General features: G+C 47.0%; 40 protein-coding genes across 40 annotated transcripts in view; 25 read left to right on the top strand and 15 right to left on the bottom strand.

The window, feature by feature from the left end:
- Positions 1-3,903, top strand: part of BJ212DRAFT_1334762 (uncharacterized protein) — a 4,019-nt gene extending 116 nt beyond the window's left edge. The window contains exons 1-13 of the mRNA XM_041334887.1: positions 1-345; positions 403-497; positions 563-1,034; positions 1,084-1,138; positions 1,187-1,358; positions 1,393-1,549; positions 1,581-1,931; positions 1,993-2,121; positions 2,177-2,442; positions 2,490-2,685; positions 2,741-2,952; positions 2,981-3,290; positions 3,342-3,903. The exon at positions 1-345 is cut by the window's left edge and continues 116 nt beyond it. Of these exons, the coding sequence (XP_041196700.1) occupies positions 154-345; positions 403-497; positions 563-1,034; positions 1,084-1,138; positions 1,187-1,358; positions 1,393-1,549; positions 1,581-1,931; positions 1,993-2,121; positions 2,177-2,442; positions 2,490-2,685; positions 2,741-2,952; positions 2,981-3,290; positions 3,342-3,599 (2,865 nt within the window). The 5' untranslated portion in view covers positions 1-153 and the 3' untranslated portion in view covers positions 3,600-3,903. The remainder of the gene's footprint in view (positions 346-402; positions 498-562; positions 1,035-1,083; positions 1,139-1,186; positions 1,359-1,392; positions 1,550-1,580; positions 1,932-1,992; positions 2,122-2,176; positions 2,443-2,489; positions 2,686-2,740; positions 2,953-2,980; positions 3,291-3,341) is intronic.
- Positions 3,904-3,950: 47 nt separating this feature from the next.
- On the bottom strand, positions 3,951-4,675 carry BJ212DRAFT_1334757 (DUF1748-domain-containing protein). The gene is made up of 3 exons (XM_041334886.1): positions 4,448-4,675; positions 4,190-4,369; positions 3,951-4,140 (listed from the first exon to the last, which is right to left on the bottom strand). Exons 1-2 carry the CDS (start codon positions 4,534-4,536, stop codon positions 4,231-4,233), a joined length of 228 nt encoding a protein of 75 aa, XP_041196699.1. The 5' UTR covers positions 4,537-4,675; the 3' UTR covers positions 3,951-4,140; positions 4,190-4,230.
- A 180-nt stretch (positions 4,676-4,855) lies between these two features.
- Positions 4,856-7,291, bottom strand: BJ212DRAFT_1445352 (heterokaryon incompatibility protein-domain-containing protein; the record flags this gene model as incomplete). The annotated part of the gene is made up of 2 exons (XM_041338098.1): positions 4,856-6,982; positions 7,031-7,291. The coding sequence occupies 2 exons, from the start codon at positions 7,289-7,291 to the stop codon at positions 4,856-4,858; spliced, it is 2,388 nt and encodes a 795-aa protein (XP_041196698.1).
- A 704-nt stretch (positions 7,292-7,995) lies between these two features.
- BJ212DRAFT_1477795 (citrate synthase) lies at positions 7,996-9,701 on the bottom strand (the record flags this gene model as incomplete). Its single annotated transcript, XM_041339607.1, has 7 exons — positions 7,996-8,060; positions 8,117-8,661; positions 8,711-8,884; positions 8,934-9,285; positions 9,333-9,453; positions 9,509-9,619; positions 9,669-9,701. 7 exons carry the CDS (start codon positions 9,699-9,701, stop codon positions 7,996-7,998), a joined length of 1,401 nt encoding a protein of 466 aa, XP_041196697.1.
- A 146-nt stretch (positions 9,702-9,847) lies between these two features.
- On the top strand, positions 9,848-10,714 carry BJ212DRAFT_1445350 (putative methyltransferase; the record flags this gene model as incomplete). The annotated part of the gene is made up of 3 exons (XM_041338097.1): positions 9,848-9,919; positions 9,967-10,168; positions 10,215-10,714. The coding sequence occupies 3 exons, from the start codon at positions 9,848-9,850 to the stop codon at positions 10,712-10,714; spliced, it is 774 nt and encodes a 257-aa protein (XP_041196696.1).
- A 2,121-nt stretch (positions 10,715-12,835) lies between these two features.
- Positions 12,836-14,607, top strand: BJ212DRAFT_1585845 (uncharacterized protein; the record flags this gene model as incomplete). Its single annotated transcript, XM_041342376.1, has 4 exons — positions 12,836-12,878; positions 12,934-13,523; positions 13,562-14,011; positions 14,047-14,607. The coding sequence occupies 4 exons, from the start codon at positions 12,836-12,838 to the stop codon at positions 14,605-14,607; spliced, it is 1,644 nt and encodes a 547-aa protein (XP_041196695.1).
- Positions 14,608-15,622: 1,015 nt separating this feature from the next.
- Positions 15,623-18,596, top strand: BJ212DRAFT_1477793 (WD40-repeat-containing domain protein; the record flags this gene model as incomplete). Its single annotated transcript, XM_041339606.1, has 4 exons — positions 15,623-16,708; positions 16,758-16,908; positions 16,965-17,203; positions 17,271-18,596. 4 exons carry the CDS (start codon positions 15,623-15,625, stop codon positions 18,594-18,596), a joined length of 2,802 nt encoding a protein of 933 aa, XP_041196694.1.
- A 266-nt stretch (positions 18,597-18,862) lies between these two features.
- Positions 18,863-20,118, bottom strand: BJ212DRAFT_1477792 (uncharacterized protein; the record flags this gene model as incomplete). The annotated part of the gene is made up of 3 exons (XM_041339605.1): positions 18,863-19,475; positions 19,529-19,706; positions 19,755-20,118. The coding sequence occupies 3 exons, from the start codon at positions 20,116-20,118 to the stop codon at positions 18,863-18,865; spliced, it is 1,155 nt and encodes a 384-aa protein (XP_041196693.1).
- Positions 20,119-20,849: 731 nt separating this feature from the next.
- BJ212DRAFT_1477791 (WD40-repeat-containing domain protein) lies at positions 20,850-23,712 on the top strand (the record flags this gene model as incomplete). Its single annotated transcript, XM_041339604.1, has 3 exons — positions 20,850-21,836; positions 21,886-22,030; positions 22,085-23,712. The coding sequence occupies 3 exons, from the start codon at positions 20,850-20,852 to the stop codon at positions 23,710-23,712; spliced, it is 2,760 nt and encodes a 919-aa protein (XP_041196692.1).
- Positions 23,713-25,053: 1,341 nt separating this feature from the next.
- Positions 25,054-27,191, top strand: BJ212DRAFT_1575090 (WD40-repeat-containing domain protein; the record flags this gene model as incomplete). Its single annotated transcript, XM_041342125.1, has 5 exons — positions 25,054-26,039; positions 26,099-26,153; positions 26,203-26,344; positions 26,400-26,431; positions 26,525-27,191. 5 exons carry the CDS (start codon positions 25,054-25,056, stop codon positions 27,164-27,166), a joined length of 1,857 nt encoding a protein of 618 aa, XP_041196691.1. The 3' UTR covers positions 27,167-27,191.
- Positions 27,192-28,236: 1,045 nt separating this feature from the next.
- BJ212DRAFT_1334676 (ribosomal protein S5 domain 2-type protein) lies at positions 28,237-29,566 on the top strand. The gene is made up of 3 exons (XM_041334885.1): positions 28,237-28,603; positions 28,658-28,941; positions 28,992-29,566. Exons 1-3 carry the CDS (start codon positions 28,601-28,603, stop codon positions 29,482-29,484), a joined length of 780 nt encoding a protein of 259 aa, XP_041196690.1. The 5' UTR covers positions 28,237-28,600; the 3' UTR covers positions 29,485-29,566.
- A 609-nt stretch (positions 29,567-30,175) lies between these two features.
- BJ212DRAFT_1477788 (nicotinate phosphoribosyltransferase) lies at positions 30,176-32,026 on the top strand (the record flags this gene model as incomplete). Its single annotated transcript, XM_041339603.1, has 11 exons — positions 30,176-30,443; positions 30,497-30,612; positions 30,672-30,843; positions 30,906-31,072; positions 31,126-31,175; positions 31,226-31,245; positions 31,301-31,416; positions 31,487-31,575; positions 31,625-31,689; positions 31,750-31,898; positions 31,964-32,026. 11 exons carry the CDS (start codon positions 30,176-30,178, stop codon positions 32,024-32,026), a joined length of 1,275 nt encoding a protein of 424 aa, XP_041196689.1.
- A 797-nt stretch (positions 32,027-32,823) lies between these two features.
- Positions 32,824-35,613, top strand: BJ212DRAFT_1477787 (WD40-repeat-containing domain protein; the record flags this gene model as incomplete). Its single annotated transcript, XM_041339602.1, has 4 exons — positions 32,824-33,771; positions 33,821-33,965; positions 34,019-34,250; positions 34,281-35,613. The coding sequence occupies 4 exons, from the start codon at positions 32,824-32,826 to the stop codon at positions 35,611-35,613; spliced, it is 2,658 nt and encodes an 885-aa protein (XP_041196688.1).
- BJ212DRAFT_1334653 (glycoside hydrolase family 79 protein) lies at positions 35,451-38,213 on the bottom strand. Its single transcript, XM_041334884.1, has 10 exons — positions 38,152-38,213; positions 37,661-38,083; positions 37,490-37,598; positions 37,230-37,440; positions 37,006-37,182; positions 36,782-36,945; positions 36,702-36,725; positions 36,523-36,638; positions 36,140-36,471; positions 35,451-36,084 (listed from the first exon to the last, which is right to left on the bottom strand). The coding sequence occupies exons 2-10, from the start codon at positions 37,958-37,960 to the stop codon at positions 35,931-35,933; spliced, it is 1,587 nt and encodes a 528-aa protein (XP_041196687.1). The 5' UTR covers positions 37,961-38,083; positions 38,152-38,213; the 3' UTR covers positions 35,451-35,930.
- A 4,818-nt stretch (positions 38,214-43,031) lies between these two features.
- On the top strand, positions 43,032-44,067 carry BJ212DRAFT_1547700 (uncharacterized protein; the record flags this gene model as incomplete). Its single annotated transcript, XM_041341886.1, has 2 exons — positions 43,032-43,300; positions 43,358-44,067. Exons 1-2 carry the CDS (start codon positions 43,147-43,149, stop codon positions 44,065-44,067), a joined length of 864 nt encoding a protein of 287 aa, XP_041196686.1. The 5' UTR covers positions 43,032-43,146.
- Positions 44,068-49,077: 5,010 nt separating this feature from the next.
- Positions 49,078-49,281, top strand: BJ212DRAFT_1265262 (uncharacterized protein; the record flags this gene model as incomplete). Its single annotated transcript, XM_041330472.1, has 1 exon — positions 49,078-49,281. One exon carries the CDS (start codon positions 49,078-49,080, stop codon positions 49,279-49,281), a length of 204 nt encoding a protein of 67 aa, XP_041196685.1.
- Positions 49,282-49,314: 33 nt separating this feature from the next.
- On the top strand, positions 49,315-49,859 carry BJ212DRAFT_1445347 (uncharacterized protein; the record flags this gene model as incomplete). Its single annotated transcript, XM_041338096.1, has 3 exons — positions 49,315-49,347; positions 49,398-49,703; positions 49,752-49,859. 3 exons carry the CDS (start codon positions 49,315-49,317, stop codon positions 49,857-49,859), a joined length of 447 nt encoding a protein of 148 aa, XP_041196684.1.
- A 17,623-nt stretch (positions 49,860-67,482) lies between these two features.
- Positions 67,483-68,121, bottom strand: BJ212DRAFT_1264438 (uncharacterized protein; the record flags this gene model as incomplete). The annotated part of the gene is made up of 1 exon (XM_041330416.1): positions 67,483-68,121. One exon carries the CDS (start codon positions 68,119-68,121, stop codon positions 67,483-67,485), a length of 639 nt encoding a protein of 212 aa, XP_041196683.1.
- A 10,575-nt stretch (positions 68,122-78,696) lies between these two features.
- Positions 78,697-80,870, top strand: BJ212DRAFT_1297215 (uncharacterized protein; the record flags this gene model as incomplete). The annotated part of the gene is made up of 9 exons (XM_041332555.1): positions 78,697-78,798; positions 78,854-78,912; positions 78,955-79,050; positions 79,093-79,145; positions 79,349-79,404; positions 79,462-79,875; positions 80,091-80,247; positions 80,300-80,511; positions 80,559-80,870. The coding sequence occupies 9 exons, from the start codon at positions 78,697-78,699 to the stop codon at positions 80,868-80,870; spliced, it is 1,461 nt and encodes a 486-aa protein (XP_041196682.1).
- Positions 80,871-81,113: 243 nt separating this feature from the next.
- Positions 81,114-81,527, top strand: BJ212DRAFT_1547695 (uncharacterized protein; the record flags this gene model as incomplete). The annotated part of the gene is made up of 1 exon (XM_041341885.1): positions 81,114-81,527. A coding segment is annotated over one exon (414 nt), but the record flags the coding sequence as incomplete, so codon positions are not given.
- A 1,723-nt stretch (positions 81,528-83,250) lies between these two features.
- Positions 83,251-85,616, bottom strand: BJ212DRAFT_1334634 (glycoside hydrolase family 79 protein). The gene is made up of 9 exons (XM_041334883.1): positions 85,061-85,616; positions 84,902-85,010; positions 84,640-84,850; positions 84,416-84,592; positions 84,192-84,355; positions 84,112-84,135; positions 83,935-84,050; positions 83,552-83,883; positions 83,251-83,499 (listed from the first exon to the last, which is right to left on the bottom strand). Exons 1-9 carry the CDS (start codon positions 85,361-85,363, stop codon positions 83,346-83,348), a joined length of 1,590 nt encoding a protein of 529 aa, XP_041196680.1. The 5' UTR covers positions 85,364-85,616; the 3' UTR covers positions 83,251-83,345.
- A 1,011-nt stretch (positions 85,617-86,627) lies between these two features.
- On the top strand, positions 86,628-87,275 carry BJ212DRAFT_931549 (uncharacterized protein). Its single transcript, XM_041344374.1, has one exon. The coding sequence runs from the start codon at positions 86,813-86,815 to the stop codon at positions 87,224-87,226; it is 414 nt and encodes a 137-aa protein (XP_041196679.1). The 5' UTR covers positions 86,628-86,812; the 3' UTR covers positions 87,227-87,275.
- Positions 87,276-87,725: 450 nt separating this feature from the next.
- BJ212DRAFT_931384 (uncharacterized protein) lies at positions 87,726-89,315 on the top strand. The gene is made up of 3 exons (XM_041344373.1): positions 87,726-87,928; positions 88,008-88,842; positions 88,896-89,315. Exon 2 carries the CDS (start codon positions 88,014-88,016, stop codon positions 88,836-88,838), a length of 825 nt encoding a protein of 274 aa, XP_041196678.1. The 5' UTR covers positions 87,726-87,928; positions 88,008-88,013; the 3' UTR covers positions 88,839-88,842; positions 88,896-89,315.
- Positions 89,316-89,797: 482 nt separating this feature from the next.
- Positions 89,798-90,985, bottom strand: BJ212DRAFT_1297212 (protoheme IX farnesyltransferase; the record flags this gene model as incomplete). The annotated part of the gene is made up of 1 exon (XM_041332554.1): positions 89,798-90,985. The coding sequence occupies one exon, from the start codon at positions 90,983-90,985 to the stop codon at positions 89,798-89,800; it is 1,188 nt and encodes a 395-aa protein (XP_041196677.1).
- A 183-nt stretch (positions 90,986-91,168) lies between these two features.
- On the top strand, positions 91,169-92,867 carry BJ212DRAFT_931157 (uncharacterized protein). Its single transcript, XM_041344372.1, has 5 exons — positions 91,169-91,655; positions 91,718-91,782; positions 91,835-91,976; positions 92,028-92,400; positions 92,453-92,867. Exons 1-5 carry the CDS (start codon positions 91,340-91,342, stop codon positions 92,697-92,699), a joined length of 1,143 nt encoding a protein of 380 aa, XP_041196676.1. The 5' UTR covers positions 91,169-91,339; the 3' UTR covers positions 92,700-92,867.
- A 1,741-nt stretch (positions 92,868-94,608) lies between these two features.
- BJ212DRAFT_1477773 (uncharacterized protein) lies at positions 94,609-96,296 on the top strand (the record flags this gene model as incomplete). The annotated part of the gene is made up of 3 exons (XM_041339601.1): positions 94,609-95,015; positions 95,066-95,196; positions 95,254-96,296. 3 exons carry the CDS (start codon positions 94,609-94,611, stop codon positions 96,294-96,296), a joined length of 1,581 nt encoding a protein of 526 aa, XP_041196675.1.
- A 233-nt stretch (positions 96,297-96,529) lies between these two features.
- On the bottom strand, positions 96,530-97,372 carry BJ212DRAFT_931130 (Tim10/DDP family zinc finger-domain-containing protein). The gene is made up of 5 exons (XM_041344371.1): positions 97,231-97,372; positions 97,101-97,180; positions 96,982-97,050; positions 96,888-96,927; positions 96,530-96,836 (listed from the first exon to the last, which is right to left on the bottom strand). Exons 1-5 carry the CDS (start codon positions 97,271-97,273, stop codon positions 96,763-96,765), a joined length of 306 nt encoding a protein of 101 aa, XP_041196674.1. The 5' UTR covers positions 97,274-97,372; the 3' UTR covers positions 96,530-96,762.
- A 99-nt stretch (positions 97,373-97,471) lies between these two features.
- BJ212DRAFT_1265241 (DnaJ domain-containing protein) lies at positions 97,472-99,451 on the top strand (the record flags this gene model as incomplete). Its single annotated transcript, XM_041330470.1, has 8 exons — positions 97,472-97,579; positions 97,635-97,736; positions 97,796-97,813; positions 97,872-98,054; positions 98,137-98,375; positions 98,422-98,488; positions 98,543-99,271; positions 99,323-99,451. The coding sequence occupies 8 exons, from the start codon at positions 97,472-97,474 to the stop codon at positions 99,449-99,451; spliced, it is 1,575 nt and encodes a 524-aa protein (XP_041196673.1).
- Positions 99,452-99,660: 209 nt separating this feature from the next.
- Positions 99,661-101,247, bottom strand: BJ212DRAFT_1457313 (Prp18-domain-containing protein; the record flags this gene model as incomplete). The annotated part of the gene is made up of 6 exons (XM_041338878.1): positions 100,928-101,247; positions 100,415-100,874; positions 100,269-100,366; positions 99,960-100,099; positions 99,803-99,901; positions 99,661-99,721 (listed from the first exon to the last, which is right to left on the bottom strand). The coding sequence occupies exons 1-6, from the start codon at positions 101,135-101,137 to the stop codon at positions 99,661-99,663; spliced, it is 1,068 nt and encodes a 355-aa protein (XP_041196672.1). The 5' UTR covers positions 101,138-101,247.
- On the top strand, positions 101,248-102,008 carry BJ212DRAFT_1334614 (cytochrome c oxidase, subunit VIb). Its single transcript, XM_041334882.1, has 6 exons — positions 101,248-101,315; positions 101,367-101,398; positions 101,461-101,494; positions 101,555-101,655; positions 101,711-101,718; positions 101,776-102,008. Exons 1-6 carry the CDS (start codon positions 101,284-101,286, stop codon positions 101,833-101,835), a joined length of 267 nt encoding a protein of 88 aa, XP_041196671.1. The 5' UTR covers positions 101,248-101,283; the 3' UTR covers positions 101,836-102,008.
- A 139-nt stretch (positions 102,009-102,147) lies between these two features.
- Positions 102,148-105,314, top strand: BJ212DRAFT_1477768 (adaptin N terminal region-domain-containing protein; the record flags this gene model as incomplete). The annotated part of the gene is made up of 8 exons (XM_041339600.1): positions 102,148-102,363; positions 102,420-102,751; positions 102,805-103,141; positions 103,195-103,347; positions 103,470-103,604; positions 103,751-103,883; positions 103,936-104,727; positions 104,842-105,314. 8 exons carry the CDS (start codon positions 102,148-102,150, stop codon positions 105,312-105,314), a joined length of 2,571 nt encoding a protein of 856 aa, XP_041196670.1.
- A 240-nt stretch (positions 105,315-105,554) lies between these two features.
- On the bottom strand, positions 105,555-106,081 carry BJ212DRAFT_1445336 (ribosomal protein S10p/S20e-domain-containing protein; the record flags this gene model as incomplete). The annotated part of the gene is made up of 4 exons (XM_041338095.1): positions 105,555-105,608; positions 105,661-105,759; positions 105,816-105,916; positions 105,967-106,081. 4 exons carry the CDS (start codon positions 106,079-106,081, stop codon positions 105,555-105,557), a joined length of 369 nt encoding a protein of 122 aa, XP_041196669.1.
- Positions 106,082-106,250: 169 nt separating this feature from the next.
- Positions 106,251-107,478, top strand: BJ212DRAFT_1334605 (DUF572-domain-containing protein). The gene is made up of 6 exons (XM_041334881.1): positions 106,251-106,277; positions 106,330-106,395; positions 106,443-106,527; positions 106,579-106,726; positions 106,775-106,859; positions 106,909-107,478. The coding sequence occupies exons 1-6, from the start codon at positions 106,271-106,273 to the stop codon at positions 107,412-107,414; spliced, it is 897 nt and encodes a 298-aa protein (XP_041196668.1). The 5' UTR covers positions 106,251-106,270; the 3' UTR covers positions 107,415-107,478.
- On the bottom strand, positions 107,479-112,075 carry BJ212DRAFT_1334597 (uncharacterized protein). Its single transcript, XM_041334880.1, has 6 exons — positions 111,605-112,075; positions 110,627-111,360; positions 110,062-110,578; positions 109,305-110,004; positions 109,094-109,257; positions 107,479-109,038 (listed from the first exon to the last, which is right to left on the bottom strand). The coding sequence occupies exons 1-6, from the start codon at positions 111,833-111,835 to the stop codon at positions 107,746-107,748; spliced, it is 3,639 nt and encodes a 1,212-aa protein (XP_041196667.1). The 5' UTR covers positions 111,836-112,075; the 3' UTR covers positions 107,479-107,745.
- A 2,032-nt stretch (positions 112,076-114,107) lies between these two features.
- Positions 114,108-115,601, bottom strand: BJ212DRAFT_1334588 (uncharacterized protein). The gene is made up of 3 exons (XM_041334879.1): positions 115,273-115,601; positions 115,094-115,222; positions 114,108-115,045 (listed from the first exon to the last, which is right to left on the bottom strand). Exons 1-3 carry the CDS (start codon positions 115,569-115,571, stop codon positions 114,271-114,273), a joined length of 1,203 nt encoding a protein of 400 aa, XP_041196666.1. The 5' UTR covers positions 115,572-115,601; the 3' UTR covers positions 114,108-114,270.
- Positions 115,602-115,799: 198 nt separating this feature from the next.
- Positions 115,800-118,935, top strand: BJ212DRAFT_1264188 (fungal-specific transcription factor domain-containing protein; the record flags this gene model as incomplete). Its single annotated transcript, XM_041330408.1, has 5 exons — positions 115,800-116,096; positions 116,143-116,721; positions 116,772-117,398; positions 117,453-118,056; positions 118,115-118,935. 5 exons carry the CDS (start codon positions 115,800-115,802, stop codon positions 118,933-118,935), a joined length of 2,928 nt encoding a protein of 975 aa, XP_041196665.1.
- Positions 118,936-119,486: 551 nt separating this feature from the next.
- On the bottom strand, positions 119,487-120,415 carry BJ212DRAFT_1265038 (DnaJ domain-containing protein; the record flags this gene model as incomplete). The annotated part of the gene is made up of 4 exons (XM_041330457.1): positions 119,487-119,806; positions 119,858-119,953; positions 120,005-120,243; positions 120,294-120,415. The coding sequence occupies 4 exons, from the start codon at positions 120,413-120,415 to the stop codon at positions 119,487-119,489; spliced, it is 777 nt and encodes a 258-aa protein (XP_041196664.1).
- Positions 120,416-120,809: 394 nt separating this feature from the next.
- On the bottom strand, positions 120,810-122,108 carry BJ212DRAFT_1264179 (cobW-domain-containing protein; the record flags this gene model as incomplete). The annotated part of the gene is made up of 6 exons (XM_041330406.1): positions 120,810-121,367; positions 121,418-121,595; positions 121,639-121,675; positions 121,725-121,774; positions 121,834-121,897; positions 121,958-122,108. The coding sequence occupies 6 exons, from the start codon at positions 122,106-122,108 to the stop codon at positions 120,810-120,812; spliced, it is 1,038 nt and encodes a 345-aa protein (XP_041196663.1).
- A 125-nt stretch (positions 122,109-122,233) lies between these two features.
- BJ212DRAFT_1334552 (Frag1/DRAM/Sfk1 family-domain-containing protein) lies at positions 122,234-126,808 on the top strand. Its single transcript, XM_041334878.1, is given in 22 exon segments — positions 122,234-122,494; positions 122,553-122,611; positions 122,663-122,912; positions 122,965-122,982; positions 123,038-123,105; positions 123,159-123,256; positions 123,311-123,357; positions 123,409-123,611; positions 123,668-123,991; positions 124,042-124,104; positions 124,156-124,246; positions 124,299-124,796; positions 124,851-125,144; positions 125,192-125,241; positions 125,374-125,396; positions 125,450-125,509; positions 125,555-125,681; positions 125,743-125,862; positions 125,914-125,983; positions 126,031-126,217; positions 126,271-126,393; positions 126,397-126,808. The coding sequence occupies 21 exon segments, from the start codon at positions 122,280-122,282 to the stop codon at positions 126,391-126,393; spliced, it is 2,988 nt and encodes a 995-aa protein (XP_041196661.1). The 5' UTR covers positions 122,234-122,279; the 3' UTR covers positions 126,397-126,808.
- Positions 126,195-126,808, top strand: BJ212DRAFT_1334525 (uncharacterized protein). Its single transcript, XM_041334877.1, has 2 exons — positions 126,195-126,217; positions 126,271-126,808. The coding sequence occupies exon 2, from the start codon at positions 126,455-126,457 to the stop codon at positions 126,617-126,619; it is 165 nt and encodes a 54-aa protein (XP_041196662.1). The 5' UTR covers positions 126,195-126,217; positions 126,271-126,454; the 3' UTR covers positions 126,620-126,808.
- Positions 126,809-129,159: the final 2,351 nt, after the last annotated feature.

The raw sequence follows: 129,159 nt of genomic DNA, 5'->3' as shown, positions 1-129,159 counted from the left end.
TAACGGCGACGGTAATCACCAACAACTAATTTCAGCCTAAACTTGGTTTTAAGCGTCTTTCTAGTAATCGCTGGACAGGTTATACATTTGAACATCGCCTGCACTGCCGAAGGATCTCCGACCTTTTTATAAAGCCCTAACTCAGCTGCGCGCATGCCTCGCCGCACTTCTACTCGCCTTACATCCTCTGCCACTCCACAAGCACCTTCAGTCTCTTTTCAACTTCCTGCCTCTGATGCAGATCCCAATATCCTTCAGCTCAGACGACACTGGAAATGGGCTGCTTTCAGCCAGTTCTTCTTCACATTTAATGCCCTCTTTGCCATGAATGACGTGACCTTGATCGTGAGTACCGATTCTGTCTGCCTATGGAGCATCATCTTATCTTTCAAACTATCACAGGACATCGAAAATGACCTCGCATACTCTACCAACAGCGTTTTGTCTCGCATCATGACAAGATTGCTCGTCACGTTAACGCAAGACAGAAAAATATCGTAGGCTTCCCTTCATCGTATGCTGTGGTATAACTCCTATCATCTAACGAATGTCGATTTATCAGCGTTGATAACTGGCAAACTTCCCTGCGAAAACAATATATGAGACGCGACCCAGATGCAAATCCTATAGGACCAATTCAGCAAATATACACCAATGTCGCAGAGTCCTCGCGCGCATCCACAGCTCCCCCACATCCATTCAAAAATGGAGAACAGTTGGTGCAAGAGGAAGCAAAGAAAAGCATGGCACACGAAGACGGAGCGTCTGCTGACGGTGATGCTGTCCCAGACGATTTAGTAGATGCGGTCGAGGTCAAGTCGGAGGAAACCAAGATCGATGAATCGAAGGATGAAGTAACTGGGTCTTCTTCAGAGGTTTTACAGGACTCCGAGCAGCCACAGCAGCAGATTGATTGGCTCGACCTTCCTACTATCAAGAAACTGGATTCCCTACACACTCTTATGGAATGGCAATTTCATAACCCTAATCGTCTACGTACCCAGATGAAAGACGATGATGAGAATGCCGAATGGGTAATACTATGCCTCCTTCATTTTCCACTTCACTGACCAATTCTTATAGCATATAGAGCCGATAGGATATGATGCCAAGAGTAATGCCTATTGGCTCATAGGCGGTGTGTGCTATTTTTTCATCTCGTTGCCCAACCTTGACGTAGGTTTAGCCGACCGTTTGTGGATTCAACGTGAACCTCCACGTCAGGCACTCAAGCGCAAGCGGCTCACAAACCCCAACGCGTCGAAATCCAATGGCAAAAAGTCTTTCAACAAACGCCAGCGAGTTGAGCCAGAGCCAGAGCCCACACCTCCGCCCACAACACCCGCCAGAGCAGTCCCGTCGGCGCAATCAAGCACAGGCCCAGAACTCCAGCCCGTCCGGTTCGCGTGGTACCCGCGCCGCCAAATCACGTGCAAATCAGAAGCTCGATGCTCAGGCGAAGGACCTCGCTGAATTCCAGCGCCAGATGGCTCGGAGCAAGTCTACTAATGCCAGACCTCTGACTCCACGCCGGCCTTCTGGGATTCGCGTGAGTGCGCGGCTGCGTGGTAATTTAGCAGGACGATGAGTGGCAGGAGGTGCCAGACGAATGGCTTTCTCCTAGTGCGCATGATGGAACGGAGGGAGAGGAGAAGACATCACTCAAGACTAAGGCGAGGCTGAAAACGGGGCTTGAGAGCGATGAAGACTCGGTCAGCGATCTCACAGAGCTTAGCGAGGACGATGACACAGATGAGGGGGACGCTCAAGAAGAAGCCGATGCGGAAGAGGATGAAGAACCTAACGTTAAAGATGAAGAATCTGAAACGAACTCCGTACCGGTTCCTGATAAACCAAATGGCAGGATTGATGTTGATGAGGAAGACGAGGAGCTTCCATCTCTTCCCAAAGGTTTTATTGAATGGGAGACGGTGAGTTATTTATAAGCGATTAGTTAAATCGTTTCATATTCCCCCTCTTCATCGTGAACAGATCTGTATCACTCTCGAAGAGTGGGAGAACTTCCCCGAGCAATTTGAGAAAGCCACTCACTATGCTGAGAAGTCGCTGTATAAGGTATTAACGCAAACCATCGTCCCGGCAATAACCGCTGAGCTAAGGGTATGTATCCCACCCCATTTAATCTTAGGAAGCATTGATACTAATGTGATTTTAGGAGGTGGAGAAGAAGAAGCGCAAAGAAGAAGCGGTTGTACATCGCAAACGCTCGTCTCGTATTGCTATCAAGGAAAGTGAAAAGGAGCAAGAATTACTTGCTGCTAAGAAGCGCGCAGAGGAAGATGAGAAGACGGGTCGAGCTCGGAGGGCTGAAGCGCGTCGACAGAAAGAGGAAGCGGACAGAATCAAGAGGGAGAATGCTAGAGAGCAACGCAGGAAGGAGCGAGAAGCCAAGCAAGCTGGAGGGCCTGAAGCTGACACTAGGTATGAATATTTTGTGCATACCCTGTGTGTTCTCAACGCCTCGCTAGCGCCAACGCACCTATCGATATCATGAGTCAAGAACCTTCCTCATCTTCCATACCGCCTGGTCAGATGGGCAAGTTTCCAACGTTGTCTGTTCCTGTTCCCGTCAACGGATCAGGCGCTGTTAGCAGTGGATCGCGGACACCAGCTGAAGACTGGGAGCTGGATTGCGAGGTCTGCGGTAGACAAGGGATTAACCGGGTTTGTCTCTTTTCAACCCCGTATTCTTGCCGCTTCACATTTGTGATAATTTTAGGATGACGGCGTTCCCATTATGTGCTGTGGTCGATGTTTGAAGTGGCAGCATATTGGGTGTCATGACCAACGAGACGTCACTGCGGGTCGCCCGAAACGTAACTGGGATGCCGAGGACTTCATCTGCAGAAGGTGTCGCGTGTCGGGATCCAGGGCTTCTTCGTTTAGCAGTGGCCAATTGCCGACACCAACCGATCTGAAAGCAGTGTACTGGTTCGGTTGGAACGCAGCCCTACTATAGCAGCCAGCAGAGTTACTCCCATGACCGCTATCCCAATGGAGGTTACTACGCTGGCGGCGCGACGAGCGGGAGATACAGCTACGAACACCAGTCTGACATAAGGTCATCTGGCGTGTCTTCTCAGTCTTACACTCAAGCGCCCCGTACTCCTGGCGTCACCTTTGCTCACTATCAACCCCAGCAAGGAGGATTTTCGACGTCACGTCCATCTTACTCAATTCAAGAGCCGGCTCCCATAACCCAGCAGGTTCGCTATTCGCAGTCTACATCTCCAGTCACTGGAGTAAGCCAATACCCCGGGCCCTTCCAGGTGACTTGAGTTTTTTTGGTTCCAACAACTATATTTCTAATTGATTTCAAGACCCATCCGTCCTCCCACATCCAGGTGCAGCCCCAACACCGGTGGCAACCCTCCAGCTATTCTCGGAGCGATGCATCATACAGCATGAACGCGGTTGTCCCGCCTTCTCCATACACCTCCCAACAACAACCCTACTATCCTGGAACCTCCTCTTCAAGTCCCTCAGTTCCATTCTCTCAGATGCATGGTACGAACCATCAATCCGTGCCCCAATATTCCGGATACCAACATGCCGCTCCTTACCAACAAAGTAGATGAGTTCACATACGTACGCTCTTTTTTCGCAGGGAACACTTTTTGATTTATCAAGATATTCGTAAGTGATGGACCGCAGGTGCATAGTTAGTGGAGGAGAAGCAGGAGGATGTAGAGTACTGAATTGTGTTATAATCAATGTGCTTCGTTGGGCTCACCGCCCATGAATGTGTTGACTAGTTGTACTGGAAGCATGCGCGCGTTTTGCGTGAGCTCATTCCAAAAGTACCTTCTCATCATGACTGTAAGATACATGTAGATGAGCACGGATTAATTAGTGAGGACTTTGATTCAACTCAATCAAGAATTCGTGTGACTTGATGAGTGCAGCATGCATTGCAATGCAGCCTCCGTCAACTCAGGACCAGAAACGTCCGCTACTCCACGTTCTCAGACATTTGGGAGATTACAATGATGATATCTTAAAATTCATGGGCACTACCTCAAAATTCTTCGGTACATGTGCTTGGATGCACCGTGAGTAACGCTGACATTATTTCTCACTCTGACCAACGAGACGCTAGCGTCCGTTGACCATTCGATTCTGCTGAGACATGAGAGGTTCATCTCTAGTAGGTGTATGACTGCCAGACCTTCATGTCCACCTCCTCACTCGTACCCAAGACATCGTCTACTATCTCCTCGAGTCCTTCTTGAAATAATCACTATTAACAGACGTAGCTGTGGCCATGTCGAATATAGTTTCGCCGACGCCGAGGAAACGATCAGCAAATGAGCGCATGGTTGGGTCTGATATTAGAGTGGTGTCAACGCTGAAGGCGCGCGAGCCGGCGAAACCGATGTCATCTACATTAATGTTGGATGCGGGACATGAGGCTCGAGACACTCACGCGAATCCACTCGACCGCCGGATGCCGGCGACGACAGTTGAAACTAGCACTGCGTCTACAGCATAATGCATGATTCTGCCTAGTGCCATGTAGTGGTAATAATTGTGTCAAGTAGGTGTGCTAGCTTGGGTAATGGTGGTTAGCGATTAAGAATTGCGTGCGGGTAAGGCTATCGTAAAAGGAAACTCTTCAGTATAACGTCACGGTGGCCGCCCTAGTCTCCCCTAGTCAGACCAAAAGAGGAAGACAGCATTTCGTCTATATTAGTGCCGCCCAGATGTTGATGAGGCTAACAGGTTTATCCTTTCATTCGGGAGTCCTACACTTATCGAATCCACTTATTTGGACGCATGACTTGGTGCAGTACAACTACAGGCATAAACAACCGAGGTACACTATCACTAGCCATTACCGGAGAAACACTACCCTCTTCTCCGGCCTTGATGCAATCCAGGCAGCTTCATGAATGACGCCCAGTCCGACACGTTCCATCAAGCCCTCGTCTTGACTAACCGCCATCACATGCAACAAGCATCCATCGTAACCCCTAAGAGTCTCTTCGTCGTATACGCTGCGCGAACTGGTACGGGAAAGGACGATAAAGTCGAGAGAAGATGGCAGAGGGGGTTCCAATGGCAGGACGGCAGTGCCAGCCCAGACAGGAAGCAAAGAAGTGGTGGAGAGAATATTGAAGAGACCGTGAGCATATCCGTTTGGTTCTTCGCCACCTCGCCGTGCAATTCCAAAGTGACTGCAGGTCGTGCGGAAAATGAGAGTGCCTGGTTTTAGTGGTCGATGAATGTCTAAGGTCAACTCCGTTGGGTCTAAGATCCCTCGCAGAGCAGAATATGCATGCTTCACCTCCCTTGCCTTCAAAACGACCCAGGAAACTTGGTGGACATCAAGCTGCACTGCATCGCCATTGTGGTCCACGACGTACCAAGGATCAACAAGTGTTTCCTCTACCGATGGATCGCTACTCATATTGCCCATTTGAGTCCTCAGATACACATCCGCCCCCCTATAGAGAACACCACCACGCCACGCAGCCCATGCCCAGGAAGGCCAAGGTGAGGTGCCTCCGTCAGGGAGCAAACGACGAGCGCGAGATGTTTGTGGATCATGTTGCCAGAGAAGGGTGAGATGTACATTTGGCAACATCATTCCAAATTGAAAGACTCTGTCGGGGTCACCGAGCTCAAATGCCATCGCTAAAGCATTCGTCACTCCGGTGAAAGCATCAACGATATCTGATTCCATAGTGAGATGGCGTCGTGTATACCTATCAACAGCTCCCGTGTAACTCGGAACTGCGTAAGAATATGGGAAATATTCTCCAAATGACCGGAGGAAGCTGTGGGAGAGTGGGAGACACTTGCTTTCGGCGACGATGTCTTCGCAGAAAACGTCGCATTTGCATTCAAAGTAGACCTGCGGCCCGGTGAAATATATTCTTCTGCAGGAGAGCGCGCTCTCTTGATAGGTCCAACAACGCGTATTCCACGTGGATTGAGCGAGAGCTTCCCTAAGTCTTGGAGCAGCCACGTAGAGATGAAGTCCTTGAACGACCTCGACGTGCTGTTGCAGCGTTCTGGTTCGTGGACGGCATCCTGGGAGAGGGTCTTGAGCCGTCGTAGCGCCAGCAGCGACTATCGTGAGATGAGATAAGCCGTAGACCAAATCCATAGCGCGTAGCTGAGTGGACTTGTCAAGCAAATCATCTTGAATAATGCACAGAGCGTCGATCCACAAGTAACGTTCACCGAGCTGTCGAACGAATATAATCGAATCAGTGATGGTGTGGGGAAAGGTCGACACGTTCAATCCGCCAGGCGTAGAGCGCTCCGCTATGTTATCCTTCGTCGTCCAGTAATCTGCGCCGATGCTTCCCCATACATAACTGAGGGTGAGGTAACGACAACCAGAAGGCGCAGGAACCACGGCCATCGATACTACATCCACCACTCTCACAAACCTCGGCAGCCTCCTATCCCTTTTCCAAACGTTGCCACATTTATCTCCATGGTTCTCCTGGCACAGGCTAATCCACTTCTGCACCAGACCAATGTCCACGGTGTTCTTCACCCTACGGCCATGAAGGTCGGCCGGTCTCCCAAATTTGAAAGCATCTTCCTGCAAGAGGTGAATGATGAGTGGACTTTCTTCCCCTAAAGCTAGCTGTCTCTTCCAAAGGCCCCCCGGGCCCTTCGCCTTGATGATATGGAGGCGGTAGCAATGGAATTTAGGCTGATAAAAGGGCTTCCGAAGACACCCACAATTTTTCGAATACATCCCCAATCCAATCCCCGAGAGATCGACGTGAGGAAACTCGCCCAACTTCCATGTTCGACGGACATGAAAGGATATGAGGCGGCAGAAATTGCATTGGTAGGATTTCGCTAAGATGGAAGAGAGGAACCCAAGCGGGATTTCTTCCTTTGCTGGGATGCCGTTGAGAAAGATCTGGTGAAAATCTATATTTGCACAGGCGGAACACAGTGAGGTATCGTTGTCTGATGTGACGGTGTGATCTCTCTGTTCACCTCTTCAATTATGTTGTGCTAGGTAAGTGGGAATGCTCACCTGGAGATCAGTCGGTGGTTGGTCTGGATTTAGGAGAGGGGTGGATTCAGAGGTCGTATCGGATGCGATGTTTGTTTTGGGTTTGCATAAGCGGATGACTGATAGCCAAAAAACCCAAACTATAAAAGCGACTCCTCCGATGATTCCAACAAGGGCCAAACTATGATTTGAGACCTGACGGAGAGTCTTGGGTTGTACTTTAAGCCCTTCGTAGTTCCCTGATAATGACTTGAATACGTAACAAAAATGATAAAAAAACATCGTAGAGGCGTGATTACCCACCTGGAGGAATCATAATGTTGAGTTGCAAGGTTCACCGGGAGGACTTTGGTTTGATTCCAGGTAGGCAAGAGATGCGCGACAGCAGATCACGACACGGCATGACAGGCTGTGTTCCGTTGACTGCAGTGGGAAATCTACCTTTATGTACATCGCTGCCGTAGATAAGTTCGTCCAAAGATGAAGTGATCCAGTTAGCGCGCCTCCGTCTTGATCACAAATAGAGCGGCGGGTGCATCATGGTATTCTTGTGATACAAAGGCCATTCGAAAATAGCGGAAAGGTCTTTCAAGTTCTCCCCATGGCTTGAACATGATCAGATTAGGGCTGCATATCATGAACATCGATTGACTTTTCTTTTCTGCTGTTTTTGGTCCTGTGGTGTTGGAAAATACGGGATGAGGTGGTCAGACATCAGAACCTGGAGTATTATAAAGGGTGTTGGCATTACCGCCCTGCCTAAGGCTCAGCGCTCAGCGTCCATTGCAAAGTGAAAGGCTACACGTATCATGATGGCCAGCTCAGTTCTCACGATAGCAACAGGTAAAGTATACGTCTAAGCCAAGTCTAAGCTCATCACCAAAGCATTCCCTAGTAGAACAATAGCTTTCATGGATTTAAGGTAGTCTAAGTTCATGTAGCCATAATGATATGCAAAACACAACAACAGTCAAAACGAACATCTATCAAGGCCTGCCCTTGAACATTTTCTGGATAGCCTCACTCGAGTACGATTTCGGACGTTCCAAAGCTAACACAACATGCATTTAGTATCCCATCAGTCCAAATTAGATGGATCGGACTCACGAGCACCAAGAGCACGATCCCAGATCAACTGAGCAGCCACCCCAAACGCACGGGAAACACCAAACAGTACGGTATAGAACTGCATCTGATCCAGGCCATAATGCGTCAACAGCACACCGGAATGGGCGTCCACATTCGGCCACGGGTTCTTCGCCTTACCCGCCTCCAACAAAATACCAGGCACGATATCGTAAATCTGACCGACGAGTTTGAACAGGGGGTCATTGGGGAGGTTCTTGAGTGCGAATTCGCGCTGGGCGGTGTAGCGGGGATCCGTCTTGCGGAGGACAGCGTGTCCGTAGCCGGGGACGACCTGGCCGCTTTTGAGGGTGGACCAGACGTAGGATTTGACGGCATCGTCTGTGGCGTTTTCACCAATTTGGGATTGCATTTTGCGAAGCCAGAGGAGAACTTCTTGGTTGGCGAGGCCGTGAAGGGGACCGGCGAGACCATTTAGGGAGGCGCCGAATGCGAGGAAGGGGTCTGAGAGAGCTGAACCAACAAGTTTGCCTGTGTGGGCAGAGACATTACCACCTTCGTGGTCGCTTGAATGATGTGAGTATGCTTTGTTTGGTGCAAACAAATAATACGTACGTATGGATGGTGATGTAGAGACGGAGGAGCTCAACGAAAGCCTGATTGTCACCGAAGCCAAGGAGGGTTGCGAGGTTGGCAGAGTAGTCCTTGCTGTTGTCGATAGCGGGGAGCTTTCCGTCACTGAACACGTTGCGGTATATGCGACCTGCAATGTTGGGGAGTTTGGCAATGCTAAGGGGGAGATGAGGATTGGTTAGCTGAACAGAGGACAAAAACTCACAGATCCATGGAGTCCTCGAATGTGTAACCCCAGTATTCCTTCTTAGAGACACCGTCTTGATATGCCTTGGCAAAGGCAGAGTCATGGTTGAGCGCGGTGACTGCCATGGAGAACTGACTCATAGGGTGAAGGGTGGGAGGGCAGCGGTCGATGATCTCCTTTACGAAATCGGGAATCTCAGCACGAGCAGCCCAGTCGCGGCTGAGTTCTGCAACCTGTTCCTTGGATGGAATTTCGCCAGTGAGGAGCAGCCAGAAGAGACCTTCTGGAAGAGGTTCCGAGCCACCCGGTGCTGCGGGTAGAAGGCTCTTGCACTCGTCGATGGACTTTCCACGGAAACGGATACCATCCTCTGGAAAGGGGTGAGATGGGAAGAATGAGAAGGAAAAGATGACGAACCTGGGTCGAGTACGGAGCCATCCCAGATGAGAGCTGGGAGACCGCGCATACCGCCATAGAGCTGGTCGACTGTTACAGGACCGAATGCCTTTTTCCCATGCTCTGCGCGTATTGCTTTTACCTGATGAAGGAAAGGGAAAAGAAGGTGATGACCAAAAATGAGATAACACGCGCACCTTTTCTATTTCTGTAGGGATGAGCTCAGCAAGACGTTCTTTTAAAGTGAGCTGTCTTGAAGCTGTTGAAGAGAATCGAATTGAGGTGCGTGCAAGCAGTGGAGAGCGTGACTAGAAATAAGAATTAGTAGGAACTTGACAGAGGTGAAGTTGCACATACGACATTGAAGACGTTACGGAGAGCAGCGACCATGGTGAAGAGAGAGGGATGAAGAGAAATTGAATGCCGGTGTCGAAATTGAAATTTAAGAGGCGGAATATCGGAAAACATCGGACCACGGGAAAAATGGGTCGACGCGGGTGCAACGCGGGCGAGAACCGAACCGCGACCGAGAAAGCATGCCAAAGCGAAAGAGAACGACTAGGACGACGACGGCGACGACGAGCAACGCTCCTTCACTACTTCCACAGGTCAGTTCACTCAGATCTCATAAATACAAGACTAAGTCTTTGAATAGAAAAAACATTACAGACAACGAGCTCATGCGAATCCATTCTCTGATCATTCACTTGTATATCCATCATCACCCGACTCAATCGATTGGCCATCTCACTATCCAGCCTTTGTAAATCAGAGACCATCGTTCGCAGATATTGGTTGTGGCTTTGGTGGTCTCTTGATCACACTCGCACCTCAATTCCCCGATACTCTCATCATAGGTCAGTCGATCCTAATCTTAAATATAACCTTTTCTTATATCCGCAGGTCTTGAAATTCGTGTACAGGTGACACAGTATGTTCAAGATCGTATCACCGCACTGCGAGCAACCACAGACAATTATCAAAATGTATCAGTAATCCGCGCAAACGCAATGAAATTCCTCCCCAACTTCTTTCAAAAAGCTTCCCTTACCGCCTTGTTCTTCCTATTCCCCGATCCACACTTCAAAACACGCAAACACAAGGCACGCATCATATCACCCACCCTTCTTGCAGAATACGCATATGTCCTCGCACCAGGTGGAATAGTCTATACCATCACAGACGTCGAGGATCTTGCACAGTGGATGCGTGCGCATCTAGACGCTCATCCCCTCTTTCAGTTTGTCGAGGAGGAAGAACTAAGACAAGAGGGAAAGGGCCCAATTTTGGATGCAGTTTACAGTTCCACGGAAGAAGGACAAAAGGTCGAACGCAATGCTGGTGAGAAATGGCTCGCATGCTTCAGACGCATCGAGGTCAAAAGAATCAATGTAAATCAATAGTGTATAATATATGATAAGAAATGTGCCATTTTTGCGTAATACGCTTAAGCGCTCAACGACAACGTGTCCCGGTAAGATTCGTGTGTTAGAACAACTGATATGCTAAACCATCCATGTCAAAGCAACGTAACTAGCACTGACCTGTAAGTTAGAAGGCTGGTATCAGAGGCATCCCTACGGACAGCTGTAGCATTGACTATTATTAATAAAAGGTCATACCCAATTGGAACCAGTGTAAGAAAGATCATTGAGACGATTTCTCGCACCAGTGCCGGAAAAGTATGCGATTTTGTTTAGCGGCTTTCGAGAAGTTGCATGCTCAAAACACGATAGCCAGACGCACCGCTCTTGTCCACAGCATTTTTGACTTCCTGTGTAATTCCTGATGTCCATCATGAGATGTGCCTGGAATGAACTCATGATACTGATTGCGTCTGATAGGAGTGGTCTACCTGAAGCTCAAGGACGAAGTGGTACCATCAGGAAATTGGCCCATATCATAATTGCAATCAGCCTGACAAAGCTTTAGATAAGCAGACTACGCTGGGGAAAACTGCCAAGGACACAATCAAGAAGTGTGCGAAACTAATGGATTTGCTAGAAACAAAATCAAAGAATCAACGCAGTTGATGAAGAGGGGTAGTACTTGAAACTTGATGCATGCATGATGATTGATACACAGTGGGAGTGGCAGCGCGGTGAGTACAAAACCAGAGCGGATAGGTGCCTACACGAGTTGGGTGATAAATGCTCAGAAATCCAACTCATGACACATAGGATCTACTAGTACAACTACGCCGGTGGGGTCCACAGAGTACGCTCCTCGTCAACTTCAAACGTTACTGACAGTCCATCATCTTGTCTAGCGACATGTCAGAATTGCTCGATGTAGCAAAAAAAGCATATCTTACTGTAAGAAGGCGCGCGACGCCGGCGCAGACAACCCAGCCGGCAAAGACAACACAGCTGGCGCAGACTCAAACGATGCGAATGCACACGAAGAAATTGTGAGCAGTTGCATTCTTCAGAGACGGTCGACGGATCGTCACTGCTTCAGAGGATAAAATCCTGCGAATCTGGGACGTGGAGAAAAGAATATTGGTGGGAGGGCCATTCGAAGGACACAGTGATTATGTGGATTCCATCGCTGTATCGCCAGACGACAGGCAGATTGCGAGTGCTGGAGGAGATAGAGCCATCATCATCTGGGACGTCAACAGCAAGCAGACGGTGTTCCAACCGCTAGTGGAGCATACAAAATGGGTCCGGTCAGTGTGCTCTCCTCCAGATGGAAAAAGACTCGCAAGCGGGTCATTTGATTGGAAAATGATTATGTGGGATGCAGAGACTGGTGCTGTTCTCTCAAGACTCCAGAGTGGGGGTTTGGTGTCGAGTGTCGCCTTCAGCCCAGATGGGCTAAAATTGGTATCCGGCGGAGCATTTGGTACCGTTCGGGATTGGGGCACCGATGACGCTGAGCTTCTTCTCAGGATTGACGTTCACCAAATTTTTGTTCGAAGTGTTGTATGGTCGCCCGACGGCCAGCAATTTATCTTTGCATCAGACGACGACACGACAATCAAATTTTGGGACTTGTCGAATGGGATCCAGATCAGTGAACCATGCACTGGTTATACTGATAAAATCTACTCCCTGGCCGTGTCTTGTGATCCCTCCTTCATTGCAGCTGCCTCGCAAGATAAGACTGCACCTGTGGAACACAAGGTCACACCAGCAGATAGGGCAGCCACTCAAGCGCGCCGCAAGTGTTTACTGTGTCGCAATTTCTCCCAATGCAGAACTGCTCGTGAGTGGAGATTATGATGGAAACGTGCAGTTCTGGTCCGTCGAAAGCACACTGTCCGCAGCATTCGAGACGGATTCCTCATATGATTCCTACTTTGCGCACCGCAGTAGGGTGAGGTTGGGGAAAAACCTCTATGTGGAGGCCCTTTCGGATGCGAACAAGGTGCAGATGATATCCGTCATTGTTACAACATTTATGGACGATGTTTGTAGGTCATCGAGCTCTACCCTTCGTCTCACCTTGGATACGAATTGAAGCATACAGCACTTCGTGGAGCACAGCGTTATGATGATGCATTCGAGGCTTTCACAATCATGCTCTCCAACTTGGACAATGCATCCGGCCCACAAATACGACGTAAGCCCAAAGCTCCTCACGCTGTCGACGTAATTATCATGAATTCATTCTCCAGAGCTACGTGAGAAATATATCAGTGCATCTGAAGCACGGGAAACCGCTGTTCGACGGGCCGTTCACGCCCGACTGGAAAACGCCCCCCTTCGTCTAATAAACACCTACTGGACGTTTATGCAATCGAGACGCACAGATCATCAGGAAACCGTAATTCATTACAGAGTCTTACAGAGCGCTCTGCAGCACTCTGTAGTGAATTACATTTTCCCGATGATCAACGCATTCATTGACAGCATAGAATACAAGGAGCTTTTTCCTCTATCAGTAATGCATGGGCCCCTCCAAACGGAGCTCATCAAAGAAGCGGTGGCGAAATATTTCAGTTGGGTCATGTTGTCCCATAGGTGGGAAAGGACGGAGCCGCTACTGCACGACATTCAGGACAGGGACATATACGACTTAGATCCAGTTGGAACCTTCGTGAAGTTGCAGAAGTGCTGCGAAGTTGCGCGCGAGGCGGGGTATCGCTGGGCGTGGAGCGATACATGCTGTATCGACCAGAACAACAATGTTGAGCTCCAGCAATCAGTCAACTCCATGTTCATCTGGTATCACTACTCAGCGCTCACCATCATCTACCTATCCGATGTTCCTCCTTCGTCAGAGTCTGGTGCGCTCGCAAACAGGATTGGAACACGCGAGGATGGACCGTTGAGGAGTTCCTCGCTCCTAAAATTGTTCTCTTCTACCAAGCAGACTGGACCCTATATCTCGACAACCGCTCACGCAACCACAAGCAGTCTGTCAGTATCATGAAGGAGTTGGAGCGTTCAACTGGCATAAATGCGCAGGCGCTCGTCGACTTCCGTCCAGGGACAAGAGATGCCCGAGAAAAACTTCAATGGGCATCAATGCGTATCACTACGTTGCAGGAAGACATCGCGTATTCGCTGTTTGGGATCTTCGGCGTCCACCTTCCTGTAATATACGGAGAAAACCGACAGAACGCACTCGGACGTCTCCTACAGGAGATCATAGCTCATTCGGGCGACATCACGGCCCTTGATTGGGTCGGACAATCGTCCGACTTCAATAGTTGTCTCCCAGCTGAGATTCTTCATACAAAACACCGTCATGTACGCTGCCATCTCTATCCGAAGACGAGATGCAGAATTCGGTCTCCACGCTGCGAAACAATGTGGCTGTGGAGTCAACCACCAAATTGTATGACACTCTTGAGAACCTCAACGCTCCTCGTTTTGCAAACGCCAGACTGCCATTGCCTTGCATCGCATTTCCTCTCAAAGAAGTCAGGCGGAGTCTTGATGAAGACGGAGATAAACGTTTCACATATGAAGTCAAAGCAGATGGGCTACAACACCTGGTGGTCACAACGGAAGATAAGCTTGTTCAATTCTCACCTGCAAGGTGTACTCGGCAGATATTCTTGCTCGACCGTCCGCGGAATCGGTATGATCTCGAGTTGGTCGACTTTACAGATGAGTCGCAGAGCGTGGACGATTGGTCTGATGAGCTTGGAGATGACGAGCTGGTCGCCAGAGGGTTGAGGTTGCTCATTCGCCTTGCTCGTCCTTTCGGGGCACTTTTACTAGCGCAACAGCGTGGTGGGGAGTATAAGAGAATCGCTTCGGATAATCATATCATCGCACAAGTCAGGGACACGGCATCTGTTGATAACTTGATGAACATCAGGACGCTGGCGATATTGTAGCCTCATCTAGACGCTCATCCCCTCTTTCAGTCTGTTGAGGGGGAAGAACTAAGACAAGAGAAAGGGTCCAATCTTGGATGCAGTTAATAGTTCCGCGGAAGAAGGAAAAAAGGTCGAACGCAATGCTGGTGAGAAATGGCTCGCATGTTTCAGACGCATCGAGGTCAAAAGAATCATTAATGTAATCTAGTGTATAAGTACAAAATTTACGTGAGACTTTTGAAACAGGCTCGTAAACTTCGAGCGCTCAATGTTCAACGACGAAATGTCCTGGTGGCCGCGTATTAAAAGGACAGTGACATGCTAAACCATCCATGTCAAAGCAACGTAACTAGCACTGACCTCCAAGTCAGATGACTGGTGTCAGAAACTTACCCACGGACAGCTTTAGCATCCAGATCGCGACTATCATGAAAGGGCTCTTACCCAATTTTCAACGCTGTAGCACAGGAACAGTACAAGAACGAACACCGTGAGGTGAGTTTCTCGTGGCAGTGCTGGAAAAGTATGCGATTATGTTTATGAAGACAGCTTCTGAGAGGTTGCGGTGTTCGAAGCATAATAGCCTGAGTCTGCCTGACGCATCGCCCTCGTCCGCAGCATTTTCGCCTGCTGTGTAGTTCTAGATGTCCATCATGCGGTGTGCCTGGAATAAACTCATGATATTGATTGCGTCTGGCAGGAGTAGTCTACCTTCGGAGGGACTAGGTGGCACCACCCGATTCTTCCTTTATAATTCTTCGGGGGAATTGGCTGTGAACAAAATGAAGGAATTGATCTGTAGTGGGCAGTTGATAATATCGATAAGGAGGGGCAGTACTTGATGATGTGATACGCAGTGGCAGCGTGGTAAGTAAGGAAGCAGAGCGGATAAGCGCCTACATGACGTGGTTTATAAATGGGCAGAAATCCAACTCACGACACATAGGATTGACGACTACGCTGGTGAGGTCCACAGAGTACGCTCCTCATCAAATTCAAACGTCACTGACCGTCTATCTTCTTGTTTAGTGATATGTCAGGATTGCGCGATGTAGCAAAAAAAGCATATCTCACTGTGAGAGGGCGCGCGACGCCGGCGCAGACAACCCAGCCCGCGCCAATACAAACGATGCGAGTGCACACGAAGAAAGTGTTGGCAGTCGCCTTCTTCAAAGACGGTCGACGGATTGTCACTGCTTCAGAGGATAAAACCCTGCGAATCTGGGACGTGGAGAAAGGTGCATTGGTGGGAGGGCCATTCGAGGGACACAGTGACTGTGTAATTTCAGTCGCTGTATCCCCAGATGATAGGCGAATTGCGAGTGGTGGGAGAGATAGAGCTATGATCATCTGGGACGTCGATAGCAAGCAGATGCTATTCGATCCACTGGTAAAGCATACAGACTGGGTTGAGTCGGTGTGTTTCTCCCCTGACGGAAAGAGACTCGCAAGCGGGTCACATGATAGAAGAGTTATTATATGGGATGCGGAGACTGGCGCTGTCCTCTCAACACCTTGGGTTCAGGGTTGGAACCGTTGGCTGTACTGTGTCGCCTTCAGCCCAGACGGGCTAAAATTAGCATCCGGCGGATATGGTACCGTTTGGGTTTGGAGAACCTCTAACGCCCAGCTTCTTCTCACGATCAACACTCACCAAGATTTCATTCAAAGCGTCGTGTGGACGCCCGATGGCAAGCAACTTGTCTCTGCATCACATGACAAAACAATCAAGTTTTGGAACTCTTCGGATGGGATCCAAATTGGTCAACCTTGCACCGGTCACACTTCTTCTATCAAGTCACTTGCCATTTCTTTTGATGGCTCTTTCATTGCAACCGCCTCAGACCAGAAGACTGTACAACTGTGGAGCACAAAGTCACACAAGCAGATAGGGAAGCCACTCAAACACACCGCACGTGTTTGCTGCGTCGCCATTTCACCCAACGGAGAACTGCTCGTGAGTGGAGATTGGGAAGGGAATGTTCAGCTCTGGTCCATCGAGAACACACTTTCCGCAGCATTCGGGACCGAATCCTCATATTATTTCTTCTTTGCGCATCGCAGTAAGGGGAAGCTTGAACGAAACCTCTATACGGAGGCCCTTTCGGACGCGGAAAAGGTCCGGACGATATCCGTCGTTATTTTAACATTTGTGATGATGTTGATAGGTCATTGAGCTCAACCCTTCGTCTTATCTCGGATACGAATTGAAGCATGCAGCTCTTCATGGAGCACAGCACTATGCTGATGCGTTCGAGGCCTTCAAGATAATGTCCTCCAAGTTGGACAATCATGATACTTCCGACGTACAAATGCAAAGTAGGCCCAATTGATTACTAATGCATCGATGTGATGATAATGAACTCATTCTCCAGAGCTGCATCAGAAATATATCAGTGCATCTGAAGTACTGGAAGCTGCTGTTCGACAGGCCATTCATCCTCAACTGGAAAACTCCCCACTTCGTCTAATCAACACCTCCACTGGATGTTTGTGCAATCGAGATGCGCAGATCAACGCATTCATTGAAAGCACAGAGTACAACGAACTTTTGTATTCATCAGTCATGCAAGGGCCTGCTCCAAACGGAGCCCGTCAAAGAAGCGGTCGCGAAGTACTTCAGTTGGGTCATGTTATCCCATAGATGGGAAACCAAGGAGCCGCTACTGCACGACATTCAGGACAGGGACATATACGACTTAGATCCGGTCGGAACTGTGGTGAAGTTGCAGAAGTTCTGCAAAGTCGCTCGCAATGCGGGGTATCGCTGGGCGTGGAGCGATACGTGCTGTATCGACCAGAACAACAATGTTGAGCTCCAGCAATCAGTCAACTCCATGTTCGTCTGGTATCACTACTCAGCGCTCACCATCATCTACCTATCCGATGTTCCTCCTTCGTCAAAGCCTGGCGCGCTCGCAAACAGCAAGTGGAACGCACGAGGATGGACCGTTCAGGAGTTCCTCGCTCCTAGAATTGTTCTCTTCTACCAAGCAGACTGGACCCTATATCTCAATATACGTTCACGCAACCACAAGCAGTCTGGCAGAATCATGAAGGAGTTGGAGCGTTCAACTGGCATAAATGCGCGGGCCCTCGTCGACTTCCGTCCAGGGACAAGAGATGCCCGAGAAAAACTCCGATGGGCATCAACCCGTGTCACTACGTTGCAGGAAGACATCGCGTATTCGCTGTTTGGGATCTTCGGCGTCCACCTTCCTGTAATATACGGAGAAAAAAGACAAAGCGCGCTCGGACGTCTCTTACAGGAGATCATAGCTCATTCGGGCGACATCACGGCCCTTGATTGGGTCGGACAATCGTCCAACTTCAACAGTTGTCTCCCAGCCGAGATTTCCTCATACAAGGCTCCGCCATATACGCCACCATCTCTATCTGAACACGACATGCAGAAACTGGTCTCCACGCTGCGGAACAATGTGGCTGTGAAGTCGGCTTCGAAACTGTATACAACTCTTGAGAACCTCAGCGTTCCTCGTTTTGCGAATGCCAGACTGCAATTGCCTTGCATCGCATTTGCTCTCACAGAAGTCAGGCGGAGGCCCAGTCAAGACGGGGCTGGATATTTTGCGTATGAAGTCAAGGCAAACGGGCTGCAAGACCTGCTGATCACAACGGAAGACAAGCTTGCTCAATTCTCGCCTGCAAGACGTACTCGGCAGAAATTTTTACTTGTCCGTCCGTGGAATCGGTATGATCTCGGGTTGGTTAACTTTGCAGACGAGACCCAGAGCGTCGAAGATTGGCCCGAGCTCCAATCTCTGTCAGATCATACGCTTGGCGGTTATCCTGGATACCGCAAGCCGGCTACGCGAGAGTTGAGGTTGATCGTTCGCCTCGCACAGCCTTTTAGCGCACTTTTGCTAGCGCAGCAGTGGGGTGGGGAGTACAAGAGAATTGCTTCGGATAACAATATCATCGCGCAAGTTAGAGACATGGTTTCTGTTGATGACATGACGGACATCAGGATGCTGGAGATATTGTAGCTGCGAAGAACAGGATCTTTTTATTTCATACTTTAACAACATCTCCACGCGCATGAATAGCACCCCTATAATTTTGCATTGTATTATATGTCGTCTCGTATAGAAACAAGTTGATCCCCAAGTCAGTTGTCCTAGGGAAGAGAAAACTCCGGTGCAAGCGCTTTCTAGGACTCCGCTGTTTGCCCATCTAGATGCCCCTTCCAGGGTGTCGAGGGGAAGAACTAAGGAAAGAGGGAAAGGCTCCCATCTTGAATGCAGTGTATGGTTCAACGGAAGAAGGAACAAAGGTCGAATGCAATGCTGACAGTGAGAAATAGCTCGCATGCTTCAGACGCATCGAGATCAAACAAATCATTTATGCAAACAGCTGTATTACAACCAAGAGGGGTGGCAGGACGTTTTCGTGGGCGCGTACCGGATGCGGGGGCGTTCTCCTTATCACCCTCCTGTCCCGCCTGCCAGCGCCCTTTCGCAATGCGGGAGGCGCTATGTTTGAGCTCAGTCAGCTTGATACCCATCCAGACCACCGCCGGCAAGGTGACACCAGACGCTCTATGCCCGGGCACGGAGTACTCCTCACGCTCATCGAGAATGTGGTCGACCATGTTGTACCTCCAGACAGCATCGACGAATACGACTGGTGTCCTGCGGGTTGACTTTCCAGGTTCAGGAGGGAGAGTATGGTGACAAAGAGCACATTTGAGGGAACGTTCCGACAAGGTTCTTGGAGCCTGACTCCGCAAATCCATACTTAAAGGTGTGCTGGTAGATACACTTCGTCTCCCAGACTGGAGGGCCGCTGGTAGGGACTTTGATAGTGATAGAACACTCCGGTCGTCCAGAGCGGCCGCAAAAACCGCAAGGAAGCACATTGCCGACCTCGAGTAGATGTATTAAGAATTAATTAACCGTAGTCATAGAAGAAAAAATACACCGGTTCCTTCAAACTGACATTCTCTGGTGTGTTGCTTGATGCACGCAGAATGTGCTGGCCAATATGTGAGCGCATATCGGCAACCTTCGCTTCACAGAGTGGGCAAACGACGATCCGCTCGCCTTCGGACGCTGTAAGCAAATTACATGCTTCGACGGAGATAACAGCAGGTGTACCTAAGAAGTATTGTCAGCTAAATTCAAATTAATACAAAAAAAACGTACCATCAAAGAGTTGGTAAGGGAATGCTTTGGCGTCTGAAGGAGTGATACAAGCAATAGACTTGAGAGGGGCTTTTGCTTCGACTGCCTTCATCCACAAGAGCTCGCATGCCGCTTGAAGGGTACCATGTGACACTTGCCAAGTACTTTGCCCCCCTTGAATCTCCGAAAAATCGTCGTTATTGATATCTTCGCGAAGTCGAATAGAGGTGGGCTCAGCATTGATTGGTTCGACGAGGAAGCTGGGCACGCTGACGATCACGATACGTTCCGTAGACCCTGTTGTTCCTGGGATAGCGGACCGGGCTTTGATGTATCCTCCATTCCAGAGGAACGATAGGCACTCAGATCGCGATAACAAAATCATTAAGGCGAGTTATCTGCACTAGTGCTGGAAAAGTATGCGACTGTTCACAGCTTCTGAGAGGTTGCCGCGGCCATTCTCGAAACATGATGTATGACAGCCTGACGCATCACTCTCGTCCACAGCATTTTCGACTGTCTGCGTAGCTCCGAACTTCCGGATGTCCATGTACTTGGAATGAACTCGTCATATTATTGCGTCTGGTAGGAGTAGTCTACTGAGGGACAAAGTGGTACCACTTGATAGGAATCAAGATTCTGGGATGATTGGCAAGCTTATTTCTTCCATTTTCATTCTGTGGGGAAATTCTTAGGGATTTGCTGTGAACAGAATTCGATCGTGAAGGAATTGATTACGATGGGCGTTTATGGATAGTAATGGAAGCCACAGCAGGATTACAAAATCAACGGTTTGCCGCGTTACGAGCGCAGTGGTCCTGGCTTCCACAACGGAGGCACTGCTGGAAGGAGAAAAATGAGATCCCCGGTGTAGCAACGTGGTATGAGGCAAACGATATAAAGAGCCTACATGATGAATTGGGTCATAGGCAGACATCTAATTCTGCTCACGACCCCTCGCTACACATAAGATCGGCGACTGTACCACAGAGCATACCCCTTGTCAACTTCAAACGCTACTGACAGTCAATCTCCCTGTATAGCGATATTTCATGATTACGCGTTAAAGGATATCATACTGCAAGAATGTATGCGACATCGGTGCCAACACAAAGGATGCGAGTGCACGCGAAGGCAGTGTCGGCAGTCGCGTTCTTCAAAGACGGTCGACGGGTCGTCACTGCTTCAAAGGATAAAACCCTGCGAATCTGGAACGTGGAGAAAATAGAATTGGTGGGAGGGCCATTCGAGGGACACAGTGACTATGTGGATTCGGTCGCTGTATCACCAGACGATAGGCAAATCGCGAGCGGCGGAGGAGATGGAGTCATCATCATCTGGGACGTCGATAGCAAGCAGAAAGTACTCGTGGTGAGGCATGAAGATAGGGTTAAATCACTATGTTTCTCCCCAGACGGCAAGAGACTCGCAAGCGGTTCATTGGACGGAACAGTTATTATATGGGATGCAAAGACTGGCACTGTCCTTTCAACACTCGTTCAGGGTCCCGGTCATCCGTCTTCGGTGTTCTGTGTTGCCTTCAGCCCCGATGGGCTAAAATTGGCATCTGGCACACGGCGCTACATTCGAGTTTGGAGCACCGATAACGCCGATCTTCTGTTTGACATTGACGCTCACGACGATTGGGTTCAAAACGTTGTGTGGTCGCCTGACGGCCAGCAACTTGTCTCTGCATCACATGACACAACAATCAAGTTTTGGGACTCCTCAAATGGAACCCAGATCGGACAACCTTGCACCAGTCACAATTCCTCCATCGCGTCACTTGCCATCTCTTCCGATGGCTTTTTCATTGCCATCGCCTCGCACAACAATACTGTGCAAATGTGGAGCACAAAGTCACACCAGCAGATAGGACAGGCATTGGAGCACACCGCGTTGGTTATCTTTGTTGCCATTTCTCCCAACGGAGAGTTACTCGCGAGTGGAGACTCTGCTGGAAATCTTCAGCTCTGGTCCATCGAGAATGCAGTTTCCGCAGCATTCGGGATGAAGTCTTCATACAGTGCCTACTTTGCGTACTGCAGTAAAGTGAAGCTTGGACGAAATCTCTATTCGGAGGCCCTTTCGCATGCTGAAAAGGTACAAACGATATCCATCACTAATTTGACAAATCTGACGATGTGCGCAGGTCATTGAGCTCAATCCTTCGTCTTATATCGGTTACGAATTAAAGCATGCAGCGCTCCACGGAGCACAGCGCCATGATGATGCATTCAAAGCATTCACAATCATGCTCTCCAAGTTGGATAATGCACTTGACCCACAAATACGACGTAAGCCTCAACCAACTCAAGCGCGGACTTGAAGATGACTTACTTTTTTTGCAGAGCTACGCCAGCAATACATCAGTCCATCTGAAGTAGAAGATGCTATTCGACGAGCTATTGACGCCCAACTGGACAACGCTCCATTTCGTCTAATCAACACCTCTACTGGACGTTTGTGCGATCGAGGTGAACAGATCAACGCATTCGCGGAGAGTACAGAGTACAAAGAGCTTTTGCATTCATTTGAAATACATGCGCCCCTCCAAACAGGGCTCATCAAAGGGGCGGTCACGAAGTACTTCGGTTGGGTCATGTTGTCCCATAGATGGGAAAGGAAGGAGTTGGGGCTGCACGACATTCAGGACAAGGTCATATACGCCTTAGATCCGGTCGGAACCGTTATGAAGTTGCAAAAGTTCTGCAAAGTCGCTCGTGACGCAGGGCATCGTTGGGCGTGGAGCGATACATGCTGCATCGACCAGAACAACCATGTTGAGGTCCAGCAATCAGTCAACTCCATGTTCACCTGGTATCACTACTCAGCGCTCACCATCGTCTACCTATCCGATGTTCTTCCTTCATCAAAGTCTTGCGCGCTTGCAAACAGCATTTGGAACACGCGAGGATGGACCGTTCAGGAGTTCCTCGCTCCTAAAATTATTCTCTTCTACCAAGCAGACTGGACCCTATATCTCGACGACCGCTCATGCAACCACAAGGAGTCTGTCGCTATCATGGGGGAGTTAGAGGATTCAACTGGCATAAATGCGCGGGCGCTTGTCGACTTCCATCCAGGGACAAGGGATGCCCGAGAGAAACTTCGATGGGCGTCAAACCGTGACACCACGAGGGAGGAAGACATCGCCTACTCTTTGTTTGGCATCTTTGATGTCAACCTTCCTGTTATATACGGAGAGAAAAGACAAAAGGCGCTCGGACGACTCTTGCAGGAGATCATAGCGCATTCGGGCGACATCACAGCCCTTGATTGGGTGGGACAATCGTCCAACTTTAACAGTTGTCTCCCAGCCGAGATTTACTCATACAATGCTTTGCCATGCACGCTACCACCTCTATCCGAAGACGAGATGCAGATATCAGTCTCCAGACTGCGAAACATTGTGGCTGGGGAGCCGGCTTCGAAATTGTACACCACTCTTGAGAACCTCAGCGTTCCTCGTTTTTCAAACGCCAGATTGCAATTGCCTTGCATCGCATTTCCTCTCACAGAAGTCAGGCGGAGGCCTGGTCAAGACGGGGCCACATGTTTTAGTTATGATGTGAAGGCAGCCGGGCTACAAGACCTGCTAGTCAGAACGGAAGACAGGCTTGTTCAATTCTCGCCTACAAGACGTACTCGGCAGACATTCTTGCTCGTCCGTCCGTGGAATCGGTATGATCTTGGGCTGATTAACTTTGCAGACCAGGCGCAGAGCGTAGAAGATTGGTCCGAACTTCGGTCTCTGTCAGATCATACGTTTAATGGCCACTTTGGACACGACGAACTGGCTACGCGGGAGTTGAGGTTGATCGTTCGCCTCGCACAACCTTTTGGCGCACTTCTGCTAGCGCAGCAGTGGGGTGGAGAGTATAAGAGAATTGCTTCGGATAACAATATCATCGCGCAAGTTAGGGACATGGCTTCTGTTGGTGACATGATGGACGTCAGGATGCTGGAGATATTGTAGCTGTGAAGAACGGAATCTTTTTGTTTCATACTATGACAACACCTCCGTATGAACGGTACCTCTAGAATTTTGTTGGTATTGGTCTCGCTATTGTATCATACATTGTCTCGTTTACAACAAGCTAATCCCCAAATCAGACGTCCTAGGGAAGAGGGGCCGAAAGCTCCAGCACAAGCGCTTTCTAGAACTTCGCTGTTTGCCGGGCTAGTGTTGCCGCCGAGGCGAGTCGAGGTGGAAAATACTGATAAATCGACACAGTTCGGACTAACGAGTTAAAACGATTTGTACCTCGTTCACCTCACGGTTTGGAAACGAGTTCGGAGTAATACGGTAGCCCAACCAATGAGAAGCTAGGGAATCTGCATGATGACGACGACAATTATTGCAAGTTGCTAGTATACGAGCAGCAGGTATACTAATTATGATCAATGTCCCTTGCATTCTGAAGCAACTCGTCAAGCTCGCGAAGATTTCCAACAGCCATTAACTTGTCGACTGCTCTGGGAGTCATAGATCCAGATATTGTGTAGTCCCGCTCGTCAGCCACCAGGTCCTCTGAAATTAAGGCGGACCTGCTTCAAATGAACTTCAGGACTTGTAGTGCTTCAAGTGTGGTCGGAGATAAATTACTGCGCCGTAGAGTGCAGGTCTCTTTGCTGGATGAAAACATGTGCTCGGAAGGCACAGATGAAACTTGAACAAGCAGGACGTCCATAGCGACGCGGAATAGAAGCGGAAATGTACGTTCTTTTTGCTAACATGATACCTGTTAATCTTATGAATTGCAGACAAAAATATATCACATACCTCCCAGAAACGAACGATATCTGTTGTGCGTTCAGCTGCTTAAAGTATGCGATTGCGTCAGCACGACGCATCGTTCTCGTCAGCATTTTCGACTGCCTGTGTGGTTCATGCCAGATGTACTTGGAGTGAACTCATCATATTGATCGAGTCTGGTAAGAGTAGTCTACCTGGCGGACGAAGTGTTACCACTTGATAGGAACTAAGATTTGTGATATTCGGCAAGCGCATTATTTCCATTATGATGTTTCGTGGAAATTGTAAGGGATTTGCTGTGAACAAGATGAAGGAATTCCCTATGACGGGCGTTTACGGACAGAGGTAATGAATCTGATGGAAGGAGCGAAATGAGATCCACGCTGTAGCAACGTGGTATGCAGTAAACGTTGTATAAAGAGCCTACGTGATTTAGATTATGGGCAGACATCCAATTTGACTCGCGACCTCTCACCACACATAAGATCAACGACTTAACCACAGGGTACGCTCCTCGTCAACTTGAAACGTTACTGACCGTCCATCTTCCTGTCTAGCGACATGTCAGGATTGCTCGATGTAGCACAAAAAGCATATCTTACTGTGAGAGAGCGCGCAACTCCGAAGAGGACCCAATCGGCGCAAACAACTCAGTCAGCGCAGGCAACCCAGCTGGCGCCAACACAAACGGTGCGAGTGCACACGAAGAATGCGTTGGCAGTCGCGTTCTTCAAAGACGGTCGACGGGTCGTCACTGCTTCAGAAGATAAAACCCTGCGAATTTGGGACGTGGAAAAAAGAGCATTGGTGGGAGGGCCATTCGAGGGACACAGTGACTGTGTGATTTCAGTCGCTGTATCACCAGACGATAGGCGAATTGCAAGTGGTGGAGGAGATAGAACCATCATCATCTGGGACGTCGATAGCAAGCAGATGGTATTCAAACCGCTGGTGAAGCATAGAGGCCGGGTTCGGTCGGTATGTTTCTCTCCCGATGGCAAGAGACTCGCAAGTGGGGCATATGATGAAAAAGTTATGATTTGGGATGCGGAGACTGGCGCTGTTCTCTCAACGCTTTGGTGTAGGAGCCCGGTGAACTGTGTCGCCTTCAGCCCCAATGGGCTAAAATTAGCATCCAGCGGAGCGTTTGGTACCATTCGGATTTGGAGCACCGATAACGCCGAGCTTCTTCTCAAGATTGACGCTCACCAAGATTTCGTTCAAAGTGTTGTGTGGTCGCCCGATGGCCAGCAACTTGTCTCTGCATCACATGGCAAAACAATCAAGTTTTGGGACTCGTTGAATGGGACCCAGATCGGTCTACCTTACACCGGTCACACTTCCTACATCCGCTCACTAGCCGTTTCTTCTGATGGCTGCTTCATTGCATCTGCCTCACAAGATAAGACTGTGCGCCTGTGGGATACAAAATCACAACAGCAGATAGGACAGCCACTCAAGCACACCGTACATGTTTCCTGCGTCGCCATTTCTCCCAACGGAGACCTGCTCGCGATTGGGGACAATGATGGGAATCTTCAGCTCTGGTCCATCGAAAACTTTCCGCAGCATTCGAGATGGGTTCCTCATACTTTGCACATTGCAGTAAGGTGAAGTTGGGCCTAAAGCTTTATGCGGAGGCCCTTTCGGATGCGGAAAAGGTGCAGACGATATCTATTATCGATTTGATAATTTTGATGATGTTCGCAGGTCATTGAGATCAACCCTTCGTCTTATCTCGGGTACGAACTAATGCATGCAGCGCTTCGTACAGCACAGCGCTATCATGCATTCGAGGCCTTCACAACAATGCTCTTCAAGTTGGACAATACATCCGACTCACAGATACGACGTAAGCCCCAAAGAACTCAAGCGCCGACCTGAACATGACTTACTAATTTTTGCAGAGCTGTGCCAGCGATACGTCAGTTCATCTGAAGTAGAAAATGCTATTCGATAAGCCATTCACGCTTAAACTGGAAAACGCCTCACGTTGTCTAATCAACACATCTACTGGACGTTTGTGTAATAGAGATGCGCAGATCAACGCATTCACGGAGAGTACATGGTACGAAGAGCTTTTGTATTCATCGGAGTGCGTGGACCCCTCCAAACGGAACTCATCAAAGAAGCGGTCGCGAAGTACTTCAGTTGGGTCATGTTATCCCATAGGTGGGAAAGGAAGGAGCCGCTCTTGCACGACATTCAGGGCAGGGGCATATATGACCTGGATCCGGTCGGAACCATTGTGAAGTTGCAGATGTTCTGCAAAGTCGCTCGTGGCTCAGGTCATCGCTGGGCGTGGAGTGACACGTGCTGCATCGACCAGAACAACAATGTGGAGCTCGGAGCATCAGTCAACTCGATGTTCATCTGGTATCACCACTCAGCGCTCACCATCGTCTACCTATCCGATGTTCTTCCTTTGTCAGAATCTGGTGCGCTCGCAAATAGCATTTGGAACACGCGAGGATGGACAGTTCAGGAGTTCCTCGCTCCTAAAATTGTTCTCTTCTACCAAGCAGATTGGTCCCTATATCTCGACGACCGCTCACGCAACCACAAGGAATCTATCAGTATCATGAGCGAGTTAGAGCGTTCAACTGGCATAAATGCGCGGGCGCTCGTTGCCTTCCGCCCAGGGATGAGAGATGCCCGAGAGAAACTCCAATAGGCATCAACGCGTGTCACCACGTTGCAGGAAGACATCGCATATTCGCTGTTTGGGATCTTCGGTGTCCACCTGCCTGTGATCTACGGAGAAAAAAGATAGAATGCGCTCGGACGTCTCTTACAGGAGATCATAGCTCATTCGGGCGACATCACAGCCCTTGATTGTGTCGGACAATCGTTCGACTTCAATAGTTGTCTCCCAGCTGAGATTTCTTCATACAAGGCTCCGCCGTATATGCTACCATCTCTATCTGAACACGACATGCAGAATTTAATCTCCACGCTGCGAAACAATGTGGCTGTGAAGTCGGCTTACGAAGCTGTATACCACTCTTGAAAACCTCAGCGTTCCTCGTTTTGCGAATGCCAGACTACAATTGCCTTGCATCGCATTTCCTCTCACAGAAGTCAGGCGGAGGCCTAGTCAAGACGGGGCTAGATGTTTCACGTATGAAGTCAAGGCGAACGGGCTACAAGACTTGTTGGTCACAACGGAGGACAGGCTAGTTCAATTCTCGCCTGCCAGGCGTACCCAGCAGACATTCTTGCTCGTCCGTCCGTGGTATCGATATGATCTCGGGCTGGTTAACTTTGCAGACGAGACTCAAAGCGCAGAAGATTGGCCCGAGCTTCGGTCTCCGTCAGATGATATACCCGGCAGCTATCTTGGATACAACGAGCCGGCTTCGCGAGAACTGAGCTTAATCGTTCGCCTCGGACAGCCCTTTGGCGCACTTTTGCTAGCGCAGCAGTGGGGTGGGGAGTATAAGAGAATCGCTTTGGATAACAATATTATCGCGCAAGTTGGGGATATGGCTTCTGTTGACGACATGATGGACGTCAGGATGCTGGAGATATTGTAGCTACGAAGAATGGGACATTTTCATTTCATACCTTGACAATACTTCCACATGAATTGTATCACTAGAACTTTGCATCGTATTGGTCTCACAAGCTAGTCCCACAATCAGACGTCGAATGCGTAGGTCGAAACTGGCGAGAACCGAACTGTGACCGAGAATGTCAAAGTGAAAGAGAATGACAGGGATAATGACAAGGAGCAACTTGAACGCTCCTTGGACCACTACTTCCATAGGTCAGTCCACTCATAAATAACAGACTTTGAATAGAAAAAACGTTATGGACATCAAGCTCATGTGATTCCATTCTCTGATCATTCGCATCACATCCGCATCCACAAAACTTCCCTCACCGCCCTATTCTTCCTAGTCCTCGATCCCATCTTGCAGTAGATGATTCAACAGAAGTAGGAAAAAAGGTCGAACGCAATGCTGGTGAGAAATGGCTCGCATGTTTCAGACACATCCGAGTCAACAGAATCAATGCGGCATGTGTAGCGTAATAAGAGATGTACAATATTTGCGTGAGACTTTTGAAACAGACTCCTCTTGAGTCTTGACCGCGTCTCTCAACTATGGTGCGCTCAATTTACTCCATCCCACCATAACCCCTCCAACTCATTCACATCCAGTCCTCCCGTATCGAACTCCTCAATGCTGGTCTTCTTCGCAGCGATGGTCGCAGACCTTATGAACTACGAACAATAGCCATCAACTTCGAAGCACAGGGAACAGCAGATGGCAGTGTCACCTACTCACATGGCCTCACCCAAGTCCGAGTCTCAGTCCTTGGCCCACACGAAGCAAAACCAGGAACAAGACGCGAAACATTCCATGATCGCGCAATACTAAACGTCGAAGTCCAACTCGCCCCTTTTGGCGTCGGTGAACGAAGAAGAAGAGGCAGAGGCGACAAGTAAATCTTATCTACGCGCACTTTATTTTATCGTTAATACATACACTTAGGCGCCTCCTCGAACTCGCAGCATCAATAAAAAGCACATTCGAACCTGTCGTCCAAACTCATCTCTACCCTCGCAGCACAATCGACATCTTCATCCACGTTCTCCAGCTCGACGGCGGCCTCCTCCCCGCTTGCATAAACGCCTCCACCCTCGCCCTAGCGACCGCAGGTATCCCCCTCTTCGACTTTGTCTGTGCTATCAGCGGAGGCGTGCACGGCACCCAACCATTACTCGATCTAACCACAGTCGAAGAAAACGATGTGCCGAGTGTGGTGGTGGGCGTTATGCCTCGTACAGGACGCGTGACGCTCGTCCAGATGGAGACCAGGTTGCATATGGATCGCTTTGAGGAGGTGTTTAGAGTTGCATGTGATGCGGGCAAGGTACTTTGGAGTGAGATGAGGGGTGCGCTCAAGGAACAGACAGGTGACTTGGTGGATAAACTTGAGGCTGGGCCTGGGATGGTTGTGGTGAAGGAGACTGAGGAGATGTAGGATGCCCACTACTGTAGAGATACGCACTTAGCTTCGACGTCATCCGGCTTCGAAGATTCGAAGATGGGTGTGACCTGTGACACTTCAGCTTTGAACTGTCACCAACTGCCAGCCGCTGTCAGTGCCTCAATTTATCAATGATCGCCAAGCTTGCGTTAGGGAGCACTCCGTATTCACTTATCTGGCGATATGTCAGGCTTCAGGCACTAGACGAGGTTGAGCCACCATTTGCACATGCTGCGGATGTTGAGCTTGATCCTTGTGGTATTCCTGTTGATGCGATTCTACTTAGGGTCAGTCCCTCGCAGCTATGGTACTGATGGTTCTGGCAATCTGCTGGCTTGCAATGAGGCAGAAAGTTATGATCAAGAGCTTACAGCTTCTGCCACCGAGGGTGATGAAGAGATTTTTGGTCGTGGAAAGCGCAGACACATGGAAAATACTCAGTACAAATTTTTTTGGAAACATTTAGGCGTTTTTTTTCACGTTTTACCGTATGTCAGTGTTTCAGATAACGTACGTGGCAGGGGGGATTTGTAGTTCGCCATTAGTCAGCGATCATACCTTCAAGCTTGCACCCTTTCAACATCCATTATCCTAGCTAGCAACTCCGGTTATGTACGAAAACTTCTAGTTGGTACCGGTCCGGTAAATTGAAGCAACACGCTCTCTTACTCCATCGATCATCATTATGACGAGCAACACCAGTGCTAGCGTCCCAGATGTTCAGTCTGAGTTCAAGGTCGTGTCGATCTTCGACACAGACTTGTACAAGGCATGTATCGTAGTAGCACTATCATCATCACAAATACTTATTGATCCGGTTGCGCAGTTCACGATGCAACAGGCTATTTTCGAATACTATCCTAATGCAAAAGTCGTATATCGATTCACGCATCGTGACAAACACCGCCAGTTCTCTAGAGCATGTATAGAGAATTTTCGAGAAGCACTGAGCGGTTCGTGTCTTTCCGACTATCCCATTCTACTATCATTGATCTAGCATATTCAGGTTTCGCCGATGTACAACTAACACATGACGAACGCGTCTGGCTCCAAGATAAATGCAAGTATTTCAAGCCTGCGTACCTCGATTATCTCCAGTCTTATAGGTTCAAACCCGAACAAGTGATTATATGCCCTTCAAGTTATTTGGGCTGTACTCATCCATTGATGCGTACTCGTAGATTTTTGTCACATTTCTCCCGTCTTCTGATGACCCTGATATGGGCAGCGTCAAGATCGAAGCGAGAGGCTTGTGGCTGGAGACAGTTTTATGGGAGGTCCCACTCATGGCATGTCTTTGCGAGATGTATTTTCGGTATGTGGATCAGGATTGGGATTATACCGGGCAAGAAGGTGAGCCAACTCCTTTCTCGGTTCTTGATTCTTTCGTGTTACTGAGTACGGGTATACGTCAGAACAAGCCATGTATAAAGCTACATCCCTCTTAGACGCGCGATGTACGTTCAGTGAATTCGGGACGCGGCGCAGGCGGTCGTTCGTCACGCAGGATTTGGTAGTGAGAGGGATTATAAAGGCGAGGGATGCGCATGAGTGGAAGGAGGGTTTTTTTGGAACTAGTAATGTATGCAATCATCGGTGATCCCCATTTGGTTTTTTTTTGACGCAGATGGGCAGGTCTACCTGGCTATGCGATACAACCTCAACGTGATAGGCACGATCGCTCAGTACGTCGCAGTTCCTGTTATTTTCATGACTTGTAACTTACAATTTTTAGCGAGTGGTTCATGGGCGCAAGTTTTCCTCACTTGATGATAAACATCCTCTGATCAAAGATATACTTAGATCGCAGCGTTGGGCGATTACAGAGATGCTGCTGGGACAGCTCTAGATCTCTGGTCAAACCTCTACGGAGACAATCTTTCAGTAACGCTCACGGATACATTCTCCACTGAAGTATTTTATCGGGTGCGTATATCGACTTTGAACGTCTCTTATTTCCATCTTCCCTTTTGGTGTCTTTTTATTATGTATATAGGAATTCGACAATAAACGCGCCAACCAATGGAAAGTCTTGCGTCAAGATTCGGGAGACCCAAAAGAATTCGCGCCGAGGGCTAAGCGAATGTACGAAGAGCGCAGGGATCGATTATAAACAGAAAGCTATCATCTTTAGCGACGGGTTGGATTTCAAGAAGACGAAGGAGTTGAATGAGCAGTGTCAGCTGCTTGGGTTCAAGTGTACGTCGTCACCTTATTTTTGGTTCTTAGTTGCGTTTCGTGGTCTAATCGCACGTGCAGGTTCGTTTGGTATTGGGACTTGGCTGACAAACGACTTTAAGAAGAAGAGCAGTGGGTATGAGGAACAGAGCAAGGCGCTAAATATTGTGATTAAACTTGGGTCGATTGATGGGAAAGAGTGTGTTAAGATTAGCGATGAGATTACAAAGGTGGGATGTGTCGTGATTCTCGGTTTTGTTTTGTCATTAATGGCCATTTGTGTTTATTTTTGCAGAATACGGGAGTTCCGGAAGTTGTGGCAAAGGTTAAAGAGATATACCAGATATCGGCCTCATAGACCCATTGTAGACCAGCAGTTGCGCGAGTGACGGTATTTTCGTGAATGACAATCTAAATCGATGGTGTCTTGAGCTGCCTTCTTACTCCGTGTATTAGAATGACTGTAGCATGCTAAACCATTTATGTCTAAACAACGTAACGAGCCCTGACCACCAGGTAGTATTAAAGGGATGATTCCGGACAGCCCCAGCATTCAAATTGTGATTATTATAAAAAACAGCTTATACCCAATTGTCAACGCTGCAGCGCCAGAACCAGTGAAAGAAATATCATTGAGGCGAGTTCCCCACACAAGTGCTGGAGAGGTATCCGATTGTGTTTATGAAGACAACTTTTGAGAAGTTGCCATACTCAAAACATGATAGCCTGGGCCCTGATGCATCAGTCATTCAGGGTGTTTTCGTCTGCCTGTGTAATTCGGGCTGGATATCCATGGTCTTTGCTGTGAATAAAATGAATGAATCAAATATGACGGGCATCTATGGACAGAGGATGACTCGAGTCTTGAATGGAAGGAGCGAAATGAGATGCACACTGTAGCAACGTGATGTGGAGTAAACGATATATAAAGAGCCTACATGAATTGGGTTATGGGCAGGCATCTAATTCTGTTCACGACCTCTCACCACACTGACTTCATCACAGAGTATGCTCCTCGTCAATTTCGGAGGCTACTGACAGTTTATCTCCCTGTCATCATTCATGTCAGGATTGCGCTATAAAGGAGATCGCACTGTGAGAAGGCACGTGACAACGGCGCAGACAATTCAGCTAGCGCCAATACCAACGATGTGAATGGACACGAAGAAAGTGACTGCATTCGCGTTCTTCAAAGACGGTCGGCGGATCGTAACTGCTTCAGAGAATGAAACCCTGCGAATCTGGGACGTGGAGAAAAGAACATTGGTGGGAGGACCATTTGAGGGACACAGAAACGACGTGACATCAATCGCTGTATCACCAGACGATAGACAAATTGCGAGTGGTGGGAGAGGTAGAGCCATCATCATCTGGGACGTCAATAGCAAGCAGATGGCATTCGATCCACTGGGTCGAGTCGGTGTGTTTCTCCCTCAATGGAAAGAGACTGACAATGGGACATGTGATGCAAGAGTTATTATATGGGACGCGGAGACTGGCGCTGTCCTCTCAACACTCGGGGTTGGGAGTGCGATGTATTGTGTCGCCTTCAGCCCAGATGGGCTAAAATTAGCATCCGGAACATGGCGTAACATTCAGGTCTGGAGCACCGACAACGCTGAGCCTCTTCTCTGGATCCACGCTCACCAAGATTTCGTTCAAAGCGTTGTGTGGTCGCCTGACGGTCAGCAAATTGTCTCTGCCTCATATGACAGGACAATCAAGTTTTGGGACTCGTCGACTAGGACTCAGATCGGTCAACCTTGCACCGGTCACACTTCCTACGTCCACTCACTTGCCATTTCTTCTGATGGCTTCTTCATTGCCACTGCCTCGAGCGACAATACTGTGCGCCTGTGGAACACAAAGCCACACCAGCAGATAGGACAGGCACTCGAACACACCAAACGTGTTTACTGCGTCGCCATTTCTCCCAACGGAGATCTGCTCGCGAGTGGGGACAATGATGGGAGTCTTCAGCTCTGGTCCATCGAGAACACACTTTCCGCAGCATTCGAGATGGGCTCTTCATACTTTATGCGTCGCAGTAAGGTGAAGTTGGGCCTAAAGCTCTATGTGGAGGCCCTTTCGGACGCAGAGAAGGTGCAGACGATATCCATCATTGATTTGATAATTGTGATGATGTTCGTAGGTCATTGAACTCAATCCTTCGTCTCATCTTGGATACGAATTGAAGCATGCAGCGCTTCGTGGAGCACATCGCTATGATGATGCATTCGAGGCCTTCACAATCATGCTCTCTAAGTTGGATGATGCACCCGACCCACAGATACGACGTAAGCCCCAAACAATTTAAATGTCGATTTGAAGATGGCTGACAATTTTTCAGAGCTACGCCAGCAATACGTCAGTCAATCTGAAGTAGAATATGCCATTCGACGAGCTATTCACACTCAACTGAAAAACGCTCCCCTTCGTCTAATTAACACTACTGGACGTTTGTGCAATCGAGAGGCGCAGATCGACGCATTCACGGAGAGTACAGCGTACAAAGAGCTTTTGCATTCGCTGGTGATACACGCGCCCCTCCAAACAGAGTTCATTAAAGAAGCGGTCGCGAAGTACGTCGGTTAGGTCATGTTGTCCCATAGGTGGGAAAGGAAAGAGCCGCTGCTGTACGATATTCAGGGCAAGGACATATACGAATTGGATCCGGTCGGAACCGTGGCGAAGTTGCAGAAGTTCTGCGGAGTCGCTCGTGACGCGGGGCATCGTTGGGCGTGGAGTGATACGTGCTGCATCGAGCAGAACAACAATGTTGAGCTCGGAGAATCAGTTAACTCCATGTTCATCTGGTATCACTACTCAGCGCTCACCATCGTCTATCTATCGGATGTTCCTCCTTCGTCAGAGTCTGGTGCACTCGCAAATAGCATTTGGAACACACGAGGATGGACCGTTCAGGAGTTCCTCGCTCCTAAAATTGTTCTCTTCTACCAAGCAGATTGGTTCCTATATCTCGACGACCGCTCACGCAACCACAAGGAATCTATCAGTATCATGAGCGAGTTGGAGCGTTCAACTGGTATAAATGCGCGGGCGCTCGTTGCCTTCCGCCCAGGGATGAGAGATGCCCGAGAGAAACTGCGATGGGCGTCAAACCGTGACACCACGAGGGAAGAAGACATTGCCTACTCTTTGTTTGGCATATTTGATGTCAGCCTTCCTGTAATCTACGGAGAGAAAAGACAAAAGGCGCTCGGACGACTGTTGCAGTACATCATAGCGCATTCGGGTGACATCACAGCCCTTGATTGGGTGGGTCAATCGTCCAACTTCAACAGTTGTCTCCCAGCCGAGATTTCCTCATACAAGGCTCCGTCGTGCACGCTGCCATCTCTATCTGAACACGACATGGAGGTATCGGTCTCCACGTTGCGAAACAATATTGTGGTTGTGGAGTCGGCTTCGAAATTGTATACCCTTCTTGAGAATCTCAGCTTTCTTCGTTTTGCAGACACCAGACTGCAATTGCCTTGCATCGCATTTCCTCTCACAGAAGTCAGGCGGAGGCCTGTTCAAGACGGGGCCAGATGTTTCACTTATGACATCAAGGCAAACGGGCTACACGACCTGCTAGTGACAACGAAAGACAAGCTAGCTCAATTCTCGCCAGCAAGGCGTACTCGGCAGACATTCTTGCTCGTCCGTCCGTGGAATCGGTATGATCTCGAGTTGGTCGACTTTACAGACGAGACGCAGAGCGTGGACGATTGGCCCGATGAGCCTGGAGATGTTGAGCTGGTTACCAGAGAGTTGAAGCTGTTAGTTCGCCTCGGACAGCCTTTTGGCGCACTTTTACTGGCGCAACAGCGTGGTGGGGAGTATAAGAGAATCGCTTCGGATAATAGAATCATCGCGCAAGTTAGAGACATCGCCTCTGCTGTTGAGATGATGGACATCAGGACACCGGAGATATTATAGTTGCGGGACATTTTCATTTCAATGATTTCATACCTTGACAACACTACATGAATAGTCTTATCCCTAGAATTTTGCATCGCATCAAACTCGATATCGTATCATATATTGGCTCGTATACGAACAAGCTAATTCCTAAATCAGACGTCTAGAAAGGAGATTCTAAGCGCCTGCAGAGGAGCTTCCTAAAACTGCGCTCGTTCAGATTCGTCCACAGCAATTCTCACTTTGGACGCGCCAACCAATGGAAAGCTCTGCGTCAAGACGCAACTATGAATTGTCCTGCATTAGAATTACTATTGCATGCTAGACCGTCCCTGTCAAAGAAACGTAACGAGGATTGCTTCCGTCTCTTGCAAGTCTACTCCAGAGCAGATAGGTACGACGTCGACAGTTAGGGGCCCACTAACTCTACCGTCGCTAGTCTCGTACGTCTGACCTCCCCAAGTCAGATTGACCGTATCGGAGGCATACCTAGTGTGGATAGCTTTAGCATCCAGGCCGCAACGATTATGAAATCAGTTCATACCCAATTTCTAGCGTCTTTACACTCATATTATTAGCAGTATATCCGGAACCCGTGAAAGAGAAATCGATGTGAGTCGAGTTCCTTGCGCCAGCGTCGGAAAAGTACGCGATCAAGTTTATGAAGATGGCTTTTGAGAGGATGCCATGCTCATAAAATGCATAGCCTGCCACATTATCCTCGTCGATGGAGATTTCGACTGCCTGCGTGGTTCCAGATGACCCGATAGCCTCTGCGGCGATGATGGCTGTGTAGTATGCTGGTTGTACGTGTGGGGCTAGCGGTGTAATTGGGGAACCGTCGAGGATTGAGTAGTTAAGCGTCGTGGGTTGAATCTATGAATAAGAGGGTTAAGTGACGCTGCATTGACTCAGATGAGTACTGACCAAATTGTACTTGTAGCCAATGCCGTCGTGGAAGTGTAGGCGACTGATGCCGACTTGTGTGGCATACAGGCTGTAGTCAAGTAACCAGAGGGCGGCGCCCGCTGTATTGCTGACATCTAGTAAAAAAGGACGATCATATGTAAGTGAGTTGCGACTTCTGTCCATGCTATCGACCTTACTAGGTGCACCGTGGCAACTCATACCTATGAGCAAGTCAGTAAGTCTAGCGCTGTGTAACAAGTCTCAGACAATAGCTTACTATTCGTCTCCCCGAGGATGTAGTCCAGCCCCTTGGCCAAAGTTGCTTCGACATCAGGGCTAAACGCGGATATATTGCCACGGATATAGCTCTTGGTCATTAAATCCTGCAGCACAGATCCGCCGCCAGTACAGAATGAGCCGCTGTAATGGTGCTGCGAAATGCTAACCACGGGAGTCAATATTCAGCACGCTATCCAGTTTCTAGAGCTGTGTTTGACATACGTCTCGATTAGTTGACCTGCAGGAGATTCAAGGATGCCCAGATTAAATATAGCTTGCGGAGAGAACCCGCTAAGATTGTTATGAGAAGACGCAGCAAAAGCGGCTCCAATTAATTTTGTGTATGATAACTCGGAGAGGTTGGCTGTTGTCGATACGTTATATGCAAATTCCTCCCACCTTCGTACTGGTCAGCACTGATGAGGACGTCATTGCCGCGAACTTACTCAGACACATATTCTTGTACACTCCAGCTACTGTTACGGCCCTGATTGCTGTAGTAGAGATCAGCTTCGTTGCCAACTTCGATGAACTTCAGAGTGATGTTTTTCTCCACGACAGCAGGGGAAGAAAATGCGTTCATGAGGGCAACAGTTTCGAGATAGGCTGCAGTGAGGTTGTATTCCCTCAAGTTCACGCCCCAGTGAACTTGCGTACCTGAAAATAAAGCGAGTTAGTCGCTCGAGTGTCCCGGAAATTAGATTACCATTTGGAAGATGATATATAATATCATAGAAGCCTTGGCCAACAGTGATATTAGTGGCTTCCGGGTATGGCGTGATTGTGCTCGAAGGAGGGAAAATATCTTCTTCGTACTAGGCACCAGTTAAACACACGAATAAACACACGAATCATTTCAACATGGAAAAAAAATTACCTCGATGTTGTAGCTGAAATCAGTGTGGTCCTCCGAGTCAGCACCTATTCTCACGAAGGGAGGAGTATACGTGATTTGGACAAAGTTATCAAGGACGTTGTTAAAGAACGTATTCGGTTCTGTTGTCCCTGCCCAATCGATCCATCTGTCTTGCTCGATTGAAAGCGAAACGAGGTTTCCCATGAGTGATGCTGCCCCCGAGGGCGCAGTAAGAGGGATTGCGACCTCTATTGCCGAGACAATTGGAGCGATGAGCGTGATGCGGGCAGCCCACATTATAGATCGCGGCATAGGGGGCATCTTTTCGGTTCTGGTGCAAGCCTGGAGTACAACTGCGAGAACCTATTATATACGGTTGGAGGAGGGGGATGAGTCATGGCCAAAATCACGATCCGATGGGCCGTCCTCATACTGAGCCTCATGACCGATGAGATGTCGTGCGCATGTGTAGAATATTTGTACATGTGAATCATGAATCATATATCACGATGGAGGGCGTGACGTACGCGAGACTTCGAAGTCCATTAAATTAGCGGGTTTTCTCCGAGAGCATTTCGAGGGGATCATGAGATCACGTCACAGTACTAGTCAGAGAGAGGAAGGGCAATAATGCGCCGCGTTCAAGGTTGCTACATACCAAGCTTTGCAACTGAAGGATTAGATTAAAGATGGCATTCAACAGCGTGTCACGATCAGTGACAACACCAGGGAGTCCTCAAAATTGTATGGCTCCGGAGGAATCGCGAGCTGTAAAGGTGTACAACTTTGAGTTTCAGGAACCACGTATAAGTATATCAGGTGGCCGATAATATTTGGTTGAAGGAATTGTCATTGTTTCAACTTCACGAACCTACCATTGACAGGACTTGGATGGTCCAAAATATGGTCGGCGTGGTAAGAGACAGACTTTGACACATAGCAAGGCCTGTCAAAACTCCGCCGGACTGTTCCGCCACGGGCATTCTATCTGACACCTGAGGTATCACCACCAACTGCCCGAAACCTATGGTAGAGCCCTAAAATGGTTGAGGTGTAGACTAGCCCTGAGAAAAATTTATTATATGGTTTTCGCACTATCTCTGTGAGAGGTTTCGTGTAGAGCTGTGTGAGAGCTGGGAAACAGGCCTATAAGCGGTGATGTGGCTGAAGAAAGAAATTACACTAAAATTTAAAACGTAGTCTCTCTGATTCAAACTCAAGCACTCACCATTGACCAACACACATACTTCACACGCACAGCCCGTTAGGTCATAAGCCCTTGTATTTGGTACGTGTCGATTTATATATGACAACCGGCAGGTCATCTCATCACAAATTTCGCTAAGTCTTTGTGCCAAGTCCTAATCAGTCTCTACCATCTAGCAATTATTGTAGTGTAACACATATTTTGCAGAAAGCAGTTCTTGTGAAATTCACATTCTATATAATGTATTTGTGTTCACACTGCTTAGGTAAACAGAACCAAGTGTATTTTGTGTAGAATACAGATGCTAGTCCAGCAAACCTAGAGTTCATTATAGAGTTCTCGGACAGGATGTTCACACAAGCTTTTTCATAGGTATACCATAGGTTTGATACTTAGATCTATGGACAAGCCCTGGATCAGACCAAATATGCACTATAACCAATCTATTACCCAGGTGGGAAAAAAAACCTTTGATAAGCATTGGATCTATGGGCTTTACAGCATTATTTATTTATTTATGTACTAAGTCTCTATTCAAACTTCCACCTGTTGCCAAGGTGTTACAAATGGTTTTCGCACTATCTCTCTACAGCCCAATGTGGCAGTTGGTGGTGTAGGATGGGATCTGTCTGCAGGATAGATTGGCATCATGTCCACAGAAATATTTTGCATTTGTGATAGAATCTGTACTGTAATGGTATTGGATATCAAATTTTACATATGTTTGTGATATGACATTTGGGCAAATTAGGGAGACAATATCCTACATCTGATGGCATCTTGTATCCAAACTTTGAAATAAAATATGTTTTACTCTAAGATATGTGCCATATATAGAGTTTAAGCATGAATATGGTGGCTGATCAATTTTCATCACAAATTTTAAATATGAACCCCATACATATTTGGTATGGAGCTTTGTTTTCACAGGTAATCTGTGAGGCAATTTCAATGACTGTGACTGCACATTGACATGGTCCATGCACTGCTGTGCTTACATGGCTTCAAGCCCCTCTCTTGATGTATATCTGGGCACCTGCACTCAGGTAAACTGCATCTTTTCTGCTTTACCACTGTGAAGCAGAAAATTTTCGCTAATTTGAACTTGCTTCTGTTAAGAACCATGCTCAAGGGAGAGAGAGAGACTGACTCAGAGGGGCTTGGCCTCAACTCGTATGCTGTGCCCCTTACCCGAGTATGTGCCCTTCATTTCAGAGGAAGTCTGATGATGGTCCGATGAAGTCCGGAGGACTTCTGGAGGCTGGCTACCCTGGTGGAGAGTGCGGGAGGACTTCCAGAGGAGTGTGGGAAATGTCTGGAGGAGTGCAGGAGAGTTCCGGAGGAATGCAGGAAGTGCTCAGGAGAGTTCCTACTGCAAGGTAATATTTCTACAGGAAAACATGATGGAAGGATAGGAGGTCCAGAGGACAGGAGGACAGGATGTCCGGAGGTCTGGAGTATGGAGGGCAGGAGGTCCAGAGGTATGGAGGACAGGACATGGAGGTATGGAGGACGGAACATCCAAAGGACAGGATGCCCGGAGGTATGAGGGACAGGAGGTCCAGAGGTACAGAAGACAGGAGGTCCAGAGGTCTGGAAGGAATAGGGGCTACATTGGACGAAGTCTGATGTAGAAGCAAACAGAGGTAGACTACCCTAAGGTAGAGTTGGAGGGACAGGAAGTGGACCTAAGTCCAGAAAGAGGGCAAGTGCCAGAAAGGCAAGACTCTAGCCCAGGGAAGCAATCCCTAGACTTGGGACAGAGACATAGGGGACAAATCTGAAGGTCTGGAATTCTGGCCTAGGGAATCCATCCCTAGGCCTTTATGGAAAAGGACAAGACTCAGATGGACTGAAGTCTGGAAGAAGATTGGGCAAGTAGAACAGGATCTAAGATGATATTCAGACTGAGGACTCTACTGTAGTTGTACAGGGGTTATATACTAGAGGCTATCTGAGAGGATCAGTAAGCAAAGGAGTAAGGCTATGTACGAGCATGCAGAAACACATTGGTAAGTAAGACAGAACATAAGTAAATGAACTCAGAGATGAAACTAGTACAAGGATCAATCAGCAAGACAGAAATAGAGATAACCGAGAACTGGAAAGGTGGAGATGCCTAAATGGGGATAGGTGCAGGATCTCAGATGGAGGGTGGGAATAGGTCCAGAGATAGTAACAGTTAATATCTGAAGGTCTGGAGATCTGGAGATCTGGAAGGCAGGGCAGAAACAGGACTGAGATATGTGAGGTGGTGGATGTATTCCAGAATCTGAGAGGAGGTAAAGTCCGGATGTCTTGCTAGATGGAATGTGTGTAGGGTGGACAGGATAGGGGATCCAGGAATGAGTCAGATATGGGGTCCGGAAATAGGTCTGGAAAGCGTGGGAATATGATGGGATCTATGTTTGGCATACAGGATATGACAGCTTCCCTCATTCCATCATTACATTCAACTTTGTATGGATCCTAAATCATGGCTTTCTCATACTCAGACTAGTAGTAACTCATGGTCTCTTTCTAAACAACCTTCAGCAGAACAAAGCCCCTCTCCATGGAAAAATACCTTCAATTCTGATTGTTTGAGCTTGGTAGGGGGTTATAGACAAGGAACTCTCACCAAGATGAATGCCATCTTTGAAATCTTTAAGTGAGCATCATATGTCAACAGGAGTGAGTTTGGAGGGTGATCAGTCACTGAGCTCATCGGTCCTTATCACTGGATGCTCAACTCCTTTGAAAAGGAAGTTGTCCAAATTGGAGAACAAGATTGTGAGAATGAAGAAGCTTCAAAAGATGGAAAAGAATTGTGAGGAGACAATGATAGTGCGGAGCTGTCCATCAACTCAGACTCCAAAGAGAACTCTGAGTCAGAGGTTGATGAACCATTGCATAAAAAGCAATGAAGATTTAAACTTGACCTCTCAAACCTCACATGTTATGAACTAGGATAGTATAACGACAGCAACTCGATAAGAGTGACGGCTGAAGTTATGGTCTAAACCTTGCAAATACAAGGGTCTTTAAAGACAAGACAAAGAGAGTGTCTTTGTCTTGAATATTGGTCACAATGTCTTAAGATTGGAGGTCTTAAGTGAAGGAATGTTCAGGTGAAAACCTAGTAGATTAAAGTAAAGAACTACTAAGTACATTGTCGACTATATATATGAGATGTAACTAGCTCTAGGGCAGGTACATCAGTAATGAGTCAGAGATAAGAGACGAGTCAGAGATAAGAGATGAGTCAGAGATAAGAGGTGAGTCATCTAACGATGGCCAAGGCGATTGTGATGTAATACAAATATAGAAGATGAGTCTAGTGATGGCACAGTATCGTGTGGTCATGACATAATACAAGTATAGTGAAGAAAATGAATAGGGGCACATGTAACTGTAACATCACAAACCCTTCTGTCATCAGAAGGTCAAAGAAGCTCCCTGCCTCATTATGAAAAACCAACTCTATTCTTGTGAATTGGGCCCATGACCTCAAGCAGGTCAAGTGTAAGTGGCTTGAGTCTTCATTCATCCCAGAGTTCCCAGAGTCTGAGCTCTACAACATCATCCAAGGAAGAGTTGTCAACTTCAATGTTATCTTTACAGGATGGTACTCAGATGATGCAGAACATGATCATGAAGAAAAACTTGGAAAACTCAAATTTAAGATTGGTGGAGAAGCAGAACCTGCAAAGTCTGTGTGAAGCTCACAGGACTGGAATGTTGCCTACTCACTCTTCACTCATGCAATGTGATTTGCTTTCCCACATTGACTTGACATGCTTGAGGACTATGGAAACTTCATCCACCAAAAGTTTGCCCAAAACATCAGCAAGTATCATTCCTGTGTCATCACCTTTGATAAGGCAGTCAGAAAACATGTCAGTTGGAGGAGAGACTTACAACTCTCCAATTTCAACCAATTTTCAGACCTCTATGAAGGACACTTCTCCCTCTCTGGCTGCTGTGTCAATGATGAGGGGAGCTCAAGTGGTTTGAAACACCAATGAGGAATTGATTTCTGCAAAAGATGGAACTACAAGACCTGTAGTTGATCAGATTCATCCTGCAACTACTGGCACATATGTGCAAAGTGTGGGAGTTCAGACCACCCTGAAAAGAACTGCCCCTCTTGCTCCTTTTCAAACTAATTTTGTTGTCAAATGTCCTCAGTACTTACAGGGAATGGTGTGGTTCATAGGTGAGTCTTCTTTCAGTCCTACAGCTAAATCTTTCTTGTATGCAACTTCTCTACCTCTGCCTGGAAATCATGATTTCTTGGAGACTGCTTTGGACTCCTTGAATGCTTGTCCTGATCTTTTTGCAATTGTCACCCCCCATCAAAATCAGTGTTCTCTGTGAGCTCCTTGAGGAGCATCCAAATTGTCCTTTTGTCAAGTCTATTCTAGAAGGTCTGCATGAGGGTTTTTGGCCATGCATGGATACTACTATGGATGGTTATCCTTTAATGTAGGATAACTCTTATCATCCTCTCAAGAGCAAAGAGCATTGAGCTTTCATTCAAGAGCAGGTTGATGAAGAAGTATGGCTTGGCTGTTTCTCACTTCCATTTGGGCCAAATTTACTTGCTGAAATGTACAGCACTCCAGTTCGTGTGGTTCCAAAACCTAACTCAACCAAATTGTGTCTTGTTGTAGACCATAGTGCTGGAGATTTTTCCCTTAACTCCATAATCAACCTCGATGACTCATCAGGTGTCAAGCTTGATGGTATGCATTCACTTGGTCTTAGTCTCCTGCAGTTTTGTCAAGAATGTCATATCCCACAATCTAGACCCACATTCCATCATATTCCCACACCTTCCAAACCTATATCTGGACCCCACCTCATATCCAACTCATTCCCAGTTCTCCCTCCACTGTCTGCCCTACACCTTAGCAGGATCAGCTCCACTGCTAGCCTGATCCATACCACCCTATCCTGTCCACCCTATGCACACTCCATCCAGCAAGACATCTGGACTTCACCTCATCTTGGATTCTGGACTATATCCACCTCATCTTCTGGATCCCCAGATCTCTGGACCTCTGATTATCAACTCTGGACCTATTCCCACCTTCTGTCTGACATCCTGTGCCTATCCCCATTTAGACATCTCTGGCTTTCCGGCTTTTGGTTACCTTTTGTTCCATCTTGCTTATTGATCCTTGTACAAGTCTTTATCTCTGAGTTTCATTTACTTATGTTCTGTCTTACTTACTAATGTGCTTTCACATGCTCATACATAGCCCTGCTCCTTTGCTTACTGATCCCCTCAGATATTCTCCAGTATATAACCCCTGTACATACTCTTGTAGTTTCCTTTGTTTGAATATCAACTTAGACTTGCCCAATCTTCTCTGAGACTTTGGTCCACCTAAGTCTGTCCTATCCACCAGGCCTAGGGATTGATTCCCTAGGCTAGAGCTTTGCCTTTCTGGCACTTACCCTCCTTTTGGACCTAGGTCCAATTCCTGTCTCTCTGACTCTACCTTAGGGTAGTCTACCTCTGTTTGTTTCTACATTGCATGAAGTCTGATGTAGCCCCTATTCCTTCCAGACCTCTGGATGTCCTGTCCTACTAACCCTCAGACATCCTATCCTTCCATCCTGTTCCCTGTAGAAGTATTACTTTGCAGTGGGAACTCTCCTAAGCACTTCCTGCATTCCTCCAGAACTCTCCCACACTCCTCTGGACATTTCCCATGCTCCTCCAGAAGTCCTCTAGCACTCTACCAGAGTAGCCAGCTTCTGGAAGTCCTCCAGACTTCATCAGACCATCATCAGACTTTATCTGAAATGAAGGGCACATACTTGGGTAAGGGGCACAGCATACGAGCTAAGGCTAAGCCCCTCAGAATCAATCCCTCTCTCTACTTTGAGCAAACTGATTCTTAACAAAACACCAAAGATGCCTGGATAAGAAGCTCTGTCTCTTCTGTGGCAGACCTGGTCACACTGCCTAGGAATGCAACAAGTGGTCTTTATGTGCTGCCAAAGGCCATACTGCGACAGTTGATCTGGAAACCAAACCAAATACCTCAGACAAGGCAACAAAACAGTCCATGACCCTCCTAACTCTGCATGGGATAAGGATCATGCTGACTCAACCCATGCAACAGAGTTGCAACTCAACACTGTTTTCCTTTCTAATCCAAACTCTCTCTATCCATATGTTTTTATTCCTACATATTCTAATATATCTGCCTTTCTAGCTCTTGTAGATTGTGGCTCCTCCCATTGTTTTGTAGAAACCAACTTCATCCATAAATATAATCTACTAACCTATGCAATTCCTCCAATTCTGCTCCATTTTTTGATGGTACATACTTGTAATACAACCATTTTCAAAGCTATAGATTGCCTATTTATTTTCCATCTGGTATAGTCACCTCTGATATGTTTTATGTTACTCCTTTGGATTCATCTTATCTTATCATCCTTGGATATAGCTGGCTTACTCAACACAAACTATTGATTGATTGGGTTTCAAACAGCATTAATTTCTGGTGGAATGCTATTGACCCCTTCAATATCACATCTGCCACCTTCAGTGGAAACTTCCACTCCAACTACTTCTAACATCTCTGCTGATACCTCCAGACCTAATATTTCCCTAATTAATGCAGTTGCCTTTTGCTGGGCCTGCAAGTTAGAAGGTTCCCAGCAGTTTAGCATCTTCCTACATCCTTTGGATATCCAGCTCCAGTCTGCCTCACTTTTGTCCAATGCCCTGGACCTATTGTTAGATTAGCAAGCGTGTCTTGCAGCTGAGCACACCAAAGTTTGTTCTTGCTTGCCACCTTTTCATTGTCCTATAACATGTATGTTCCTGCTCTTGTTTTGCTCTTATGATAACACTTGCCATTATGCACTGAAATCCTTTTGATTGCTTTGGCCAGTGCCATATTTCTTTTGTTAACAGTCTCAAATACTTATTCATTCATACAAGAGTGCTTGTGCTATATAGATAGCTACAGACTCAGACTGCCACCTCAGACATTTGCTTTTATGCACAATGACTGAGGTGAGATACTTACACTTATTTATGTTTGCCTTTACTTACTTTGTGCAGAAAGTCTGTCTGTTCCAGGTGAATACATTAGACATTTGCTTTCGCGCGCAACGACTGAGAGAGTCTGTTTGTTCCAGACCTGCACGAGTATAGTAATCCTTTACCTATCTGGTATTCCTTCAGAGTATCATGAATATGCAGATGTCTTTGACAAGGGCAAAGCCAGCCAACTTCCTTCTTATTGTCCTTATGATCTAAAGATTGATTTAGAAGAAGGAATGGCTCCACCCCTAGGTACCATATATTCCCTTTCCCTAGTCAAGCTTAAAGCTCTCTGCTACTCTGTTACAGTCATGTATGCCCCTATTCATTTTCTTTCTTATCTTTGTTGTATTATGTCACAAGCCACATAGTGCTGCTGCTAGACTTATCTCTGATACCTTGTATTACATCACGATCACCATTGCCATCACTAGATGACTCATTCTTATTGCTTACATGTTCTTTTCTTATCTCTGACTCATTGTTGACTTATGCCTGTCTTAAACTACCTACAATTCCTATATATAGTTAACCATGTACTCAGTAGTACTTCACTTTAATCTTACTAGGTTTTCACCTGAATCTTCTCTTGCTCAGGACCTCCAATCCTAAGTTGTCTGAACTAATATTCAAGCTGAAGACACTCTCTTCGTCTTGTCTTACAACCCTTGCATTTGCAAGGTCTTGACTATAACTTCAGCCATCGCTCTTATCGAGCTGCTGTTGTTACAACTATCCTAGTCCATAACAAAAGATTAAAGTGCCTTACTAACCCTCTCCATCAGGGAGGTCCCAGAAACCAGACAGAGAGAGATGTAACATCCCCTGTAACCAGACACATCACTAGACCAGAAAGATCAGGATGTCAACACCTATTACTGCCCCAGAACTCAAAGCTGGAGCCCTGACGTCTTACAATGGGAGCCCTCAGCAGGCTTTATGATGGTTGTTTTCGATTAAAGCATACTTTGCCCTTAATGCTACAATCTATAACACCAATGAAAAGAAAGTCATCACTGCCCTTGCATATATGACTGAAGACAGCACTATGGGTTGGGTGCTCACTTTTTACATTGAAGTCGATAGTTCCACCTCTAAGTCTTACAGAACCTTTGCAAACTTCAAAACAAAGTTCAAAGAAGCCTTCATACCAGCTAATGCCATCAGTACAGCCATGAATAAACTCCACATGTTGAAACAGACAGGTGATCTTACTTCCTACATTGCCAGTTTCAAGACCCTTGCTGCGCAAGCTTCCATAAAGCAAGACACTGTCTTGATCACATTCTTCAATGATGGACTGAAGAAGGGGATCAGTAACGCCATTTACCAGATGGAAACCATTCCCATAGATTTTGACAAATACATCACTGCAGCCATTAGACTTGATACCAATTGGCAAAGAGGTGCCATGTTCCATCAGAACAATTGCACTACTACCAAGCCAACCGGACAGCAATACATACCAAGACCTTCCATTGATTGGCATGACCCAAATGCTATGGAGGTAGATTGGCTTACTGAAGCTGAAAGAAGCGATCACATGAAGAAAGGATTATGCTTCACATGTCACCAGAAGGGACATATGACTAGAGCATGCCCTCAGAAGAAGAATGGAAAGACCCCTGTTCATTGTGAAGAAATAGAGGATAGCAACAAAGAAGAGGAAGATACAATGATCTGTTGCCTTGCTGAGGATTTTTAATGTGGAAGACTGGATCAATGTCAGTATCTTCTGATATACCTACAGTGGCTCAAAAAACTGTCCGCATGTTTTGACATTTTTCACTATCTATGATATTGTGTGAGAACTCACAAATGGCTCAAGGACATGGTTATAGCACATTGTAGTATGGCTTCAGGGCTTTCATTTGAGCCCTACACCGTGGAAATCGGTGGAGATATGGTGGAGATACAAGGCTCACAAAATGGTGACTCATGCAGACAGTTTTTTGACTCAAGTATTTTACAATAATAACCAGGTATTCTAGTATTTTGTATGACCTCCCTTGGCTTTAATTACTGCCTTTATCCTTCTAGGCATACTCTCAATTAATTTCTGGCAATCCTCAGCTGTGATCTTCCCCCATTCCACTGCTACTCTCTCCCAAAGCTTCCATACTCCTTTAGGGGGGCTTCATAATTTATATAATAGTGGCATGATTTTTGTGGTGTCATAAATAATGATTTATATAGTTTTAATATACACTCAAAAAACTGTCCACATGAGTCATCATTTTATAAGCCTTATGTCTCCACCATATCTCCACCGATTCCCACGGTGTAGGGCTCAAATGAAAGCCCTGAAGCCATACTACAATGTGCTATAACCATGTCCTTGAGCCATTTGTGAGTTCTCACACAATATCGTAGATAGTGAAAAATGTCAAAACATGCGGACAGTTTTTTGAGCCACTGTATGTTATGTTTTGATTTCACTATGTCAAGTTGATGATGTAACTGCAGGCAGAATAATCATGTCCAAACACACTGCACCAGGTGACGGTGAACCCAAACCCACCCTGAAGTGCATGTGAGTCAGACATCATGAAGGTATGTCATAGTAATAAGTAGTATACTGTCGTTCTCATCACTGAGTAGGAGCATCACAGGCAAATCTCATCTGGGGTCATCGCCACTGGTAGATTGAGGCACATGGTGCATTCTAGTATGATTCCTTGAAACTGAGATGACTTTCACTCAGATGGAAGAGAATTTATCATCTCACCTCAGCAATTGATACTCTGCAGATGACTGGAAGGATGCCAAAACCACACTATTCTCTGGCGATGGTGATGATACAGCTTCTTTGGCAAATCTCAATGCCCTGAGGAAGAGGTACATACCCTGTCAACCCCACGCTGTAAGTAGAACATTCACATTCTACTAAATGTATACTAAATAAATGTAGCCAAAGAATCAATACATTGATGACAAAGCAGATGAGGATGAGGATGAGGATGGTGACAGCGACAAGGAGCAGGAATCAAGTGGCTCTTCTGCGCTTTCAGCCAACATTACGGTCATTCCAGGACCAGTCAGCCAAAGATACATTGTCCAAGAAGATCAATCAGATCTACAACAATGCAACAAACATCTCCTTCTCTTCAACAAGATGCATTTCTGACAGAGCTGCCTGTTCCCCTCTCACACTTGAGAGCAGAATGTATCTACTGCATGTTTACAGTATGTCTCTATGTTTTTATTGGCGTCTGGAAGATGCTTTTTGTGCATCTGTTATGCATCATCTCGGCACATGACAAGGGTCTGCTACATACATTGGACCAGAGGTATGGTCCATCATCCTGTGTTGCTCATCTCATGTTGACTGCCTCCACCAGATATAGGCAAACTCTGACATTTGGCTCAGCTACCATCTGAAAGTTCTCTGTGAATGCTTCTGAGATGAAATGAATGGTGGCTCGAAACTTTGAAGACCTCCTCCAGGTATGACTTTATTGCTGATGCAGGTGGATACTGTTTGACCATAATTACAGTGCTCATTTCCTGTCTTCAACTGTCTTCTTCCAGAACCACACAATGGGACTGTTCTTCAGTTGCTATTTACAATGGCCCACTGGCACAGACTGGCCAAACTCCATATGCATTCTGATTTAACATTGGAAATCATGGACCAAGTTACTACAGTGGTCAGCAAACAGTTTTGTCATTTCAAAGCTACTGTTTGCTCTGCCTATGTTACCCACAAACTTCATCAGGAGGCCGAGGCTCATACCAGACACCATGCAAAGCAGGCGGCCAAGCAACAAGGAGGGTCAAAAGGGAAGCAAAAAGTGCCCCTTGTAGAGCCTGAATCAGAAAAGTTGGGTAAGAATATGCAGTGACACAAGGTCTTCAACTTTCAGACATATAAGTTTCATGTGTTGGGAGACTATGTGTTGACAATTCACCAGTATGGCATGTGTGATTCATACAGCACTGAACCAGTCAGTCCATGACATTGGAATTCCATACTTTACTTACCAACTTTATCCAGGGTGAACTTGAACACCATTCTCCCAAGGCCAGATACAACCACACTGATTGGAAAACTTTTGTAAAACAACTTACTTGGATCGAACACCACCAGACTCGCATTTGTCATATTGGGGACAGAATCGTTCCTTGCCCTCACCTCGAAATCGCAGACATAGCATGAAGCCCACATGCCCACCACCATAGCACCCCGTGCACATAGGATTGTATTTGCATGATCATGCAGGTGATCCAGCAATCGCAGTAAGTGCAATCATAGTTTTCCAGCAACTTCTAACACATCCATGTTGCTCAAGGGGGAGAGAGCCTTCATTTCATATGAGGTCTGATGATGGTCCGACAAAGTCCAGAGGACTTCTGGAGGCTGGCTACTCTGCTGGAGAGCGCTAGAGGACTTCCAGAGGAGCGCGGGAAACATCCAGAGCAGGAGTTGGATGCAGAGTACAGGAGAGTTCCCACTGCAAGGTAATACTTCTACAGGAAACAGGATGGAAGGATAGGAGGACAGGAGGATGGAGGACAGGAGGATAGGATGTCCGAGGGTTAGGAAGGTGGAATGTCCAAAGGTATGGAGGGTGGAATGTCCAAAGGACAGGATGCCTGGAGGTATGAGGGACAGGAGGTCCGGAGGTCCGGAAGGAATAGGGGCTACATCAGACAAAGTCTGATATAGAAGCAAACAGAGGTAGACTACCCTAAGGTAGAGTTGGAGAGACAGGGATTGGACCTAAGTCCAGAAAGAGGGTCAGTGCCGGAAAGGCAAAGCTCCAGCCTAGGGAATCAATCCCTAGGCCTGATGGGTGCTCAATCTAAAGCCCTGAAGCAGCACTACAATATGATATCAGCATGTCACTGAGGTCTTTATGTATTCTCACACAATATTGTAAATAGTAAAAAATGCAAAACATGTGGACAGTTTTTTGAGCCACTGTACATGAGTCTGACACTATCGATGAAGGACTTCGATGTCAGCTAGCACACCTATAGAGAATACTCTGAAACCTGTGTTGTCTATCACGGCCTGTCGCATGAAACACATGCAAAAGAAGGCCACTGCCACTGCCTCCAGTGCATCCCACAGAAGCGGAGCCCAAGATCGTAGCAACTGCCCAGCAGAGCCAGTTCCACCGCGAGACCCTCAAGACATTGTCCAAAGACATTGACATGCACACTGTCAACATCAGCGTCAACAACCTTGATCTCCTTGTCAATGTGCATCTGCAGCTCAAGGAAGGCATGCGATATGGTCTCATGGGGCAAATGGTGTTGGAAAGACTGAGTCAGCCCCTTCTCTTGTAGTACATAAACCTGCTTATAAGTCGATATTGCAGTGTTGATGAGATGCATGGCAGATAATATTCTTGCTATGCCAAGCAATCTCAATATCCACATTGCGCAGCTAGAGACATTTGACGAGTCCACCGCTGTATTGAATGAAGTACTCGAAGCAGACAAGGCATGCACTAAGGCTTTACATGAATATGAAGGTAATTTATGTCCTCACACTATCTGCACAAGCCTGAATCCATTCTCATAGCCTTGGATGCAATACTCGGAGATGCACCTCAGTCCACTTCATCAAACACCACCCAATTAAATATTGTGCTCCACAACATTCTTATTTCTCGAATGGAGGCCTGCATGATCTTCACACAATGACTCATGCAGAAACGCTCTGGCACATGTGGACATGATGCCCATCAGGCACAGCTCACGATAGAAACTGAGTTCACTGCACTGAAGGCCCAGTGCCCACAGATCTATGTCTCATCTGATATTGCGACTGAACTCGTCATGGATGTCTTTGATAAATTTGCACTGATCAATTTTGATGCGCAAAAAGCAAAGGCAAGGAAGATCTTATGAGGTCCTGGATTTGAGGAGGCCCAAGTCAAGGCCAGGGTGCAGACCTTGAGTGGTGGATGGCAGATGCAGATTGTGCTTGTGAAAGCACTATTTGTTGGCCCAGACATCCTCCTGCTTGACAAACCAAGTATGTCATTTTTCATGATATGGTGTCCACCTAATTCATGTGCACAGTGAACCACCTTGACCTTCCTGCCATCCTCTGGCTGCAAGAATACCTCATCAATGAAACAACAGGGCTCACACTTGTCATCATGTTGCATGACTGTGTGTTCTTGAACATGGTGACGATGGAGACTATCATTCTGCAGGACGAGATGCTGAGATACCATGCGGGGTCGTTCGCAGACTACAAAAGCACAAGTGTTATGAACTCAGATAGAGCGTCATTCCAATAAAGGAATCAAGATCAAGGTCAATCAAGGACTAAGCCTTATCAAGTCAACACCTCCCTCAGGAGCAATCACTTAGACTCCTGCAGGATCTAAGGTTCAAATGGGACAACAGCTAGCCTCCTTCCCAAGGAGCTAGAGTTTGAGTATCAAGGAGAACCAAGTAGATTCAAGTTAGGGAAAATACAAGTGGTAACTAGGGTTTATATATGTAAAGGAATCGTGCACAGACCAGGCTGGGCAAAGGGTAATGACTACTAAGAAAGGAAGGTTCATGGGAAAACAAGGTATGAGTCAGAGATAAGGAAGACCATGAAGAAACAGCACAGTGAAAAGGAAGCGTTAGAAGTACAGCCATATAGGAGTCCATAGTGATGATGAGAAAAAGAGTGGGGCACTGTAACAACAAGTGAGGAACAGCAGGTATGGAAGCAAGCGTTGCTGGACATACAGGTGAAGAAGCAGGCAAAACTTGTAGCAAGCATCCAACACAATGTACAGCAGGCTCAGGCGACTGGGGATGACAAGTGGCTTGGGCAAGTAGTGAGTTGGAAGAAGAAGCTTGAGTGCCTTGGAATGGAGAAGACAGAGGATGGGAAGTGTTTCAAGGTGTCTTACTGGGCTGGATACTGTTCTGTGGAAGATCACAAACCTCAGTGGAGGACAGTGGAACCGCATTGTGTTTGCAATCATTCTCTATGATGCACTGCATGTACTTGTGATTGATGAAATCATGAATCATTTAGATATGGGCACTGTGGATAGGCTGGTGGAGGCGCTGGAGGGCTTCGAGGGAGCGTTGGTGCTGGTGAGCCATGATGTATGGTTCATGAAGCAACTGATGGAAGGAGAGGACGATGATGATGATGATGATGATGATGATGAAAGTGATGTAAAGGAGGAGAGGGCATTTTATGTTGTTCAGAATAGTGCTGTGAAGCACTGGGAGAAAGACATGGATAGGTATGTTGAGGCAGTCATGAAGAGGGTCAAAAAGAGTGATAGGTACTAGTGGGTGCATACATTATGTTGCAATTCCGACCTGGATCTCTGACTCACATACCACCTTTGCACTATGACATTCTCTCCAGCCTTATTCTCGCCAGTCTTGCCTTTGTTGGTTTATGTTGCCCTATAATGTTCTCCTTTTGTTCAGCACACACACTGGTTGAAAAACACACATGTGAGAACAAGCAGGCATGAGAGCACAGTGACAATTAAACATACTGTTCACCCGAGGAGGTTTCTGCAGCACCTCTATATTTTCATCAGCCTCGACTTTCCAACAATGAAGCAAAGAAACACACCAATATTCAGTACATTCATAAAATCCTTCTTCTTGATTGCCTCCCTCAAATCTTCCTGCAGCCTTAAGTTCTGGCACAACACCTGCATTGCCACTTCCACATGTGCATATCTCTGATCCAGGAGATCCAGGCATGCCGTTATGATGGCTGCAAGCAGGATGGTGATGGCATAGATTGCAAACATGGGCAAGAAGTGGACGGGGTGAGTGTTTTTGATGACATCAAGTTTGAGGAGGTGTGCATTGATAGGTTTCAAGGCATCTTCACTCAGCTTGAGCTTGATGTAGGGGAGCTTTGGGTGGGTGCAAGGTTCTTGAGCTGACATTTGGTGGTGAAGTTGTTGCCCCTATTGTTGTCACGACTAGTACCCAACCCAAAACCTGGGTGTCAGAGTTTGTGATAAATTAGAATAGGTAACACATATCACGTATACAAGACAATTAGAGATCTGGGCAAGTGTGTAATTAAATAAACAAGCTACTCTGTATAAAGTTCAGGGATATAGAAACAATCAGAGAGTAAGGAAAAGATGTACCACTATACTGATCTTCATACATCATCCAATACCATTCCATCTCTGCCTGGTGTCGCATTGTCAGGGCTCTGCCTCTCCCATATGCGATCAGGCTTTTGTCATTGTGGCTCTCCTTTGCTTAAGTCTTTTGGCACACTGCGACTGCACACCATTTTGTATATTTCTTCATCAAGTTGGAGCTCACTCAATGAAGTTCAAGCGCTCCCATCATGATTCCAAGGGCATCAGAGGATGAATAAGCACCTGGCATTGTTTGTACAGAATAATTAGCCGCAGGCGTGGAGGGTATAGAAGAGAATGAATGGAGTTGAGGGAGTGGATGAAAGCACTGGAATAGAATTCTGCCTTCGATGTTGTGTGAATGAGGCAGGATCAAAGGGCTCTGGATCATCATCATTGGATTGCTGGTGCTGTAAACCAACAACCACCAACATGGTACTGCTCTGTAATCAGTACGCACTGTTGGTGTATTGGTGAACTTAGTCCAGAGTAGCCCATGCTTGTCAGGATTTGTAGATGCTGGCCATGTTGGGGATGGCCAGACAGGCCAGTGTAAGCAGATGGTCACAATTGCAGTGTTTGCAGCTTCTATACAACTTTGATAAGATATATCCCATTATTTAAAAAATGTCTCAATTCATTATAAATCTACTGAAAATGTGATGGTCTGCAGCCATTCAATTACATTGCATAGATGGCCCAGTTATCACACTGTTGTCTTCTTCTAAGATGCATACAACAGTGATATTTCTCTGGCATAGTCATACCTTGTTTCATATATCTGTGACACCACGATAATAGTATGTAAGGCTAGAACATGACCTATAATAATGTGTTTTGATTACCAATTATGTCTGGTCATATCAATTCCAGGTTGATTTCCTGATGCTTGGAGGTTGATGAGAGTCAAGATAACTCAGGTCCAGAGAATAGAATGAGTAGAACTAATGTGATATTTGAACTAGAGTGTTACAGAGATGTACAGGAGGTTATATACTCTAGGTACCTAACAGAATGGTCAGTAAGCAGAGTCTGAGGCTATGTACAAGGCATATAGAAAGTCTATTGGTAGGTCTGTCCAAGTAAAGGAAATGAAACTGGAAATGAAGCATAGGTAGCAGATCAGTAATCAGAGTAGAAGAGTATACAACTGGATAACTGGAACAGGAGAAAGTCTAAATGGAGATGGGTGCTGGTCCTGGGTTCAGGAAATGAAGTATAGATGTAGGATGGAGATTAGGTGTGGATTAGATCTAAGATCCAGACATGTGGAATATCCTATGGTCTTAACCCAAAAGTCATCAGTAAGCACAATGTCCTCATTTTTATACTAGAGGTCCATGAAATTGTCCCTGTTTGTCATATCCCGTATGCCAGACATAGATCCCATCATATTCCCACGCTTTCCGGACCTATTTCCGGACCCCATATCCAACTCATTCCCAGATCTCCTTCTGCTGTGTGCTCCATATCTAAGCAGGATTAGATCTGCTATGGAATTACCCCTGAGCTCCAGACCTCTGGATCTTTACTACTAGCCTGATCCATACACCCACCCTATGCACATTCCATCCAGCAAGACATCCGGACTGTACCTCCTCTCGGATTCTGGACTACATCACATATCTCAGTCCTATTTCTGCCCTGCCTTCCAGATCCCCAGATCTCCGGACCTCCGGATATTAACTGTACTATCTCCAGATCATTCCTACCCTCCATCCAAGATCCTGCGCCTATCCCCATTTAGGCATCTCCACCTTTCTAGTTCTCAGTTATCTCTGTTTCCATCTTGCTGATTGATCCTTGTACTAGTTTCATCTCTGAGTTCATTTACTTATGTTCCATCTTACTTACCAATGTGTTTCCACATGCTCATACATAGCCTTACTCTGTTGCTTACTGATCCTCTCAGATATCCTCTAGTATATAACCCCTGTACAACTCCTGTAGAGTCCTCAGTCTCAATATCACCTTAGATCTGCCCAATCTTCTTCCGGACTTCAGTCCATCTGTGTTACAGTTCTTCTTTTTCACCTCTTCACTGATTCACATTACTAATCATTCTCAGACACTCTATCATATTCCATCATACGGTTTGCTTTTCTGATTTGCTATTTACTTTCAAACTCCAATTCATTTATTAAAGCTCTGTCATATCCCACAATCTGGACCCATGTTCCATCATATTCCCACGCCTTCCGAGCCTATGTCCGGACCACACTTCATATCCAACTCATTCCCAGATCCCCTTCTGCTGTGTGCTCCACACCTCAGCAGGATCGACTATGCTCCAGATTTACCCCTGAGCTCCGGACCATCGGATCTCCACTGCTAGCCTGAACCATAACCCCTGTCCCATCCACCCTATGTACACTCCATCCAGCAAGACATTTGGACTTCACCTCATCTCGGATTCTGGACTATATCCACCTTCTCATATCCTGGTCCTGTATCCACCTTGTCTTCCAGATCCCCAGATCTCCGGACCTCCGGATATTAGCTCCGGACCTATTCCCACCCTCTGTCCGATATCCTGCGCCTATCCCCATTTAGGCATTCTCTGCTTTCTGGCTTTTGGTTACCTCTTGTTCTGTCTTGCTTATTGATCCTTGTACAAGTCTTCATCTCTGAGTTCATTTACTTATGTTCTGTCTTACTTACTAATGTGTTTCCACATGCTTGTACATAGCCTTGCTCCTTTGCTTACTGATCCCCTCAGATACTGTTCAGTATATAACCCCTGTAGATACTCCTCTTTCCGGCACTTACCCTCTTTCTGGACTTAGGTCCAATCCCCATCTCTCCAACTCTACCTTAGGGTAGTCTACCTCTGTTTGTTTCTACATCGGACTTCATCCAATGTAGCCCCTATTCCTTCCAGACCTCTGGACCTCCTGTCCCTCATACCTCCAGGCATCCTGTCCTTCAGATGTTCTGCCCTCTGTCCTCCTGTCCTCCTATCCTCCGGACCTTCAGACCTCCTATCCTTCCATCCTGTTTCCTGTAGAAGTATTACCCTGCAGTGGGAACTTTCCTGAGCACTTCCTGCATTCCTCTGGAACTCTCCTGCACTCCTCCAGAAGTCCTCTAGCACTCTCCACCAGAGTAGCCAGCCTCTGGAAGTCCTCTGGACTTCGTCAGACCATCATTGGACTTCCTCTGAAATGAAGGGCACATACTCGGGTAAGGGGCACAGCATACAAGCTGAGGCCAAGCCCCTCTGAGTCAGTCTCTCTCTCCTTTGAGCAACATGGTTCTTAACAAGCTCCATTTTAATCCCTCTATATATACTCTATCTCTTATGCTTGTATTTCTCTAACTTGACCTATGCAAACCAGGGCCTGCAATATACTGCTTAACTTGCACAACTCATGAATAGGTTCATGCTTTAGATCATTTGTTTCTGTCTAGTCATTCTTATGAACACTGAGTGTAACAAAAGGTTAAGTTACTTCACTACTGTGTGGTTCCCTCGAACTCGCACCCAGAACAAGACACCATTTCGACTATTGCACCAACTCCTCCTGGTTTTACCTGGGATGAAGAGAACCAAGAATTTTTCTGCAATGATGCCAAAGGTGACAGATACTCTTTAGACCAGTGGGCAGCATTCTATGCTGACCAAGCCCCTAAGAACAAAGTTTGGAACTTCTTTACCCAAACCTATGAACAATCTGTTACCACCACCATGCCCAAAGAAATCAGCAAGACCCCCTCACCCTTCAATGGCAACACCCGCCTTGCTCAGGGATGGACCCTCCAAGTTGAGGCGTACCTAGACATGAATGACAAAGTATATGATAATGACAAGAAGAAAGTTATCTTTGCACTTAGCCTTATGATTAAAGGTGAAGCTGCCAAGTGGGCCAATTGAAAGCTGCAGTAGTGGCTAAGATATATTAGCCACTAGATTGGGCTCACTTAACTAACCCTTGTGGCACATAGTGCCATAACATTGTGAATGGTCTGTCAAGTATGCAGTAGTCCTAAGGCCTAAACCTCAATATTCTTAAACCTTAGCAGCCTTAAACCTTAGTAGAACCTTTCCAGAGTGTATTCAGTATCCCAGTCTTTGTTAGGTTTTTTCTTCTTGAATACAAGCAGTGAAGACACTTGCAAGTTGCTATACCATAAAAAGGTTTAAATAAGGTTTAAGAATCTTGAGGGTTAGATATGGTGAGGTTTAGGGAGCACTGCTGACCATGTATATGTAGTGCCAGATACCAGTATACAACAGTACAGTACTTGTACAATAGTTTTGGCACTATGTGCCATACATAAGGGTTAGTTAAGCAATCCCAATTTAGCTGCTTATATCATCATTTGGCTGCAACTTGACACACCTTGAACTTGACATTGTAAGAATTGAGCACACCTATCGACTGACACATGGGAATTTGTGTATGTTGGACAGAGCTGAGGCCCCATTAACATGGGAGCTGGGAATTGTCCATTTGGCCCACCATAGGCAGAAGTTCAACTTTACTCACGACACATAGGATTGACAACTATGCCAGTAAGGTCCACAGGGTACACTGTCAACTCCAAACACTACTGACTGTCTATCTTCCTGTTTAGTGATATGTCAGGATTGCATGATGTAGACAAAAAAGTGTATCTTACTGTTAGAAGGTGTGTAACACCAGCGGAGAGGATACAACTGGTGCAGACAACCCACCCAGTGCCAACACAGGTGTTGTGAGTGCACACAGAGCAAGTGTGGTGAAGGTGAGGACTAAGGACTATGAGAGAAACTGACTACTACTAAGAGAACTTTCAAGCCCTTCTTGTGAGAAGATACCTTTAGTGGATAACTTTTCTGGCCATACAGCTTCCAGCAGCCTCTGCTCCTAACAAACTCCACATGAGAATGCTAAGGATGTGAAGCTATCAGCATGGGTTGTCCACCAGAGTCTGGCATAAGACTACATTAAATGTTTTCATGATGGCTACATAGTGCTACACAGTCATTGTAGTGATATTATATAGCTGAAATCAGGGCTATGTAGAGCTACAGAAGATGCTGGGAGTAACTGTAGTCAATATTCTTGCATTGTAATTTTATATAGTGCTGGAAATATCCAAGTCCAACATTTGTATATGTTTGTTCACATGAAGGTGCGCTCACAAAAGTTCAACTTGAACTTGTCTTCCCTCACTGCTCTCCCTTGCTCATTGCCCTCACTCACTCTCACTCAATGCTACTCTCACTTGCTGCTTTTGACAACTTGACAACAATGACAACCCAATGATGACGATGATATGACGACAATGACCTGACAATGATAATGACAATAACACAACAACAACATGATGACAATGACATACATATCTCTCACTTGCTCTCATCTGTTAGGACTGATGAACCTGGTGCTACCAAGACTCATGTTCCTTGATATATCAAGGGTATGGTAGATGAATGATAGATATATAGATATTGTTCATGTTTATGTCAGACTTAAAATCTAATGGAATTTGCTTGATACCATTTAATTGAATTGGAAAAGCTGCCTGAAAATACTATGCTAGTATTATTGTGAATTGAGATCCTATTTACGAAAATTTGAAATGGATTAAAATAATTGGACAGATTGCCAAATCATAAAATTCTTGCAGATTTGTGCAAGCTGGATTGTATTTCATCCAGTTTGAGAAGGAGGTTTTTCCTGATGTAGCTTTGATATTGGAAGCAGATATAAGAAAATGAAGAACACTTCTTTCCTTTACAAGGTCAAACATGATAATGTAATTATCAATGGCAGAATTATGCTGATGTGTGCAATTGTGTACTATATATTGTGATATATGGCCTTCTACTTTCTTCACCAGTTCACTGATACAGGTAATCCAAAGCCATACCAGACAGGTTAGGATACTTCTTTTGGTGCACAGACTACCATTTCAAGGTGTCATCCACTTTTTTGAGAGGTTGCTGAAGGTAATCATCCAATTCATTAATAACCTGAGTAGGAATAGAGTCAGAGCCAAGAGAGTAGTTTCCAAACCCAAAAAAGGCTGTTGGTTCATTTGTCCCAGCTGCTGTTGTTGAGTCTGTTGTTGCAACCACTATACCCTCAAATGCCATTGATTGTCACTCTGAATCAACATTGCTACTTGATGACATGCAGTCAAAGCATATATGGTGACAGCTCCAACTCGGGGGGTTCTTTATAAGCAACAAAAATTTGACCCTCACACCCTCAGACAAGCTGAGGGATCTACATATACACCTGTCCAACACCATAAACTGCCATGGGTAAGCACAGTGCAGGTACGGGTCTCCAGAATCCACACTGTACCCATTGTGGGAAACACAACAAGAAGAGAACTGGAAAGTAGCCTTCTAAAGTTGGGTCAAATGTGCTATGCCTAGCTGCTATTCAACCCTAAAGGGTTTCTGGACTAAGCTCAGTGCTCAGAGAGGATAGGAAATCATGCTAATAACTCTCAGTCTCAGACTGGTACTGGTAGGTGGTAAAAACTATGATGATTACATAAGCACCAAAAGTGCGAACATAACACTAAGTAATATCTGCCTATACAAGCCCACAGTAAATGAAATCCCTACACTGTACCAGCCACACTCATTAGTGATACACCATGGTTTTATGTTAAGAACTGGTTTGCTCAAGGGAGAGAGAGACTGACTCAGAGGGGCTTGGCCTCAGCTCATATGCTGTGCCCCTTACCCAAGTATGTGCCCTTCATTTCATATGAGGTCCAATGATGGTCCAATGAAGTCTGGAAGACTTCCAGAGGCTGGCTACCCTGGTGGAGTACTAGAGGACTTCCGGAGGAGTGTGGGAGAGTTCTGGAGGAATGCAGGAAGTGCTCAGGAAAGTTCCCACTGCAAGGTAACACTTCTACAGGAAACAGGATGGAAGGATAGGAGGTCCAAAGGTCTGGAAGACAGGAGGACAGGATGTCCGGAGGTATGAAAGACTGGAGGACAGAGGACAGGAGGACAGGATGTCTAGAGGTATGAAGGACAGGATGTCCAAAGGTACAGAGGATGGGACATCCAAAGGTATGGAGGGCAGGACATCTAAAGGACAGGACATCCAGAGGCCCAGAAGGAACAGGGGCTACATCAGATGGAGTCCAATGTAGAGACAAACAGAGGTAGACTACCCTAAGGTAGAGTCAGAGAGACAGGGATTGGACCTAAGTCTGGAAAGAGGGTAAGTGCTGGAAAGGCAAAGCTCCAGCCTAGGGAATCAATCCCTAGGCCTGATGGATAGGACAGACTTAGGTGGACCAAAGTCCAAGAGAGGATTGGGCAAGTAGAGCAAAGTCTAAGATGATAGAACAGGATCTAAGATGATATTCAAACTGAGGAACTACAGGAGTATGTACAGGGGTTATATATCTGAGGGGATCAGTAAGCAAAGGAGCAGGGCTATGTACAAGCATGTGGAAACACATTAGTAAGTAAGACAGAACATAACTAAATGAACTTGGAGATGAAGACTCATACAAGGATCAATAAGCAAGATGGAACAAGAGGTAACCAAAAGCCAGAAAGGCAGAGATATCTAAATGGGGATAGGCACAGGATATCAGACAGAGGGCGGGAATACATCTGGAGATAGTTACAGTTAATATCTGGAGGTCCAGAGATCTGGGGATTTAGAAGGTGAGGTGGATACAGGACTGTGATATGATGAGGTGGTGTCATATCCCGTATGCCAGACATAGATCCCATCATATTCCCACGCTTTCCGGACCTATTTCTGGACCCCATATCCAACTCATTCCCAGATCCCCTTCTGCTGTGTGCTCCATATCTAAGCAGGATTAGATCTGCTATGGAATTACCCCTGAGCTCTGGACCTCTGGATCTTTACTACTAGCCTAATCTGTACACCCCTATCCTGTCCACCCTATGCACATTCCATCCAGCAAGACATCTGGACTTTACCTTCTCTTGGATTCCAGACTATATCCACCACCTCACATATCTCAGTCCTGTTTCCGCCCTGCCTTCTGGATCCCCAGATCTCCGGACCTATTCCCACCCTCCATCCAAGATCCTGTGCCTATCCCCATTTAGGCATCTCTGCCTTTCTGGTTCTCAGTTATCTCTGTTTCTGTCTTGCTGATTGATCCTTATATGAGTCTTTATCTCTGAGTTCATGTTCCATCTTACTTACCAATGTGTTTCCACATGCTCATACATAGCCTTACTCTGTTGCTTACTGATCCCCTCAGATATCCTCTAGTATATAACCCCTGTACAACTTCTGTAGAGTCCTCAGTCTCAATATCATCTTAGATCCTGTTCTACTTGCCCGATCTTCTTCTGGACTTCAGTCCATCTAAGTTTGTCCTTTTACATAAGGCCTAGGGATGGATTCCTTAGGCTGGAATTCCAGACCTTTGGATTTGTCCTATCATATGCCATTCTGGACCCTCAACTCTAAATCCACTTCTCTGGATTTCCAGATGTGAGATCCAGATCTCCAATGATCTGATCTATCTTTATCTTCCTTCTGGAATCCAAACCCTATATCAGTGTCCAACCCCATTTAGACTTCCCCTGTCTCTGGACTCCAGTTAACAATGTTTCCCTTCTGATTATTGATCCATTACATACATTTCATTTCTGATATGCATTATTGGTGATCCATCCTACTTACTAATAGACTTTGCATATGCTTCGTGCATAGCCTTTGTGTTTGCTGACTGATTCCTATATGATACCTACAGTATATAAACCTCCTGTAACTCTCGGAAATACTTCAGTTCAAATATCATCTTAGTTCTTGCTCATTCCTGTGTCCTCCAGACTTGAGCCAAGTCTCTTGTCATATTCTGAGTCTTAGGATTGTATCCTAGACTACATCTCCAGCTCTACCTTAGGGTAGTCTATCCCCTGTTAGTTTCTAGTCCAGACTTTGTCCAGATTAGTCTTATCTGCTTGTCCAAGTAACATCCAGACGTCCGTTGGATTTATGTCATGTTTCAGATCTGGATGTCCATTATCCACCCTAGTCAAATCCTGGAAACTCCAGACAACTATTCTAGCCCCTGGAAATTAAGGGCACATACTCAGGAAAGGGGCACAGCATATGAGCTGAGGCCCAGCCCTTGTGATCTGACTCCCTTGAGCACACAACCTTAACATGTCCCCTATGTCTCTGTCCCAAGTCTAGGGATTGCTTCCCTAGGCTGGAGTCTTGCCTTTCTGGCACTTACCCTCTCTCTGGACTTTGGTCCACTTCCTGTCTCTCTGACTCTACCTTAGGGTAGTCTACCTCTGTTTGTTTCTATATTGGACTCTGTCTGATGTAGCCCCTATTCCTTCCAGACCTCTGGATGTCCTGTCTTTCGGATGTTCTGCCCTTCATACCTTTGGACATCCCATCCTCCTAACCCTCAGACATCCTGTCCTCCATACCTCCATGTCCTGTCCTGAGTACCTCTGGACATCTTGTCCTTTGGACTTCCAGAACTTCAGTCCTCCTGTCCTCCATACTCCAGACCTCCAGACATCCTGTCCTCCTGTCCTCCAGACCTCCTATCCTTTCATCCTGTTTCCTGTAGAAGTATTACCTTGCAGTGGGAACTCTCCTGAGCACTTCCTGCATTCCTCCAGGACTCTCCCATGCTCCTCTGGAAGTCCTCTAGCACTCTCCACCAGAGTAGCCATCCTCTGGAAGTCCTTCAGACTTTGTCGGACCATCATTGGACTTCCTCTGAAATGAAGGGCACATACTCAGGTAAGGGGTACAGCATACGAGCTGAGGCCAAGCCCCTCTGAGTCAGTCTCTCTCTTCCTTGAGCATGGTTCTTAACAGGTGGATATAGTCCTGAATCTGAGACAAGGTGAAGCCTGGATGTCTTGCTGGATGGGATAGGGTGGTACAGATCAGGCTAGCAGTGAGGATCCGGAGGTCCAGAGCTCAGGGGTAAATCCAGAGCGGAGTCAATCCTGCTGAGGTGTGGAGTACACAGTGGAAAGGGATCTGGGAATGAGTCAGATATGGGGTCCAGACATAGGCTCAGAAGGTGTGGGAATATTATGGATTGTGGGTCCAGATTGTGGGATATGTCATTTTACCTGTACCTATGCTCTACCCTACAAGTGAGTCAGCTGATACAAAAGTTATTATATGGGATGTGGAGACTGGCACTGTTCTCTCAGCACTCCAGGATAATCTGGGCAGGGTGTTTTGTGTCACCTTCAGCCCAGATGGGCTAAAGTTAGCATCAAGGGGTTTTACCATTTGGGTTTGGAGCACCAATAATGCTGAGCTTCTGTTGGACATTGATGCCCACACTACTTGGGTTCAAAGCATTGTGTGGTTACCTGAAAGCCAGCAACTTGTTTTTGCATCAAATGATGAAACAATCAAGTTTTGGGACTTGTTGAATGGGACCCAGATTGGTCAACCTTGCACTGGTCACATGTCCTGCATCAAGTCACTTGCCATCTCTTCCAATGGCTCCTTCATTACATCCACCTTAGACAATAAGACTGTGTACCTGTGGAATGCAAAGCCACACAAGCAGATAGGACAGGTACTCAAACATGCCACATATGTTATCTGCATTGCAATTTCTCCCAGTAGAGAACTGCTTGTGAGTGGAGACTTGAGTGGAAGTCTTGTGCTCTGGTCAATCAAGAATGCAGTTTCAGCAGTTGTTCAGCTGTACTCCCCATCTGACTCTTACACTATTGTTGGGTGAAGTTGGGCCAAAGCTCTATGTGGAGGCCTTTTTGGATGCAGAAAAGGTGCAGTCAATATCCATCATTGATTTGACAAATGTAATGATGTTCGCAGGTCATTAAGCTCAATCCTTTATCTTATCTTGGGTATGAACTGAAGCATGCATTGCTTCATGGAGCACAGTGCTATGATGATGCATTCAGGGCCTTCAAAATGATGCTCTCCAAGTTAGACAGTGATGCACAGATGCAAAGTGAGCCCAAAATCACTTACTATGTCTATGTCAGTATCATGGATTCGTTCTCCAGAGCTATGGCAGAAATTCATTAGTGCATTTGAAGTGCTGGAAGCCACTGTTCAATGAGCCATTCATGCTCAACTGGAAAATGCCCCCTGTTGTCTAATCAGCACCTCTACTGAACATTTGTGCAATAGAGATGTGCAGATCAACACATTCATTGGAAGCACAGAGTACAAAGAGCTCTTTTCTCCATCAGTAATACATGGCCCCCTCCAAACAGAGCTAATCAAAGAAGTGGTTGTGAAGTACTTCAGCTGCATCAGCAAAACTGCTGAAATGAATACTTAGCTTAAGTGCATTACAGATACTTATGAACACTTACAACTTCAGTAATGCACTCATCTGATTGGTGGAGAACTCAGGTGCTAATATGCTTTACAGGAATCTGTTAAGAACCATGCTCAAGGGAGAGAGAGACTGACTCAGAGGGGCTTGGCCTCAGCTCATATGTTATGCCCCTTACCTGAGTATGTGCCCTTCATTTCAGAGGAAGTCCAATGATGGTCTGACAAAGTCTGGAGGACTTCCAGAGAAGTGTGGGAAACATCTGTAGGAGCGTGGGAGAGTTCCGGAGGAATGCAGGAAGTGCTCAGGAGAGTTCCCACTGCAAGGTAATACTTCTACAGGAAACAGGATGGAAGGGTAGGAGGTCCAGAGGACAAGATGTCTGAGGGTTAGGAGGACAGGACATCTGAAGGTACAGAGGGTGGAAGGTACAGAGGTATGGAGGGCGGAACATCCAAAGGACAGGATGCTTGGAGGTATGAGGGACAGGACATCTGGAGGTACAGAAGACAGGAGGTCCAGAGGTCTGGAAGGAATAGGGGCTACATTGGACAAAGTCTGATGTAGAAGCAAACAGAGGTAGACTACCCTTAGGTAGAGTCAGAGAGACAGAAAGTGGACCAAAGTCCAGAGAGAGGGTAAGTGCCGGAAAGGCAAGACTCCAGCCTAAGGAAGCAATCCCTAGACTTGGGACAGAGACATAGGGGACAAATCCGAAGGTCTGGAATTCCAGCCTAGGGAATCCATCCCTAGGCCTTATGGAAAAGGACAAGTCTCAGATGGACTGAAGTCCAGAAGATGATTGGGCAGATCTAAGGTGATGAGGACAGATCTAAGATGATATTCAGACTGAGGACTCTACAGGAGTTGTACAGGGGTTATATACTAGAGGATATCTGAGAGGATCTGGAAGTACTGCACATATAAGAGAGGTGTGGCTTTGGGATAGCAAGGCAAAGTGTGGCCTTTCTTGGTGATAGGTTGAAAAATGCAATGCACTTGTGCAATGTAGATGTCTGTGCAGATCCATAAGTACATAAATGACACCTGCAACCAAAGTCTTACCATTTGTCATATTCCATATGCCAGACATAGATCCCATCATATTCCCACGCTTTCCGGACCTATTTCCGGACCCCATATCCAACTCATTCCTGGATCCCCTATCCTGTCCACCCTATGCACATTCCGTCCAGCAAGACATCCAGACTTTACCTCCTCTCGGATTCCGGACTACATCTACCACCTCACATATCTCAGTCCTGTTTCCACCCTGCCTTCTGGATCCCCAGATCTCCGGACCTATTCCCACCCTCCATCCAAGATCCTGCGCCTATCCCCATTTAGGCATCTCTGCCTTTCTGGTTCTTGGTTATCTCTGTTTCCATCTTGCTGATTGATCCTTGTACTAGTTTCATCTCCGAGTTCATTTACTTATGTTCCGTCTTACTTACCAATGTGTTTCCACATGCTTGTACATAGCCTTACTCTGTTGCTTACTGATCCTCTCAGATATCCTCTAGTATATAACCCCTGTACAATTCCTGTAGAGTCCTCAGTCTGAATATCACCTTAGACTTGCCCAATCTTCTTCTGGACTTCAGTCCATCTGAGTTTGTCCTTTTCCATAAGGCCTAGGGATGGATTCCCTAGGCTGGAATTCCAGACCTTCAGATTTGTCCCCTATGTCTCTGTCCCAAGTCTAGGGATTGCTTCCCTAGGCTGGAGTCTTGCCTTTCCAGCACTTACCCTCTTTCCAGACTTTGGTCCACTTCCTGTCCCTCCAACTCTACCTTAGGGTAGTCTACCTCTGTTTGCTTCTACATCAGATGAAGTCCAATGTAGCCCCTATTCCTTCTGGACCTCTGGACCTCCTGTCTTCTGTACCTCCAGACATCCTGTCCCTCATACCTCCAGGCATCCTGACCTTCGGACATTCTGCCCTCCATACCTCTGTACCTTCCACCCTCCATACTTCTGGACCTCCTGTCCTCCGTACTCCAGACCTCCAGACATCCTGTCCTCCTGTCCTCTGGACCTCCTATCCTTCCATCCTGTTTTCCTGTAGAAGTATTACCATGCAGTGGGAACTCTCCTGAGCACTTCCTGCATTCCTCCGGAACTCTCCTGCACTCCTCTGGACGTTTCCCGCGCTCCTCTGGAAGTCCTCCCGCACTCTCCACCAGAGTAGCCAACCTCCAGAAGTCCTCCAGACTTTGTCAGACCATCATTGGACTTCCTCTGAAATGAAGGACACATACTCGGGTAAGGGGCACAGCATATGAGCTGAGGCCAAGCCCCTCTGAGTCAGTCTCTCTCTCCTTTGAGCATGGTTCTTAACACCATTGCTCTCAGACAATTGGACAAAAACAGCATCACAGTTGCCCAAAGGGAATACCTCTGAGGGTGGATATGCCTGGGTGATCTGGCTTGGCATGATGACTTGCGACTGGAAGGTGGATACAAGCTGTATGTGAAATTTGTTCCACATCTGAACAGAATCTCTTTGGGAGTTCCAAGATGTTGTCAGGTCATGTTGTAACATCTTGTTGATGTATTCCATGAATATCACAGTGAAATCAGGAAGGGAATATCTGCATTGGAGATTGTGAAGGGTGGATGACTTTTGATCTGGGGTGATCATAACTTGAAATGCAGCCTTGGCTTCTGCAGAGAGGATTCCTTTTAAAAAATGGTTATGGATAGGATGTGGGCCATGAAAGTGATATTGTTGATTTGGGAGTACATGGGCTATCCATGTTAAGGTAGGATCGGTCTCTGCAATGATGTCATCTTCAGTCATGATGGCATTCAAGAGAGGTGTGCTGTGCATCTGCAAAAGGGTGTAGAGATTGAAACAATGCATTTTTTCATTGCAGTGAAGGTTCAACAACTCTGCTGGCTTGCAGAGCAGAAGAAAGAAAGGGGGCTCTCACTCTGGGGTGAGAGAAAGCCTACTAACTCTCTAGTTGTTGGTCAAAGTGCACCAAGCAATGTGTTTGACCCTTAAGGGAAGCAAGGAAAGCAAATATCCACAAAGTGACACCAGGTCAACTCTGGTGAAGCATGTGCAGGAATATGGAGTGCATAGGTGTGTGAAGCATAGGAATAAGGTGCATGCAGTGCACGAACATATAAAAGACTGATAGATGGCATGAAGATGTGAACTGGGGACTGCTGAGAGAAGACTGATGATGATGGGCTGTCACTGCAGGCATATTCCCATTTTTCTCCAACAAACATCTAAAAAACATTGATTGAGAAGATAGAAATTTCCTCCCATGTTGCCTATCAAAACATTGTAAAAATTAATTCATGTGTTGAAGATTTTTTTTGCATGGGACATGATGCAAAAATTGGACATGTTCCTTCAAGGATAATACTAGATTTTCCATCTATTTTCTTTTAAACAGCAGCTTTCAATGAGGTTAAAATTTTTGTCTGTGTTTTCAAATATACACAAAACATTTGAAAAACATAGTATCTTTGGACAAAAATTTAACATTATTGTAAGTTGCTACTTAAAGGACAATAGATAGAAAATCCATTATTATTGTTATGAACTAGGATAGTTCTAACGACAGATGACTCAATAAGAGTCAGGACCTCTGCCAAGATTCTACACGAGATGATAAGTCAAGTGTTCAGTGTAAGCTAAGACAGAAGGAGTGCTTCTATCTTAAAGTATGATTCAGATGACAAGAGATTGGAGGTCTCAAGTGAAGGAGATTTCAGGTAAAACCTAGTAAGATTAAAGTACCGAACTAAAGCATACAGGAGAGCTATATATAGGAACTACAAGAGCTTTAGGGCAGGCATGAGAATGGATATGAGTCAGAGATAAGGGACACGTAAGTGATAGCAAGAATAGGTCACCTAATGACAGCAATAGCGATTGTGATGTAATACACATGAGTCAGAGATAAGTCTAGCAGTGGCAGCATGTGGCACATGACGTAATACACAGTAAAGAGAGAGAAAATGAATAGGGGTGTACATGGTTGTAACAATTATGCTTGAAGGAACATGTCCAATTTTTGCATCATGTCCCATGCACAGAAAATCTTTAACACATGAATTAATTTTTTTCAATGTTTTGACAGGCAACATGAAAGGAAATTTCTATCTTCTCAATCAATGTTTTTTGGAGAAAAATGGGAAAATGCCTGCAGTGTGTACTGAGGACTAGGGCAATGACTAATGCATACTGGCTGAAGATAGATTCTCACTCTAGAGACTAACTGACATGATGGTGGTTGATAGTTGAAAAACTTCCTAGGCAACAGGTAAGCTGTGCCTAGGTGCACTCCCAGGGCTCAGAAGTGAATAGGGAGCACTCTATGTATGTAAAATGATGTAATGTAAGGGTCCATGATGGAATAAAATATTGTATGATGCCAGAAATGTCTGATATGAGAATAAATGAGAAAGGACACACCAGGGAACTGGTTAGACAATGGATGGAGGCTCCAGGATGCTGTGCAGCAAAGTACAACCAAGTGTGGTGTCATGCATGGTATGGAGTTCATACCATGACATATATAAGAAGAAGTATAGAAGGAGATGATTAGGAGAGTGTATGAGGATATATTTCTCACTCATGAGCTTAGTCATCTATTTCCCTTTATTTATTTAGTTGTATTTATAGTTTCAGCCACTTGATTACATCAGTGAACCACTCAGATATGTTTGTAAGCATGTCATGTGACTGGTAATATTCTGATTTGTAAGGATTTTTCCATGACTTATCATGATTTGTCATGCTTTGTAATATTTTACTCATGTACTTTAGTAAGCAGCTGATTCAGCACACCAAAAGGCTTGGTTTGTAAGCATATTCTTACCAATCCAGTGATGAGTCATTGCTTAGTAAGGATGGTTTCTAATATGTATATAAGGACTCCATTCTCACATAATCAACAAGTTTCTCCCTCTTCTTTCTTGTCTCAAACCATGAGATTCATAAGATTTGAAGTGCAGGAGTTTTCCCTCTTTCTGTCTCAATAGTGTGAGATTACAAAGAAAGTGAAGGCCTTGAGATTGCATTTGAAAACTATAGTATTTCTAGTCTAGATTGGTTGTATACTATCTTACAGGGATCACCTATACAACAGTCTATTATATTCAATTCAGCAGAGGTTCATACAGTGGCTCAAAAAACTGTCTGCATGTTTTGACATTTTTCACTATCTATGATATTGTGTGAGACTGAACAAATGCCTCAAGGACATGGTTATACCACATTGTAGTATGGCTTCAGGGCTTTCATTTGAGCCCTACACCGTGGGAATCGGTGGAGATATGGTGGAGACATAAGGCTTACAAAATCATGACTCATGCGGACAGTTTTTTGAGCACATATTAAAACTATATAAATCATCATTTATGACACCATAACAATCATGCAACCATTAAATAAATTATAAAGTGGTGTCATGATGTCATTTTAAAACCATATCTAACTATACAAACCAAAAATTTCCATATGTCATGGTTATATTCACCATGAAAGCCACCCCCCCTGCTCAAAGGGATAATATCCTCTCTCTTTCCTATTCTGGCCTCTCTGCTTGTCAAATTTCCTCTAGAACTGGAGTATCCAAGTCCACTGTGGCCAAGTTCATCAAAGAAAGTCACACAGACAAGGAAAACTTCTGTGAAGGGTGTCCATCCAAGCTCACCTCTACTGATAGGAGGGCTGTTATTCAACATATCACTACAGGAAAGGCTGATAATGCTGTCCAGGTCACCTATTACATCAATTCCACCATCACATTCCCTGTCTCTTCACACACTGTGAGAAACATTCTCAAGACAGCTCATCTCAGGTCAGTAACAAGGAAGAAAAGGCTCTCCTCTCTATCACACATAAACAGAGATGACTAACCTTTGCCTTAGCCCATCAGAATTGGATTACATGGACTGGAAGCATGTTATATGATCATATAAGACCACAATAAATAGGATTGGGTCAGATGGCAAGGTATATATGTGAAAAAAGAAGGGTGCTAGTCCTCTCTGCATATGTGTGATAGAGAGGAGAGCCTTTTCTTCCTTGTTACTGACCTGAGATGAGCTGTCTTGAGAATGTTTCTCACAGTGTGTGAAGAGACAGGGAATGTGATGGTGGAATTGATGTAATAGGTGACCTGGACAGCATTATCAGCCTTTCCTGTAGTGATATGTTGAATAACAGCCCTCCTATCAGTAGAGGTGAGCTTGGATGGACACCCTTCACAGAAGTTTTCCTTGTCTGTGTGACTTTCTTTGATGAACTTGGCCACAGTGGACTTGGATACTCCAGTTCTAGAGGAAATTTGACAAGCAGAGAGGCCAGAATAGGAAAGAGAGAGGATATTATCCCTTTGAGCAGGGGGGGTGGCTTTCATGGTGAATATAACCATGACATATGGAAATTTTTGGTTTGTATAGTTAGATATGGTTTTAAAATGACATCATGACACCACTTTATAATTTATTTAATGGTTGCATGATTGTTATGGTGTCATAAATGATGATTTATATAGTTTTAATATGTGCTCAAAAAACTGTCCGCATGAGTCATGATTTTGTAAGCCTTATGTCTCCACCATATCTCCACCGATTCCCACGGTGTAGGGCTCAAATGAAAGCCCTGAAGCCATACTACAATGTGGTATAACCATGTCCTTGAGGCATTTGTTCAGTCTCACACAATATCATAGATAGTGAAAAATGTCAAAACATGCAGGACAGTTTTTTGAGCCACTGTATTACCTACTAGGTTTCAGTTAACCTGACAAAATATACTACTCCTTTACTATCAAGAAGTGATCTATCAAAGAAGTAATTTATTACCCTTTGGTCATCCACAAACAACACATTATTAACTGAGAAGTAGAAAATCTGTTGACTGTGAACTTGAGGAGCTGGCACCTTAGTCTTATTGAAGTACAATTGTGATAGTCATTGTATTTCACCTCAACTTATATAAGACCCTCAAGTAAGAAGACAGTGGGAAGAGCACACTGAGCACATGCATGGGAATGCGTCACATAATGCAGGAAAATGTTGCACCTCTGGTGTGTTTTGCAGGAAAGTCATAGGGAGTGAGTTGTGCACTGTACCAGTTGTCATGAGTCAAAATATGTGTGATCTACACCTGGAGGAATCTTGTTCTCTACAGTGGTTCAGAATTTGAACAACCTGTAAAGTAAAAAGTCTTTGCCTGTCAACTAGTCCTTTTGAATGGGAATTTACAGTGGGTAATTAAAGAGTCATTCACTGACATCAGACAAGTATTGAATCAACCTGCCATTGTCTTTGATAGACCCAGCAAAGGAGTGAAATAATTCCATCTTCAGGATCAAGATATTCGTGATCATCCCACTCTTGCCTCTCTGAGCACCCACATTGAGGATTGCTTGTTTGAGTCTGTGAAACTCACTGAGTAACTTGACCATTGCACATTTGGATGAGTTGGTGTGCACAGGGCTTTGTGCTTGGTAGATGAATTCAGTGAGTACATGGATGGCTTGGTATTAAGAACCATGCTCAAAGGAGAGAGAGACTGACTCAGAGGGGCTTGGCCTCAGCTCGTATGCTGTGCCCCTTACCTGAGTATGTGCCTTTCATGTCAGAGGAAGTCTGATGATGTTCTGATGAAGTCCAGAGGACTTCTGGAGGCTGGCTACTCTGGTGGAGTGCTAGAGGACTTCTGGAGGAGCACGGGAAATGTCTGGAGGAGCACAGGAGAGTTCCCACTGCAAGGTAGTACTTCTACAGGAAACAGAATGGAAGGGTAGGAGGTCCAGAGGTCTGGAGGACAGGAGGACAGGATGTCTGGAGGTATGGAGGACAGGAGGACTGAAGGTCCAGAGGACAGGATGTCCAAGGGTTAGGAGGACGGGACGTCCAAAGGTACAGAGGGTGGAACATCCAAATGTATGGAGGATGGAACATCCGAAGGACAGGACACCTGGAGGTGCACAGGACAGGATGTCTGGAGGTCTGGAAGGAATAGGGGCTACATTGGACGAAGTCTGATGTAGAAGCAAACAGAGGTAGACTATCCTTAGGTAGAGTCAGAGAGACAGGAAGTGGACCAAAGTCTGGAGAGAGGGTAGGTGCCAGAAAGGCAAGACTCCAGCCTAGGGAAGCAATCCCTAGACTTGGGACAGAGACATAGGGGACAAATCCGAAGGTCCAGAATTCCAGCCTAGGGAATCCATCCCTAGGCCTTATGGAAAAGGACAAGACTCAGACGGACTGAAGTCTGGAAGAAGATTGGGCAGACCTAAGGTGATATTCAGACTAAGGAGACTACAGGAGTATCTACAGGGGTTATATACTGGAGAATATCTGAGGGGATCAGTAAGCAACAGAGTAAGGCTATGTACAAGCATGTGGAAACACATTGGTAAGTAAGATGGAACATAAGTAAATGAACTTGGAGATGAAGACTTGTACAAGGATCAATCAGCAAGACAGAAACAGAGATAACCGAGAACCAGAAAGGCAGAGATGCCTAAATGGGGATAGGCGCAGGATCTCGGATAGAGGGTGGGAATAGGTCTGGAGATAGTAACAGTTAATATCTGGAGGTCCAGAGATCTGGGGATCCAGAAGGCAGGGTGGAAACAGGACTGAGATATGTGAGGTGGTGGATGTAGTCTGGAATCTAAGAGGAGGTAAAGTCCAGATGTCTTGCTGGATGGAATGTGCGTAGGGTGGGACAGGATAGGGGATCCAGGAATGAGTCAAATATGGGGTCCAGAAATAGGTCCAGAAAGCATGGGAATATGATGGGATCTATGTCTGGCATATGGGATATGACACTTGGACAAACTTGGGGGTTGTATTTATTGTGCCAGTGATTGTGGCAACCATGGTTTGTTCAATGTTGTGATGTTCCTGACAAGTCATTTGGCTAATGTGTGAGACACCAGAACCAAAATGACAGGTGCCAACACATCTATGGTGTGCCTTGTAGCATGTATCAAGCTCCTCTTCCCCAACAACTTCCTTGCACCATTTTAGTGGATGGTTACCAAAGAACTTGTGGCCAGTGTGAAGCATGTCACCAACCAGAAAATATCTTGGGTTTGCATAGGCCCAATCCCCCCAGAATTGTTGATAGATGCTGCTGAGCATCAAAGCCTTGGCTTTGTGTTGGAATAGTGGCACACTCCAAGGATTAACACATTTACACAAGTTGTAAATGAGCCAGAGGGTGTGAGTGCCTGTTCAAGGGGGATGGAGGTGGGAGGTTCTGAAGTCTTGTTGCATGGCCATTGTAAGTGGTGATGCATTCTTTGCAACACATGCAATAAGCTGTGCCTCAGGGAGATTGGCCATACATGTGATGAGGGGAGTAAAACAGTGTTGGATATAGCCCATTGTTAAGGTCATACTCAAGGGCTAACTGGATCTGAAGGGCTTCAGCCTCAGCTCATGTGCTGTGCCCCTTACTCAAGTATTGCCCCTTATTTCAGGAAGGTAAGGCTAACATGTCTGGAGGGCCAGACAGGTAGCATAGTGGATCCAGATGACTTCTGGATGCAGGATAAGTATTGTAAGGCTAATCCAGATGAGTCCAGACTAGAAACTAGTGATAATGGCTGTCATAGACAGAGGCAGATGCAGATAGACTATAGGAATCAATCCTAAGTCTCAGAGGGTGACGAGAGTAGTGGTACTCAAGTCCAGAGGACAGGAATGAGCAGAACTAAGTTGATATTTGAACTGAAGTGTTACAGAGATTTACAGGAGGTTATATACTATGGGTATCTAATGGAATGATCAATCAGCAGGGTCCGAGGCTATGTATGAAGCATATGATAGTCTATTGGTAAGTAGAAACGGATCACAAATCATGAAACAGAAATGAAACATAGGTAGCAGATCAGGGAGCAGGACAGATATACAGATAACTGAAATACCGGAGTTAGGGGGTTACTGAAAGGAGATGAGTGCTGGTTGTGGATTTAGATGAGTCGTGGACTGGACCAGACAAGGGGATTACTGAAAAGAGATGAGTGCTGGTTGTGGATTCAGATGAATTGCAGTTGATTTCCCACGCCTTCAGATTACCTTACAGATGTCCTGTGTCAGTCCATTGTCTATCCTACTCATCAGTACATATTTTGCCTTGCCTCGTGTGTTGTAACAAGTGTTGCAGTCTTATTACATGTCTTTACATATTCTTACTGCCTGTCTGTCCTGTCCCTTCTGTTTCCAAGAGGGTTTAGCTAGTATAAAGTGCCTAGGGTGACTACTTTGTATTTACTTCCCTTCTACAGTATTTCCTTCCCTTAGGTTTTACTTAGGAGCAGTCACCATTAGTGCACGCTTTTTAGCCCCTATTGGTTACCTTATACCTGGACACCTTACCTCAACTTTCCTTACCCATGCAATCAATACCCTTGCCCTCACTTGCTACCTGTGCCATTCCTTAAGACTTCCCTACCCCCTACCCTAGCATCTCGCACTTCCACATCAACCACTCATTGACCACTCATTGACCGCTCATTGACCGCACTTCCGCATTCCCGCGCTCTACATACCCATGCTCCTGTTCCCACGCTCTGCGCACTTTCAGGTCTTTAGTATTATCGGCCATTCTCAGTAGCAATTCCCTTGAGGGTTGAATGTTCTTGCTTGCAAGTGTAGCAGCTAGGCAGAGCATCAACCTACAACAATATTTTTGGTTAGGCACTTTAACAAGTGACTAGCCATTGTTGAGTTTGCACACTGGTCTTCATGGTGACTTTGCATCTTGCAAATATGATGTCCATGCACTTGTGAAATAGATGAGTGTGAAGTAGTGTCTGGAAATCTGGATAAATGTCAAATTTTGGAATTGGAATAAATCCGACACAACACCATGCATGAGCAGTAGCCTTCATTCAAACTTTGGATTGAATATTGCCAATTGTGAGGAATATAGGATGCATCTCTAATCCTCCTGACTGCTGAGTTACAGGGGTCTTGTCAGATGCAAGCATAATGGGCACCATGGTCGCACCCTCTGGAAGCTGGTTCTGATATGGATCACTGAGTAATCCTTGTCATGACCAACAAAGAGCTGTACCTGGATAAAGAAAGCCCTCTCACCCAAGAAGAACTCACCATATTCACACTTAGCACCAACCATAACAATGTGAGGATCATATATCATGTGGTTCACAAAAATTAGGTCTGTGAAGAGATCCTGGGCAATTTCAAGATCATCTCACCAGATTAATTATATTGGCTGTCCAGTAGTGTGGTTGAGAAACTCAAGCATTGTTGATTGCCACTCCAGGCCACCTGGCAATGAGTCAATCCAGCCAAATAGCTGGTCTACACTCTTGAAAGATGGACGGGGTCATGTTTTAAACTTGTAAATGGTCAGTGTATGTTAAGAACCATGTTGCTCAAGGGAGAGAGAGACTGACTCAGAGGGGCTTGGCCTCAGCTCATATGCTATGCCCCTTATCCAAGTGTGTGTCCTTCATTTCAGATGAAGTCCGATGATGGTCTGATGAAGTCCGAAGGACTTCCAGAGGCTGGCTACTCTGGTGGAGTGTGGGAGGACTTCCAGAGGAGCATGGAAGAGTTCCAGAGGAGTACAGGAAATACTCAGAGGAGTTCCCACTGCACAGGAAGTGGAGAGACCCCAAGGTAATATCTCTATGGGAAACAGGATGGAAGGATAGGAGGTCCAGAGGACAGCAGGACAGCAGGACAGGATGTTTGGAAGTATGGGGGACAGGAGGACAGGATGTCCAGAGGTACAGAAGGAATAGGGGCTACATTGGATGAAGTCTGATGTAGAAACAAACAGAGGTAGACTACCCTAAGGTAGAGTCAGAGAGACAGGAATTGGACCTAAGTCCAGAAAGATAGTAAGTGCTGGAAAGGCAAGGCTCTGGCCTAGGGAATCAATCCCTAGGCCTGATGGATAGGACCAAACTTAGGTGGACTAAAGTCTAGGAGAAGATTTGGCAAGTCTAAGTTGAGAGAACAGGAACTAAGATGATGAGGACAGATCTAAGATGATATTCAGACTGAGGACTCTACTGGAGTTATACAGGGGTTATATACTAGAGGCTATCCAAGAGGATCAGTAAGCAAAGGAGTAAGGCTATGTACGAGCATGCAGTAACACATTAGTAAGTGAGATGGAACATAAGTAAATGAACTTGGAGATGAAACTAGTACAAGGATCAATCAGCAAGATGGAAACAGAGATAACCAAGAACTGGAAAGGCAGAGATGCCTAAATGGGGATAGGTGCAGGATCTTGGACAGAGGGTGAGAATAGGTCTGGAGATCTGGGGATCTGGAAGGCAAGGCATCACTTCAATCTGTCTGTCAAAATGTTCTGCAGCTTGGATGGGAGATTGAGGAAGCAGAGTGCCACAAGCTCATCCTGAAGGCATTTGAGAAGGAGGAGAAGAACCACCTGGACATGGCAGAATTGGACTATTGCTTCTTCAAGCAACTTGTGGTGAATCAGGATCTTTCATTGCTGTCCCAGGACACCAAATATCTACAAGCTGCACATGATAGCAAAATTGAATGCTTAGCTTCAGCTGATGAACATATGTTCCAGATGTTGGACATATTGCCACTTGCTGCTAAAGGTGAGGACTAAGGACTATGAGAGAAACTAACTGCTACTAAGGGAGCTCTACAGCAAGACCTGGATGCAAGACAGAACTTGACCCAAAGGACAGCTACTGAGAGAGTCCTCAAAATGACTGAGGGAGACTCTGAAACTGAACAGGCACTAGAGGACATGCAAAGTGCAAATGCTAGAAGAAGCACAATTGAGATGTGCATGAAAGCATGCTGGGGCAGTAGAAAGTGAGAGCGCATGCAATGGGGGTCTAAAGTGTAGGGGCAAGGGCTACCTGGAAACTAAATCCAGTGAAGAAAGAATCAAGCTGGTGCGAAGTGGTCATGTCTAGGCAGGTAGCATGCAAATTTGGACTTTTGAGACTTTAAACTTGCTCTGATGCGCAAACTACTGCTACTACACAGGGGTGGGGAGTGCTAGGATACAGTGCTCTAAAAAACTATAAGTCCCTTCTCTATATTGAATGCTAGGTGATGCTTGTAGCATGGAAGCAAAGCAAGTAGGTAGTGATATCTGTATGTAATGGTGCCTATGCACATGCATGTGCACTTACAGCACTGTAATTGGTCTGGAAGATATGTTAGAGTGATAAGAATACAATAAAAATGCACCAGTGGACTTTAGCGAGGACATGGACAGGTGGACAGACTGTAGCGGAGGACCTAGAGTGGGTGTGCGAGACATGCAAGTGTGTTTGCATGCACATGGCAGTTGCATGTTAGCACACAATAGCACAAGTGACTTATCCTGAGGATCAGAGCTGGAGTGTGAGTAGGAAGGGGTGGTGTACTGTCCTATCATGGCCATATAGAGGTGCAAGTCTCTACACTGCCAAATATGTCACTCACAGGCTGCCTGTATACCAAAACAGCAGCAATACAGAGTATGAGCCTGGTGATCAAGATCACAATGATAATTTCAGTGGCAATGAGTTGGAAGGTACTAGTGATTTTTCTGCTCCTAGATATGTGAATTACTGAACTTATCTGTGCAGATTGCTAATAGCTCACCAATGCAGTTTAGAAGTTACCATCAGCCTGTCCCTGTCACAAAGTATGTTTAAGTTGTTTTCTCAGCATATTTCACATTCTCCAGAACTTTGTTGTTTGTAAATGTACTTTACTTTTCTGAATGGCAGAAGAATCAATGGCCCACCATTGCGCTATTGATCAGCACATACAATACCATCAGGTAAATTTACATCATTAACACCTTGAACTAATACTATGACAGCCATGCAAAACCCTCCAGCAAGATTGAGCAGACAAAAAGCCAATCCTGTGCAGGTGAGTCATAAAGTTTAATTGCTCTTACTTGTTACTAACGTTGATGATATGTACAGCAATGGTTCAAGCCAGGCATCCATTCTGAGATAAATCTGTGCAGGCAGGACATTACTAGTCAGCTGGACCTGGATGGCAATCACACAAGAACACCATCACAGTATGAATCCTTCAGGCTGCCTGAACACATGCCTCGACTGGATCAGTCCCATCTCAACAGCTCTACACCCCACCTCAGCAGTTCTATCCCCTGCCTCAACTAGTACATCAACCCCCACACTAACTCCAAGAACAACAACTATATCACCCCCAACCTCAGCTGTACCACCCCCAGCCTCAATATCACAACAATCAAATGGCACAGACGCAGGCAGGTGCTTATGCAGGCGCCTATGCGCTCCTACAAGCTGACAGCACACCATCCCACTCAGTTCATGGCCACTTGCACCACCCACCTCAGATCCCCATACATCAACCAGGTGATCCCTACCCATGCTACCCCCAGTCTTCACATCACAATGTACCAGCATTGAATGATCAGATGGTGCAGGTGCAGGCAGATGCTTATGCAGGCGCCTATGCTCTCCTCCAAGGTGAAGGTGCACCGCCCTCTTCACAGCCAAACATGGACAGCAGGCATACATCCCAGTGGGGTGCTGCCCATCTTGTTGCCCTTGCACCACACCACCTGGGGGAAACTGTTCATGGGGAGAGAACACAAGGTGTAATTCAGGTAAGTGATCTCACATTCTGTGTTACAAACAAGTACTAATCTACCACACTCAGACAAAAAGTCAAATCTCAGACACCAGTAGATGTTGGTGTCAGGCCAGACTCCCCCCCACTCCTGAATTACCATCAGTCTTGCAACACACAAACAATGTCCCTGTCCCTACTGCCATGCATGCTAACAATGAATCTATTTTGCCAGTCATGACACTTACACAGCCAATGGCACACAGGTATAGGGAACTTGCAAAAGAAGATCTTTATGGCCTTGTATTTAAAGTCACAACTGATACAGATGCTGCCCCAGACACTACTATGCATGATGCTATGATCAACATGGCACTGCAGACTGCCAAAACAGAGCTTTTTGGTCAATGTAAATTTTATTGGTGTCTAAAGTGTTGTATCACTGATCTTTTCATTTATAGCTATGGTCAAGGAACTGAAAGGAATACACGACTACATGGTCTCATCATTGGCTGATATGTACCATGGGTTTAAAGCCCATGCAATGAACATTGTCCATCTCAGCTACAACCTCTGTCAGCCCTTATTTTTGCCAGTTGACAATGTCTCACATAAGGAGTCTATCATTCCCAAACTGCTGAAAGACTTACAGTTTCTACATTTATTTGAGAAGGTACATGTAAACTTATGGGACATACAGTAGCTGATCCTCAAGACTAGACTGCCAACAATCAAGAGATTAAATGTCTGTTGGAGAATCCGGTCCTCATCCACATGATCATCAACACATTAGCAGGAGGACTGTTGAAGGTGTTGGATGGACAGTTAGACAGGCTCTTCAGAGTCTGTGGGGCCACTCTCTACTGTGTGCTGAAGGCACACATCACAGGCAAACTCAAGGATGTTTTGGTGAACTTGCAGACCTTTGATGATATTTACAAGGAGATCATGGACTATATTAACCAGATGATTCATACATCAGATGATTTGAGCGCTTGGTTTGATGCAGTACAGCAACAGATGATCTACTGAGTCAAACACAAACAGTAGATCAGTAATGCTTTGTATTTAGGTAGACAGATAACCTCTGATTGTGCTTATCACTAATCATGTCAACCTTGATAACACAATGCTGGCTCTCACTTGTTCTCACTTGCTTGTTTAACTTTTGATTGGCATTTTTGGCATAGTTCCTGGCTCAATGCAGTTCAACCGAGACTATGCCAAACAGGGATTGTTCAACGATAGTTTTTCAACAGGTCCAAAACCTGATGCTGGTATCACTACTCAGCACTCACCATCATCTACCTATCCAATGCTCCTCCTTCATCAGAGCCTGGCGCGCTCACAAATAGCATTTGGAACACACAAGGATGGACCATTCAGGAGTTCCTTGCTCCTAAAATTGTTCTCTTCTACCAAGTAGATTGGACCCTATATCTTAACGACCGCTCACACAACCACAAGCAGTCTGTCAGTATCATGAGGGAGTTGGAGGATTCAAATGGCATAAATGCATGGGCACTTATTGACTTCCATCCAGGGACAAGAGATGCCCAAGAGAAACTGTGGTGGGTGTCAAACCATGATACCACAAGGGAGGAAGACATTGCATATTCGCTGTTTGGGATCTTTGGCATCCATCTTCCTATAAGCTATGGAGAAAAAAGACAGAACACACTTGGGTGACTCTTGCAGGAGATCATAGCCCATTCAGGTGACATTGCAACCCTTGATTGGGTGGGACAATTGTTCAACTTCAACAGTTGTCTCCCAGCCAAAATTTCCTTATACAAAGCTTCATCATATACACTGCCATCTCTATCTGAAGACAAGATGCAGAATTTGGTCACTATGCTGCAAAACAAGGAGTCAGCTTTGAAATTATATACCACTCTTGAGAACCTCAATGTTCCTCACTTCACAAATGCCAGACTGCAATTGCCTTGCATCGCATTTCCTCTCACAGAAGTCAGGTGGAGTCCTGCTGGAGACAGAGACAAATGTTTCACATATGAAGTCAAGGCAAATGGGCTAAAAGACCTGCTAGTCGCAATGAAAGACAGGCTTATTCAATTCTCACCTGCAAGGTGTACTCAGCAGACATTCTTGCTTGTCCATCTGTAGAATCAGTATGATCTCAGGTTGACTAACTTTGCAGATGAGGTGCAGAGTGTAGAAAATTGGCGCAAGCCTGGGTCTCTGTCAGATGATACATTCTGCAGCTATCCTGGATACAGCAAGCAGGCTACATGAGAGTTGAGGTTGATCGTTTGCCTTGGACAGCCTTTTGGCACACTTTTGTTAGTGCAGCAGTGGGGTGGTGAGTACAAGAGAATCACTTCAGATAACAATATCATTGCACAAGTCAGGGACATGGCTTCTGTTGATGACATGATGGATGTCAGGATGCTGGAGATATTGTAGCTGTGAAGAACAGGACAGTTTTATTTCATTTGACAATGCCTCCACATGAACAGTATCCCTAGAATATTGTGCTGCCTCAATCTCAATATTGTATCATATATTGTCTCATCTACATCTACATATTGTGATACACAGATGAGCTAACCTCAAAATCAAACATCTGATAGGGAAGAGGCAAAAGCCTGGTGCAAGCACTTCCTAGAATCATGCTCGTTCAGAATTGTCCAGTTTTTCTGGCACACCTCTCAACAACAGGCAAATATTGCAAGTGCAAAATAATTCTTCGAGAATAGGGGTATAACTCAGGGAATTGCACACACACAACAAACATGATATATATATCATGACAAGGTTCTGAGTGACAATGATTATTCAAATGCTCCATCCAATGATGTGTACAACCTAATATATGGGCCTTGCCTGCGCACGCTTGTTCATGCACTCTAGTGAATGCAGATCAGTATCTCCCCTTTGCAATACTTGGCCAAATCATTCATCAGACAGTGCAACACCCTAAGATTCGAAGTTGGCCCACACAAATGCAACATCAAGCACCTACTCAATGAACACAAAGGAATGCAAGCAGTTTTGAAGTACATTGTGTGCACAAGACATTTTGAACACATCTTTAGCGATGTCACCCCCCAAATGAAAAAGAGTAGGTGAAAGAGCAGATGAAACAGGACATCAAACCTGCTAGTGCCACACATCTCCTTGGCCAAGAATATACAAATTCCCTGAATTGCTTCACAAAATCCAAGCATACCCCCTGTTTACAGTCTCCAGCCTCTTCACCCACCTGTGGATAGCCTTCCACCACCAATGCATACAACTACATAATTTGAACTTGAATTTACATTTCTGAATCAGTAGATATGCAACGGGGACCTTTACCAGGAGTCTTTCCGTCAGGATACCTTGTCCACTGAAGGGTGCGTATCTCAGGAGTACACGGTCGAAACTGCGACTGCACAGCATTTCTCACTTTTGGACGCGCCAACCAATGGAAAGCTCTACGTTAAGACACAACTACGAATTGTCCTGCATTAAAATTAATGTTTGTATGCTAAACCATCCCTGTCATAGAAACGTAACGAGGATTGCTTCCGTCTCTTGCAAGTCTATTCCAGAGCAGATAGGTACGACGTCGACAGTTAGGGGCCCACTAACTCTACCGTCGCTAGTCTCGTACGTCTGGCCTCCCCAGGTCAGGTTGGCCGTATCGGAGGCATACCTACGCACAGCTTTAGCATCCAGACCACAATGATTATGAAATTAATACATACCCAATTTCTAGCGTCTTCACACTCATATTATCAGAAGTATATCCGGGACCCGTGAAAGAGAAATCGATGTGAGTCGAGTTCCTTGCGCCAGCGTCGGAAAAGTAAGCGACCAAGTTTATGAAGACGGCTTTTGAGAGGACGCCATGCTCATAAAATGCATAGCCTGCCACATTATCCTCGTCGATGGAGATTTCGACTGCCTGCGTGGCTCCAGATGACCCGATAGCCTCTGCGGCGATGATGGCTGCGTAGTATGCTGGTTGTACGTGTGGTGCCAGCGGTTCAATTGGAGAACCGTCGAGGATTGAGTAGTTGAGTGTCGTGGGTTGGATCTGCGCATAAGAGGATTGAGTGACGCTGCAATGATTCAGATGAATACTGACCAAATTGTACTTGTAGCCAATACCGTCGTGGAAGTGTAGGCGACTGATGCCGACTTGTGTGGCATACAGAGTGTAGTCAAGTAACCAGAGGGCGGCGCCGGCTGTATTGCTGACATCTAGTAAAAAGGACGATCATATGTAAGTGATTGCGGCTTCTGTTCATGTTATCGACCTTACTAGGTGCACCGTGGCAACTCATACCTATGAGCAAGTCAGCAAATCTAGCACTGTGTAACAACTCTCAGACAATAACTTACTGTTTGTCTCCCCGAGGATGTAGTCCAGCCCCTTAGCCAAGGTTGCTTCGACATCAGGGCTAAACGCGGATATATTGCCACGGATATAGCTCTTGGTCATTAAATCCTGCAGCACAGCTCCGCCGCCAGTACAGAATGAGCCGCTGTAATGGTGCTGCGAAATGCTAACCACGGGATTCAATATTCAGCACGCTATCCAGTTTCTAGAGCTGTGTTTGACGTACGTCTCGATTAGTTGACCTGCAGGAGATTCAAGGATGCCCAGATTAAATATAGCTTGCGGAGAGAACCCGCTAAGATTGTTGTGAGAAGACTCAGCGAAAGCGGCTCCAATTAATTTTGTGTATGAACAGTCGGAGAGGTTGGCTGTTGTCGATACGTTATACGCAAATTCCTCCCACCTTCATACTGGTCAGCACCGATGAGGACGTCATTGCCGTGAACTTACTCAGATACATATTCTTGCACATTCCAGCTGCTGTTGCGGCCCTTATTGTGGTAGTACAGATCGGCCTCGTTGCCGATTTCGATGAACTTCAGAGTGATATATTTCTCTACGACGGCAGGGGAAGAAAATGCGTTCATGAGGGCAACAGTTTCGAGATAGGCTGCCGTGAGGTTGTATTCCCTGAAGTTCACGCCCCAGTGAACTTGCGTACCTGAAAATAAAGCGAGTTAGTCGCTCGAGTGTCCCCAGAAAATTAGATTACCATTTGGAAGATGAGAGATGATGTTATAGAAGCCTTGGCCAACAGTGATATTGGTAGCTTCTGGGTATGGCCTTATTGTGCTCGAAGGAGGGAAAATATCTTCTCCGTACTAGGCACTAGTTAAGCACACGAATCGATTCAACATGAAAAGAAATTTACCTCGACGTCATAGCTGAAATCAGTGTGGTCCTCCGAGTCAGCACCTATTCTCACGAAGGGAGGAGTATTCGTGATTTGGATAAAGTTATCAAGGACGTTGTTAAAGAATGTATTCGGTTCTGTTGTTCCTGCCCAATCGGTCCATCTATCTTGCTCGATTGAAAGCGAGACGAGGTTCCCCATAAGTGGTGCTGCCCCCGGAGGCGCGGTAAGAGGGATTGTGACCTCTATTGCCGAGACAATTGGAGCGATGAGCGTGATGAAGTGGGCACTCCACATCGTGAATCGCGGGATGGGGGACATCTGCTCAGTTCTGATGCAAGCTTAGAGTGCAACTACGAGATACTATTGTATATGGTTGAAGGAGGGCGGGATGAGTCATGACCAAATCACGATCTGCTGGCCGTCTTTATACTGAGCCTCGTGCGTATACGTAGCTAGTCACTAGGCTATGTGAATTATGATGAGGACGTGACATACACGAGACTTCGAAATCCATTAAAATTTTAGCGGGTTTTCTCCGAGAACATAATCACGTCACAGCCAGAGAGAACATTATGCGCCGCATTCAAGTTTGCTACCAAGCTTTGCAACTGAAGGATTAAATTATGAGGAAGATGGCACAGATTCATATTCGACTGACAACACCAGGGGGTTTGAGGCCAGCCCTCGAAATTGTATGACTATACCTTGGCATCGCGAACTTTAAAGCTTAAAGGTGCCGGTGAGTTCCGGGAGATATTGATCAAGTGACCGACAATGGTTGACGGAATTGTCATTCTTTCAACTTCCTGATCTCCCAACGCGCCTGCCATTCAGACAGCGCTACAGCCGCACGGCGAAACACTGATCTCTAGGACTCCCTATCGCACCTACACAGGGCCAAAAACTGGACCTTCGCATCGTTCAGTATTACCTTCGGTTCCCTTAATTGCTGTGGAGGCCCCCTTCCGATTGCACTCTTCGGTTTCAATTTTCCTACTAGTATTACACAGCTGAATGTCTTCGCTGGGTTTCCAGCGCGACCTTACGAATCATCATCACTGCCTTTCGTGAGATGGCGCTGGCTAACTGGTCATGTATATACGCTCAATAGCTGTCGCTACTTACTAGTTGGCACAATCACATTGTCACCGGTCCTTTGTTCGCGCCCGGCGGCACCTCCCCTGGGCGTGGATTTTGGTGCACCAAACACTCCATGATATTACTGATCAGTCTAGTTCGTTTCAGGATCATGTCGGCATCTTGCACATCCTAAATGGGTCACATCGCTTGCATCGTCGTTTCCGAGAGCAGCTCTGCCGACATTGACAAAACATGGATTCACGTTATTCTCACATTTCGGGTCTTGGTCTGTACAACGCCCAATCTCGGGTTTCATTTTGAGGGTTACAGCATCACCATCCCTACGACGCCACTTCCCAGTGCGTTAGCTCAAGCGTCTTCCCTTTGCGGCGTTATCGTTCACGCGATAACACACTCGCTATTGCTCGTCCCTCCATTCAGCTCTTACCTTCACATTCTCCCAACAACATCCCATTGCTGCATCGGACGCGTCGATCCTCCCGTCGACACCATCCTTTTTGCATGCTCGTTCAGTCACTTCTGCACCTGACAGTCGGGTGGTCTTTTCGTTTGGGAACTTATCTGCAAGTATACTGCATGACGAGCTGTTGGGCATTATAGGTGCTGTTTTATTATCTATTCACGCTAACCTGCACGAACCCTACCTCGTCTTCACAGATCACAAGAATGCAGTGCACTTGGTTTTCCAAGTGTTCTACTCTACATCTGGAACACTCAGTCGGCACGCTCGTTGTACTAATGGCTATGTTCCCTCCTGCATCTCCTTCGCCTTCACTCTTCTGGCCTGCTGCTCACACAGGCAGTCTCACACCAGAATGTCTAGTTAATGATCATGTAGATCGCATGGCCTCTTCTGCGCAACAAAGCAATGAAGTTCTTCCCTCTTCACCACTTGTAACATTTGCCATAGATGACTATACCATCTTTGCGCCTGGTTATGGATTAATTGAGTGTAATTTGTCTTCTTTCGTTGCTTTCCAGCTTAAGGGTGCTTATGCGTTGAATGACTCCTTCCATCCGGCCAAAGCATTCTGTATGGCAGTCATCACCTGCCCGACTCTCTTACACACGAGCGTCTAGCTCATTCTCTGTTCCCATGCAACTATATGTCTGATCATCGCAACTAGACACTGCGCAGATGCGGCATCGTCGTTTTCGCGATACGCCACCTTAGTGTCGTGATGCTTTTGAGACCATACACCATATTTGCTCTCTGCCAAGCCTTTTTGGCTATCCCTCGTGCACATCATGATAGCGTGCAACTCTGTGATGAAACCTCCTTGCTTCCTGAGGGAAAATCTACAGATTATATCCGGGAGGTTTTCAATGGAGCTGCATGGCGCTTATTTTCTGATCACATGGGGCTCTGGCCACAATATCGAAGGCGTTTTTATGTGGGTATATTACCCCTGCTCGTAGGTATTGTGGCGAATGTTGGGACACAAGTAGGTGTTCTACCCCCACCGTCTAACGTCTCGGGCAGCACTCAATCATTAGGTAATATGGGTGTCTCATCCCGATAGCCTGTCAGTACGACAATGGGACCCCAGTGGGCTGTTGTCACGATTAGCGCTGGCATAGCATGTGTATAGCATTCGGCTTGCAGGTCATATTTAGGGAGAATACAAACGATGTGTCCGTGCTCTCAATGCTAATCCTTTCTCCCGAGTTGCACATTTGTCACTCGATGATTATTCGTACCTTTTGTCACATAGTTTGCGAGCTTTGCTTTGATTCCTGGCTTGCTTAGTTCGTAGTTCAACGTTGAGCCATCACTTGAAGGTATGGCCAAATAAAATCCTTCGTAATCGCCTAAACCGGTATGCTGACATAACCAACAACTCCGTTCTGCTCTCTATAGTCCACCATGACAGATGTCCGTGCCCTGCTTAAAGCCAAACGCCAGGAAGCACGTGTAACCCATCCACTTGCATCTTATACGACAACCGGACAATTGCGATGCTCCGTCTGCGGAACGAATATCAAGCATGCATCTGCTTGGGACGGTCATCTTGGCAGCAAAGTACACCGTACGAACGTGTCTCGTGCTAAAGAAGAGGAGAGGGCTAGGGAACAGCAACAGGCTATACAGGAGGCTAAAGTCACTAAAAGAAAGGCAGATGAAGATTCCCCTGGCGGAGATGCAGCCAAGAAGCAGAAAATTGAGCCTACTACCTCAACTACTCGTTCCAGCGCGTTTCCATCAGACTTCTTCTCTGACCCGTCAAACGCACCACCGTCCCTTTCAGATGATTCGGATGACGAAGATGTCAACTTATCTACAGTTACTCCCGCGAAGGAGTCGGGGCCACACGCTGCTGCCGTCACTCAACCAGAGCTTGACCAAGAGTGGATCAAGTTCCAACAGACGGTGATTAATGTGCCCGATACACGCGAGACATATGACCGGGCAACTGTATTTGCGGAACCGGATCTCGTTTCTGACGTGGCAGAAGGTTTCCCGCCCCTGCAGGGTGAGACGGATCCTCCAGAAGTTGGGGCTAAATTAGACCCGGACGAGGAAAGGCGGAGGAAGGATCAGGATGAAAGGGAAATGATCATGGACCGCTTATTGGATGAGGAGAGGGCGCAAGAAGAGGCGGACATGAAAGTCAGTGTAATGAAAAGTAGGTTGGAGGCGTTGAGGATGAAGCGAGAGGCTGCACGGACAAAGCCAAAAATTGCGGTGTAGCAAGGTTTTCGACAATCAGTTATTCCCCCGATTGACTCTGATCATCATATGTACTAGGTGTAATATGCCATGATTTAATTGCATGGCATATATTTGGCATCTACACAGTACTTACCGGTGCTCCATCCGAACCTACAACTATATAGGCCTCGTCCACGCGCGCTTGTTCGCACATGTATTTTTAGCGCGGGCTATCACTCATCGCAAGTAAATTCAGTGCACGAATGAAGACTTCTACATTCAATCATAGCTGGCACTGCTTACACGAGTAGATCCACGAGCAGATCGTCTCAAAAGCTAATGCAAATCGACTTTGACACGCCCGCTTCCTCCGTGATACTTGGCTCAGAAAGTACGAATTTCTTCGGTTTCCTCACAACAGAGTCACGTCTTCGGCCCTCTTCACCCACCCATGATGACATTCCACCGGTATAAAACTCATTTGAAATTGGAATTCCCGAATTCGTAGATATGTAATGAGGATCTGTTGGTAATTGGTGGTTGCCTGGATCAATCCGATTCTAAATTATCTCGATCGTGGCAGGTACGATATGCTGCAGAATGATCAGCTGTAAGAACAGCAACCCGATAGCTGGGGGACGGACCGAGTCGTTCTAAATCGATGATGGAAAACTATGTGCGACTTCGGGATGTATTCCCTTGAGTACGGGGCATTGCTGGACAAGGTGTGAGCTTAGTTGCGCTGGGGATTAGTACGAGGGGCGTAGGGGAGAGAGAAAGAACAAGCAGCATGTTGTCATTGACAAGGGTACACAATTAAAGCTTGAAGTCGCGAACGAGTGGTGGCTCAATCGCGTGCAAAGTTCTATAGCTCGGCAGTACAACGGAGGCCGAACGTTCTTGGCCATCGGGAAAGTAGATGAGTTGAAAAAATGTTTCATCCGACGAGCGTGAAAGCTTGCAGTGGCTGTAGGCATAATTAATTGGACAATTTATATTTATGGCTTTGGTATATCTGCTCCGTCCGATGGCACCTCGTGTTGCATCCCTACCCAACGTCTCCATTCTAACCCTTGCTTGTGAACCATCATCAGAGCCAGCATCACCGGCAAATACCACAGGTAATTTTGGAACGATATCCTTGCTTCCTTTTCTCCACAACGCCGCCACCAGGCCAAAGAACCACGAACGCAAATTGCGTTCGGAACTAAGCTTGTGATAGCAAAGGCCCATGTAGTCAATCCTGACAGGGGGAACAAGATAGAACAAATAGGGACAAGGAGTAAAGAGTGGCGGAGAGCCACGAGAGCATTCTTTTGTGGGTTCAGCACACATAGCATCTTGTAGCCTGCTTGGGCATAGGAACCTCGAATAAAATGCGATAACGAGTTGAAGTGAGGGAATTGCCAACTGTAGAGCAGCATGAATAGTGCGAACGCGCCAAGGGGGTTATCGATCATGGACATGTCTAGTGGTGTCTCTGTGAGGAACGAAGGAAGAAAAAGGTGAATCGGGTAATCTGCAGATGGGAGTATTTTTCCACCACAGGCCGTCCAACCCATGACCGGCGGGATTCCACCAACGACTGCGCCAACCCAGGTGTTGGATACGCTTTTACGTTTCAACCAAGTGTATGCCGCTGCATAGAGTACAATGTTGGCTACGCCAAGACAAGCTGTAATTGGGCTCGCCATGAACCATAGTACTGCAGGACCTGCTACTCCTGTCACAGCAGCAAACCCCGCAGCATGTAAAGGGGAAATGGCTCTTCGAACCAACGGCCTTTGGCGGGTGCGAGCCATTTGAGCATCAAAAGGTATCTCTTGGAGTTGATTCAAAGTATTCGCCGAAGCCGAACACAAGGCCGTGCCGACAGCTGTGGAGAGAAGAATCGGGACAGTCGCAGGAAGTGGTGAGAGCGCGACCCCTGACATTGCAGTCAAGACGACCAAGATGGTCAGGCGCGACTTCGCGAGCTGCGCGTAAATCTTTAATAGGCGTTTCGGGGTGAGTACTTCAACTTCTTTGAAGCCAGCGGGGGCGACATGAACTGCATCTGGTTCTGCAATTGCATGTGCAATGCCCCGGACGCGAGTTATGTCGGAAGCCTTTAGCCCATCACTGCGAGCAGACCACTGTTGATTGTGGCAAAAGAAGGAAGTAAAATCTCGACGCGCAGAAGACATGGTGTACGGTCTACTGAAAGCCGTAGAGGCCAGAAACTTTTGGCTAGCGAGAGAGCGTGATGCACTTGATGTGCGGGCAATAAAACTTTTGCTACATGACTGAAAAGCATGTATTTCTCTCATTTCTGAATACAGAGCAGTGATTTTTGCATGAGCTCGCTGTTATGGATAGCGGCGACTGACTCACCTGCACCAGCGCACAGACCAAGGTTCCAGTTAGCGGAGTTTGAACGCCTTCTCACACAGCGACTCGTTACACGTTTCTAAAAAGTTGACAGGTGCGCTCGCACAGCAGCTTAGTGAGCTCTTGTAATTGCGCCTCATCGTCGCAAGGCTCCGTTGTAATACCTTGCCATGCCTGGCACACATCTCCTCCCACCAAATCTTTTAAAACTATTTGCACCTCGACCGCCTCTTCCTTATGCACGACCAGTTGGCAAAGATATCCACCGTGTAACTTCCAAAAATGTTGATGGCGTTGCAAGTATCCTAGCGCGACTCAAGGAGGCCTCAACTGCAACATTGATCGCAGGGAATGGCGAAGTTGGGGACGGGATGGAAGAAGGCGAGGAACCTGCATTCACACTAGCCGAAGAAACCAAACGACAAATTCGGAGAGAGGAACGCAAAAAGAAAAAGACAGAAGAGTTCAAGATCGCAAAGGAGACCTGTGAGTTGTCATTTTCGTTAATGTGATGTAGGTCCGCTAAGCACTTTTCATCTTATTTCTAGACAAGCCTGCGGATGACGCGGAAGCCATTGGAGACCCATATAAGACGCTCTTTATATCACGTCTGGTTAGCTCTATCGTCATGTTGATTTTGCGCATTTCGCTCACCTTTCATGCAGAATAAAAACGCAACCGAAAGTGACCTCCGACGCGAATTCGAGAGTTTTGGCACTATTGAACGGGTAAGACTAGTGCGGGACCAGAAAGGCCGGTGCAGAGGCTACGCATTCATTGTCTATGAACGCGAACGAGATATGAAAGGTAATGATGGTAAAAGTGTTGTTTCTTTCATTTGTACTGAGCTCTTTTTAGCGGCTTATAAGGAATCTGATGGTTTGCATATCATGGGAAAACGCATACTTGTTGATGTCGAACGCGGCCGGACTGTAAGAGGATGGAAACCTCGTCGTCTTGGTGGAGGTCTTGGCGGACGCCCGAAACCAGTCGAACAACCTGTATTACCCCCTCCGAGAGTTTCCAGTGGACGAGGCGGTTTTGCAGGAGGTGGGGGCGGGGGGAGGGGTGGAGGATTCGGTGACCGAGGCGGATTTCGCGGCGGTCGCGGTGGCGGATTTAGAGGCGGCGGTGGCGGCTTTGGGGACCGGGGTGGCGGCTTTGGGGACCGGGGTGGTTTCCGTGGTGGAGGTGGAGGTGGCTTTCGAGGTGGACGTGACGATGGCTACAGGTCGGTTCAAACATTGGACATAGTTTTTATGTGTCACTTACTCTCTCAACAGGGGTGGTCGAGGCGGGGGCGTTGGTTACCACGGAGGTGGATTTGGCGGTGATGCTCCTGCTAATGGCTTCGGCCCTCCAGGTGCTCAAGCTCCTGGTGGTCCCGGGGGCTTTGGCGGTCCTCCACAACAAGGCTATGGACCACCAGGGGGTGGCTTTGGTCCAGGTAGAGGCGGATTCCGTGGAGACCTCAAACGTGAAGGACCTGGTGGGTATGATGACAGGGACGCCAAGCGACCGCGATATTAGTTGCGGCTGGGTGAGATACGTCCAGTTCTTTTTCGGTTCTCGTGCTTCTTGCTTCAAGTCCTATGATTCCGCGCTAGGTGGGGTGTGTAAGTACTGAACGCTTTTGTTGTCACATTGCTCTGCAGCCTTTGCGTAAGTATCACTATTTTATTGCTAGGAGATGGCGTATTTTTATTAGTGATGGTTAAGGCAAGTGTGAGTATACAAGATGCTATACAACGACCTTCAACGATAGCAATTATGATGTACATATCTACACATATCTTGGTGATCAGTACGCTTGACGAGATGACAGCGTAGCGAGAATGTGACTGATGTTTATTATGTGAAGGCCCATGCTACATTTTGTTCGGAAGATTTTCGGGCCAATCAGCGCCTATCAGCACCCGCCTATTGCAAGGCTCGATCTGAGATTTCTGACATGTCGCCCGTGGTTACACATCAATGGTCAAAGCAGGGTCCCTATACGGTACTGTGACGGTAAGTACGTACGTACCCTTTTCGTATCAGTTCCTATCGCTGGCGGTGGGCAACCTTGGGCAACATGCAGTGTGACACGGTTAGCTGTTATCATGAACCTGCGTGTCATCCAACTCAACTTTCCGTTTCCCGCTGACTCCAGATTAGCCCATGAAAAGTGTGGTCAAGGATCGCCGGTAAAACCAGACTATCGGCTTCTTCGGGAGAGAACGTCACGGATCACAGGCTAGCACAGCCTGAGGCAGAACGTTGACATGTCTGATCGGAAGTCGATCCTTAAAAATGTTTTCTACAAAACATGACAATCTTGCTCGTTTGACAGCACGGTGCGATCCTTGGTATGTGAACAGAATTATGTATATGACTGCACAACGATTCAAGTGAGGCATGCAGGACCCTGTTTTTTAAGCCCGGAACCGTCCGCGACTCCGCGTACTTTTTCTATCGAGACGTAGAATGTTATATGCGAAAAAGGCTAGTTCTCATGTTGATCATTTGTTCCGAACTGCATAGCAACTCCCGGTGCCGCAACCTTTTTGTTCAGCCGCACCTATCCAAACATTCACATCGGTTTGTTTCAGAGACCGGATAAGAAGCTGAGTTCAACTTGAAGTGCCAGCACACCAGATCATGATGCGGCTTCTTCGGGTGCGGTAAGTAAGCTTTGCTTGCTTGGCAGACAGCGTACAAACATGCGTATCTCCCCGCCAATGGTAGCAGTTCCTGGGACCCATCAAAGATTCAACTCAGCCAGCTACCCGAATCCGACAGATCTTATCATTCCAAACTAGTCATCATTGCATGCAGGATTACAGCATTACGGACATGACCCTAGTACCCAAGGATTCCGCTCGTTTGGAGCACTGACCATCAAACTTTATAACGCTCTGGGCACCGCGTTCAAGTTTATCTTGCTGTTTCCAACTTGCTCAAGAGGAACGTCAAAATTTTGTGGATGCGTACGTCGCAGTACGGAAGTAGACATCTCCCCCAACTACGGTTCCTTGGTTGGTACCCCGATCCGGTGAGTTCCCTTATTTTGGCTTTGATTCGTACCTTCCTCTCTCCTTCCTTGCGTGAATCTTCCTGCGCGACCCATCATTCTCCTTCCTGACTTGCCTTTTGAGTAGGCTGCGCGATCGTCTGATCTGGCGTACGATTGGCCTGCCACCTCTCCGACCTTTTCTGGCTACCTTGTCCTTACAAGGGCCTGAACCGTATCTTGTTCAACTCAACAACTTGACATACGGGCAATCGATCTCCTCTTTTTACGACTGCACCAAAAGCCGCTCAAATAAACAAGTGAAAGGGATAACCTCCCTTGCTACGATCGTCTGCTTTTTGCTTCCTACCTCTGCCGCTGGACTTGGGAACTGGGTGCGAAACCTGTACTCCAGAGCGCATTTTGTGCGTTTGTCTCTGGGTGCCCATGGCACGTGCAGGATATGTTGGCCAGGATGAGCTGCTAAGGCATCCTTTACACTGCGAAAATCCTCATACTGCGTCAGACTGTTCGCCTTCTCCCGTTAGCTCGTCAGCTCAGTCTCCGGTCAATGCTGGGGCTGTCCGACCCAGCTCCGCGTCGTTATCGGACAGCAACGAGGCGGATTCCAGCAAAGTCCCATCTTCTGGTCCACAGAGGTCAAAGTCCATCAGCGGCGTGGGAGCCAAGTGGGAAAGAGAGAAGCGGAAGCGTTCACGTGTCACTCCTGAACAACTTATCCATTTGGAGCGCTTCTTTTCGATGGACAGAAGTCCCACTGCAGCGAGGAGGAAAGAAATCAGTGACTTATTGGGCATGCAGGAACGACAAACACAAATATGGTTTCAAAACAGGTCCGTAAATTCTCTACAGCGCGCATGCACCGCTGATAACGGTCCCTCAGACGTGCAAAGGCCAAACTGCAAGATGGCAAGAAGGGTCGAGGGGACAGCGCTGAAACCCCACCGGATACCCCCCCAGAATTGGCGACCGGATATGAGGCAGAGTTACATAGCCTCATACATGAAGACGAACGTAAGTCGCCAGACTTTTGGAGCCTGGTTTCTTTACTTATGCCGTCTTTGCTACCAGCGGTTACTATAATTCCGTGCAATGATTTGTCTATAGGGACGTGGCGTCGTATTGCAACCGCCGTAGGGAAGCATGATCTCGTGGCTTACCTGTGTGACGGCAAGCGGTGCTTGACGTGGTTCATCCACTCAGCAGGCTATGGCTTTAAGATGGAAATTCCTTTCGACATTATCGTTCATACGGAATTTACAAACGCGGCGCCAGGGTCAGGACTGGCTTCATTTATCCTTTCACAACCGCCAACTTTTTACCTTGAGTCCTTCTCGAGCCCCGGGCCCACTCGGCAGTGGAAAAAATGTGCGGATTGGACGGAAGGACAACAAGCCACTAAGATCCTGCGTCATGACCTGATAGGTTCAGCGGTACAGCTTGCACACCTTCTGCGCCATCTGAACGCACATGCTTCTGGGTCGGATATTCGTCTTCATTCACCGTCCTATTACTCTCAGGAGCCGCCGCCACCTCTCATGGAGGTCCCCCAACCACCCATGGCAATTTTAACAGGGCCTGCATACCCATACGGTGGAGATGCCGGCGACTCTAGAAGGGCAGAAGGTCCTGTCCACATAAGGAGAAGGTCTTTTTCAGGTGGCACCATGCAATTGAGTCATCTGCATCGCCCCAGCCATCAGTCTCTCGCTGTGGACTTACCTGTCAACCCGACCCCAGGGCCACACTCAGCCCCGTACGCTTCATCATCTTTCTCACTATATTCCAGTCGTAATCACCCATCCATCCACTTATCGTCTCATTCATCGATGTTCTCGGAATACGCGAACTCCGTGTCATCGCATAGTGCATCGCAACAATCTCAATCCCCAGTCGACTACGGTCCAACAGATACCCATAGTATTCCCCCGCATTCCTATTCATCCGCACCGGTGCATCATATGTATGATGGTACTATGTCGATGGCTTCTCCATATTCTAGCAATGGACCAACCCCTAGTTCCTCTACCCAGACGCCATTCGTTTCCCCTTCACCGCCGTTGTTGACAACTCCATTTTATCCTCCCACAAATGAATACAACACACGGGGCTGAGCCTCATTAACTCACAATACCTGGTTTACCATATGAATCTGAGGAAGCTGTAACCCCCTGGACCTTTGCGCTACTTCGCATGGGTTGCCCAATAATTTTTTGCCTTCGTTCGCGGTACAAACTTCATTCACCTTCACTTCACAAGTTGATTTTTAACATTTTAATACCCTACACTGCTTCGCTTCCACATCTTTAGTACGGGGTCCGTCATTCCACGCTCCATAGGAAGCATATCTTCCTTCACTGAATGCTGGTATACATCATTATTTAATATCTTACTTGTAACCACAAAGACACCTTGTCGCACACCGTAGCTTGCACAGTAGATGGTAATGAATCCTCCATGCCAGCCTCGTGGTTTCAGAGTCAAGAACGGAACCGCCCTGATAACACGCAGGTGAGATTGATGAACGACTAACATGAAAACACAATTAATGAAATGGGTGGTATGGATACAATATGCCGACTATATCTGATTAAGTTGTCGCTGCTCCCGTTCTCTGCTTAAGCGGGCGCTGTAGGTTTTGCTAATCATGTTGACTGCGAGACTGTGAGCAACTACATGACAGGGTATCTCGACCAGAGACTCACATGTTTCCAGGTAACGTTCGAGACATCGAGACAGGCATGTCTAGATGTGAGAAAATGTCAGCATCTTCTTTGCAAACTCGATGGGTACACCCACCTCCTCCGAGCTAGACAAGGAGGGTCCAGGCTTCGTTACGCACTTAGCGAAGCATTTTTCGTTTGTTTTCTAAAAGTATTTGTTACTGTGAGCACTAGTAGCGATAGTAAGGATCACACGTTTATAAGCTCCTGCGCACTGGCTAGGGCAATCTCGGAGCGCACACCATTCATCACGGCTTCTTTTTTTGCAGTCATGTCTATAAATGACTGAGTGGCAGTTAGAATTGCATGACTGAGCGTCGCATACCTGACGGAGAACTAGACGATGACGATTTGAAGAAGTCGGACATATTGCAAACAACGAGGAGCCAGTGGTAGAACTTTTAGAACGACTTGGTTGTACGAAAATCCTCTACGACAGTCCCAGGCCCTGCGTGACTTCGGAAGCAATTGGAAACTCTAATAGCACGGAACTCACGGGATCTGATGACGAAGACCATTGGCTCGTACTGCGATCACAGTGTTACTAACAGCAGTTTCATACGTTCATGGGTGCACGGGAATCCATCGGACGCAACACTGAATCCGAGGATGCAGTCCCCGACTACTATGAGCTACTGGGTGTCGAGGAATCGGCAAACAGCGACGAGATCAAGGTATGATACGGCTCATATTAACTTATCAAGTGTCTGTGGTCTGATTATCATCAAGAAAGCCTTTCGAAGATTAGCTCTTGTTCATCATCCTGACAAGAACAAAGATGATGTCGAAGGTGCTACCAAAAGATTCGCCGCTATTCAGCAGGCATATGAGGTGCGAGTTCTCACCCCAAAGAATACGAGTCGAAGGCTCATCGCACGTCGGATCGACAGGTATTGAGTGATGACCAGGTTAGTACTTGTTATTATGCATTCCTCTGTATCGCTCTTGACTGTACTATGCAAGTAGGAAAGAGCCTGGTATGACTCTCACAAAGCATCTCTAGCACCAGAACCTGATGCAGAGGCCGTCTTCGAGGACATTCGAAAAGGCGCCCCACCTCCCCGTGCCCGTGACAGAGGCCTGACCGTCAGGCACCTCGCTCGATTTTTTGATGCTACCGTCTGGTCAAGCTTTGACGACAGCGAGAATGTACGTTCCGTATATAATGCGTTGCCCCCATAACCGCAATAACATATACACTATGATCACTACTTGTACTCACCACCACCAGGGCTTCTTCACAATTTATCGCAACCTCTTTACACGCTTAGCACAGGAAGAGAACCTCATCTCTCAGATCGAGTATCCTAGCTTTGGAGATGCCTCCTGGCATTGGTCCATACCCAAATCAACAAATGAGCCCGCTGCACGCAATTTCTATAATGCATGGATTAATTTTGCGACTCTCAAGGATTTCGTATGGATGGAACAGTGGAATCTTGCCGAGGCACCCGATCGTCGAGTGCGACGGTGAGTAATGGTGTCTAGTCGCATTATGTGGCTGAATATTTTCCAGGCTCATGGAGAGAGACAACAAAAAGGCCAGGGATGAGGCAAGAAAGGACTATAATGAGACTATCAGAGTAATTGCTCACAGTTACATTTTACTTGAAAAAGCTCTCATTATTGGTGCACAGCAACTGGCTACTTTTATTCGCAAGCGAGACCCGCGATACAAGGCCCATCTCGCTGCACAATCTCAAGTTAACAAAATATTATCCCAAGCCAAAGCCCCCACATCTGGGTCCTCCACACCACGTCCCCAGCCCGCCAAGCCTTATGTAGAGCAAGCCTGGCAGAGAGCGGGCGGTATGGATTATGATGCTGATGCTGACCTCGAGTGGGCAGCAGGTGAAGGCAACCCAGAGGAATGGGAGTGTGTCGCATGCGGGAAGACGTTTCGTAGCGAAGCTGCATGGGATAGCCACGAGCGTAGCAAGAAGCACATGCGTGAGATCGAGAGACTGAAAAGGGAGATGTGGCAAGAGGAAGAAGCACTCGGGCATGGTCCGGAGGAGGGAGAAAGCGACGATAATGAGGTGGATGGAGACTTCGATAGCGAGTTTGTTCCTCCACTCCCACCAACGCCCTCAGAGCCGGTACTCGAAAACGGAGAAGTCGGTTCACCCCCAGGGGGACTCCCGGCTGAAGATGACCAACTCGCGCACAAAAAAGGCAAAAAGAAAAAGTTTAAGCCCCAAACAAGACCATTAGACGATGCGTCAGCACCCTCCATCACACCACCAGAAAGCAGGGATGGTTTTCAGGATATAATGTCTTCCCAGCCCGAGCTTTCAAAGCGGGAAAAACGAAAGCTCCGAGAAGCAAAGAAAGCCGCCGATGTTGTCAAGGCAGAGCACAGCATGGTCTGCACTTCTCCCTCCCGCAATTGCTCTACTGTGTTGATATACTTATAGGTTTGCAACGTGTGCAAATCACCCTTTGAGAGCCGCACGAAGCTATTTGCACACATCCGCGAATCAGGACACGCGCTTGCTGAATCCGAAGACCCGGCGCGAGGGAAGAAAGGGCGCAAGGGGCGATAGTGGTTGGGTTGATGATAAAGATCGCCAGTGTATGCCAGATAGAACATGAGTCACCGGAACGCATAGCATCTCGACTGACACCGCAGAACTTGCACTAGGATGTGCTAGGTCATGAATGGTACGAACAGCATAGATATACAATCAGCTTGATAAAATGTCCAGTACAAATGTACACACACAAACGCCCTACTAGAGCAGCACAAACAAGACTATCCCATAAGCTGTGAAACGTCCTCTGGTGGATATTTTGTCTGAGAGAACGTCAAGAGCCTGTGAGGATGTATCAGCTGAGTTGACACTTGAAATGAAGCAAGAGTAAAAAAGAAAGATACAAAAAAAAACGAGACTAACCGTTTGAGGCTTTGTATATATTTCCTGCTGACTTCATCATTCAGCACATGCGCAACCTGGTCCGTGGAGATCTTTTCGCGTGCGGAACGTTCATGGATGCTAGTAAATCATTCAAATAAGGCGAACGTGATGATAAGAATGGTGGATAAATACACACCCCACCATCGTAACACCAATCGGCCATGGCGCATTACCAATGGACAGACGAAGGTACGAGTCGTTTGCTCTTTGGTATTGCCGCATTTGCATGTAATATACTATTTCAGCTATGCGTACAAGCATGTCCGGCGGTAAATTCTATGACAATCGACTGTCAGCTTGATGACTCCACTTTTAACATGAAAAAAGCCTGTGATGACAACAAACATGTATATATAAAGTTTGGATGAGTGGCAGAGAGCAAATTCAAAGTGATGTGCAAAGACAAGAAATGAAATAATCGAGAAAAGTAGAAGGGCAGACTCACTCGTGAACGAAGTGTCTTAAACAGTGGCTTTAGATACTCGGCAGACTGAACTTGCGTTGCTGCAGCCAATTTTCCCTGATGAGTCCGTTTGACGTTTTCTGTATCTCCTGTTAGATATACAGAGTTAACGCTTGTGCAAGGCATACCTGGTCGTTCATCCATTGCCTCCTCCCATTCCTTGAGCGTCCGCTTGAGTGCGTAGTATATGACGGGGTACAATTTATCCGGATCTGTCTTCAACAGCCCCAAATCCACCATGGCTATACTCCCGGCGCTATTGTTCACTTCTCCATCATCCTTCTTCTTCCCCTTATCGTTTTTGGCCCTCAATTCCCTCTCGACGCTCTCGACATCTTCCAGTGCCTTCCTAAAGTCATTCGTGCCAGCTTTTTCATGACCACGCTCTTCGATGAGTTCGAGAGCACGCAAACGCAGGCGCCGGTCGCGGTCGCTTTCACCAAAAAGTCGGATCGGCTGGCCTTTGGCTCGCAGCCGGCGGATAGCCTCATTGTTTGGAATGTTGAATGCACTGTCTAAGATTGTCGAGTCTGGGTCCCGACTTTCCGGTAAAGGGGTGTTAGAAGTGGAGCGCGAGGAAGTGTCGGCCTGCTCGCCAACCCATAAATCTACTAGCAGTGAAGATGACAAGATGAGCTCACCGTTTTCTTCTGCTTGCTTCTCGCTAGTGTAGCGTCCCTCTCCACCTGCTCTGCCGCCCTTTCTTTTTCTTTCTCCTCGCGTGCTCGCCGTTCTTCTTCTTCTTTCAGGCGCTCAAGTTCACCGCGACGCACGTACTTAGACGGACGCGTCTCAGCGTCATTCTGTACGGATTTGCGCTTGAGCGCAATTTCAGCTTTGAGAGCGTCCATGACGATATTTAAATAGGAATCAAATGTTTGTGCAGTTGTATCACGGTAAGTCCAAGGTAAGGATGATGTGCTGACTAATCAACATACTCCGTCCAAACCCGACCTCTTAAGGTTTCTAAGACCGCATCGACATCCATCACACAAAAATGTCTGACTCTGAGACTGTTGATCTGTCGAGGTCCGTCTGCATCATCTTTGTCGGTCTTACTTTCAGCTCACAGAATATTAGCAAATATGTCCTCCAAACTGCTGGCTTTGACGGTGCGTCCTACTCTTCTTCGCTCCATGTTTTACACCAGCTAACTCATTTCGGTTGGATACAGCTCGCTTTCCGAACACCAACCAGACGCGTCACTGGTGAGCAGCGACTCTTCTCTAGTGTGTAGCGTGTATTCTGATTGTGTCACATTACAACAGCTTCCAGAATTACACGGACTACTTCAAGTGCGTCGCCGCCAAGGGTGAAGACTTCGCACCGTGCAAACAATTTAAGCGTGCCTACAACTCGTTATGTCCTAGTATGTTCCTTTTCTATCTCGGTTATATTAAGCGTTCTGACTGTTGTTCCTTTAGATGAATGGGTAGGTGTTCAATATCATGACACAAGTCTGATTCCTTATTCATGCTGTCATGTCCAGATAGCGAAGTGGGACGAACAGAGGGAGAACGGGACATTCCCTGCGTCACTCGAGCCTTGATATAGATAGCTGATGCCCTTGCACCTTTTTATTCAATGATAAACTCTGCTTGCTTGAGTGGTTTTCTGCGAACCTTTATACGCTGCTTTTACGTCTCCAGGTTTTCGGAATAGTTTCCGCTGCGACCGATTTGCGATTGACAAACTCCAGTTGTAAGGCCTTCTTGGCAAAGTTCTGAGCAAGTTCTGAGCCTAACTCTGACGCGTAAATAACAAGTTCTTAATCCGCCGCCTCCGTACAAGACATGAAACGGGTTGCTGGCACGTGAGATACTAGTCAACTTAGGACTTACGTGCATGTCCACACCAAACGATGGACGGTATCAACCTCAACGCTCTGAGCGAGAATGCAACGCGGCTTGGGATGAGGATTCAAGAGACAATAGCTGAGCATACCCGGGATTTGTCGTTGACACGGGGCGGGAGCTCATTGTTTGACATGGCGGACGACAAGGCGAAGAATATAACAAAGCAGCTTGAGTCAAGCAGCGACCGTGAAAAGCTGGATGCCATGAAACGATTGATCGCGGTTTGTGCCAGTCAGTGTGGTATCTGTATAGAAATTATAACATTGCTTGTCCTCAGCTCATCTCAAAGAACCGGCCAGTCTCCTCATATTTCCCCGCTGTAGTCAAGAATGTAGCCAGCCCAAACCTCGAGCTACGCAAGCTGGTGTACATCTACCTCCTTCGTTGTGCACCATCTGAACCTGATCTGGCATTGCTATCGATCAATACTTTCCAGCGAGATCTCGCTGATCCGAGCCCTCTCATACGTGCTATGGCTCTTCGTGTGCTGAGTGGCATTCGTGTTTCTACCGTTGCTACCATCGTACTTATGGCTGTCCGAAAGTCTGCTGCAGACCCGAGCCCATACGTTCGTAAGGCTGCTGCGTTTGCCGTTATGAAGGTATACAAGTGAGCCCAACCTAATTCAATATCCATCCATGAATCACGAAACATGTGTCAAGACTAGACCAGGCACACCACCCAACTCTGCTCGATATTATGACGACTCTTCTGCGCGATCGTTCTCCGCTTTCACTTGGGACTGCTGTTCTTGCTCTCGACACCATTGCGCCATCTCGCCTTGACCTTCTCCACGTGCATTTTCGCCGCCTCTGCCGTGCCTTGCCGGACATTGACGCATGGGGACAGGTCGACGTTCTCCGCGTACTCGTACGATACGCGAGGACTATGTTACCCAAGCCCGTTCCCGCCAACGAGAGGCAAGGGGAAGAGGTTGACAAAGATTTGAAGCTCCTGCTGGCCTGCGCAGAACCTCTCTTCATGAACAAAAACCCTGCCGTGCGCATATCAATCCACTTCCATCATGAAAATCATGTTAACCAAGCAATCAGGTTGTTCTTGCTGTCGTACGGGCCTTCTACTACCTTGCCCCTTCGTCAATGCTCTCAAAGATTGGTGCACCTCTCCTTCGCCTCCTCAGCGTGTCGCGCGAGGTTGAGCGTGTGGCATTGGCTTACTTGCTCGTCGTCGCACGTTCGCATCCAGTACGTATCTCCGCGAAGATATGGACTAAGAGCTAACGGTATTCATTGATTGACTATTACATTCTCCTTTCGACTCGACCTCGCTCGAATTGCACATCCACTACCCTTGTATCCATATTCAGGCTCTATTCATTACTTCACATAACCGCCTTTTCGTGCACGCGGATGATGCAGAACAGGTGAAACGGACAAAGATTTCCGTTCTCTTGGCATTGTGCACAGTTGACAATCACCAGACATTACTACGAGAGTTCGTGGTACGTTTAGTTCACCTATTTGGAGGTAGGGGTAGCTGATTGCATTTCCTTTTCTTCTTTTCCAATACCCTTTTGACTCTACACCTGACATTTGATCGCGTGTCGTTATGTTTTTCCCTGCTGCTAAACCCTCATCGGGTATACAGGACTATACTCAAGACACAGACGACTCTGTTGTGGGAGATGCGATCCATGCCATTGGACGCATTGCCAGCCTCGTTCCCTCGTCTACGCCTCAATGCCTCACTGCCCTCATGGGAATGATCAACAGCAAGCAAGGTCGGTGCGATCTTTTAATCTCCTTATAGTTCAGTTTTACATGATTGCATAGATACCATCGTCTCAAATGCAGTCCTCGTCCTAAAGTCCCTTGTCCAAAATCAACTTCTCACACCTTCCTCTACCTCAACCACAACTCTCGCAACTTCCTTGTCGTCGCAGCAAGCTCTCCTCACGTCATCCATTCCCTCGCTGATACCATCGATCTCTACTTCATTATCAGCTGCACCCCTGTCCTTCACAAGCACGGAGTCGACCTCTGTAGCCCAAGCCCCACTCTCTATTATTGCCCAGCTGGCCAGGCGCATTGACGACATCCGGCACCCCCACGCACGAGCTTGCGTGCTGTGGCTCGTCGGTCAATACGGGTCGGTGCCAGATACGGGAACAACAGTTGAAGGCATAGCAGACTGGGCACCAGATGTGCTGCGCAAGGCAGCGAGAAGCTTCAACACTGAGGTGTATTTCAACATACTTCATAATTCCCCCGCTCGTGCTAACTCCTACCAGGCTTCCCTAGTCAAACTCCAGACCCTCACTCTTGCTGCGAAACTGATACTGCTCGCGCCTACGCACCGTACACTCGCCCTGCTGGCACAGCATGTTCTCACACTGGCTCGGTACGATGAAGACTGGGACGTGCGTGACCGTGCGAGGATGTTGAGGGCACTTCTTGTTGGTGCAGTTGCGGGTGTCACGAGCAGTGATGACGAGGAAGGCATTGGGGAAAATTGGAATAGGGAAGAGCAGGCAGGAAGGCCGGGTGTGGTGTTGAGAAGGGAACAGGTGACACGTGTATTGTTCGAGGGAAAGACTGGGACGATTGAAGAAGAGCCAGTGACTGGTGAGTGTGTTTGCGAGTTCTGATTTTGTCGACGAAGGACTCGTTTATGATTATGACCTATATTCATCTTTCTATATTTTCCCTTCATGTCCCACTGAACTCAGTCCTCCGCAGACAATCGTCCACTTGGAACGCTATCCCTCGTGATGGAGAGTGAAAGTCTGCATCTGCATGATGACGACGATGACGAGACTGTGACAGATCTCCCCGAGTGGCTGGAACAGGGAATTGACCCCGCGTTACGTGATAGCGATGACGACGCACCCCAAGTTGCCTTGTCGTCGATGGCTCAAGCGATCTCATCCCAGGGAATCTCATCTCAACGTATGCCCACGCCTGCGGGTTCGACACCAGTTGTACTCACGCCCACAGGGGGATCGACACCAAAGGATACGAAGGACTGGAGGGATTTGAACAAGTTCTATGCAAGTGAGAGCGAGTCTGAGGATGAGGGGGAAGAGGGAATGGAAGAGGGGAGTGAAATTGATGAGGATAGTGATGAGGATGAGGAGACTTCGGAGGATGAGGAAGATGACGAAAGAATTGCAGAACATCATCCTAGTTCGAGTCACGAAAGATCACTGTAGCTGATTATCATTGAACCTTACTTTGGACTCACAACTCCTGCTTAGAATTTCAATGCATGTACCCCGAGGCACCAGATGACTATCTCCTTGCCAATCCATGCCTGAAGCGTGCCCCACCACAATAAAGAAGACATCTTATACGGTTCTCTTTTGAATGAAAGCATACAATTCACGATGCGGAGCAAGTTATCAGACGACCATGCCTTTTCGTATAGCATACACACGGTGTAGTAAAGATATCTAAGCCGAGATGGTGACTTCAACCTCGACACCAGGCTCCAAGCTGATAGAAGTCTTATCAAAGAATGAGGAACCAGTGATGCAACCAAAACAAATTCAGACTCACAATCTGCTTGACGACTTCGCTGGAGGAGTGCAAATCAATGAGACGTTTGTGCACCTTGAGCTCGTAGCGGTCCCAGGTCTTCGAACCCTCACCGCAAGGCTAAAGAACGCGAGAGTCAATGAAATGCAGGTATATCATATAGTTGTGATACTAACAGTCTTACGAGTGGTGATCTTAAGGACCTTGGTGGGGAGGCGGACAGGGCCCTTGACACGGAGCTGCTTGTCCTTTGCACGGTTGATGAGATCGGCAGAGACTATATTTGATGGTTAAGTAGGTGTTTGTGATAAGCTGAAGTGCACGAACATTTTTCCAAGTTCTTGACGTTGCTGCTCGTCAAAGTTATACGAATTTTATGAATTTTGGCAGCGGGAACAGCGCCTGCTGCGTCGTACTCCTTGTCCTTAGCGACGTAACTCATTCTGGATTACTTTCTTGAACAAGTCAGAGGTGACTAAACAGATTATTAGCAGCTTGAAAGTGAACGATACTCGAGATATGCGCACCTAAGGTTTGTGTGTTGATGAGAGAGATAATTAAGGTTTACTGAGATTGTTCATGTATCGGCAAACTCCGGAAGTTCCCATTAGGTTTCCTGTCCGAAACAGTCATGCAAGGCAAGTTGTTAGCGCACAATAGATCGTCAAACTAATCCTGCTCTCTTTCCAGGATTTAACAAGTATTATCCGCCAGATTACGACCCAGATAAACACCAGAGTTTAAATGCGTACAGAGGTATGCACAATCAATTTCCTGTGTATTGTTTCTCTCATGGTTCGCAGGCAAACATGCGCTCGGTGACAGAGCACGTAAACTCGACAAGGGCATACTCATAACCCGTTTTGAGCTCCCTTTCAACATCTGGTGGTATGCATTACAATCGTAGCATCTAGAAACAGCGATTTCTCAAGTCTGTAGTGGAACGTGCAACAACCACATTGGCATGGGCGTCCGGTATAATGCGGAGAAGAAGAAAGTCGGTGCCTACTATTCTACTCCGGTCTACTCGTTCCGCTGCAAATGTCATCTTTGCGATGGCTGGTTTGAGATCCAGACCGACCCGAAGGTGAGCCGAGCGTGGTTGGCCTTATTTCACAACGTTAATATAATACAGAATACTCGCTACGTAGTGGTATCAGGCGCCCGTCAAAAGGACGAAGATTGGGACCCAGAGGAGAATGGCGGGTTTGCTATTCACGGTATGTATTGACTTGCATATCCTTCATCATCGTCTTACAAAGGTTGCAGATACCGAAGGGAAAGCTGGTCCCGCGGATCCCCTTGCAGCGCTTGAGAAGACCACCGATGCCCAAAATCATGTCGCCAAGGTGCAAATACCACGGATTGAGGCCTTGCAGGGTGTTTCAGATCACTATAATAACGATCCTTACAAACTTTCATCTATGGTACGCAAGCGTTTTCGTGCAGAGAAGAAGATCGAGGCACAGAAGCGCGCCCATGACGACACGATCAAAGGCAAATACGGCTTACCGGAGGAGTTAAAACTCGTTGAAGATGATGCGGAGGCCAAGCATCAGGCACGGGACGAATGGGTGAGGGCTAGAATGGATCTTGAAGCAGAGAGAAATAGTAAGAGACCTCGCTTATTGACATCATCCGCATCTGGTTCCCAATCTCGGCCGACATTGGACCCCGTATCTTCTTTGAAGGCTCGCATCCTTGACAATACTCGGCGGTCAAGTACACTTGCAAGTAAAAGGAAACCTCCTGATCGAAAAGTACTTCTCAAGTAGATACGACGATATTGATAACGGACCACTGTACACTTCGTTCACGCAAAATTCATTATACTACTGCTGTCTAGATCAGCAGCTCATTAATTTCTACGTTTCGATGGTTTCGGAGCAAGATACGATAGCAAATCACAACAACATTAAGAAATACAGAGTGAGTGAGACACGAAACCAAGATACTAGTAGTATGGATGACAGGACGTAAGAGTTGACAAGTCTGATCAGTGTAACGGAGGGCATCACGGACGAGCGAGTATATCCAGCATATAAAAGAAAAGAAGATTCATAAATAAACAACAGAACAAACCAGGATTCCGCCCTATAATTCCTATCATGAAGTTTGGTAAATTGCCCACGGTTGGTCAAGTGTGGTCATAGGACCATCCCATTTCCAATCTGACGACTGGTAGTAGGCGGACTCGCCGCCGTCGATCTCTTTGAATGCCCCCATATGAAGGAGATCGAGTTGGTTGCTTTCCCTGGGATCCTCGATCTTAGCTTTGCCGGGGGATGAGGCACCCTGTGACTGATCAGCATCCGGGTTGGACTGCGGGCTAGGGTTCGTGGATGATGATGGTACAAGGTCGGGGGTAGGAGCTTTCGAGTCTTCCTCGTCTTCAAGAGTAGTAAAACGACTATAATCAATAAACTCGTGGAACTCCAAAAACGCGTCGTTAGGAGCCGCTGGAGGTGAGAGTTCCGAAGGTGGTCCACCGATACTGGAGGCGAAAGCAGAGGTCGTGATATGTGTTGGATCTTGGGCTGTGCCTTGTAAAATCCGGTCGAGAGTGTGAGCGATGTCGTCGTACACGCCGGCGTCTGTCGAGGCAGTCATGGCGACCAGCTCCTTCATCTTATCCATGAAAGCGTTTGCATCCTCGTCTGTATTGATATTTTCAACTTCCTGGTGCCTCTTGGCAAGTTCCTCGCTAGGCTCTCCCTCCCAATCTTCTGTCTTCACCTTCTTCGGAGATGGTGCACCCATAGACTCGGGCTGGGTAGAGGGACCCGCGGGAATAGGAACATCCTCGTCGGCTTGGCGCTTTACACCAGGGCTAAATGCAGCTGGGGTTTCAGACGGAGATGCAGTAGGTTGCTTGGGAATACGCTGGACCTTGCCCTTTGGTGGCTGTTTAGACTTGGGAGACTTTGGAGTTTGTGGGGAAGTAGCCGCTAAAGGAGTGGGAGCAGTGGAAGTCGTAGTTGCAGGTGGTGGAGTAGGTGACGGCACCGCATTTGTTGTGGTAATAGCCACAGGGACAGAGGGATTTGGGGGCACGCGCACAGGAGGTTTTTTGACCATGGGCTGTGATGGCTGGGGATGCGAAGGTGGGTGGGACTGGTTTGAGGAGGGATGACGACTTATAGTAGGGGGAGGTTGGAGGGTTTGAGAAGACGTGGGCTGTGACGGGGGAGGAGGTGGGGGCGGCCGATTTATATGAGGACCACTATGTCCACCGGTTTGTTGCGATGCGAGGACAGCTTTCATTATTTGACACCTTTGTTCGAACTCTTCGTTTGCCTTTTGTACTTGGCTATACATGCTCTTTAGGGTATGAACGCCGATTATGACTTGTGGTGACCCCACTGGAAAACGATTCCTTTGATGTGCCACCGTTAACACCTGGAAAGAAAATGTGCTTAACGCGACAAGATGCGGACACACGCAGAGCGCTTACGATTGCCACGAGCCTGCGAATCATGTCTTCCGATCTCAGGACAATCCAGTACATTGGTAGCCTTGTGTCAAGGTCCCGAGTCATTTTCTGAACCTGATCCATTAGCTGGTTGTACTCCATTCGCTGGTCATCTGGCACTGTGAGCAGTGGCATTGCTTGTAGTCCTGCACAGGAAGTCAGAATTTGGGACGAGAGTATGGACGTGACGAACCACGGGATGAGAAGAGTTGTTTCATATATTGGATTACGGACATTGCATGTGCGATCTGCTCCTGACTTGGTGGTAAAATTCCTCCCGACTGAATAGGCTTCATCTCCGTCATCGGTGATGATTGCATCCCATTGGGAATCATAAGTGGCTGTCCTCGCGGCGCGGGTACCAGGCCAGGACCAGCGGTTGACACCTGGTTCGGGAAGCCACCTTGATGTGCGGCGGACATATTCGACTGCTCACTGGGCCCCTCATGATTGGTCGCTTGCTGACTGGGCTTCGTGGCTATCAACCGGTGCCAACGTACTATGTCCGAACGGTGCCGGTCGATCAATACGACCGTCTGCTCTGGTAAACCACTTGCACGCATCTCACTAACACTCATATTGACGAAACGCACAGCACTTGCCATGGCTTGTGGGTTGAGAGGAGGACGCATGACGGAGTGGGCCATTTCCCCTGAGGTGCTTCCAGGAGCATTGTTCTGAGCGCCATTCTGTGACAGATTGTTTTTTTGTGCAGCGCGAGATCTAACGCTGATGACGAGCATGGTCTCGAAAGCCTGCAAGTGTTCTTTGTATGCATGAGCAAGCTGCTGGGCGATACCAGGGCCACTCTTAGCTGGCTCAGTATCCGTGCCTGGAAACTGTACGAGACCCATGCGACCGCCTATGATCGCCCAGTAATCACGTTGAGTGACCTAAGTCGTGAGTCCTAGTGAGTATGCTTCGAACGTTGCAAATTGTCGTGAGCTTACAAATTGAGCACCGCCTTCGCGAAAGACCTGAACATGCAGGCTATGCAAGTCAACTGAACGATTATCAGGTAACAGAACGTGCATGTTAGGCTCCACGTGGTGGTTCTTGCAAAAGGACGTGTACATAGCCTCGAAGTAAGGCTTGTCAAGATAGGAGACGCCGAGTGTCGATAGGTTGACCATTCTATTCGGGATCTGAGCATTAGCAACGGACTGAGCATTCAATTGGGGGCCCGTATTCTGTGACATCGTATTGGGTATGCCCGTAGGAGGCTGCTGAGGAGTATGACCAGAACGTGGGGGTACCGCACCCGGACGCTGCATTTGACCACCCTGTCCGGACAGTTGTGAATTCATGGGATGGGCCTGACCTGGCGTTGGAATCTGCGAAGGACCACTAGCTCCAGGGTTCATCCCAAAATTTGGAGCAGGGCTGGACGACTGTGACCAGGGTTGTTGAGGTGCTCCGCCGCCCTGGGTAACACCTGGTCGACCAGCAGTAGAGGCCATTGTACCTCTACAATACGTAAATAGGAAGCTTCAACCATATGTCGACCTGACTCACAGATGTGCTAGATTTCCTCCAAGCATGCCAGGGGTATTTGAAGCCAGCTGGATAGCCTGGTTAACTCTGAGGAAGAGAGTCTTGCGGTTCTGAAGCTCAGTGCGCATCTTTTCCAACTTCGCCGTCCAAACTTCGTCGGGGAAACCTCCCGTTTGCGCAAGTACGTTTTGGATGTTTTGCTCAAAACTGGTTATGGCCGCTTGCAAATACTCCCTCCTTTGCATTAGCTCTGCGAGGGTAGGTACCTTCGAGGTTTGCGGCGCCCTCATGTTTGGATGGCCCATTTGGCCCCCGAGAGGTTGTGCCGCCAGATGTGGAGAACTATGCATTGCATCAACATGAGTCATATTGGAAGATGAAAACATGTCCGAAGAATTCGGCGGACTAGAGCCTGGCTGTGTGCCCATCTGTTGCTGTATATGATGTGGCATTGCAGACTGAGGCGGATGCTGGTTTTGTTGATTGGAAGGACGATCCATGAGGTGCAGCGGACGGCTAGCCAGAGCCTGAATCGGATTGCCTGGTTTCATCTGTGGGGTATTCATAGGCATAGATGAGAAGTTGGGTGGTATGATGGAAGAGGGAGTGTTGGAGGACTGAGGGTCATGAAAGGACGAGGCAGAAGGAGGGACACGCTGGGCAGATGCAAGACCGAATTGCTGCTGAATCTGTTGGACCAAGGGACCTTGTGAGTGAACATGACTGAGCCCCTGGTTTCGAGCGAGATCTGCCATCTAATACATGAAGTCAGCACACGTAATTACGGAAACTGGACCTGAACAAGGCATCGACTTGACTAGACTTGGGAAGTATGAATATCAGAATAGCATAATTTATGATAACAGATACGGTGATCGATTAGACGAGGACAGTGCCCAAACCGACCATCAGTAACATGAGTAGGGGCGGGTCCTGTGAGCGAATGCAAATGTCGCAGAGGGGAGAACATAACTTTAGAAGATTGTAGGAGAAACTCACTTGTGAGTTCATCTGAGCGGAATTTGCATCACCATTGGGCTGAGCTCGATAGTTGTTCTGTATTTGAGTCCACATACGACTATGTTCGGGGTTAGGGAGCCCGGGGACCATCTGAGAGTCTGGTTGTTGTTGCTGTTGTTGCTGCTGCTGTTGAGACTGCTGTTGCATATGCTGCTGGGGGATAAAGTTTTGTAGGGGATTCATTTGGTACGGGGGTATGCGATCGGCCATAATGCAAGGTCGTAACCTTGCACCAAGATGGGTAATGCAAGTTAATGAGCTCTACGACGGTAACAGCGAGCACGACGTGTTCTGTAACGTCGTTGGCGGTGGCGCCTACGACGAGGGCACTGTTTAACGCAGTGGACGCTGTTTGGGATAGCGTGCAGCTGGGGAGATGCTGGCAGTCACAGTGGGAAGCAGACGGCGCTTCACACCATGAAGCGAATGCTCGGTTGGCCTGTGCTTAGCTCGTGGCCGTCGGACTTTCAATCTTTATTATTTTTTATCATTCAAATTCGTATTTTCAATTGCCACATTCCCTAAAAATATTCATTTCCTAGCTTATTTCCTCCAGCCCTTCTCCGCTTCCCATCCGCGAAATCCCTCCCGGAAGTGCTGTTAGCGATGGGTGAAATTATTTCGATGATTAATTTCATTAATTCACTATTTAATTCCACTCCGCGAGAACTAAGCTTCAATCGGCTTTTGCCGTGCCTCAGGTATGCCTGTTATCTCCACCTCAACGCACTCGGGCCCTGTCGCAACCTACGCCGTCGAGCTCGAACCTTACCTCCAATTAAACGTGTATGAAGTAAATGCACATAATAAAACCTCAAGGCAGTTAAGGCGACCTTATATATACTTCGGAAACTTGCGAGCACAATCCGATTTCCTTGTACCACATTCAGTCAATTTTGTAAAATCAGGAACAGAAATGCTTAACCCTTTGTGGTCTGCTACTAATTAATCATCATGGCTGTTTCTCCTTTCCACGCACGAATTGCTGTCGAGAGCAGTCTGTCTCGGTCATCGTGCCTCCACAAGATGCTTCGGTTTGGGAACCGCTTTAAAATTGGATATTGAGCTACGTCTGCTGAAATGGAATGTGGTGTCAACTGTATGGTTTAGTCTTGCGTTAGACTCTTGTTTTCGATCGGATTGGCAGGCCTAACAGTTGGCACCGTGCCATCGAGCCGCCAGCCCTGGCTTTGCACGGGCTATACATCGCAACGTCTCGAGCTTGGCCATATCGGTGCATAACCCGATAACTATGGAGAACAATCCCGGCATTCACTCTAGATGCCTAGACAATCGTTAGGTTCCGAAATAACCAGTTATTTCAGTGCCTGCAATGAGGCTTTCAGCCTGGCGCCCGAAGTTTTGCCGCACGAGTGCTTGGGGGTATCCCGTGGAAAAGGAGCCCCGATGTCGAATACGGTCTATTTGCGTCTAAGACTGATGTGGTATTTAAGGTAGCACGTTCGTGATAATCTTCACTTCAGGGTCTTCGTAGCATCCGTCTCTAGCTAACAGACAAATCAAGGGGCGAGAAGCTATGTTCCTGTCATGCCGTCTCAGGGAAACAACACAGGGGCATGACTCCAACAGCGCCCAACAGCGGTTTAAATCGCCTAAATCGTTGAAGTTCGCGATCTGCAGGGGGGCGTCACCCTGCTAGTCGTGTTCTAACCACGCTCCAGGGTGAACTTTAACTATGTACACACATGCATGAAGTTATTGCTTTCCCAAATTTAAAGCTGCCCAATGCATCAACAAAATTTGGTGCGGGTCAATCATTTATTGTAGATCTGGCATCACGATCTTCATGATCAACTCCGTTCTACTGTTCTTGCGAAAATAGTATATCAGGGTCAAGACATGCCTTGTCAGGCAGTGGGGGAACATAGGCAGTAAGCTTTGCAAGCTTGCAGTCCGCGGGTCCCTGACGCCACGTCTATGCAATGCCGCGATCGAGCAAGGTCCTTCCGCTGGTCGAATCGTAACTGACCATTTTGGACGGTATCTGTAGATACCGTATACCATCTCAGGCCATATTCAATCCCTCGGGACGCGCGATAAGCACCTGAATTGTAGCATCCATTTATGAGGCAATGAGCATGACAATACCAGGTGAGCTCAGTGAAGGTGTGCTTCTTAAGAAACAACATTGGACGTACCTAGGCTGTGAGTACTGGCGAGTGAAACTCGGAGCAACTGCATGCTACTGTTAACCTAACATATCACAGAAACATCATCTACTAGATACTTGCTTAGTAGCAATCCCTTCAAATATTGGTATTCAGACCGCGCGTCACGGAAATTTAACCATGATGCAAACTTCAATATTTGAGGGAACTGTACTCGCCTTCACATCGGAGCTTCAAGTTGTACGGGGAGAAACCGTGGTAATATGAGACATCGATACTTGAACGGTTGCTTGCAAGCGGTTATATCGCGACAATGTTGAAACGCTTCAAAGTATTGAGTCTCGCATGAGATCTAGACGCAGTAATCTGGCTGGTAAGCAGATAATGGCACATGTATACATATTACTTATACGATCCAGATACAGTCTAAATATAGAACTACCAATGTGATCAGTAGATGACATGGGGAGAAAACGGTAGGAATACAAGCACACAGCGAAACTGCGCGTCATCATGTTATAGGAGGTCAGTATGTCTACTGCTACGACCTTGTTGTGCGGGCTCATCGGATGCTTTGATAACGATGGCTGGGCCTGCTTCTAGAATAACATCGTCTTCGTCTTCGGAGTACACGTCAGTCTCTTCGTCGGAAAGCTCAACCAATGGTGCTGCTCTTGTTTTCTTAACTCGAGTTCTTGGACCAGCCGCTAGGATGTGATCCTCGCTCTCTTCAGAAAACTCTTCTTCCAACCCTCCTTGCTCCACGTCGGCCACGGAAGCAATCTCGCGCTTGAAATAGTAGCGTAAACCCACCGGTATGAGGACGCCCACTACCACCGCGGACAGTAGGAAGAAGTTGCGCCACGAAATGAGATGGAAATCCGCAGCAGATGTCATCTCATCTAGACCGCCTCCAATCGTCGTGTGTATGACAGTTACGCCAAAGATACCCAGCCATGTACTGATCCAGAAGGGCACGATGCCAATGCCGACGTGGGGACAGATTACGTTGACGACCCAATGCGGAGGCAGGGGAGCAATGCGAAGGACAATTAAAAAGGATACGGTGTTGTCTTTCTGTGCGCGTATCTTGTCCGACCACTTGTCTAGGCGGGCTTTCCACTTTGGTACGGTGAGAAGCGCAGGGCCAAATGCAGCGCTGATGAAGTAGCACAAAGTTGCACCAGTAGCAACACATGTACAAGCAAGTGGAAGCGCACGCGGCACACCCCATACCGCCCCACCAAGTATAGATAGATACATCGACCCCGGGAGAGAAAATGCTTGTAGGCTAAAGGAAATGTCAGATTGTCTACTTCATGGAGAGAGTAGACCTCACAATAAATATGTTATGGTATAACATATTACGATGCGGAACGGGTAAATGTCACGGTATTTTTTCAATATGACATTGAGAGCCTGTAGTTCAGCAAATGATTTCGGTATACGGAGTGACGGCCGGTCGGCTCTGCTATTCGATAAGATATGCTAAACAAGAAGGAAGTTCGAGGGACATACTCGTCAAGGGTGGGAAGAGTCAGCCACAGAGTTCCACCCAGGAGGATCGTACTGAGTATAAACACAGCTGCCATCCTAATGGCTGCCTTGAGTAATAATCTTGGGGAGGATGTGTGGGGTGCCTGCGAATGTGTAGGAGTTGCTCCATAAATTGAGCCAGCTTCAGAATCTGGTGCAAGGAGGGGAGCTCTATCGTTTGCAAATTCCACAATTTCAGAATCATCTGAATGGACGGTAGCAAGAGTGTAGGCTGATGCATTTTGGTGGTGCATGACTCCGAGCGATGAAGGTGAGGGCATGGTTCCCCGACGATGAGAACTCAGAGCACGTACCACAAACTATATGAAATTATATAAATTATATTAGAAATATGTCATACACAACTTAGCTAAATACGTGGGAATATTATGGCATTTTCCACAAAGCACGGAGGATGATTAGCCAAGTACTTAGCGCGCTGAGCTCGTGCTGAACAACGAACGACAGGTGTCTACAGGCCCTGCTCATCGTCCAGTACAGCGAGCAAGATGACTCACATCCTGCCTCCGCACACTGACCTCAATCTTGTACCATCGTCTCTTCATTCAGCCCTTCATATGGACCCAAATCAACAGCAACAGCAACTTCAACAGCCTAATCAGCCTCATCAACAACAGGCGCCGACAACCTCCAAGAAGAGAGGACGAAAGGCGGACACAAATTCTGATGACGCTGGTTCACCGTCCGAACCAAGACGGCTCAGACGCTCCCATGAGGCTTGCGCACGATGCAGGAGCAAGAAAATTAAGGCAAGTCCCGTCGGTAGACACCGACCGCAAATCTCCGTCCGCCTGTTCAGCTTCTCTTCTGACACAGTGATGAATTATACAGTGCGACTCGAAACATCCTAAATGTACAGCGTGCGCGACTGCCGGTGTCCCTTGCCAGCAGGAGGATAGGCATAGGCAGACCCTCACTCTTAGAGGTCACACCGAGTTCATCGAGCGCCAGATCGCTCAATGCGATGCTCTCTTGAAACGCCATATTTCTGATTTCAGTATGGCCAACCTCGACGAGATATGTCGGAGGGAGGGCATTGAGGTCGACGGTCATCCCGCCCCTGAATTCGCTCAATCGAGCCCGCAATTCCCACAGCAACCGAGTGGCCCTCCTCCCGGGGCGATTTACGGACCTCCTTTCGTTCACCCCGCATATCCTTACGGTGTGCCTATGCCGCATGGGTACCCATCACATATGCCGATGCCAGGACCCCCTGGCGCTTACGGACCTATTCATCCTGGGTTCCCCCCTCCCCCTCCACAGCATATGCAGGCCCCGCCCCAGGTACAACAACAACCTCAGCCACAACCACAGCAGCCACATCCAGTCCCGCCTCCAGTTATAGCTGCTACGGCCAATGTTGAAGTCAAAGGTCAAGATCCCCAGTCTTTGGATATGTCAACTACGAGGGTCGGTTTTTTTGTGACCTTCGTGCCCTCATTGTTCATCTTCACTGATAGGCACTGGCCAAGAGCTTTGGTGTTCACCCCCTCATCGTGAACGACAGTCACCTGGGTTCAGGTGACAAGGAAGATCTTGCGGTTGGTTCAAATGGCTTATCATCGGGGCGTGATCGTGGCATCACGGAACAATCTATGCCCCGTGATCTTACAAAATGGATCTCTATTTCTGTAGCCACCAGCAATACTGGTGGCTATTCTACAGTATCCACCTCCACACTAACACTATGGATGCCCAAGGATCGCTCGTTGGCGAACAAGATCGTGGATGTTTACTTCAACCACCTCAACGTGCACCGCCCTGTCTTCTTCCGGTCGGACTTTGAGCACAAGTTAAATGCGCTTTACGACGGGGATAATGTACAACATGATCCAGGCTTTATTTGCAGCATGTACCTCATTCTGGCACTTGGGACATTGAGCGAGTTGAATCATCAAGGGAGTATCATTGATAAGGACAAAAAGACGCCCAGCGATAGTCCGATCAATACCAAGAAGCTGCTCCCTACTATATGGCCTGAGCATGATGAATTTTTCGAGCGTGCGCTGGCCGTCAAGCCTCACCTACGTGTCACGATCTCCAGTCTTCAGGCACTGCTCTTGTTGCACTGGTATCTGTACACCGAGGTATGTCCATTCTAACTTTCCATGACGAGTTTTAATATCGCCATCGATTATCAGCGACAAGGCCGCTCCCTTTGGCGTTTAGTTGGAAGTCTTGTTCGTCTTTCAATCGAACTTGGTCTGCATCATGATCCCACGGCGCAGCCCAACACCTTCACAGATGAAGAGTGTCAGCTACGTATCCGGCTTTGGGGAACTGTCATGGTGCATGACCGAGGCACTTCCATTCTTCTCGGACGTCCGCTTGCCATTGCTCCCTATGACTCCAACACGCCTCACCCCACACACGGACTCAAGGGCCAGAATGCTGATTTCTCTGAACACTTCCTTCTTTCTCACCCCATCGCAGAAATACAGGCGGACATCATCAACTCTCTATACGCTCCCTCACGGCAGAGTGCTGATACTATCATGAGGCACGCAACTAGGATCATTAAAAGTATGCTTGAGTTCAGGAGACAACTCCCCGATAGCTACAAGTGGTACTTTGGAGGAACTGAAGATTGGCCTTTGGAGAGGCGACAGAAGCTGGTCCAGGACATTACAGAAGATCAGGGACTGACATTGCTCAAATTCGGTATCTCAAGGATCTTACTTCTTCGTGCCCTGTTCAGTCTTAAGGAGCTCGACTACAACCACCGTTCGAAGGCACTCGTCGATGGTACGTTCTCATCATGTGCCATTTGCCATTTTTTGATGATTCATTCACCATATTCAAGCTATTGTCACGTCACACAACATTATCATCTTCCATAATCAGCTCATTCGTTTCCCCGACATCGCCTTTTTCGTTTCTCCCATCCCTCTCCATATCGCGGCAATGGTTATCCTCTACGGTCACATGTCTCACTGTGAGCGCCTCCCACGCCAAGTGATGATCGAAGACGTTTGGATGGCACTTGACATGCTTCCACGCTTCCGTTGGCGTTGGGAACGAAAGGACTTGAATGGCGGGCACCCTCTTATCTCCAAGCTCGCTGAGAAAGTTCTTAACGTCAACCTTCGCACAGTTGGACCCACCAAAGATCCTGTCTTGCTTTCTGAGCTTGATTGGGAGGCAGATTCACCTGGGATGCTCTCGTCGCCAGCGTTGAGTGGTCAACAGCAATTGCGCGTGCATCCGGGGACTCCCACAATGTCACACCCATCCTACTCAAATGGCGGTGTTGGGCCCGGTGTTTACGGTCCGCTTCCGCGTGGTGTCACTGTAAGCACGAACCCTGTTAAAGGGCTTCAAGGATCTGTGGGTAATGGTACTACGCAGGACAAGCTCGCAGAGGTACCCCCTGGGCTATTCTACCCTTTCTATCCTGAGAATCCGATGAGCGCTACCCCCGGTACCGTTTCTGGCCCTCATAGTGACGCCGGTGTTACCAGTGGAGATTCTGGTCAGGACCCACAGGGTTATGGTCACCTGCTGGCGGCGGCGGCGCAGCCAAATGGGACATACGGGTGCCAGCCATCGTCGGATTCATACATGCTTGAAGAGATTGTACCCACTCATGGTAATCAGGTGTGGATGAATGTCGTCAGTCGTTGATACCGTTTTTTCACTTGCTGTTGCTGAATCATCCGTTACAGGGCCAGAGGTCTATGTCGTTCGCGCATCAAGCTTAATCACCTTATCCATGTATTGTAGTTGTTCGCTCTCTTTCCCGTTTCTCAGCTCTCACGCTGAAGACAGTTCTTATGAGGCTCTCTTTGTATTCCTTTTTATGAACCTAAAATGGTTCTTTGTTCAAATTTTACATTTTGATTCAGGCCTTTCCTCGTTTGTGTCTTCGTCGTTGTTCTGTCCCTTTCGTCTTAGTCAAGTCCGAAATCCACGTATTTTATCCTGATGCCTGAACAGTAATATGTGGGAGTGTACGATTATGCGATGTAGGATGATTGATTTGATCATTTCAATATTAATGGCGTGTGGTATGAATATATGCATGAGGCGGAAACGTCAGGAGTACTGTCTGTAAAAGTAGTCTATGCGCAGATTAGCAGGAAGGGATGGTCATCTCCGGAATACAATGTAAAAAACAAAATGAAACGCGCATTTATAACTGTCAGTAAAAATCTGTGTTTGAGGAAAGCAAAAGTCTATCCAAGGGTCCGTTCCATACGGTCCAGGACTACGTCGATGCCCCTGATGAGAAGAACGACACGCCGGGGCAGTAGGGCGAATTTATTTGTGTCCTTGACGCGGTCGTGGTGAGTAGGATGAGCAGAGGTGGGATTGGTGTATTGAGCTTGCATGGCATTTTCGAGGATAACAGGTAGGGAGATGGTGATGCGTGTTAGTTTGATAGTGAGCCGTGATCTACCAGCAATATCAAAGTAAGGAAGCTGGCGGAAGGCGCTTTGTATCTCGAGGGCGCGACAGAGTTCGCCGTGGAGGGCAACAACGCAGGTGCGGCAGGCTATTTTTGACGATGTGAGATTGATTATACATTGTGTGACAGGCGATTTACTTAAGACACGTTCGCGGACACTCAGGAGGACCGAAAGAACAGAGTTTACACCGTCGTCACCCAATTCAAGCGATGGGTTTAGGTCACCGATAGCCCCTGAAGGTAGAGACATGAGTATGTGATACACGCAAGTAGATATGTGCTTACTGAGTAATGTGCGTATCATCTCGAAATCACCTTCGAGAAATTCGCTGAAGACGCTCAAGAGGACACCTTTCAATGTTTCGTCCGCATGGGGCGAGGACTGGGAAAAGAAGTCATATTTGGGGTGTGAGTATGCAGGACGGGAGTCGTAAGTGCGTTTCGAGGACGGATTGCTGAGGACATCGTATGCAACGGAGACCTTTTGGAAGGCAGACGTCGCATCAGAATTTCCAGGAAATTTGCTGAGTGCAAAGTGAAAATGAATTGTTACTAAAAGTGACGAGCAACATACTCTGGATGACAAGCCCTACTTCGAGAAAGATAGGCGCGTCTTATGGTCACCCTGTCGATTGTTGAGGACCTAGGGACACCCAGAATACAATACAGGTCGTCACTGGAGAGGACTTGAAGCATTTCTGGGGTGTAAAATCTATCATCACTTGGTGAAGATTTTAAAGTGTCGCAAGATTTTTGTTCTTCCGCTGATGGATGGGGTTGTGGTGACCATGTAATATGTTTTGGATGGATGGACACATTATCTGTTGCATTGTGTTCATCGTCCGTGGCCTGGAGATGAAACAAGGAGGATGCTACGGTTGCGCTGTCAGTATTGCTTGTCCTGGTGTAACTTTGACTGACCTGTCGAAAAGACATAGGAGAACATCATCGCTCGTGAACATGCATTGTAGGCCTGGAAACATATGTGACGCAGTGAGAAAATGAGAAAACGTTCTCCAATCTTATCTCTTCTCGTCGGCGATAGTCAAATTTCAATTAGACACGTGCGGTAAACCATACGTAATTTAATCTATATCACTTGAGCTTGGAGATCGGCACAAAACTTCTTGACCGCTACTGGAATCGGTTTGCGATTCAACTCGTATTTATCTCCCATGATGGTGAGCCTTATGGACGCATCTCGCATAAAAGATGTATCTCCTTTGAACAGTGTGAGGTCGTACCGACCAAATGCCCAGTTCAAGATCCAAATCGCAGAATCTAGACGAACAAATCCCTTGACCCGCCAAACGCTCTCCTTGTTTAGAGAGGCGAGAGCACTTTCGAGTATACCCTTATCCACATCCACCTCAGCATGCGAGGCGCATGATTCTCTATCGTGATGTTCATGGTTGTGGCACGTCGGGAGGAATCCTCGATATGCCGTGAGTGTCTTTACTTCATCATGATGATCTTCGATACCCTGGGGAATTGGATCTCTGACAAGCTTGGAGTCGATGCCAAAAAGAACGTTTGGGTCTACGCCGTTACGACCATTGCATTTGATCTTGGGTGTGTCGAGATTGAGGGTATTGAGATTATCGATCAGTATGTCCAGGGTGTGATCATCGAGATACTCGTGCTTGTTCTAGGCACTTGAATAAGATCGCCTCATTATCATGGGAGAAAGACACATACGATAAGAATGATATCCGAGTAGCTTGCCTGCATCTTGGCTGTGGGAGACGTATCTTCGTACCCCGTGAAGTTCTCGGCATCAATGACGGTGACTATCGCGTCAAGTCGAAGGTCATTATTTGTCTGTCGCTCAAGCTCACGGATCTGGAACGCCAGTGTGGCGGGAAAAGCGGATCCTCTGACGAGTGAGTACCAAGCTAGGGGGATTTGAGTTAACTCACGAGCATTCAATGATTATTCGGTCAGGGCGGTATCTGTCTGGTAGATATAAGTGCTATGAGATCAAGTAATATCGAACTGCAAGTACCTCGGATCTCACGAAGGGCTGTTTCTATCTGGCCGACGAGTACGCAGCACCTATGCATGACATGGTCGGTTGGGAAATGCAGTAAGATGATGGTGAAGCGTAGACACACATGCAGCCATTCAAAATCTCACTGACGGCAGTCAAACTGGATTGCTTAGCCAGCTGGCTATCCACTGTGAAAGGTATCATATATTCCCTCCAAAGCCCCGATGATCGCAGCAAATTATGCACACCTTGGACGTCTCCGAACTCATTCTTAAGCAAAACCACTTTATAGTCCTTTGGAAGTAGCGGAAGGAGTGATAAAATGATGGAGGTCTTTCCTGCGCCGAGAAATCCAGTGAAGATAGTGATTGGTATATGGGGTAGTTGTCTTGAATCCATGTTTCTATGTCAGCTTGGGCATCGATCTGACAGAATGTGTGTTTATATTTGGCCGCCATATTATTGTAGTCACGTGACCGATCGAATTTCGACATATCGTCACGCGTTGCACGCCGCCACGAAACACGTTTCGTTCTACAGGCAGTCTACAACGTTGAACTAGTACCGGCCATGGCGGGTCGCAAGCAGCCACCTACTAGCGCACCTGGTATGAAAGCTCAACGACTTGTTATCAATGCATCCCATATCGCTGTGACGCATACATACCTTGCGCTCGCCGCGTTCGGTCTTGCCTTATTTCTCGGCTGCGCGCTGCATTACGAAAAAATCGTGAAGAACGGGGTTGCCGGATACCCTGACGAGTGGTTTCCGTCAGTCTCAGCCACGTATGTGCATTCAAGTTCTGTTTGCTCGAATGTTGAACCCGATGTGCTTGTACCATAGTATCGGTGACTGGTACCCGGAGCGTAATATTTTTCAGATTCTCATCGCTTTGACGTCTGGTCAGTTAGATGACTTTGCTTGCGCGATGCGTTTATGATGATTACACATAGGTCCACGCTTCGCCCTTGTATCTTTGCAGTATTTCGTCAGGCGCTCGCCAAGCACCAGTTGGCCGGGTTTCTTGTTCGCTGTGGGTATCATTCGGACACTGATGTGCGGTGGTTGGGTGTATATCACGTCCAACGATGACCATGATATGCATGATCTTCTCATGATTACATATATCCTGTGCAACGTGCCATGGATGTGGGGAGGCGTCCTATGTACTCCATTTGGGCACGTGAAAGCACGTCAGCAACGGTAAGGATTATTTTAGGATACATGCATGCATCTGCTGACCAATAGTCTATAGCCGATATCTTGCGACAGGGTTAGTGAGAATATTGAGTCTCCTAGTATACATGCAGCTTATGTTCTGGGAATAGGTTCTTCGTATTAATCATACCCATGATTTATTTCTTCGTTCAACACAAGATATACCGGATTCCTGGAGGTCGTAGTTGATTTTCTCAGCGCAGCTAGGGCTGACAATCATGACCAATCTAGCGTATACCCGCTATTCATTTTTCGAGTGGTCCCTGATCTTGCTCGATGTTCTGTTTGACTCGATCACAGAGCTTGACTTCAAAACCTCTAATTTGCAGGTACATATGAGCAGGCATATACCAGATGCTTGATATTGACTTTTTATCTCCCAGATTGTGCTCAGTGTTTCGTTGGACGCCAAAGTCGGGCGTGATGACATGTATAATCAAGTACAGCACCTTGTATAACCATCGTCTGACATGCTACATAGATCGCATTCCGCACCATCCAAAGGGTCAGATAGTGTGACTGAAACAAAATTAGAAGGGTCAGCCGCGTCATCAGAAACCAAGCAAATGGCCAGCCATGTATCAGGAGCTGTGCCTCGGACATTTTTCCAGAAAATCCAGGCTGCACTTACGCTTTCTCTCGATGCGCGAGCAGCTATAGGTTTCATCTCAGATGTGTATTTGTGTGCGTGTCGTGGTTCAACAAATCACAGAGTCATATCAAATTTACCACTTTTGCAGCTTACTTGTTTTGGTCCATCTTCACTTCCCTCATCACCACGCTGTTCTATTTTTCTGTCTGGCAACTTGCGCTCTCAGGTTCGGAGTTGTCTTTGCTCTGTCTGCTCTCCCCTGCGCTTTCGGGCATCAGGCCGTTGCGCACTTGGGCGCTTACGCGCAGTGGTCGGGTCACGTTAAAGGCGGTGGCAATTCTGACAGGCTTGGGGTCTTATATCTTGAACAGCCCCATGCGAAGATTGTTTATGGTCAACTTTGCGAATGTGGTGCTCCTGATAGGGCAGACCGTGGACTGGTCAGCTGGGAAGGATGGGTATCAGGGTTTGCGTGAGTATCAATCGCGTAGTGTAATAGTAGTGACGGCTAACATGGCGTAGTCCTTGGTCTAGGACTTGTATTGCTTTCTCTAGCAAAACACGCGAATCATTCAACAAATCCTGGTATGTTGTTTCAGATGAGATACACTTTCAGTTTCTCTAACCACTTCGAAGTATGGCCGATGCTCAATGAGCAGTCTGGAGGGTACAACAAAACAGGACTTTTTCTAGCACTTTGCGCGCTATATGAGCTTGCTACCCGCCCGTCCTGCCGTTCCAGAGGAAGAAAAACAACTAAACGATTCAAAAGATAACAGCAAGGTTACCTCACACGGATGGCTTGCAGGCTCCATTGCGCTCGGCAGCATGATCTTCACTCTCCATTGCTTCTTCATAGACCCCAGTACTATCATTGCGTGGTCTTGGACAGGATACAAAAACAGCCAACCCAAAGGCCCTCTGCCACATCTCCACGGCTCTCTCACTTTGATTGCGCAGGCTATAGGTCTCGCAATGCCTACAATTCTCCCTGCATACTGGCTGAGTAGTCCATTATGGTTCAGCTATGGTTGCGCAAGCGCATTCATGATGTACCGCTTCAGGGACTGGACGGGCTTCGTTGGCGGGCTGAACTTGGCGGTGTTCGTTATGTCATTGCTCCCTAGAATCATTCAACAATCTGCCCAGCCGACTAAGGCTGGGAGGACATATTTCACAGCATTCTTCGTCACGGTTCTATTCTACCTTGCCGATGTGTGGACAGTCGCCTATGCGTTCGTACCAGGGGGTCCGTACTTGCGTGAGCGCTCGGACTTGTAAGTTCTTTGCCATAAAAGTCCGTTTTCGTCGCTGAAATGCTCAACCATAAGGGTCCTCATCACGCAATTTGTCGCAACGTCGCTAATATTTGAATGGCCATCAAGAAAAAGGACTGCAGCTAATACCATAGTTCACATGCCAAGCTCAGCGAGTTCCCTTGCTCGTTGTCTTCTTACACTTTTCTCGTTGTCTGCTGTCCTTGTAACAATATACCGCTGGACTCCTGTTGGACCAAGACCCTATAAATCGGGCACGGGGATAATCAACGCTGGAATATGGACGGTGCATTTCGGGATCGACAATATCGGGCACGACAGCCAAAGGCTGATCCGAGATATCATAAGGCAAGGCAATTTAATCAAGCTCTTTTGCTGCTGACATTGCTATAAAGAGATATGGAACTTGACGTAGTTGGCCTTTTGGAGACTGATCTGCACGTGAGTTACAATGCCAATCAATGAGTTGCTGGTGTGCTTACTAGTCGTAGCGGACAGTGTACGGAAATCGTGACTTGTGAGTGTGTTATGTCCTCTGGACGAGCTCTGGGCTCATCCTCTCATATCAGGACGCGAGTCGCTCTCCAAGACCTCGGATATGTGAGTTTTCCTTCAGTGCAACCATCCAGGGAAATGACCACACCAAATTTGAGTATGTCGACCTGGGCCCAGGACCTAACATGCATACGTGGGGTGCTGCTCTACTTTCGAAGGTCAGTGTGTAATGACTCCTTTTAAATCGTGCTCACTCCCCTTAGTTCCCTATTGTTCACTCGCAGCACCACCTCCTACCCTCACCACATGGCGAGCTCGCGCCAGCAATCGAAGCTGTGCTTGACGTGTATGGGACAGAGGTAACTGTAGTCGTATCACATAACGGGCAAGGTACATTCGGCACAATTTTTTTTTCAGTCGATCGTTCTTGCTTATAATGTCTTTCATCTAGAGCAAGACCCGCTCGACCGTGAATTGCAGAGCATGGACCTCGCACGCATCATGGCAAAGTCGTACCCTCAACCCGTTATCTTCCTTGGATACGTAGTCACAAAACCGCATGCTGGTAGACGTGTGTGGCTTCCATGTCCTTTGTTTATTTTAGTCCTAATGAATCCTACAGCGGCGCCCTACGAGATTTTGGTGCACGATGGTATCGTACATGACATTGACCCGCAGGACTGGGATCGCTGGTGGGTGCTCTCTCATTATGCCACCAACTGATGATAATAAAACACAGGTGCGAGTACATTTTGTATAGGGGGCTTTACCGGACTGCGTATGCTCGCGTCTCGCGAGGCATCGTTACCGATACAGAGCTACAGATTGGACAGTTTGTCGTTCCCCGACATGGCTTCCAGCTTGTGAACCAGACACTCGAAGACCGAATGCTAAGGGCATGGAAGGAGGATCTTCCGGAGGATCATGTGCGGCCTAAGTATTATCTCCTGGTTGCTTTGTGTTGCTAACTGCGTGACAGTGGTTCCCAATGGAATACTATGGCAACGAGGATGAGGGAGGTATGAACGGGCATTTTTACCACGTGTTTAACACTGTGAGGCTTCATCCCGTTGCAGACACGTCTCACATACTGATACTGTGATAGCCGCTGTATTATAAATTTCCTGAGGGTGCACAGGTTTAGGGGTGTACCAGTGTAGTTGATGCATCTGTATTTTTATTTTTGTTGTGTTTCACTGTGGCTCTTGCACTCTGCATCTCTCATCTTTATCATATTGTGCAACTTCTGTGATGTTCAGATGTCCTGTGCTCTGATTCCCAACCTAGCTTGTGCTTTGTGTTTTTCACTTTGGATGTCAGCTTTTTGAAATACTGCAGGACAATAAAGCTCATTAGGTTTTTTTATATCCAATTTTTGTCCAGTTTCTGCAGAACAGAGGCAAGTGAGCATGTGGAGAAAGAGCTATAGGAGAATGTATTATCTCAGTCTCAGTAAAAGGACTCTGTATGTGAGTAGGCACCTATAGGAGAATGTATTCTAATATTTTTGTTAGCTTATTAACAAAGGGAATAAAACTATAAGGCTCACATCTCAGTCCCAGTATGTTAAGACTATACTCAAGGGGCAACTAGAACTGAGGGGCTTGGCCTCAGCTTGTGCACTGTGCCCCTTACTTGAGTACATGCCCTTAATTTCAGATGAAGTCCTGTAGGTCCAATGAAGTCCAGAGGACTTCCAGATGCAGGCTACTCTTAGTGGAGTGCCAATGGACTTCCAGAGGAGTGTGGGAAACTCTGGAGGAGTCTTGTCTGGTGGGTGGGAAGAAGTCTACAGACTATACAGGATAAGTCCCTAATGGAAACTAATGGGGGAGAGGCTGCAGGGGACAAAGTCCAAAGCAGGGTAGGATAGGAGGTGTGGTCCAAAGGATAGGAGGAGTGATCCAGAGGATAGGAGGAGCAGGAGAAGTGGAGGAGTGGAAGAGAGGGTCCAGAGGACCTGGGATCCAGCCTAGGGGATCCACCCCTAGGCTTGGTGGAAAAAGTGGAACTTAGGGAGACTGAAGTCCAAAGACAGAATGCACAAGTCTAAGATGATATTTGAACTAAGGAAACTACAGGGGTTCTACAAGAGTTTATATACTTGTTAAGGTCGTACTCAAGGCTAAATGGATCCAGAGGGCTTCAGCCTCAGCTCGTGTGCTGTGCCCCTTACTTGAGTATTGCCCCTTATTTCAGGAAGGCAAGACTAACACATCCAGAGGGTCGGATGGGTAGTGTAGTGGATCTGGATGACTTCCAGATGCGGGATAAGTATTGTAAGGCTAATCCAGACGAGTTGTCATATCTGCATATCTGGATCTCAGGTCCAATCCACATCTTATCTCTGATCCTATCCACATCTTATCTCTGATCTTATCCACATCTTATCCCCCTCCAACATCTCATCATCCAATCAGTCCACTTGTCCAGGTCCGATCCACAGTTCATCCGAATCCACAACCAGCGCTCATCTCCTTTTGGTAATCCCCTAACTCTGGTATTTTGGCTATCTGTATATCTGTCCTGCTCCCTGATCCATTACCTATGTTTCATTTCCATTTCATGATTTGTGATCTGTTTCTACTTACCAATAGACTATCCATATGCTTCATACATAGCCTTGGACTCTGCTGATTGATCATTCTGTTAGATACCTATAGTATATAACCTCCTGTAACTCTCCGTAGCACCTCAGTTTGAATATCATCTTAGTTCTACTCATTCCTGTCCTCTGGACTTGAGTATCTCTACTCTCATCACCCTCTGAGACTTAGGATTGATTCCTATAGTCTATCTGTATCTGCCTCTGTCTCCGACAGTCCATTACCATTAGTTTCTAGTCTGGATTTGTCCAGATTAGCCCTACAATACTTATCCCTCATCCGGAAGTCATCCAGATCCGCTACACTACTCGTCCGACCTTCCGGATGCATTAGTCTTGCCTTCCTGAAATAAGGGGCAATACTTGGGTAAGGGGCACAGTGCATGAGCTGAGGCTGAAGCCCTTCAGATCCAGTTATCCCTTGAGTACAACCTTAACAGTATATTTGAACTCACACCTTACCGAGTATATTTACACTTCCTATGGCTCCAACCAAAACTGCAAACACTCTCCAAGCGGCCAGGTTAGTATCTGCCTGCTGTGATTCCACTCCTATCATCAAAACCTTCAATAGCTTCTCACAGTGTCGTGTTAGCCAGCGCACTACTGCCAGAAGCATCTCAGAACTTCTGAGTTGTCAACATCCAGAGACCCCTACATGGACTCCAGCCCTAGCCCCTCTGGGCCAAAGAGATCCAGATGATGATGACATTGATCATGATACCCCTGGCAGAAACCTGCCAGATGGTAATGGTGGAAATCCGGATGATGATCTGGATGATGAAGACAATGATGATAGAGATGATGGCCTGGGTCCACAGGATCATGTTATGGTACTCCTATCCAGAGCTATCAACAATCTTGCCTGAAACAATCATCACACCACCCTCCCCGAAGATCCTAAAGTCAAGGTCTGGGAGCCGGATGTCTTTGATGGCACTGAGCCCCGGAAACTTCGTGCATTCTTTGTCCAGTGTGAGCTCAACTTCCAGAGCAAACCCAACACTTTCCATACTGGAAGGTCTAAAGTCAATTTTGCCCAATCCTATCTCAAAGGAATGGCCCTTGAATGGTTCGAACCTGACCTCCTTTCTGACAAACAAACTGATCATCCAGACTGGATGGATGACTATTCCAAATTCATGCTTGAACTCCAGACCAATTTTGGACCTCACAACCCTTCTGGAGATGTGGAAATGCAGCTTGAGCAACTCAATATGCATGATGGACAGCACATCAACAAGTACATTGTAGAATTCCAAC

The sequence above is a fragment of the Suillus subaureus genome (assembly GCF_016647635.1).
Source record: "Suillus subaureus strain MN1 chromosome Unknown BJ212scaffold_6, whole genome shotgun sequence".
Classification (NCBI taxonomy): Eukaryota; Fungi; Basidiomycota; class Agaricomycetes; order Boletales; family Suillaceae; genus Suillus; species Suillus subaureus.
Note: the sequence above shows the minus strand (reverse complement) of the source record. Positions and strands in the feature narration are given on the sequence as shown.

Excerpts from the sequence above, each read along its gene's own strand:
- BJ212DRAFT_1334597 (XM_041334880.1), bottom strand. The coding sequence starts at position 111,835 with ATGGCCGATCGCATACCCCCGTACCAAATGAATCCCCTACAAAACTTT. Across the intron at positions 110,579-110,626 it reads GGAGGAAATCTAGCACATCT|AGGTACAATGGCCTCTACTG; the intron begins GTGAGTCAGGTC and ends TACGTATTGTAG. Across the intron at positions 109,039-109,093 it reads TTCGCAGGCTCGTGGCAATC|GTGTTAACGGTGGCACATCA; the intron begins GTAAGCGCTCTG and ends TTTTCTTTCCAG.
- BJ212DRAFT_931130 (XM_041344371.1), bottom strand. The coding sequence starts at position 97,273 with ATGTCCGACTTCTTCAAATCGTCATCGTCTAGTTCTCCGTCAG. Across the intron at positions 97,181-97,230 it reads ATCGTCTAGTTCTCCGTCAG|ACATGACTGCAAAAAAAGAA; the intron begins GTATGCGACGCT and ends AGTCATTTATAG. Across the intron at positions 97,051-97,100 it reads GTGCGCAGGAGCTTATAAAC|AAAACAAACGAAAAATGCTT; the intron begins GTGTGATCCTTA and ends AAATACTTTTAG.
- BJ212DRAFT_1334525 (XM_041334877.1), top strand. The coding sequence starts at position 126,455 with ATGCATCTGTATTTTTATTTTTGTTGTGTTTCACTGTGGCTCTTGCAC.
- BJ212DRAFT_1334634 (XM_041334883.1), bottom strand. The coding sequence starts at position 85,363 with ATGTCCCCCATCCCGCGATTCACGATGTGGAGTGCCCACTTCATCACG. Across the intron at positions 83,884-83,934 it reads TTGGCTACAAGTACAATTTG|ATCCAACCCACGACACTCAA; the intron begins GTCAGTATTCAT and ends TCTTATGCGCAG. Across the intron at positions 83,500-83,551 it reads GTGAAGACGCTAGAAATTGG|GTATGCCTCCGATACGGCCA; the intron begins GTATGTATTAAT and ends AGCTGTGCGTAG.
- BJ212DRAFT_1334614 (XM_041334882.1), top strand. The coding sequence starts at position 101,284 with ATGTCTGACTCTGAGACTGTTGATCTGTCGAG. Across the intron at positions 101,316-101,366 it reads GAGACTGTTGATCTGTCGAG|CAAATATGTCCTCCAAACTG; the intron begins GTCCGTCTGCAT and ends ACAGAATATTAG. Across the intron at positions 101,399-101,460 it reads CCAAACTGCTGGCTTTGACG|CTCGCTTTCCGAACACCAAC; the intron begins GTGCGTCCTACT and ends GGTTGGATACAG.
- BJ212DRAFT_1334653 (XM_041334884.1), bottom strand. The coding sequence starts at position 37,960 with ATGCCCCCTATGCCGCGATCTATAATGTGGGCTGCCCGCATCACGCTC. Across the intron at positions 36,639-36,701 it reads GAGTTGCCACGGTGCACCTA|ATGTCAGCAATACAGCGGGC; the intron begins GTAAGGTCGATA and ends CTTTTTTACTAG. Across the intron at positions 36,085-36,139 it reads GTAAAGACGCTAGAAATTGG|GTATGCCTCCGATACGGTCA; the intron begins GTATGAACTGAT and ends TATCCACACTAG.
- BJ212DRAFT_931384 (XM_041344373.1), top strand. The coding sequence starts at position 88,014 with ATGACAGATGTCCGTGCCCTGCTTAAAGCCAAACGCCAGGAAGCACGT.
- BJ212DRAFT_1334552 (XM_041334878.1), top strand. The coding sequence starts at position 122,280 with ATGGCGGGTCGCAAGCAGCCACCTACTAGCGCACCTGGTATGAAAGCT. Across the intron at positions 125,397-125,449 it reads CTCTCCAAGACCTCGGATAT|TATGTCGACCTGGGCCCAGG; the intron begins GTGAGTTTTCCT and ends ACCAAATTTGAG. Across the intron at positions 125,682-125,742 it reads CGTATCACATAACGGGCAAG|AGCAAGACCCGCTCGACCGT; the intron begins GTACATTCGGCA and ends TCTTTCATCTAG.
- BJ212DRAFT_1334676 (XM_041334885.1), top strand. Across the intron at positions 28,942-28,991 it reads AGAAGAGGCAGAGGCGACAA|GCGCCTCCTCGAACTCGCAG; the intron begins GTAAATCTTATC and ends ACATACACTTAG.
- BJ212DRAFT_931157 (XM_041344372.1), top strand. The coding sequence starts at position 91,340 with ATGCCTGGCACACATCTCCTCCCACCAAATCTTTTAAAACTATTTGCA. Across the intron at positions 91,656-91,717 it reads CAAGATCGCAAAGGAGACCT|ACAAGCCTGCGGATGACGCG; the intron begins GTGAGTTGTCAT and ends TCTTATTTCTAG. Across the intron at positions 91,977-92,027 it reads ACGCGAACGAGATATGAAAG|CGGCTTATAAGGAATCTGAT; the intron begins GTAATGATGGTA and ends AGCTCTTTTTAG.
- BJ212DRAFT_931549 (XM_041344374.1), top strand. The coding sequence starts at position 86,813 with ATGCAGTGCACTTGGTTTTCCAAGTGTTCTACTCTACATCTGGAACAC.
- BJ212DRAFT_1334588 (XM_041334879.1), bottom strand. The coding sequence starts at position 115,571 with ATGCCCTCACCTTCATCGCTCGGAGTCATGCACCACCAAAATGCATCA. Across the intron at positions 115,223-115,272 it reads ACTCTTCCCACCCTTGACGA|AGCCGACCGGCCGTCACTCC; the intron begins GTATGTCCCTCG and ends ATCGAATAGCAG. Across the intron at positions 115,046-115,093 it reads TATACCATAACATATTTATT|CCTACAAGCATTTTCTCTCC; the intron begins GTGAGGTCTACT and ends CATTTCCTTTAG.
- BJ212DRAFT_1334605 (XM_041334881.1), top strand. Across the intron at positions 106,528-106,578 it reads CTCCCTTTCAACATCTGGTG|TGGAACGTGCAACAACCACA; the intron begins GTATGCATTACA and ends TCAAGTCTGTAG. Across the intron at positions 106,860-106,908 it reads TGGCGGGTTTGCTATTCACG|ATACCGAAGGGAAAGCTGGT; the intron begins GTATGTATTGAC and ends CAAAGGTTGCAG.
- BJ212DRAFT_1334757 (XM_041334886.1), bottom strand. The coding sequence starts at position 4,536 with ATGGCACTAGGCAGAATCATGCATTATGCTGTAGACGCAGTGCTAGTT. Across the intron at positions 4,370-4,447 it reads CGGCGGTCGAGTGGATTCGC|CGTTGACACCACTCTAATAT; the intron begins GTGAGTGTCTCG and ends GCGCGCCTTCAG.